At 48.5% G+C, this 144,179-nt stretch overlaps 1 long non-coding RNA gene across 1 annotated transcript; it reads right to left on the bottom strand.

Annotated features, from left to right (window-relative positions):
- Positions 1-44,949: 44,949 nt before the first annotated feature.
- Positions 44,950-125,386, bottom strand: LOC147684336 (uncharacterized). The gene is made up of 4 exons (XR_015300735.1): positions 125,276-125,386; positions 80,730-80,780; positions 52,008-52,352; positions 44,950-45,375 (listed from the first exon to the last, which is right to left on the bottom strand). It is a non-coding gene; the product is annotated as an uncharacterized LOC147684336 (long non-coding RNA).
- Between the last annotated feature and the right edge of the window lie 18,793 nt (positions 125,387-144,179).

Below are 144,179 nucleotides of genomic sequence, written 5' to 3'. Positions count from 1 at the left end.
CCTGTTAGTAGCCCCACCTACAGCTGAGAACTTCAGAGCACTTGTGGTCTCAGCAGAAGGCACATGGACTACTCAGACGTACATGCAACAGTTACAACTGTTCTCATAACACCTGCACGCTCATGATGTGGTTAGAAAGGTTTCGGCTACGATTCTCAGAAAAGGGCCATCTTCAGGCTCTTTCTAAACTTCTAGTGTTTCTACTCAAACAAAAGGTTACAGTTGGAGGATTGTCATCCTTTGTACTGGGGGAATTTCTAAACTTTTTCCTCAAAATTAACAATGTGCTCTTTACCTAGACTAGAAGCGAGTTTCACAGCTTCACCCTGCCTTGCTTGAGGGAAAGGTTTCCCGCATTAAAAAAAAGACATTTGGGGAAAATGTTGTCATATCTACGCTTTAAACATATTTTTTGCTGACTTCATCCCTCCAAAAGACTTTTATTCGATTTTTTCCTACACAACTTTTTCAAAGCTTGTGACGTTAAATTTTATGACAATTGCAAGATTTAGAAGACACTCCACAAAGGTCTGAAAGCTGCTCCTTGCCGCGCAGTCTCTCTCACTGAGTCTGAGTGACACTCCTTGCAGTCTCCCTCAGTGAGTCTGAGTGCCACTCCTTGCCCCGCAGTCTCTCTCACTGAGTCTGAGTGCCACTTCTTGCTTCAGTCTCCCTCACTGAGTCTGAGCACCACTCCTTGCCCCGCAGTCTCTCTCACTGAGTCTGAGTGCCACTTCTTGCTTCAGTCTCTCTCACTGAGTCTGAGCACCACTCCTTGTCGCGCAGTCTCTCTCACTGAGTCTGAGTGCCACTTCTTGCTTCAGTCTCTCTCACTGAGTCTGAGCACCACTCCTTGTCGCGCAGTCTCTCTCACAGAGTCTGAGTGCCACTCCTTGCCCCGCAGTCTCTCTCACTGAGTCTGAGTGCCACTTCTTGCTTCAGTCTCCCTCACTGAGTCTGAGCACCACTCCTTGCCCCGCAGTCTCTCTCACTGAGTCTGAGTGCCACTTCTTGCTTCAGTCTCCCTCACTGAGTCTGAGCACCACTCCTTGTCGCGCAGTCTCTCTCACTGAGTCTGAGTGACACTACTTGCAGTCTCCCTCAGTGAGTCTGAGTGTCACTCCTTGCCCCGCAGTCTCTCTCACTGAGTCTGAGCACCACTCCTTGTCGCGCAGTCTCTCTCACTGAGTCTGAGTGCCACTCCTTGCCCCGCAGTCTCTCTCACTGAGTCTGAGTGCCACTTCTTGCTTCAGTCTCTCTCACTGAGTCTGAGCACCACTCCTTGTCGCGCAGTCTCTCTCACTGAGTCTGAGTGCCACTTCTTGCTTCAGTCTCCCTCACTGAGTCTGAGCACCACTCCTTGTCGCGCAGTCTCTCTCACTGAGTCTGAGTGACACTACTTGCAGTCTCCCTCAGTGAGTCTGAGTGTCACTCCTTGCCCCGCAGTCTCTCTCACTGAGTCTGAGTGCCACATTTTGTAGCACAGTCGCACTCGCTTGGCTTGAATGATACACCTTGGTGCACTGTCTCCCTCACTGAGTGCCACTCCTTGCTTCAGTCTCTCTCACTGAGTCTGAGTGCCTCTCCTTGCAGTCTCTCTCACTGAGTCTGAGTGCCACATTTTGTTGCACAGTCGCACTCGTTTGCTGTGAATGATACCCCTTGGTGCACTGTCTCCCTCACTGAGTGCCACTCCTTGCTTTAGTCTCTCTCACTGAGTCTGAGTGTCACTCCTTGCCCCGCAGTCTCTCTCACTGAGTCTGAGTGCCAATCCTTGCTTTAGTCTCTCTCACTGAGTCTGAGTGTCACTCCTTGCCCCGCAGTCTCTCTCACTGAGTCTGAGTGCCACTCCTTGCTTCAGTCTCTCTCACTGAGTCTGAGTGTCACTCCTTGCCCCGCAGTCTCTCTCACTGAGTCTGAGTGCCACTCCTTACTTCAGTCTCTCTCACTGAGTCTGAGTGCCACTCCTTGCTTCAGTCTCTCTCAGTGAGTCTGAGTGCCACTCCTTGCTTCAGTCTCTCTCAGTGAGTCTGAGTGCCACTCCTTGCTTCAGTCTCTCTCAGTGAGTCTGAGTGCCACTTCTTGCTTCAGTCTCTCTCACTGAGTCTGAGCGCCACTCCTTACTTCAGTCTCTCTCAGTGAGTCTGAGTGCCACTCCTTGCTTCAGTCTCTCTCAGTGAGTCTGAGTGCCACTCCTTGCTTCAGTCTCTCTCAGTGAGTCTGAGTGCCACTCCTTGCTTCAGTCTCTCTCAGTGAGTCTGAGTGCCACTCCTTGCTTCAGTCTCTCTCACTGAGTCTGAGTGCCACTTCTTGCTTCAGTCTCTCTCACTGAGTCTGAGCACCACTCTTTACTTCAGTCTCTCTCACTGAGTCTGAGCGCCACTCCTTGCTTTAGTCTCTCTCACTGAGTCTGAGCGCCACTCCTTGCTTCAGTCTCTTTCACTGAGTCTGAGCGCCACTCCTTGCTTTAGTCTCTCTCACTGAGTCTGAGTGCCACTCCTTACTTCAGTCTCTCTCACTGAGTCTGAGCGCCACTCCTTGCTTCAGTCTCTCTCACTGAGTCTGAGCGCCACTCCTTGCTTTAGTCTCTCTCACTGAGTCTGAGTGCCACTCCTTGCTTCAGTCTCTCTCACTGAGTCTGAGTGTCACTCCTTGTGCCGCAGTCTCTCTCAGTGAGTCTGAGTGCCACATTTTGTAGCACAGTCGCACTCGCTCGCTGTGAATGATACACCTTGGTGCACTGCCCCCTGGCGAGCTTGAGTGCACACCTTTGAGCACAGTCTCACTTCCTGGGTCTCAGTGGGTCCACTGTGTTTCGACATTCCTATAAGAGGGGGTCAGGTGTGTTGCTGCAGCTGTTTGCTCGGCTGTCACGTGCTTTGTCGAGATGTTGTGCTGGTGCAGGAGGATTGTCGTGGGTTTGTATGATGATCTAGTACCCTGCGTGTGTTGTATTTGTTTTGTGTAGTTTGACTTGAGAGGATGTGTTGGCGTTTGTGTTTGTGTACTGGTTGTTTTTTAGGCTGTGTTGATGTGTTGTGACCCAGGGGCCCATAGATAGAGGTGCAAGGGACAGGAGCAGGGCACGAGGGCACCCCTGCAGCGGGGGCACCCTGTCCTAGAACCCAGGACTGCTGCACATGTGCAACCTGTCGGTGCAGTGTGTGATCACACAATGCAAGGAGAACCTTCGGTTTCACACAGAGAACTCACCAGAGCACAAGCATGCATCCCACACACCACACAAACACCTCGATTATACCACATACACATCTCATCAATACACCTTGTCAATACCAGATAAACATATCATCAATATCACATAAACGCCTCTCAACACCCATAAATGCCTCATCAATACCACATAAACATATCATCCATACCACATACACATCTCATCCATACCACATAAATCTAATCAATACCACATAAACGCCTAACCACTACCACATAAACACCTTGTCAATAACACATAAACATCTCATCAATGCCACATAAACGCTTCTCAATACCACATACATGCCTCATCAATACCACATACATGCCTGATCAATACCACATAAACATATAATCAATACCACACACACATCATCAATACCACAGAAAATCTCATCAATACCACATAAACGCCTCATCAATACCACATAAACGCCTCGTCAATACCACATACAAACCTCAATATAACATAAATGCCTCATAGATAAAAACCTCAATACCACAAAAACACCACATCAGTGCCACATAAAACCCTTACCAGTTCCAAGTAAATTTCGCTAATGCCGCATAAATCTCACAAGCTCTGTGTACAGACCTCACCAGGTCTCACTGAAGATGTGTCCAGGAGTTAGTAATTCCAGCCAGTAGGGGCCCCAGAGAAAGAAACCCACGTTTGATTGGCTTCTAACTGGCCAGTTAGTGATGGTTCTCTTAGTGGGCCCACCCCTTCGAACAAACAAACCAGGACCCAATGGAATGTCTCTCTTTCTTTAGCAGACCCAGAGGGTAGACAAACCAGAACCAATGGAATCGCCTCTCTCTCTCTTTATTAGATCCAGAGTGTAGACAAAAAAGGACCAAATCGAATGGTCTCTCTTTCTTTAGCAGATCCAGAGTGTAGACAACCCAGAACCAATGGAATGTCTGTCTTTCTTTATTAGATCCAGAGTGTAAACAAACCAGGATCCAATGGAATCGTCTCCCTTTCTGTAGCAGTCCAGAGTGTAAACAAACCAGGACCCAATTGAATTGACTCTCTTTCTTTATTAGATCCAGGGTGTACACAAAAAAGGACCCAATGGAATGTCTCTCTTTCTTTTGCAGATCCAGAGTGTAAACAAACCAGAACCCAATGGAATGGTCTTTCTTTCTTTAGCAGATCCAGAGTGTAAACAAACCAGGACCCAATGGAATCGTCTCTCTTTCTGTAGCAGATCCAGAGTGTAAACAAACCAGGACCCAATTTAATTGACTCTCTTTCTTTATTAGATCCAGGGTGTACACAAAAAAGGACTCAATGGAATGTCTCTCTTTCTTTAGCAGATCCAGAGTGTAGACAAACCAGAACCAATGGAATGTCTGTCTTTCTTTATTAGATCCAGAGTGTAAACAAACCAGGATCCAATGGAATCGTCTCTCTTTCTATAGCAGATGCAGAGTGTAAATAAACCAGGACCCAATTGAACTGACTATCTTTCTTTATTAGATCCAGGGTGTACACAAAAAAGGACCCAATTGAATGTCTCTCTTTCTTTTGCAGATCCAGAGTGTAAACAAACCAGGACCCAATGGAATGGTCTCTCTTTCTTTAGCAGATCCAGAGTGTAAACAAACCAGGACCCAATGGAATCGTCTCTTTTTCTGTAGCAGATCCAGAGTGTAAACAACCCAGGACCCAATTGAATTGGCTCTCTTTCTTTATTAGATCCAGGGTGTACAAAAAAAAGGACTCAATGGAATGTTTCTCTTTCTTTAGCAGATCCGCAGTGTAAATAAACCAGGACCTAATGGAATTGTCTCTCTTTCTTTAGCTGATCCAGAGTGTAAACAAACCAGGACCCAATGCAATGTCTCTCTTTCTTTAGCAGATCCAGAGTGTAAACAAACCAGGACACAATGGAATGGTCTCTCTTTATTTAGTTGATCCAGAGTGTAAACCAACCAGAACCCAATGGAATGGTCTCTCTTTCTTTAGCTGATCCAGAGTGTAAACAAACAAGGACCCAATGGAATGTCTCTCTTTCTTTAGCAGATCGAGAGTGTAAACAAACCAGGACCCAATGGAGTGGTCTCTCTTTCTTTAGCTGATCCAGAGTGTAAACGAACCAGGACCCAATGGAGTGGTCTCTCTTTCTTTAGTTGATCAGAGTGTAAACAAACCAAGACCAAATGGAATGTCTCTCTTTCTTTAGCTAATCCAGAGTGTAAACAAACCAGGGCCCAATGGAGTGGTCTCTCTTTCTTTAGCTGATCCAGAGTGTAAACAAACCAAGACCCAATGGAATGGTCTCTCTTTCTTTAGCGGAACCAGAGGGTAAACAAACCAGGACCCAATGGAATCCTCTCTCTTTTTTTAGCAGATCCAGAGTGTAAACAAACCAGGACCCAATGGAATCTCTTTCTTTAGCAGATCCAGAGTGTAAACAAAAAAGGACCCAATGGAATGTCTCTCTTTTTTTGCAGATCCAGAGTGTAAACCAACCAGGACCCAACGGAATGGTCTCTCTTTTTTTAGCAAATCCAGAGTGTAAACAAAGCAGGACCCAATGGAATCGTCTCTTTTTCTGTAGCAGATCCAGAGTGTAAACAAACCAGGACCCAATTGAATTGACTCTCTTTCTTTATTAGATCCAGGGTGTACAAAAAAAAGGACTCAATGGAATGTTTCTCTTTCTTTAGCAGATCCGCAGTGTAAATAAACCAGGACCTAATGGAATTGTCTCTCTTTCTTTAGCTGATCCAGAGTGTAAACAAACCAGGACGCAATGGAATGGTCTCTCTTTCTTTAGTTGATCCAGAGTGTAAACCAACCAGGACCCAATGGAATGGTCTCTCTTTCTTTAGCTGATCCAGAGTGTAAACAAACAAGGAGCCAATGGAATATCTCTCTTTCTTTAGCTGATCCAGAGTGTAAACGAACCAGGACCCAATGGAGTGGTCTCTCTTTCTTTAGTTGATCCAGAGTGTAAACAAACCAGGACCCAATGCAATGTCTCTCTTTCTCTAGCAGATCCAGAGTGTAAACAAACCAGGACGCAATGGAATGGTCTCTCTTTCTTTAGTTGATCCAGAGTGTAAACCAACCAGGACCCAATGGAATGGTCTCTCTTTCTTTAGCTGATCCAGAGTGTAAACAAACAAGGAGCCAATGGAATATCTCTCTTTCTTTAGCTGATCCAGAGTGTAAACGAACCGGGACCCAATGGAGTGGTCTCTCTTTCTTTAGTTGATCCAGAGTGTAAACAAACCAAGACCAAATGGAATGTCTCTCTTTCTTTAGCTGATCCAGAGTGTAAACAAACCAGGGCCCAATGGAGTGGTCTCTCTTTCTTTAGCTGATCCAGAGTGTAAACAAACCAAGACCCAATGGAATGGTCTCTCTTCCTTTAGCGGAACCAGAGGGTAAACAAACCAGGACCCAATGGAATCCTCTCTCTTTTTTTAGCAGATCCAGAGTTTAAACAAACCAGGACCCAATGGAATCTCTTTCTTTAGCAGATCCAGAGTGTAAACAAACCAGGACCCGATGGAGTGGTCTCTCTTTCTTTAGCTGATCCAGAGTGTAAACAAACCAAGACCCAATGGAATGGTCTCTCTTTCTTTAGCTGATCCAGAGTGTAAACAAACCAAGACCCAATGGAATGGTCTCTCTATCTTTAGCTGATCCAGAGTTTAAACAAACCAGGACCCAATGGAATCTCTTTCTTTAGCAGATCCAGAGGGTAAACAAACACCCCATTCCTAGTTCTTTGCCCTCAGGGCAGCGCTGTCTGCCATTCAAAATTACTGCTTTTGAACACTGCCTAAAAATACTTGGGGGATTGATCACTTTCCCCCAAAGTATTCCAGGACTGGAGTTAGAAAAGTAAATCAAACAGGACGGTTCCATTCAATCAGCCGTTCACTCCCACTAAACCTTGCAAAGAGCGACAGACAGCCCCACTCCCGCCCATCTAAACATGTCTTCTATGTCCCCTGTCCCCTGAGAAGCCCTCGGCGCAGTAGAGAGGTCAGTCTCTGTCCCAGGAGGAGGCCTCTGTGCCTCACAGGTGAAATCTATGTGCAGTGCACAGCCCCCCCCCTCCGCCCTTCTGTGCGCAGTACTCAGTGCAGTGAGGGTCCTACCTCTGTAAAGCTGTGAGTGCAGTGAATGTCCTACCTTTGTAAAGCTGTGAGTGCAGTGAGGGTCCTACCTCTGTAAAGCTGTGAGTGCAGTGAATGTCCTACCTTTGTAAAGCTGTGAGTGCAGTGAGGGTCCTACCTCTGTAAAGCTGTGAGTGCAGTGAGGGTCCTACCTCTGTGAAGCTGTGAGTGCAGTAGTGGGTCCTACCTCTGTAAATGTGTGAGTGCAGTGAGGGTCCTACCTCTGTAAAGCTGTGAGTGCAGTGAAGGTTCTACCTCTGTGAAGCTGTGAGTGCAGTGAGGGTCCGACCTCTGTAAAGCTGTGAGTGCAGTGAGGGTCCTACCTCTGTAAAGCTGTGAGTGCAGTGAGGGTCCTACCTCTGTAAAGCTGTGAGTGCAGGGAGGGCCCTACCTGTGTAAAGCTGTGAGTGCAGGGAGGTCCTACCTCTGTAAAGCTGTGAGTGCAGTGAGGGTCCTACTTGTGTAAAGCTGTGAGTGCAGTGAGGGTCCTACCTCTGTAAAGCTGGGAGTGCAGGGAGGTCCTACCTCTGTAAAGCTGTGAGTGCAGGGAGGGTCCGACCTCTGTAAAGCTGTGAGTGCAGTGAATGTCCTACCTCTGTAAAGCTGTGAGTGCAGGGAGGGTCCTACCTCTGTAAATCTGTGAGTGCATTGAGGGTCCTACCTCTGTAAAGCTGTGAGTGCAGGGAGGGTCCTACCTCTGTAAAGCTGTGAGTGCAGTGAGTGTCCTACCTCTGTAAAGCTGTGAGTGCAGGGAGGGTCAGGGAGGGTCCTACCCCTGTAAAGCTGTGAGTACAGGGAGGGTCCTACCTCTGTAACGCTGTGAGTGCAGGGAGGGTCCGACCTCTGTGAAGCTGTGAGTGCAGTGAGGGCCCTACCTCTGGAAAGCTGTGAGTGCAGGGAGAGTCGTACCTCTGTAAAGCTGTGAGTGCAGTGAGGGTCCTACCTCTGTAAAGCTGTGAGTTCAGTGAGGGTTCTACCACTGTGAAGCTGTGAGTGCAGTGAGGGTCCTACCTCTGTAAAGCTGTGAGTGCATTGCGGGTCCTACCTCTGTAAAGCTGTGAGTGCAGTGAGGGCCCTACCTCTGTAAAGCTGTGAGTGCAGGGAGGGTCCTACCTCTGTAAAGCTGTGAGTGCAGGGAGGGTCCTACCTCTGTAAAGCTGTGAGTGCAAGGAGGTCCTACCTCTGTAAAGCTGTGAGTGCAGTGAGGGTCCTACCTCTGTAAAGCTGTGAGTGCAAGGAGGTCCTACCTCTGTAAAGCTGTGAGTGCATTGAGGGTCCTACCTCTGTAAAGCTGTGAGTGCAGTGAGGGTCCTACCTCTGTAAAGCTGGGAGAGTGCAGTGAGGGTCCTACCTCTGTAAGGCTGTGAGTGCAGGGAGGGTCCTACCTCTGTAAAGCTGTGAGTGCAGGGAGGGTCCTACCTCTGTAAAGCTGTGAGTGCAGGGAGGTCCTTCCTCTGTAAGGCTGTGAGTGCAGTGAGGGTCCTACCTCTGTAAAGCTGTGAGTGCAGGGAGGGTCCTACCTCTGTAAAGCTGTGAGTGCAGGGAGGGTCCTACCTCTGTGAAGCTGTGAGTGCAGTGAGGGTCCTACCTCTGTAAAGCTGTGAGTGCATTGCGGGTCCTACCTCTGTAAAGCTGTGAGTGCAGTGAGGGCCCTACCTCTGTAAAGCTGTGAGTGCAGGGAGGGTCCTACCTCTGTAAAGCTGTGAGTGCAGGGAGGGTCCTACCTCTGTAAAGCTGTGAGTGCAAGGAGGTCCTACCTCTGTAAAGCTGTGAGTGCAGTGAGGGCCCTACCTCTGTAAAGCTGGGAGAGTGCAGTGAGGGTCCTACCTCTGTAAGGCTGTGAGTGCAGGGAGGGTCCTACCTCTGTAAAGCTGTGAGTGCAGGGAGGGTCCTACCTCTGTAAAGCTGTGAGTGCAGGGAGGTCCTTCCTCTGTAAGGCTGGGAGAGTGCAGTGAGGGTCCTACCTCTGTAAGGCTGTGAGTGCAGTGAGGGTCCTACCTCTGTAAAGCTGTAAGTGCAGTGAGGGTCCTACCTCTGTAAAGCTGTGAGTGCAGGGAGGGTCGTACCTCTGTAAAGCTGAGAGTGCAGCTAGGGTCCTACCTCTGTAACGCTGTGAGTGCAGTGACGGTCCTACCTCTGTAAAGCTGTGAGTGCAGGGAGGGTCTTACGTCTGTAAAGCTGTGAGTGCAGGGAGGGTCCTACCTCTGTAAAGCTGTGAGTGCATTGAGGGTCGTACCTCTGTAAAGCTGTGAGTGCAGGGAGGGTCCTACATCTGTAAAGCTGTGAGTGCAGTGAGGATCCTACCTCTGTGAAGCTGTGAGTTCAGTGAGGGTCCTACCTCTGTAAAGCTGTGAGTACAGGGAGGGTCCTACCTCTGTAAAGCTGTGAGTGCAGTGAGGGTCCTACCTCTGTGAAGCTGTGAGTTCAGTGAGGGTCCTACCTCTGTAAAGCTGTGAGTACAGGGAGGGTCCTACCTCTGTAAAGCTGTGAGTTTAGTGAGGGTCCTACCTCCGTGAAGCTGTGAGTTCAGTGAGGGTCCTACCTCTGTAAAGCTGTGAGTACAGGGAGGGTCCTACCTCTGTAAAGCTGTGAGTGCAGGGAGGGTCCGACCTCTGTAAAGCTGCGAGTGCAGTGAATGTCCTACCTCTGTAAAGCTGTGAGTGCAGTGAGGGTCCTACCTCTGTAAAGCTGTGAGTGCAGTGAGGGTCCTACCTCTGTAAAGCTGTGAGTGCAGTGAGGGTCCTACCTCTGTAAGGCTGTGAGTGCAGTGAGGGTCCTACCTCTGTAAAGCTGTGAGTGCAGTGAGGGTCCTACCTCTGTAAAGCTGTGAGTGCAGTGAATGTCCTACCTCTGTAAAGCTGTGAGTGCAGGGAGGGTCCTACCTCTGTAAAGCTGTGAGTGCAGGGAGGGTCGTACCTCTGTAAATCTGTGAGTGCATTGAGGGTCCTACCTCTTTAAAGCTGTGAGTGCAGTGAGGGTCCTACCTCTGTAAAGCTGTGAGTGCAGGGAGGGTCAGGGAGGGTCCTACCTTTGAAAAGCTGTGAGTGCAGGGAGGGTCCTACCTCTGTAAAGCTGTGAGTGCAGGGAGGCTGGGGAGGGTCCTACCTCTGTAAAGCTGTGAGTACAGGGAGGGTCCTACCTCTGTAAAGCTGTGAGTGCAGTGAGGGTCCTGCCTCTGTGAAGCTGTGAGTTCAGTAAGGGTCCTACCTCTGTAAAGCTGTGAGGGTCCTACCTCTGTAAAGCTGTGAGTGCAGTGAGGGTCCTCCCTCTGTGAAGCTGTGAGTTCAGTAAGGGTCCTACCTCTGTAAAGCTGTGAGGGTCCTACCTCCTTAAAGCTGTGAGTGCAGGGAGGTTCCTACCTCTGTAAAGCTGTGAGTGCAGGGAGGGTCCGACCTCTGTAAAGCTGTGAGCGCAGGGAGGGTCCTTCCTCTGTAAAGCTGGGAGAGTGCAGTGAGGGTCCTACCTCTGTAAGGCTGTGAGTGCAGTGAGGGTCCTACCTCTGTAAAGCTGTGAGTGCAGGGAGGGCCCTACCTCTGTAAAGCTGTGAGTGCAGGGAGGGTCCGACCTCTGTAAAGCTGTGAGCGCAGGGAGGGTCCTTCCTCTGTAAAGCTGGGAGAGTGCAGTGAGGGTCCTACCTCTGTAAGGCTGTGAGTGCAGTGAGGGTCCTACCTCTGTAAAGCTGTGAGTGCAGTGAGGGTCCTACCTCTGTAAAGCTGTGAGTGCAGGGAGGGTCCTACCTCTGTAAAGCTGAGAGTGCAGGGAGGCTGGGGAGGGTCCTACCTCTGTAAAGCTGTGAGTACAGGGAGGGTCCTACCTCTGTAAAGCTGTGAGTGCAGTGAGGGTCCTCCCTCTGTGAAGCTGTGAGTTCAGTAAGGGTCCTACCTCTGTAAAGCTGTGAGGGTCCTACCTCTGTAAAGCTGTGAGTGCAGGGAGGGTCCTACCTCTGTAAAGCTGTGAGTGCAGGGAGGCTGGGGAGGGTCCTACCTCTGTAAAGCTGTGAGTACAGGGAGGGTCCTACCTCTGTAAAGCTGTGAGTGCAGGGAGGGTCCTACCTCTGTAAAGCTGTGAGTGCAGGGAGGCTGGGGAGGGTCCTACCTCTGTAAAGCTGTGAGTACAGGGAGGGTCCTACCTCTGTAAAGCTGTGTGTGCAGGGAGGGTCCTACCTCTGTAAAGCTGTGAGTGCAGGGAGGCTGGGGAGGGTCCTACCTCTGTAAAGCTGTGAGTGCAGGGAGGGTCCTACCTCTGTAAAGCTGTGAGTGCAGGGAGGCTGGGGAGGGTCCTACCTCTGTAAAGCTGTGAGTACAGGGAGGGTCCTACCTCTGTAAAGCTGTGAGTGCAGTGAGGGTCCTACCTCCTTAAAGCTGTGAGTGCAGGGAGGTTCCTACCCCTGTTAAGCTGTGAGTACAGGGATGGTCCTACCTCTGTAAATCTGTGAGTGCATTGAGGGTCCTACCTCTGTAAAGCTGTGAGTGCAGGGAGGGTCCTACCTCTGTAAGGCTGTGAGTGCAGTGAGGGTCCTACCTCTGTAAAGCTGTGAGTGCAGTGAGGGTCCTACCTCTGTAAAGCTGTGAGTGCAGTGAGGGTCCTACCTCTGTAAAGCTGTGAGTGCAGTGAGGGTCCTACCTCTGTAAAGCTGTGAGTGCAGGGAGGGTCCTACCTCTGTAAAGCAGTGAGTGCAGTGAGGGTCCGACCTCTGTAAAGCTGGGAGAGTGCAGTGAGGGTCCTACCTCTGTAAAGCTGTGAGTGCAGTGAGGGTCCTACCTCTGTAAAGCTGTGAGTGCAGTGAGGGTCCTCCCTCTATAAAGGTGTGAGTGCAGTGAGGGTCCTACCTCTGTACAGCTGTGAGTGCAGTGAGGGCCCTACCTCTGTAAAGCAGTGAGTGCAGTGAGGGCCCTACCTCTGTAAAGCTGGGAGAGTGCAGTGAGGGTCCTACCTCTGTAAGGCTGTGAGTGCAGTGAGGGTCCTACCTCTGTAAAGCTGTGAGTGCAGTGAGGGTCCTACCTCTGTAAAGCTGTGAGTGCAGTGAGGGTCCTACCTCTGTAAAGCTGTGAGTGCAGGGAGGGTCCTACCTCTGTAAAGCAGTGAGTGCAGTGAGGGTCCGACCTCTGTAAAGCTGCGAGTGCAGTAAATGTCCTACCTCTGTAAAGCTGTGAGTGCAGTGAGGGTCCTACCTCTGTAAAGCTGTGAAAGTAGTGAGGGTCCCGCCTCTGTAAAGCTGTGAGTGCAGGGAGGGTCGTACCTCTGTAAATCTGTGAGTGCATTGAGGGTCCTACCTCTGTAAAGCTGTGAGTGCAGTGAGGGTCCTACCTCTGTAAAGCTGTGAGTGCAGAGAGGGTCCTACCTCTGTAAAGCTGAGAGTGCAGGGAGGCTGGGGAGGGTCCTACCTCTGTAAAGCTGTGAGTACAGGGAGGGTCCTACCTCTGTAAAGCTGTGAGTGCAGGGAGGGTCCTACCTCTGTAAAGCTGTGAGTGCAGGGAGGGTCAGGGAGGGTCCTACCTCTGTAAAGCTGTGAGTGCAGGGAGGGTCCTACCTCTGTGAAGCTGTGAGTGCAGGGAGGGTCCTACCTCTGTAAAGCTGTGAGTACAGGGAGGGTCCTACCTCTGTAAAGCTGTGAGTGCAGGGAGGTTCCTACCTCTGTAAAGCTGTGAGTGCAGTGAGGGTCCTACCTCTGTGAAGCTGTGAGTACAGGGAGGTCCTACCTCTGTAAAGCTGTGAGTACAGGGAGGGTCCTACCTCTGGAAAGCTGTGAGTGCAGTGAGGGTCCTACCTCTGTGAAGCTGTGAGTGCAGTGAGGGTCCTTCCTCTGTAAAGCTGTGAGTACAGGGAGGGTCCTACCTCTGTAAAGCTGTGAGTGCAGTGAGGGTCCTACCTCTGTGAAGCTGTGAGTGCAGTGAGGGTCCTACCTCTGTGAAGCTGTGAGTGCAGTGAGGGGCCTACCTCTGTGAAGCTGTGAGTGCAGTGAGGGTCCTACCTCTGTGAAGCTGTGAGTGCAGTGAGAGTCCTACCTCTGGAAAGCTGTGAGTGCAGTGAGGGTCCTACCTCTGTGAAGCTGTGAGTACAGGGAGGGTCCTACCTCTGTAAAGCTGTGAGTGCAGGGAGGGCCTACCTCTGTAAAGCTGCGAGTGCAGGGAGGGTCCTACCTCTGTAAAGCTGTGAGTGCGATGAGGGTCCCGCCTCTGTAAAGCTGTGAGTGCAGTGAGGGTTCTACCTCTGTAAAGCTGTGAGTGCAGTGAGGGTCCTACCTCTGTGAAGCTGTGAGTGCACGGAGGGTCCTACCTCTGTAAAGCTGTGAGTGCAGTGAGGGTCCCGCCTCTGTAAAGCTGTGAGTGCAGTGAGGGTCCTACCTCTGTAAAGCTGTGAGTGCAGTGAGGGTCCTACCTCTGTAAAGCTGTGAGTGCAGTGAGGGTCCTACCTCTGTAAAGGTGTGAGTGAAGCGAGGGTCCTACCTCTGTAAAGCTGCGAGTGCAGGGAGGTCCTACCTCTGTAAAGCTGTGAGTGCAGTGAGGGTCCTACCTCTGTGAAGCTGTGAGTGCAGTGAGGGTCCTACCTCTGTAAAGCTGTGAGTGCAGGGAGGTCCTACCTCTGTAAAGCTGTGAGTGCAGTGAGGGTCCTACCTCTGTGAAGCTGTGAGTGCAGTGAGGGTCCTACCTCTGTAAAGCTGTGAGTGCAGTGAGGGTCCTACCTCTGTGAAGCTGTGAGTGCAGTGAGGGTCCTACCTCTGTAAAGCTGTGAGTGCAGTGAGGGTCCTACCTCTGTAAAGCTGTGAGTGCAGGGAGGGTCCGACCTCTGTAAAGCTGTGAGTGCAGGGAGGGTCCTACCTCTGTAAAGCTGTGCGTCCAGTACGGCCTTTCCTCTGTCCCCCTCTCCCGGGATGCGGTCTGGGCAGTGGTAGGTCTGTCCCCGCTGGATCTCCCTCGTCCTCTTCTGCCAGAGATCACACGCTGAGACCGCTTCTGAAGCGAGGTGGCCGAGGGGTGGGGGAGGAGGGGGGGGGGATGAGGGTGTTCCCCGCCCCTCGCTGTCTGTCTCTCTCTCTGTCTATATATAAAGAGCCCTCCCTCTGCAGCCTCTGCGCTCACTGCCCCCACCCCGTGCACTGTCTCGTTCTGCCTCTCTCCCCACCCCCTCGTTCGGGGATCATTATTCTAAGTTCTTATCACTAGTGTCAGCCTTCCCTCCTTCCTGAACCTTTCCCCTCTTCCCTTCCCATTCTCCCTCCTCCCCCTTCATTTCGTTTCATCCCTTCTCAAATTCATTTCAACTCGTCCTCATCTCATTTAGCGACATTTCCTTTCTCTAATACCTTTATTTACTCACGTGCACTATTTCCTTGCATCGTTTTCCTCTGTTTTCTCTCAGCCTTGATATAAATTCCATTATCTCGTGCCTTTTTTCACTTTCTCTTCTCAAGTGCTTTGGTTTCCTTTGTGTTATCCGTGTTTTGACTTACTTTCTTTTCTCCCATGCCTTGATTTATGTAATATTATTCCTTATCATATCTATCTTTCTTTATTTTCTCCCTAGCCCCAGCTTTCTTTATTCTCTCCATAGCTTGATTTAATTTCTTTTCTCCCAGGTAATGTCTTCCATTCTTCCTTTCTCATAGTTGTGTTTTTTCTGTTCTTTCCTGGCATGCTTTGATAGAATGATCTTTTCCCATGTAGTACTTCCCTCCTCTCCCAGGCCTTCAATTCCTTCATTTGCTCCATGTTTCGATTTCTTTTCTTTCACACTTTCTTCTTTTATCTTCCTCCATCTAGCTCCTCATTTTCTTGGTCCCATGACTTGAATTTGTTTTTTTCTCCCATGCCTTGATTACTTTTATCTTTCCTCCTAAGATTTGTCATCCTTTCTCTATTTTCTCTTATTTATTATGTTCTTTTCTTTATTTTCTCCCACGCCTGTCTTTTTTACTTGTCTTCCACGTCTTGATACATTTTCTCTGATGTATTTTCTTCCATTCTTCTCTCCCATGTTGTTTTATCTTATCTTTTCTCCCATGCATTAATTTATTTGTGCTTTTTCTTCACCTTGTTTTCTTTTTTCACATGCCTTATATAACTTCCTATCTCCTGTGCCATTATTTTTTTTCTTTTATTCCATGTGTTACTTTTCCTCCCAAGCCTCCATTTCCTTTATTGTCTCCATTTTTGTATTTTTTTCCCCACACTCTTTCTTCTTTTGTCTTCCTCCATGTGTTGACTTCCTTTATTTTCTCCCTTGTGTCCCCTTCTTTTCCCCATACCATGCCTTGATGTTTTCTTTTCTACCATACCTTGATTTTTTCCTTTTCGCTCATGCCTTGTATATCTTCATTTTCTCCCATTTCTTGTCTTCTTTCCTTTATTTTATCCAGTCCCTTGTCTTTTCTTTCCCATCCTTGCCTTGATTTCATTTCTCCTATGCATGTGATTCCTTTCTTGTCTCCCATGCTTATTCGTTCTTTCTTTTCTCCCATACTTTGATTTGTTTCTCCTTCTTTGCCTCATTTTCCTCTTTTTCTCCCATGTGTTAATATCATTTCTTTTCACACCCCTTTATTTCATTTCCTTCCTCTGCTGCATTGACTTTACTGACATGCCTCACTTTCCTTTTTTGTCTTCTAGCTTGATTTTCCTTGTGTCTTCATTGATGTTTCTTCTTTTGTCTTCTTCCATACACTAATTTCCTTTTTCTCTCATGCCTAGGTTGTGTTTTTCTCCCAAGCCTTGATTTTCTGTTTCTCCAATGCCTTTATTCCTGTAATTTCTTCCATGTCCTGATTTCTTTTTTACATCCATGCGATAATTTACTTTCTTCTCCCTTGCCTTGTGTTGTGGTAAATGAGGATATAAAGTAGATGATAGCCAGGTAATTGATCCAAGTATGATGTTTATTAGTTGGTCTCAGTAAGATAAGTATTAGGTCCGACCAGGAGCTTGATGGATGTTGCTCAGCCCTCACTCACCAACTGACATTCTCCACACACACCAGGCACACACACATTCTATTCACTCTGACATCACGCACACCAACATTCCCCGCAGACATATCACTCATTCCGGCTGAGCAACCTAAAAGGAGATAAATCTAGTTACAACACCTTGGTCTCTTCCTCCATAAATGTTTTGCACTTCTTTTTCCCATGCCTTAATTGTTTTCCTTTGTCCCAATCCTTTCGTTATTCACTTATTTCCATTGACTCGCTTCGTTTCTTTTCTCTTAAACATTAATTTCATATATGTTTACCTTCCAGGTTAATTTATTTCCCATACCTTGGTTTCTTTTCCCCCAGCATTATTTGATTTCCTCTCTTTTCTCCCCTGCCCGCATTTTATTTATTTTTTTCTTTCCTGCCCTTACTTCTATTTTTACCCATGCTCTTTAACCTTTCCCCATATCCGGATTTATTTTATTTTCTCCCATGCCCACCTTCCATTTTTCTTTCCTCTCTTTCTTGTATTACATGCAGTACCAACCGTTTCCCATGACTTTCGTCCCGTTCTTTCCTCCGCGCCCTGTTTCTTCTCTCCCATCCCTTGGTTCCTGTTTTTTTCTTTACACCTTTCCTTCCTTTTATTGGGTCCATGCTTTTCCTTCCCTACATTCTCTTGTATTTTTTTCCTGCTTGGTTTGATTTCTTCTCTTCCTCTGTGCTGTGCCTCCTTGTCTCCCCCTTACCCTGCCCTTGCCTCTGGTCCTTTCCTTTCTTCCCTTCCCTCTCCCTTTATTAGGTTTCGCCTAGCGGAAGCTGCGCTCTGCGCAGCTTTTCCGCGCAGGCGAAATCCTGTTGAGAACCGTAGTGTGGCTTTTGTTCGGCCCTCGTCCTTGATTGGCTGGCTCCGTAAACGGAGCCTTGCCATTGGACGAGGGGCCTGTCCGTCAATGCCGGACCAGACACGGGGGCGTTCCCGACATTCTTTGGCTTTTGCCGACGTCACGCGACGCCGGGAACGCCCCCGTGTCTGGTCCGGCATTGCCGGCACTTCTACGTCTCTCCTGCCCCGTGTCGCATCTGTCCCCGGAGAAAAGCCGCCACCGAGACTATCATCGGGCTCGGGGCCCGCAACGTTTGTTTCCCCCCTTGGTTTTGGGGTTGCCAGCCTGCCTGCAAGTGCCAAGGTATTGTTGATATCCCCCGCGGTGCGAGCCGCCCCTTCCCGCTGACTCGCACCGCTCTGTGTCTCTCTGCCTGCCTGCAGCTCCGCGCTGCGAGAGCGCTCCAGCCCCTCCCGCTGGAATCCTTTAGCGGTCGGGTCCAGCAGGCTGCAAACGAAGCCCCCGCCCGCGTGACTGAGGCGGCGCTGGGTCCTTGGGCCTTCCCTCCCCCTGGATAGCCCTGAGGTCGGTGGTTCCCCCCCGAGTGGGTCCTGTAGACCAGGGGGGCCATCCGCTCTACAAGACCCGACCGGGCCGATCGCGTCTCACGCGGGAAGCGTGAGACTTGTTTTATGTCTGACGGGCTTGTTCACGATCGTCAAATACAAAATCTGCGTCTACAGGTTTATGCTCAGTTATTGAATGAACCCTCCCAGTTGACTCTATAATCTCAGTCTGGGTCATATTACCATTTAAAAATGGCGATAGTTTTTTTAGTTTACCATCCCATGTCAATGTGGCGTCTGCGCTCGTTTGTGGCCATGTTGAAACAGGGTTATTTTCGTTACTATTTAGGAGAAGAGAAAGATTGTGGAGAAAATCGGAAGCCGTTTTCAATGTCTACGTGGCGCATGCGCACTCAAGAGACGTCGGAATGGGGAGGATACAATTTTTATTTATGTGGGTCCCAAGATGGCGGCAGAGGCAATGCTGCGCCCTCGTCGGGACACGAGGTGGACGAAAGACGTCAGGGCCCGCTGCAGCAGCTCGAGGCACCCCAGCGCCAGGTCGACATAGGCTTGACAACACTATCAGCAAAGGAGGCACCGCAAGAGGCGTCGCAGCAGCAGCGTGGACTAGAAGCACGTCCATGCCAAGTGCAGCATACACGAGGTGGACGAAAGACGTCAGGGCCCGCTGCAGCAGCTCGAGGCACCCCAGCGCCAGGTCGACATAGGCTTGACAACACTATCAGCAAAGGAGGCACCGCAAGAGGCGTCGCAGCAGCAGCGTGGACTAGAAGCACGTCAATGCCAAGTGCAGCATGAGCCCTGTGTGACGTTAACCCCGCAGCGAGAGACAGAATCACGTCACAGCGAACAACCACGGCCTAACCTTGACTCCGAGACACGTCACAATGATCAACGACAGCCACAGCCCGAGTCTGACACACGTCACAGTGAACCTCAAAGGCTACCACAGCGCGAGTCAGAGACGCGTCACAATGAGCAGCACTTGACACAGGTACGCGAACAGGAGGTACGTCCATTGATACATCTGTCCCTCTCTCCTCCCACCCAGCCATCCCTAGCTCCATCCACCCACTCATCTGTGTCTGTCCCTCTGTCCACCCTTCTCTCATCCACCCCTTCAATCTAAACTCTTTCCATTTGTCCCTTGTCCGTCGATCCATCCTTCTCTCCATCCACCTACCCCCCTCACCTCTTATCATCCTCTCCGTCCATGCTTCCCTCCATCCACCTACCCTTTTACCTCTTATCCTCCTCTACATCCATGCTTCCCTGCATCCACCTACCCCTCTACATCTCATCCTCCTCTCTGTTCATTCTGAGGTACTACTTATCTATGTTGGAATATAATGTGAATTACATGTGCCCCGTAGTGCTTTACAGGCCACTGCAGTGGGTTCTTGTGCTTCTAAGCGCCGAATTATAAGTGACCACAAGTGTGCCAGGCTGCTGTGCCGTGGAGCGCGCCTTTTAGTGTTTGAGCATGCGCAGCGGCAGGGTGTCTGCAGGTGCAGCGAAGGGCACCCGAAGCTATGTACGCGGCAGAGATTCACTGCACGACGTTAGGTAGAGAACGCACATTTGTGGCGTGTTTGTGTAACTGTGAGTGCTGGTGTGCACAGGGGTATTTGTGTCTTTGTGTGTTTGCCGGCGTGTATGTGCCTGAGTATTGGCTGTGTCCACATGTTGGTTTTTAGTGTGTGAGTTCGCGTGTTCCGGTCTCTGTGTGCCATGCCCCTGAGTTTACGTGTATTTTTAAGTCGGTGTATGCACCTGTTTGCGTGACTGTGTGCAGAGGGGTATCTGTATCAGTCGGAGAGTGTGTGACTCTGTATTCAACTGAGTGCGAGTGAGGGCTTTTTGTGTGTGGGATTGGGTATTGCGGTGTCTGTATGCCACTTACCTTATTTTCGGTGCATTTTATGTCGGTGTGTTTGTGTGTGACAGCGTGAGTCTGTGTATTCTTCGAGGGCGAGTCGGTGTGGTTCGTCCGGGTGTCCCGTGCGCGTGTATATGTTTGGGGCAGCGTCTGTTTGTGAGTGTGTCTGGATTGCTCTTTGTGTGCAGGTGTCGGTGCACCTGTCCTGTGTGCACTTCTGTCTGCATGCCTCTTTGTATATGTGGTGTATGTTTCGTTTCAAATGTGATGCCCTTGACCGTCCAACTAGCTACAGCAACAATGTGACGCCACAGTGTGACAGCTCCCTGCTTGTAGTGATGTTGTAGTACAATAACCCAGACACACGCCTTTAAACTGCAGCACAACCCTCTTTAATTACCATCTGCTCTAGCAATCTTTCCTTTTGCAACAGGAAGTACACAACTTAATGTAAGCCCGAAACTGCTGTCATTCTTTCCTAAATCTGCTGTAATTTTTTTTCTGAGTAACATGCAATGCTGCTTTCATGGAAGAAACGCTGTTCGCTTCGGAGCGAACAGATCTGGGTGCAGCGTTTGTTTAATATTACCCCAGTCACTCAGCCATGATAGTAAGGACTGCATATTCGTCCTAATTGTAGACTTTGTTGTGCCCATGGAAGGCATGCGTATTTATTCTGGGATTTAACATTGCATTGTAAAGTTTCTTATTTGATCAGTTCTGGTGTATATTCTGGGTTAAAACTTTGGCTGGGTCATTTTGGTGTGCTCAAAATTTGATTGCTTCCCAGGAGTGATTCTCGGATTTTAGATTTGGTGCGTGGATGCTTAGAGTGGGTAGAACAAGGTGTGTGGCTGGTCTCGGTGAGGGCTGCTACGCCTACGTCTTAGGTGTGGAGAGTTGGTGTGCGAATGCGCAGCGTGGAGGCCCACTCTGCAGGGGAGCTCAGGGTGACTGGTTTTACAGGGATGAACTGGGGCAGGGGTGAGACCCTCCAGGTCTTTGTTTGAGATGCTCATTCTATTTCTCTTTCATCCAGTCCAGTCTTGTTCTTTGCATTCTCGGGCTTATAATGAGAAAATCAGTTACAAGACCCAGAATACAAATAAAATAACTTAGTTAAAATGAACCACTTACACGAGGCAGAAGGGACCTTGAGCGATCTGGTTTTGCAGATTGCTGCTCTGTTTGGTGCAAGGTAGGTAAGGGGAGCAGAATCTTGGCAGTTCGACAGGAGTGTCAGGGAGGACACTGGAAGGAGGAAGGTCTTTGGATGACTCGGCAGAAAACTTTAGCATGACCATGTGAAACCATTCCATAGGAATGTCATTCATTTAATTGAGTTTTGTGCAAAGTGCACTTGTTACACAGTGCATCAGTGTATATCGAACCATCCTTTGTAATGGTTTCTACAAGGCATGACACGCTTGTTAATTCTGCTGTGGTCTCCTCTCAGGCTGCCTCTATCCTGTGCCCACCAGGGGCACTGGACTCGGGCTATGTTTTAAGACCAGGCTAATTTTTTATGTTTTAAGACAAGGTTAATATCCCCGCCATGGTCTTTTATTTACTCTGTTCCCCAAAGAAGACTCCTCCAAGGAAGACAGCCAAAAATTCTGCCTGTTGTTTGAGCCTTCCTGTGCACAGCTGTGCAAAGCATCTTTAGGAAAGAGGTGATCCGTGGTCCTGATGGGGCTCAATTTTTGAGGTTGACGGAAGGCACCTGGGGGCTGAGTAGGAGCCAGCATGAAATATTATTTACAGCGCTTAATGTTGCACTTTTTGCCACCAATAGGCGCTGTACATAACAGGTGTTACTATCACCCGTTTGCATGATGGTTGGGGTATCGACCTCGGAAGGATGAAACGGGGAGTTCGCCTTTCCTTGATTCTAACTGCTACAGGTTAATCAGAGAGCGAGTAAAGAGATCACATATTGTACACAAGATACACACCTGAAGTAAAGAGGTTTAACGCAGCCCGTTTGTAGTATGGGAAAATCAACTGGAAACCAAAGTAGAGAGATAAAACTTTGACGGGAGTTTTAGAAACACGTTTCTGAAGCAGACGGTTCTGTGTATGTATGCAGGAGAGAGATGCGTTAATGTAATTTAGCACATTGAACCCGCACAGACATTATGGTAATGCAGGTGTTTTTTGGCAGACATTGGTGTAGGGCCACGCTGTAACAAAGGCTGGGTGGAGGGTTCCAAATGCCAACCTTCCTTGGGGGGGATGTTTTGTGTGCCTTAGGTCACCCCTTGGTGATCCGGGTTCAGAGAGTGCGGCCTGGCTTTGTGCGTGCTGGCCGGGGTGTCGCGTAAATGGCGGCAGGTGCTGGTGGGCTGCCATGGTTGGCTGACCTCCTGAGTCACTGCCAGCCCATTGGCCACACGGAGAGCCATTTATTTCCTCACAAGTGACAGATGTGCTTGGTGCACGCCAGGCCTGCTAGTTGTGACACGCCCCCCGCAGGGGGCAGGGGGCATGGAGGGGCGAATGCCTCTCTTTGTTGAGGTCTTGAAACCGTCCCTCTGCGTGAAAGAGATCGCCACGCTGTGCCCCTGTGCCACCCTCCAAAGTAACCTGGATGGCATGTGCCATTTATGGAGCATGACAGGGGACCACCATGGCAAAGGACGCAGCTGCCATCAGCAAGTGGTCTTTAAAAACGCATTACATATTTTTTCTGGAATTTAATTAAATAGTGGCAGGATTAGCAAACTGTTTCGATGAGTGAGTCGTTAAAGCTTTGGCCCATATTTACTAAGGTACAAACAGGTCTCCTACATACAAGGTCCCTACAAAAATACAGTAAATGCTAAACCAGCTTCGGCTTAAGTGCACTTTGTAAAACGACTACTATACCCAAGCTCTGTCACACAGTGTGACCTTTAGCACACAACCTTCTTTTTGAACCCAAAGCTACTCTTTTTGTTTCTGAAGGAGGGATTTAATTAAGCTATTTGTATTCCAATAAAACACATTTTAATACATTTATAGTACAGATCCAGTAAAAAAAGGTAGCATTCTTCATATATTTGATTAGGCAGGAACACACCCAAAAAGTTCACACTAGTAGTTTAAACTCACTATTTCTAATCATGCATCTTTACTGCTGTTCATCTGTAAAGCTGTAATCATACATATTTTTTGTATTTTGCTGCTTTCACGCCGAGACTATATTATACATAGGGGCCCATACGTGCTCTTGAATATACATTGCGCCACCTGGCAGCTCTGCGACACGAGCTCAGAGGATACTGCCACTACAGTAGCTCGGAGTGTAGTCTGTAAACAGAAAGGTGGGAATAAAGCAAGTGTCAATTGCAGAATAATTGGTACCACTTGGTACCACTGCACCAGCCACACTACTTCCCTACTGACCGTTCTCCACTTCAGCCCCGTCTAAATTACAATTCCTGCTTGTGACCCTTTTGCCTGCTTGTGCTTGTTTTCCTGACCCTGTTGCCTGCTTGTGCCTCCGTGTGCCCCTGTTGCCTGCTTGTGCCTCCGTGTGCCCCTGTCGCCTGTTTGTGCCTCAGTTTTCGTGCCCCTGTTGCCTGCTTGTGCGCCCCTGTTGCCTGCTTGTGCCTCCGTGTGCCCCTGTTGCCTGCTTGTGCCTCCGTGTGCCCCTGTCGCCTGCTTGTGCCTCAGTTTTCGTGCCCCTGTTGCCTGCTTGTGCGCCCCTGTTGCCTGCTTGTGCCTCCGTGTGCCCCTGTTGCCTGCTTGTGCCTCCGTGTGCCCTTGTTGCCTGCTTGTGCCCCTGTTGCCTGCTTGTGCCCCTGTTGCCTGCTTGTGCCTCCGTGTGCCCCTGTTGCCTGCTTGTGCCTCAGTGTGCCCCTGTTGCCTGCTTGTGCGTCCGTGTGCCCCTGTTGCCTGCTTGTGCCTCAGTGTGCCCCTGTTGCCTGCTTGTGCCATGTGGGTGTGTGTGGAGGGCTCTGTGTGGCTGTGTGTGTGGGGAGCTTTGTGTGGCTGTGTGTGTGGGGAGCTTTGTGTGGCTGTGTGTGTGGGGAGCTTTGTGTGGCTGTGTGTGTGGGGAGCTTTGTGCGGCTGTGTGTGTGGGGAGCTTTGTGCGGCTGTGTGTGTGGGGAGCTTTGTGTGGCTGTGTGTGTGGGGGGGGGCTCTGTGTGTCATTTGCGAGAGATAAAGCTAGTGGCATTGTAAATGACAATGCCATTTATTTATGTTAAAAAATACATAAATAAAAATAATGTCAAGAGCAATGCCAATAGCTCTAACTTTAACAAAGGCGAAACCATTGCATTGTAAATGCTTGTTTATGCATATTTATACACTGCGGACATTCTGTTGGAGTGGTTTACAATGAAAACTATTTAGGGAATATTAGCAAGGGCTGGCGATATAATTATCGCCGCTTTAGTGACCGTTTTCGGGCAAAAAGCGGCGATAATTATATTGCAATTTCATCAAGGACACGCTAGTGCGTTTCTTTGATGTAGAGCCCGTTTTTTCACAGACTCGCATCACTAATGAAATGCAAAGAAGGCGTGGCTGTGAAAACAACAAATGAAAATATCGCGAGGGCAGCTTCGCGATGTTAACAAGGAGGCGCAACGATAACAAAAAATCACGCTACCTCGGCCTTAACGCTGGAATTTAACGTCTGTTCAATTCCAGACTAAGGCATACTTTTGATGGGAGATGGATTATGCTGATACGACCACAGGGTCGTATCAGCAATGTCGCTGTTTTCCATGGAACATAGCTGGAAAAACCTGCGGTGTTCCCCGGTAAACACCGCTATCACTGGAAAAATATCGCCATAGCGCTATGCATTGTAAATATAGCGTTATCTTTCTATCGCTATTTGGGGCCAGCGATAATTATCGCCAGCCCTTGCTAATATGCCCCATGGAAGTTACAGACCCCCGTAGGAGCTCACGGAGGCTTTGCTGGTGCTGCCCTGTACCCTGCCTCTGTGAGCCCCCCCCCATCCCCTCCCCCCCACACCCCCGCGGGGCTGGCAGGCCGGGGTCCTATGCCCCCTCCATCTTCGGACAGCTCCAGCTGGGAGACCTCACCAATCCAGCCAGGCCCGACCCCCCTCCCTGACGGCGTCAGCGGCTCTGCCCCGCCCCCAGTGAGATGTCACCAGAGGCCACCCACGCAGCCCACGTGGATCACGGGTCATTCATATGTGGGGGCAGCGGGGCTCCCAGCATATATGAACGTGGAATCAAAAACAAGTGTCCTGCGGGAGAGGCCGATACTTTGCACCCCATGTTCAGCCGGGAGAGGCTGAACATGGGGTGCAAAGTATCGAAGCCCCCCAATGTCCGTGAGTGGGGTGCTGCTGCTCTGGGTATTATATGGAAGGGTCGTCTCCGGGCCGAGTGCGCCAGGTATGATTGTGCAAAACGAGGCGCTTGTTCCAACGCACGGGGCGCTGTTGTGACAACAGGTGGAGGCGCCGCCAGGAAACACCGTGTTCTGTTTCCGACACTGATTGCCGTGTGAGGCGATAACACACACCTCACACGGCGAGCAGCCAAACATGACAACTCGTTCCAACGCTGCTGTTTCCAACCCCCCCTCGGACAGTTTCAGCAGAGAGGCCACGGCCGTCCCGAGCCAGCCCCTCCCGGGTGGCATTGACCGAGAGGCCTTGTTAGCCCGTTTGATCCGCCCCCTCCCCTTCGAACAGCATCAGCAGAGAGGCCACAGCACTGCTGACCCAGCCCCCCCCCCCCCCTGCCTCCCCCAGACGGCTTCAGCAGAGAGGCCTCGCAGCCAAGCCTTCTCCTGCACCCCCACCCCTTCGAACAGCATCAGGAGAGAGGCCACAACACGCCTGACCCCCCACCACCACCCCTCAAGACAGCATCAGCAAAGAGGCCACAACAATCCTGACCCACCCATCCCCTCCCCCCAGGCAGCTTCAGCAGAGAGGCCACAACACTCCTGACCCCCCACCACCACCCCTCAAGACAGCATCAGCAGAGAGGCCACAGCACTGCTGACCCAGCCCCCCCCCCCTGCCTCCCCCAGACGGCTTCAGCAGAGAGGCCTCGCAGCCCAGCCTTCTCCTGCACCCCCACCCCTTCGAACTACAGCATCAGGAGAGAGGCCACAACACTCCTGACCCCCACCACCACCCCTCAAGACAGCCTCACCAAAGAGGCCACAACACTCCTGACCCATCCATCCCCTCCACCCAGGCAGCTTCAGCAGAGAGGCCACAACACTCCTGACCCCCCACCACCACCCCTCAAGACAGCATCAGCAGAGAGGCCACAGCACTGCTGACCCAGCCCCCCCCCCCTGCCTCCCCCAGACGGCTTCAGCAGAGAGGCCTCGCAGCCCAGCCTTCTCCTGCACCCCCACCCCTTCGAACTACAGCATCAGGAGAGAGGCCACAACACTCCTGACCCCCACCACCACCCCTCAAGACAGCCTCACCAAAGAGGCCACAACACTCCTGACCCATCCATCCCCTCCACCCAGGCAGCTTCAGCAGAGAGGCCACAACACTCCTGACCCCCACCACCACCCCTCAAGACAGCCTCACCAAAGAGGCCACAACACTCCTGACCCATCCATCCCCTCCACCCAGGCAGCTTCAGCAGAGAGGCCACAACACTCCTGACCCCCCACCACCACCCCTCAAGACAGCATCACCAAAGAGGCCACAACACTCCTGACCCATCCATCCCCTCCACCCAGGCAGCTTCAGCAGAGAGGCCACAACACTCCTGACCCCCCACCACCAGCCCTCAAGACAGCATCAGCAAAGAGGCCACAACAATCCTGACCCATCCACCCCTCCCCCCAGGCAGCTTCAGCAGAGAGGCCACAACACTCCTGACCCCCCACCACCACCCCTCAAGACAGCATCAGCAAAGAGGCCACAACACTCCTGACCCATCCATCCCCTCCCCCCAGGCAGCTTCAGCAGAGAGGCCACAACACTCCTGACCCCCCACCACCACCCCTCAAGACAGCATCACCAAAGAGGCCACAACAATCCTGACCCATCCATCCCCTCCCCCCAGGCAGCTTCAGCAGAGAGGCCACAACACTCCTGACCCCCCACCACCACCCCTCAAGACAGCATCACCAAAGAGGCCACAACACTCCTGACCCCCACCACCACCCCTCAAGACAGCATCTCCAAAGAGGCCACAACACTCCTGACCCATCCATCCCCTCCCCCCAGGCAGCTTCAGCAGAGAGGCCACAACACTCCTGACCCCCCACCACCACCCCTCAAGACAGCATCACCAAAGAGGCCACAACAATCCTGACCCATCCATCCCCTCCACCCAGGCAGCTTCAGCAGAGAGTCCACAACACTCCTGACCCCCCACCACCACCCCTCAAGACAGCATCACCAAAGAGGCCACAGCCTCAGCAGAGAGGCCACGCACCCGACCTGGTGCTATTTGTGGGCCCAGCTCTGATGCTGTCATCCCTTCTTTCCTGTGCTCAGCATGACCCTGTGACCCCTGCTGACAACACGACAACGCCCCCCCCAACACACTGCATCAGCAGAGAGCCTTGGCAGCAGAGGCCCTGCCTAGTAAACAACCAGGTTTAAGGGTTTTCCTGAACTGCCTGAGGCCAGGTGAGTTCCACAGGGCCCCTGGTAGGGGGTGGCCCCCGTGCCCGGTCCAAAGATGCTCTACGACCGAACCGGGAGGGTTTACCTCTTCCTGAACCAGGAAGCCGGCTGCAGTCCATCCTTGCCACTCCACGCCACGCCACTCCACTCCACTCCACTCCAATCACTCTATGCTACACCACTCTACTCCACTCCAAGACTCTCTATGCCACTCTGTCACTCTATGCCACTCCAAGACTCTCTATGCCACTCTATTCCACTCTACGCCACTCCAAGACTCTCTATGCCACTCTATGCCACTCTGTCACTCTATGCCACTCTATGCCACTCTGTCACTCTATGCCACTCCAATACTCTCTATGCCACTCTATGCCACTCTGTCACTCTATGGCACTCTATGCCACTCTGTCACTCTATGCCACTCCAAGACTCTCTATGCCACTCTGTCACTCTATGCCACTCTATGCCACTCTGTCACTCTATGCCACTCCAAGACTCTCTATGCCACTCTGTCACTCTATGCCACTCTATGCCACTCCAAGACTCTCTATGCCACTCTATGCCACTCTATGCCACTCTTTCACTCTATGCCACTCTATGCCACTCTGTCACTCTATGCCACTCCAAGAGTCTCTATGCCACTCTGTCACTCTATGCCACTCTATGCCACTCCACTCCACTCCACGCCACTCCACTTCACTTCACTTCCCTCCACACCACTCACTCTATGCTACGCCACTCCATACCCCTCCACTCTATGCCCCTCTATATAACTCCAATTCACTTCACTCCACACCACTTATACTCTGCTACACCACTCCATACCACTCCACTCTATGCCACTCCATAACACTCCACTTCACCACACTCCACTCCACTTCACTCCACACCACTCACTCTATGCTACACCACTCCATACCACTCCACTTTATGCCCCTATATCGCACTCCACTTCACTTCACTCCACACCACTTATACTCTGCTACACCACTCCATACCACTCCACTTTATAGCACTCCAATTCACTCCAGACCACTCACTCTATGCTACACCACTCCACTCTATGCCACTCTATAGCACTCCAATTCACTCCACTTCACTTTCCTCTATGCTGCACCACTCTACATCACTGCACCCTTGCCATTCCATTCCATGACACTCCACTTCACTTCTTTTCACTTCACTTCACACCACTCACTCTATGCTGCATTAATCTACGCCACTCCACGACTCTCTATGCCACTCCATAACACTCCCCTATACTCCACTTTACAACACTCCACCCTACTGTCCTTTACCCCATGGTGAACAGCAGCTACGCTGGTGTACAACATGGCTAAAACATATTGGCAAAGGCAATAGCTCTTGCATAGCTGAGACCTATTGTCTTTGCCAGTGCTTGTTTCTACAGGTAGCCAATGTAGCTTTTTTAAAGCACAGGATATGAATGCCCTTCATTAGAGATCTAATGCTAACTGCGCTGCTGCATCTTGCATACACCGATTCGGTAAAAGGTAACATCTGGATTCCCTACATACCAACCCCTCATATTTACCGAATCTTAATTACCGAATCGGTAAAATTCGGTAATTTTCGGTAATTAAGATTCGGTAAATGTTACTTACCTACATCTGGCCCCAAGTCACTTCACTTCACTTCCCTCTATGCTACACCACTCTAAATCACTCAACTTCTTTTCACTTCACTTCACACCACTCACTCTATGCTACACCACTCTACGCCACTCCAAGACGCTCTATGCCACTCTATGCTACTCTATGCCACCCTATGACACTCCACTTCACTTCACTTCACTCCACACCACTTACAGTATGCTACACCACTCCATACCACTCCACTCTATGCCACTCTACAGCACTCCAAGTCACTTCACTTCACTTCCCTCTATGCTACACCACTCTAAATCACTCAACTTCTTTTCACTTCACTTCACACCACTCACTCTATGCTACACCACTCTACGCCACTCCAAGACTCTCTATGCCAGTCCATAACACTCTACATCCTGCACTCTATGCTACTCCATGCCACCCTATGACACTCCACTTCACTTCACTTAACACCACACCTCTCTATTCCACTCCATAACACTCCACTTCACTCCACACCACTCACTCTATGCTACACCACTCCATACCACTCCACTCTATGCCACTCCACTTCACTCCTCTCCACTCCACTCCATGTCACTCCACTTCACTCCTCTCCACTCCACTCCATGTCACTCCACTTCACTCCTCTCCACTCCACTCCATGTCACTCCACTTCACTTCACTCCTCTCCACTCCACTCCACTCCACTCCATGCCACTCCACCCTATGCCCTCTATCGCACTCCAATTCACTTCACTCCACACCACTTACAGTATGCTACACCACTCCATACCACTCCACTCTATGCCACTCTATAGCACTCCTCTTCACTTCACTCACCTCTATGTTGCACCACTCTACAACACTACACCCATGCCATTCCATTCCATGACACTCCACTTCACTTCTTTTCACTTCACCTCACTTCACACCACTCACTCTATGCTGCATTACTCTACGCCACTCCACGACTCTCTATGCCACTCCATTGCACTCCCCTATACTCCACTTTATAACACTCCACCCTACTCTCCTTTACCCCATGGTGAACAGCAGCTACGCTGGTGTACAACATGGCTAAAACATATTGGCAAAGGCAATAGCTCTAGCATAGCTGAGACCTATTGTCTTTGCCAGTGCTTGGGTTTTCCTGAACTGCCTGAGGCCAGGTGAGTTCCACAGGGCCCCTGGTAGGGGGTGGCCCCCGTGCCCGGTCCAAAGATGCTCTACGACCGAACCGGGAGGGTTTACCTCTTCCTGAACCAGGAAGCCGGCTGCAGTCCATCCTTGCCACTCCACGCCACGCCACTCCACTCCACTCCACTCCAATCACTCTATGCTACACCACTCTACTCCACTCCAAGACTCTCTATGCCACTCTGTCACTCTATGCCACTCCAAGACTCTCTATGCCACTCTATTCCACTCTACGCCACTCCAAGACTCTCTATGCCACTCTATGCCACTCTGTCACTCTATGCCACTCTATGCCACTCTATGCCACTCTGTCACTCTATGCCACTCCAATACTCTCTATGCCACTCTATGCCACTCTGTCACTCTATGGCACTCTATGCCACTCTGTCACTCTATGCCACTCCAAGACTCTCTATGCCACTCTGTCACTCTATGCCACTCTATGCCACTCTGTCACTCTATGCCACTCCAAGACTCTCTATGCCACTCTGTCACTCTATGCCACTCTATGCCACTCCAAGACTCTCTATGCCACTCTATGCCACTCTATGCCACTCTTTCACTCTATGCCACTCTATGCCACTCTGTCACTCTATGCCACTCCAAGAGTCTCTATGCCACTCTGTCACTCTATGCCACTCTATGCCACTCCACTCCACTCCACGCCACTCCACTTCACTTCACTTCCCTCCACACCACTCACTCTATGCTACGCCACTCCATACCCCTCCACTCTATGCCCCTCTATATAACTCCAATTCACTTCACTCCACACCACTTATACTCTGCTACACCACTCCATACCACTCCACTCTATGCCACTCCATAACACTCCACTTCACCACACTCCACTCCACTTCACTCCACACCACTCACTCTATGCTACACCACTCCATACCACTCCACTTTATGCCCCTATATCGCACTCCACTTCACTTCACTCCACACCACTTATACTCTGCTACACCACTCCATACCACTCCACTTTATAGCACTCCAATTCACTCCAGACCACTCACTCTATGCTACACCACTCCACTCTATGCCACTCTATAGCACTCCAATTCACTCCACTTCACTTTCCTCTATGCTGCACCACTCTACATCACTGCACCCTTGCCATTCCATTCCATGACACTCCACTTCACTTCTTTTCACTTCACTTCACACCACTCACTCTATGCTGCATTAATCTACGCCACTCCACGACTCTCTATGCCACTCCATAACACTCCCCTATACTCCACTTTACAACACTCCACCCTACTGTCCTTTACCCCATGGTGAACAGCAGCTACGCTGGTGTACAACATGGCTAAAACATATTGGCAAAGGCAATAGCTCTTGCATAGCTGAGACCTATTGTCTTTGCCAGTGCTTGTTTCTACAGGTAGCCAATGTAGCTTTTTTAAAGCACAGGATATGAATGCCCTTCATTAGAGATCTAATGCTAACTGCGCTGCTGCATCTTGCATACACCGATTCGGTAAAAGGTAACATCTGGATTCCCTACATACCAACCCCTCATATTTACCGAATCTTAATTACCGAATCGGTAAAATTCGGTAATTTTCGGTAATTAAGATTCGGTAAATGTTACTTACCTACATCTGGCCCCAAGTCACTTCACTTCACTTCCCTCTATGCTACACCACTCTAAATCACTCAACTTCTTTTCACTTCACTTCACACCACTCACTCTATGCTACACCACTCTACGCCACTCCAAGACGCTCTATGCCACTCTATGCTACTCTATGCCACCCTATGACACTCCACTTCACTTCACTTCACTCCACACCACTTACAGTATGCTACACCACTCCATACCACTCCACTCTATGCCACTCTACAGCACTCCAAGTCACTTCACTTCACTTCCCTCTATGCTACACCACTCTAAATCACTCAACTTCTTTTCACTTCACTTCACACCACTCACTCTATGCTACACCACTCTACGCCACTCCAAGACTCTCTATGCCAGTCCATAACACTCTACATCCTGCACTCTATGCTACTCCATGCCACCCTATGACACTCCACTTCACTTCACTTAACACCACACCTCTCTATTCCACTCCATAACACTCCACTTCACTCCACACCACTCACTCTATGCTACACCACTCCATACCACTCCACTCTATGCCACTCCACTTCACTCCTCTCCACTCCACTCCATGTCACTCCACTTCACTCCTCTCCACTCCACTCCATGTCACTCCACTTCACTCCTCTCCACTCCACTCCATGTCACTCCACTTCACTTCACTCCTCTCCACTCCACTCCACTCCACTCCATGCCACTCCACCCTATGCCCTCTATCGCACTCCAATTCACTTCACTCCACACCACTTACAGTATGCTACACCACTCCATACCACTCCACTCTATGCCACTCTATAGCACTCCTCTTCACTTCACTCACCTCTATGTTGCACCACTCTACAACACTACACCCATGCCATTCCATTCCATGACACTCCACTTCACTTCTTTTCACTTCACCTCACTTCACACCACTCACTCTATGCTGCATTACTCTACGCCACTCCACGACTCTCTATGCCACTCCATTGCACTCCCCTATACTCCACTTTATAACACTCCACCCTACTCTCCTTTACCCCATGGTGAACAGCAGCTACGCTGGTGTACAACATGGCTAAAACATATTGGCAAAGGCAATAGCTCTAGCATAGCTGAGACCTATTGTCTTTGCCAGTGCTTGTTTCTAAAGGTAGCCAATGGAGCTTTTTTAAAGCACAGGATATGAATGCCCTTCATTAGAGATCTAATGCATCTTGCATACACCCCAGCCTTTTAATCAGTTTGTCAGGGTGCCCAATAATAGCGCATTAGCATAGTCGAATCGTTTAACCTCTTGCGTGCTCGTGACGAGCTCAGCTCTTCATGAGGCACAGTGGCGCTGTGCTCATGACGAGCTGAGCTTGTCATGACCATTGCGGAACGCCCACGCGGGGATAATTCCCCTGCTCTGCTGCGCGTTCCATTGAAATGGGTGTGGTCAAGACGAGCTCAGCTCGTCATGAGCACAGCGCCACCGTGCTGTGTGACGAGCCGAGCTCGTCACGGGCGGCGCGCGGCACCCCTCCCCCCAGCACTGCGGGAGAATTAGCCCAGCGACGAAGGGGCTAAGGATGGTAGTCTGAACAATCCGAACCCTATGGTCCACTGGTAGAAGATGTAATAGCTTCGTCAGTGTTTTAAGGAGAGCTTTTTTACATGTAAGATTAGAGACAAACACACAAGGAGGAAGGACGCCTATTGCAGGTACCAATAAGAAGCAAGGAAATGAGTGTGACAATGAAGCCAACCAATGGCAAGCGAGGGGAGACCTCTGAGCCCATTGTGAGAAAACAAAAGGCTGCGATGAGATGGCACATGTGATGTTTATTCAAGACAGAGGTTGAGTCCAGTTGTTAGGACTTTGCAGTCTGACCGGAAGCTCTTGGGTGGCCTGGTCTGCCCGCGCAGACAGCCCCTGCTACTAGTGTCCTTCGGATGCAAGACTTCAACAGATCCACAGCCCCTCATGCCATGCAAAACTCCCAGATAGTACCCCTTCAGCTAGTTTCCTTTCGGTCCACCCCAGAAATATGACCCTATCTCTGGAGCCTTCGAGACACCCATAGGTTCTAGCTAAATCTTACATTTTGACTTCAATAATGTCAATTCCCTCCCCCCCAGTTAATGTGACGGGTATCCCCAGAGTCTTAAGCGCCTTGAGACCCTCACGGGCGAGTAGCCCAGTTTACAAACCCTGATTGATTGATTGATTGATTGGAGATTTCCAATGGAAAGATCTCACTGAGCAAGGGTTTCAAGACGTGCAACCCCCAAAGTCGGACAGCTGCTCTGTGTCTCAGAGGACGCAGTTTGATACATCACACTCCTCCACCTGTCTGTGCAAGGACTTCAACCCTTGCTTCCAGGTGGCATAATTGGTGCATGGCCCACACCCCCTCCCGCTGTGCCCAAACCACAACCATTCCCTCCAGTTGGCACAATTGGTGCATATCGAATACGAACTCCATGCCTGTCCAATCCACAAACGTTCGTTCAAGTTGATATCATTAGTGGAAGCCCCACTCACTGCCTGTGCATCCAAACCATAACCTTGCTTTCAGGGGCACCGTCGGTGCATACCCCAGAGTCACTGCCTGTGTGCCCAAACCATAACCTTCCTTCCTTCCTTCTAGCTGGCACTGTTGGTGCAAACCTCACACTCACTCCCTGTGTCACAGCCTTCAGTTCAGTGACATTGCCAGTGGATATCCCATGCCACAGATACTCTTTGTCCTGCCCTGGGGGCCAAATTCAGCCCTCCAAGCCCTTTCTTGAGGCCCTGCTTGTGTCCACCCCACTGCCATTTGAAGCTGAGCCAGTGAAAACAGCCGCTATCATGTCATAGGCGCTTCCTGTTTCATGGTGGAAATGTAAACAAACCAGCAGTGCCTGTGAGGAGCAGAGGAGGAAATGCACACATGTATAAGGCCCTTTAGTATATCACATCAGCGTTTTAAAATGTAAATCATGGGACTCTTGTACTTATTTCCGGATTCTAATTCCCAGATGAACTTTTCCTAAGTTATTTTCTCTGGTTGATTTGTGAATGCACGAACAAACCAAAGTTGAAGAAGCGAGATAAAAAAAAAAATAGAAATGTATGCTTTAAGAAGATTTCTGAAAGATACTTAGGTTTTTTATGTTTTAAGTCTTACTTTGCATCTATGATTCCCACTAAACACACATCAGTGCGGGCCCCATAACATATGCAAAAACATATCTTTTGGCCCCTTAATAAATATAGGCCGGGGCCTGAAATGTCGCTCCGCTTGCGGAGTTTGCAGAGTTGATCCCATCCGCGCTCCACGTCGTGCATGGAGTTCTGGAAAACTCCATAGAGCAAGGAAAATCTCACTGCAGACCCCACCCCAGCGGGATTGCTCAACGCGGGCAGTCGTGGATGGTCGCGACCGCTCGCGCTGAGAAACTTTCCGTTCGCGTTGAGGAAGCTGCCGCTCAAGAAGAACATCTACTCGAGCAGCAGAAAGAAGCAGCGCCCTCTTGCGCTGCATTTGGTTACGTTCATGCTGATTTTACAGCGCAGAACTAACACCCAGCTCTGCAAATTAGCGAGAAGGGTGCGTCATATTGGACGCCACTGCTTGCCGAACTCTGCACAGCGTGGCAGATGTTTTTTGTCACTTATGAGAGTTTCGAGTGGCGGAACACAACAAACTCTGCCCAGTCCTCAGTAAATATTAGTAAGTACCCCTGACCCCCACACTCACTCTGTCTGTCTAGGAAGCACTATTGTAACTTTTATCTGACAGGCCTTGCACACCCTCCCAGTATGTCCGCAAATCACTGTGGTACTCTCCAGTGAATCCCCTGGTGCAGCCCCTTCCATGTGCCCATGAACAGCTATCCTTACACCTCATGATCCCTGCACCTAATGGGTTTGTTCTTTTTGCAGTTTTATAGGGTGCAAACTCGAGCTGAAGGCATTGGAGTGCTTTACATGAGCACCTGTTGAATTACACACGGATACATTGATTTTTTGTAGGCACAGGGAGATTAAGTGAATTGCTCAGAATCACAGGATGCTGAGTGGACGCTGAGATTCAATCCTGGGGGCATATTTACAAACCCCCCTGCTGCACTTTTATGCCACTCGAGCATCACTTTTTTGATGCTATGAAGGCGCAGTGTGCCAGCCCATATTTACAAGGCCACGCGAGGCCACCCTGCGTGGCTTTTCATGGCTTTGTAAATATGGAGTATGGCGATGCCTTACTCTGCGTGGAAGGGGAGTTCCATGGGTGTTCCTGTTCGTGTTCCCGTGCAACACCCATGGTTTTTGACACTGCACCAAATTTACAACATGGCGTAAATCTTGGGCAGTGCCAACATTGACGTAGGGCAGCACAGCTAGAAGGCTTGTGGCATTGCCCAATACCAAAATATTGTAAATATGCCTTCTGGTTACCAAGCTCCAAAGGCGGCATCTCTGGCTGTTATGCCACATCCTCTCTCCAGAGCATTATTCCTCAGTAGTATTCTTGCACAGACCTCTGGGTAGCCCTCCTATGGCCAGATGTACAAAGCTTATTCCAGCTCGCAAATGGTCCGATTCGCAGAATCGGACTGTTTGCGACCTGTTTTTAAAAAAAAATCTACAAAGCCCTATTTGGAATTAATTAAGCTATTACAGAATAGCAAATAGGGTTAGCGAGTCGCTATTAGGAAGGGGCATGCCAAGGGTGTCCTGTGCTAATATCGAGTCACACTGGTATGTAGGAATGTTTTGCGACCGGGAATGCGGTCGTAAAACATTCGCAGTTACCACCAAATTCCCATTTGTAAATGGGAACGGGTCCCCAAGGTACCCCTCCCACTCGGTGTACATGGGCGCCAACATTTTTGCATAGCAGGCAGTGGACCCACTGACCATGGGACCACTGCCACTCTTAAAAAATGAAAAGGAAACTTTTAATTTCCTGTTTTTAAATACATCCCGTTTTCCTTTAAGGGAAATGGGCTGCGTTTCAAAATAAAACCTGCTTTATTTAAAAAGCACTCACAGACACAGTGGTCTGCTGACCCCAGCAGGCCACCATCCCTGTGAGTGTCAGCCATTCCCAATGGGTTGCAAATTGCAACCTGTCTCATGAATATTAATGAGGCAGGTCCCTTGTGACCAATGGGAATCACAAACAGTGTAAAACTCACTGTTTTACATAGCTGTTTGTGATTTCCTAATAGTGAGTCGCAAACATTTGCTATTAGGAAATCGCACACGGACGTCTATGTGCACCTGGCCCTCAGTTCTTTGTTCCTTGGTTTTTACACAAACATTCACGTGCTCCTCGTCTCCCTCCACAAATACCCCAGCCCTCACCACCTCCCGGGGGTCCGCCTCAGGTTTCATCCGTCCCCAGTCCACAGGCTCTGATACAACTCCTGTGTTTGAGACGTCCCTCTTGCGGTACAAGAAAGGATCATTGTCCAGAGCCCCGCGGACCCCTGGAGCTCGGATCAGACTGAACAAAACAGCTGAGACAAAAGACTTCTTTTTGTTGGCCAATAACCAAACATCTGTATTTGATCAGCCACATTCCTGGGCCACGATATCCTTCCTACAAATATTTCTACACTATGCAGAAATAATAGAATAGCGTGCTACTCGCCGAAAAAGCGCTTCGATGCCTTGTTTGGGGTTGTAAGCGCCATATAAATACATCTACAATTACAATACCTCTTAATTACAGATTTCATAAATTATCTATTTCAACCAATGGGAAATCTAGAAGTCCCTTTGAAAGGTTTCCCCTGCAGTTCTCCTGTGAACCAGGAGGTGGCAGCAGCTTCCTGTAGTAAACCCCGGAAGTTCCAGTTCTCACACAAAGCCCCTGCGTGAGATCCGGACTTCCAAGGGGTCCGGTCTGTGTCTCTTCCACCTTCCATTTCCAGTGCACGAGCCAAGCTTTTGTGCAGCCTGGCTAGAGGAAGTGTGTGACACACTGGAAACCCTCTCACCACAGGCGGTTGCCCAGGCCGAGACACACAGGTCTTATGTTCTGTTCAACATCTGAGTCCAGCTTCAAATTTAAGACAATGGCAACATCTGTTACTATTTATAGAACTTGGACAGTTTTGCCCTTTCATTGGCAATTCGAGGAGAGATATCTACCACGAAAAATTAGACCAAACTGCAGGTCATACAGAACTAAGGGGCAGATCTACAAGCCGCTGGAGTCATTTTTGCCCCACCGTTGCATCACTTCTTGTGACGCAGCGGCGGTGTAAAAGTGCGGCCCATTTACAACGTGGCTCATCTGGGGAGATGTGTGAAGTTTAAAGACCTTGGTCGCATTATACCTGCGTCAGGTATAATATATGTAGGGTGGGCGTTCCCACGCAGAAAAGCCTCATACAAGTGATGCAGTGAATTCTACAAGATTTCACTGCGCCACTTCTAGGACGCCACTGCGTCAAAACCTTACGCCTGCAGGCGTAAGGAGTGACACCGCACAGTAGGTATTGGCCTCTCAGAGCATTGCTGGGGTTGCGTCGTGCTTGAAACACGACTCCAGCAATACGTGACTTTGCGCTAACAGATGCATTCGAATTTCTGAGGCATCTGTCAATCCTTGCGCCATATTGTAAATACGGCGCATCCATGGTGGCACACGTTTTCTCAGGGTGGCGCAGGGAAAGTGACTCATCTCTACAGATGCACCACTTTCCTGTAAAACATCCACAAAGTATTTATAAAGGGTAAATAATGAAATGTTTGGGAGTTTGATACAGAACCCCGAAGTGCTATTTCTCTACAGCAGCCAATCACGCGTACACCCACGATAAAAGGGCACGCCTGACAAGACCAAGAGTGAGGCAGCAATCTGTGACACACGAGAAGCTGACAAGACAAGAGCAGAGCCATCAGGTGACATGTAAGCACTTTATGAAACTCCTTAAAGAAATAAATAGATTAATGGTGCTATTTCATCTGTGACACTCTCGTCTCTTCTCGATCCTTCAACCTGGAAGTGGTGAAGTGCCCAGGTGCACGGAAAGAACCCGCTGGGTCCCAAAAGCCACCATTTTCCTTAAGTGTTACTAACAGTGGATTCTGCTTCCGGTACATGCTTGTGTATCAAGACACCCGCGCTATGAACACAAATTCTTTGAGTGACAAATAAATATACATCCACCTATATTGGATTTTAAAATTATTCATTTCGTGCATGGAAGGTCTCTGGTTTTGCCGTTTTACCATTTAAAAAGACTACTTGGTTGCACACAATTTAAAAGCTAAACATATGTCTTGTCCTTGCAAAAATGCCCATAAACACAGTTTTTAAATTCTGTGAACAGACTCCAAAGTATCTCATATAAACCGCGTGTCACAATTATGAATCCCAGTATAAGACCTGTGGTTCACGTTCTTGTGGCAGGGATTGGCGTATAATCTGCTGGTTATAAATTCCAATCAAGATTATACAGCGTAGTGGGTTATGCACAGGGCCACTGGAATTATGGCATTGTGCAGCGATTTTTGCATAACTGTAGATTTGACACATTTGCCGCATACGACATCATCTCCCGGATAATCCACAGATTTTTACAAAAACTTGATTTCTATCTCAACCGGTCCAAAAGTTACTAAAAACGCAGCGACCTGTGTTGCCGTGCAGTGGAAAACCCTTTGCAAAGGTTGATTGTTCACCTTTTTGCAGCTTATTGCTATATTTGGGTGTTAAACTGGTACTAATGATGTGCAAGTAATGCCCTGACAGTGTCAGCAAGTTTAAATAACAAAAGAATTAAGAATTACTGTCACAAAATGTGACGCATAATGCTTCATAATTTGGCTTTCTGGTCACATACCGTAGTCAACCCTGCTGCATAATGTGTCCCTGCTTTGCCACATAACTCTAGGGGCCCTGGTTATTCTCAAGCACCTGTGCATCCGAACAGAGCTAAGTAATATCCATATTTTTCTAAAGGTGATATCATAAGCGCCATTCATTTAAGTAGTACTTTGTGCTGCGTGCTATGTGCATCATTATTCATGTTCTAGTTCATCTAGACCTGTAACATATTACATGTAGTGCATGTCAACACTCCCTCATGCCCAAACCCAGCATCCTTTCCTTTAATCACTCCCTGGTTCTGTCACTGGCCATTTACACTGCTCTGGTACCTTTTGGGCAGGTTCGAGCTAGGCATGAACCCATAGAAACATCCATACATTCATACATGTAAACATACTGGGCCCGATTCACAGAACTAATTTAAGACAAAATCCTAAACTTACTACTTTTGGTATTCACAGAAGTTAGGATTTTGTCTTAAGTTTGTCTTAAGACAGACTTAGGACAAAATCCTAACTTAAGTCTGTCTTAAGTCTGTCTTAAAACAAATTTAAGACAAAATCCTAACTTCTGTGAATACCAAAAGTAGTAAGTTTAGGATTTTGTCTTAAATTAGTTCTGTGAATCGGGGTCACTGTGCCTTCCGGAGACATGCTAATCCTCTTGCTCCCCTTGAAGACAGGGCCCAGCACACCTCTCAGGGAGGGCCTCTGTCTCCTGCTCTGTGCACACGGTGTGCACTTAGGTGGCATTGGCCTGCCTCTTCAGGGAGTTGGGGGACCTGCACTGGTGTGTGTCCCTGTTGGTCTTTTCGAGAGGAATCTGGCTGGGGTCAGCTCTGCTGCTCCACCTCAGACCACAGACACCTCTCCCCAACCCACAGATGAACCCACCCCAGCACTTGTTGATCTGTTGGCCACGGACCCCCAGGGGTCCTTGAAGCCTCCTCAGGGGGTTCGCAACTGCTTAGAAAATTCAGCAATATTCGCAGATTCATAAAGTATATATAAACAAAAAAGCAAAGCTTAGAAATGCTAAAATGTTCTGTAAACGTTAAGAAATTGGAAACAAGAAATTCAATTGGTGCCCTTCACTGTATTCATTGGTGCAGCAAACGGACTGTAGTATGGAGGAACGGTGGCCTCATTTGGGGTGGGTCCCCTGCCGAGCCCCCCCTGGAGTGCTGGGGTCGAGGAGCGTTGAAACGCAGCGTGGCCTATCGGGGAAGGGTGTTGATGTTGTGTGCGAGTGGCCAGAGTGGTGATTTTGTCCTGTAGCGCCTCGGTGTGTAGTGCTGAGAAGCGTAGTGAGAGGTAAGACACAAGTGTCTGTTACAGACACACAGGGCCCAATTCACAAAGGTAAAGTTCGACCAAAAGCCTGACGTTACTACTTTTCGGTATTCACAAAGGTAAGTTACTACTAGTAAAGTAAGACTTTTGGTCTAAGTTTACCTTTGTGAATAGAGAGAAGTAGCAAACTTACACAACAGTGTAAGTTTACCTTTTTGAATCGGGCCCCCAGTCTCCCTGTGCCTGCTCCACATCCCTCCTCTGCGTGTGAAGAGTGGGCTCGGTTCAGCAGGGAGCCCTTGGGTGAGGCGGTCTCACTTTGCCTCCCTCTGGGTGTATCCAGGGTCCAACTGGCACAGAAAATAGGGCCGAGCCCCATATTATAAGTAGGGGTGGGCGGAATTTGGCAAGTCGCGCTACGCAAAAGCCAACGAAATGGTTACAAATCTCCGCGAGCACACAAAAGTTCCATGAATACGTAGAATTACTTGTTCTGCCCGTTTGCAATGCTTTTATCCTGTTCGCGAACGCTGTTTGCATGCTCTGGGAGAAATATCTTGCGAACACGCATTTTGAAAGCACGAAAAATTCAGCGAAGCCGCGGAATTTTTGCCAATTCCGCTTTCTCCGCACGCTGAACACGAAATTACCTAAATTCCACGAATTCCGCAAGCGAACGGAATTTACAGCCCAGGCCAGGCCTGGCCTAATTATAAGTTGCCTCCATTAGTGAATCATATCGCTAAAAAGTTGCCGCCATTCACCAAAAAAAGACAGTTTTGAACTTGTAAACACAGGTGACATAGATGTTTTGCCAGGAATGGGAGACTGCATGCATTTGTGCTGGCTTCATGCAATAATTACAGTGAAATCTAGAAAATAACGATAAAAACCAACCCACCAGACCCTACAGCAGGCTCACAAACAACCCAAAAATGGCCCACACACTTAACTGTGAGACCACCACTTCTGGCAATGCCAGGAAGCCCTCTAGGCCAGTCTGACCATGGGTGCTCTGCGGTCTAGACAGAGACAGACCCTGGCGCGGCGCTGCTCCTGCGCTCTGTACTGCGCTCTGTACTGCGCTCTGTACTGCGCTCTGTACTGCGCCCTGTACTGCGCTCTGTACTGCGCTCTGTACTGCCAACAGATAACAAAAGCAACGCTGACATTCTTCTGCGAATCTGATGTGTGTCTGATGCCCATTTTATGGGCATCAGACACACTTCATGGCACATTATGATTCTAAAGGGCAGAGCGAACAGGGAGGGGGTGGGTGAATACTTTCCTGCTTTGGGCCTTGGCCCAACCTTACTTGCATGCTCAGAGCGCCCGAAACAAATGCGTTTTTCTGCTTCTTTGGCCTGGATGTGGCAAAGATGTGCGTCTAACAGCCACACACACCAAGTGGCTTCTCACGTAAACAGTTTTGTTTATGTGGCATTTTAAAGTGTGATGGTGGCACCTTTATCACACCTACAGAGCTGAGTCTGCGGTTCTTGAGGTTGTGCTGGTGACGTGACCTTGTGGTAAAATCGATTACCTATACTTAATTTGCTATCAATAATCAATAAGAATAACTCAGAAAAATAAGAGGCAAAATCCGGGATATTGAGGTTAACTCAAAAGGGTTTTATTCCTGTAAAAGGAATTGGGTTATTGGCTCGAGCCAAGGTGGCATAACCATTCCATCACCACACAGGTTCAGGAAGGGGCAGACAGACAACATATTGTTTACAGAAGTACATATATATAGTCAATGCATTACAATGTATGAGCATGTAGTAGGCGTAACAGTAGGCGTAACAGCTGGAAAAGAAGAGATAAAACATGGAAACGTCATACAATAGGCGTTATAATAGGCGTGCATGAAGGCGTGTACTGGAAACGTCATTAATCATGAGGTCACAAAGTGGGTGGATACATAAGAGAATCTTGCAATGTCAGCAGAAATTTATGGCAGAGATGCGCGCGCAGCAGATTGACGTGAATCTGACGTGTAACTGGAGGGTGAAGGGGACTTGACACTTAGCACTACAAGTGTAGACATAAGTCTGAGATGTCAGATCAACCTGATCCCAATATCGTATCTAATATCGTATGTTTTAAGAACTGTAGTGTCTGGAAGGAAGGTCTCTCGGGCAGAGACTACTCTATACTGTCTGCGTGTATATGTGACTACGTGTCGGCATGCGGGGTGAGGGAGCATGGGCCTACCATGGCAACGGAGTCTATGAATTACTTGCACGGAGACAGAAGAACCGGGCCCTCTGCTCCTGCAGCTGGAAGGATGTTTACTTGAGCTACGAGACAGGAATGTATTTTCGAGGAGTGGAGCAGATAATTCGAAGGTTGAATACAGTCTTGGCAGGCAGAGGTTAGGCTATGCGCCGGAGCCGCGCAAGGAGTAAGGTGGGGGCCACTGGTACAGAGGTAGCCTGGGCTGAGGCCCTCGGAGTCAGAAAAGCAGGAGAGAACTCGAAAAAGCTCGATGGCATGATCTGGGCCTACTTCGCCAGAGCTGAAAAACGTGTAAAGTGTACCACAAAAAGACGGTGGCACGGCATATATAGGAACTGAATATTCAATCCGTTCATGGCGGATCTGAAAGAGGACATGTTAAAGATGGACGCAAATGTATTTGCGTCTTCGTAGCAGACACAGGAGGGAAATTACATGCACTGCAAGCTAGCACATGGAGACGGTGGGGTACTCGCTGGGGAACACCACTCGATCAAAAATTATATTTCCTCATTCCCTCCTTGTTCCCCACGGACCCTTCATGATACATCGATTCTCATTAATTGATCGATTTGTTCACTTAACATCAATTGCTCTTCTTGCTTTTCGCGTTTTGAATGGGAACTTGGACGTGGAACACATGAAGTGGCACACAGGCCGCAAATCGCCGGTCCACATTGGAGACACAGGCAACAACTGAATACTACGAGAAAACCAATACCTAGGAGGGATAGGATCTTCCACCCCCAGGCTGACAACGTTGTCCAGAACCAACCGGACCAAGTCCAGGTGCCTGGAGTCTGATGAATTAAACTCGCAATCTTATGGAGACGTGTAATAGCTTTGTACACGGTTGGCGCGTTATTAGGGATGAAAACACAGCAGCTTGACCCGATGACCTTACAAGCTCCACCCCTATCTGCCAAGATGACGTCAATAACAAGACGATTTTGAAGAACAACAACCCGCATAGCGGACTGCTCCTCCGTTAAGTTACCTAGGGCTGAAGTGGTCTCAAGCACCACTGCTTCGAGGGTTCTGGTTAATCTACGAATTAGCTTACTATTGGAAACAGTGCCTAGGTAGGGGAAGAAACCTTTATTGAAATCTGTATATTGTTCCCATGTGGTTTCAGTATAATCGACAAGTGGGAGATCTCGTTGATATCGATGCTTAATCAGGTTAGTGTTTCTGTGATAGTCAGGAGGGGCTAGGAAAACAGGTGGCAGAAGGAATGCAATGTAACAGGTACCATCCCAATCTAGAGGCAAACGGACATATGCAGTATGACCGCAAACAAAATAGGAATGACGTAAAGCCCTAAACGTGGATCTACCATGATCACTGAAATCGACCACAGTAGTACATTTACTATGTCCTAAGTGTATGGAACCATTCTTGCGAACACATAGTTCACCCTTAACTGGCAGAACTGCCATAGCGGGTAGAACAGGAGCAGCTTCGGATTCGACAGATAAGATCATGAATGTAACTGTGTAATTATCTAATCCATATACTTCATTTTCTAGATCAGTTCCAGTACCAACGGGGAGTCCCTCCTTGTCAGGGTAACATACTTTGAGCAAGGCTGAGTTCAGGTTTCCCCAAACCCAGTTGCCCTCGTAAATAGCAGCATCAGAAACTAGGGCATTGAGCATTTTAAACCATGCACCACACGTGCCATTGTGAGTGAACGGGTACGGAAAAAGGGGAAGAACTCCCTTGTTTTCTTGGTAGGGAGGGAGTCGACCACATATCCAACAGTTTGTAGCATTGGTAACCTGATGGGAGTGATGTAACATACTAATGAAAGTGTTGTTGCGCAGCGCAAGCCTATAGGATAACTCGTGTGGGGGTAATTCACTAAAAGAATGTTCAGCAGTAGCATTATAAGCAGATTGAGCATGCTTGAATATAGGGTAGTATATGTGTAACAAAATACTAGCAGTAATAACCAGCAAACATAGAAAAAACATAACAAGTAGTGTCACTATACAGCGACTACGCAGTGATTTGCAATATGCATTCTTTTTATGTTGTCTTTGTCTATCTCTCTCTCTATCTCGATCTAGGGGATACATGTCAGAAACTAATTTAACCGATTCACCTAGGGGAGGACTTAAACAATTAAACTGTCTGACTTGCTAGATCGTAACTTTTGTCTGTAATTTTCTGAAGCAGTTTTCTCAACCAAAGGGAGTTTTGAGTCTGAGTCAGTTTGTGTAGGAGGGCAGGGCTTAGAAACCAAGTCCGAAGGAAGTCCGTGAAATTTTTTGATGTGGCTGGAATGCAGCCATCCCTTCCTGCCCTCTAGTTTAACCGCTGTTCTCGTCGTAAGCAGGACCAACTTCGGGGATTGCCAGCGGGGCTCCAATGGACTTCTCCGATCAAAATTCCTGACGTACACGTAATCACCAGGAACCACCTCATGGGGCTTCGTCTCTGTGTTGTCGGGAAAGGCTGCAGCTACCTGTGAACGACAAGATTGTAGTGCAGACATCAAGGAGGCAAGGTAATCTGTCAGCATAAGACAATCAACATCAGTTATTTTACGTGGAATAGGCGTCCCCCACATATTCGGTGGCCTACCAAAGACCACTTCATACGGGGATAGCCCAGAACGGGAATGGACCACCATCCTCATATAGAAGAGGGCGACCGGCAAGGCAACTATCCAGTCCACACCCTTCTCTCTACAGATCTTGGAAAGTCGGATCTTTAATGTCTGATTATGACGCTCCACGAGACCTGCTGCCTCGGGATGCCGAACACAATGGAACTTCCACTGATAACCTAACAGAAGTGTAATATGTTTCACAAGTTCGGATGAGAATGGCTGACCATTATCTGAGTACACGATACGGGGCAAACCATACCGCGGGAAGTATTCACGAACCAGCTGCTTGGCAGTGGTCGGAGCAGTGTAATCGGGGACTGGGTATGCTTCTATCCATCGGGAAAGAGCACACACGACTACGAGGACATACTTGAATCCTCGACAGCGTTCCATCTGGATATAATCCATCTGGAGTATTTCAAAAGGGTGGTCGGGAGGCTGGAATCCACCTTGTTCTACGGGGATGCTTTTACCTGGATTGAACTGACCACAAATCATGCAAGTACGCACTTTCTGTTTGGCTGCTGCCCGTAAGTTTTTATTGGACCATATGTGTTGAATACTGTCTAGCATTGCCTTCTCTCCGAGGTGTGCGGGACTATGTATTGTGTTAATGATGACTTGTACCATAGAATCGGGGAGAAACCATGTAGATTTTCCCTTCGTCATCCATCCCTGGTCTGTTTGGACCCCTCCTAGTTTAGTCCATTCCTTAATTTCATCTGGTGTTGCATGTGATTGTATGTCAATTACATCATGTGCGGGATCCCTAACTGACATGCAGTGTGGTGGTACCACTATTTGTGTCTGGTCAGTTACATGAGTTCGATTCTGAGCAGTTTGCTTTGCTGTTCGGTCTGCCAGGTCGTTACCCTGGGAAATGACATCAGTAACCTTTGTATGTGCCTTACATTTCATGATAGAGATTGCAGTAGGTAGATGTATTGCATCTAACAGAGCTTGAATGAGGGGACCGTGCTGGATGTTGGCCCCATGAGAAGTTAAGTAACCTCTCTCTCGCCAGAGGACTCCAAAGTCGTGAACGACTCCGAATGCATAACGTGAATCAGTATATATGTTGACTTTCTTATTTCGGGCTTGAATACATGCTTGTGTCAGAGCAATAAGCTCTGCGGCTTGGGCTGACAGAGTGTCAATACAATTGGTTTCAATAACTTCAGTGTCTGTCGTGACAGCATAGGCTGCCACTAATTCACCTGTCTTTGTTCTCATACATGAACCATCCACATAAAGTGTCAGGTCTGGATCTGGTAACGGAACATCTGTCAAGTCTTGTCTGGGTTTTGTTGTGATAGTAATAACTTCAATACAATCATGTGCCAATGGATCTACTCCATTTATTGGCAATAGCGTGGCAGGATTTAATGTGCTGCAGCGTCTGATTTCGATGTGTGGCTGAAACAATGTCAATTCGTAACCTGTCAATCTTGCTATGGTCAGGTGTTGGGTCTGAGTTCGATTTAAAAGGACTTCTACAGAATGTGGAACCTGTACTGTCAATGGATGTCCTAACACAATAGCATCACTCTGTCTGATTGCTAAAGCTGTTGCTGCAACTGATTTCAAACATGCCGGAAGGGCCTGTGCTACTGGGTCTAATGTACTAGAGAAATAAGCACAAGGCTTGTGTGAACCTGCTTGTTCCTGAGTGAGGACTGACAAGGCAGTACCCTCACGTTCTGTGACAAAAAGTGTAAAAGGCTTACTGTAACATGGTGTTGCTAAGACAGGTGCTTGACATAAGGCTTTCTTTAAGTCCTCAAAAGCTTGTGTATGTTCCTGAGTCCAAGGGAGGACAGTCGAAGTCGCTGCCTCCTGTGTCGTTAACTGAATGAGTGGTTTAGCTAGAAATGCATATTGGGGAATCCATTGTCTACAGTATGAGGTGAGGCCTATAAAGGCCCGTACCTCCTTTTGTGTTCTGGGTGGTGACATGTTTGCAATTAACTGAATGCGATCAGGTGTGAGCTGTCTCCCCACTTTGGACAGCAAGTGACCCAGGTACACAACTTGCTGAACACAGAATTGTAGCTTCGAAGGGGACACCTTGTGTCCCTTGTCAGCCAGAAAGTTCAAAACAGTCAGTGAAGCATTTTCACATTCGGGTTCGCTTCGAGCGGTGATCAGCAGATCATCGACATATTGAAGCAGGGCAGTGTGAACTGGCATGTGGATACAATCAAGTTGCTTTTTCAATGCTTGACTATAGATGCTGGGGCTTTCTGTGAATCCTTGAGGTGCACGGGCAAATTTGAAAGATCGTCCATTTAAACTGAATCCGAACAAATATTGGCTCTCTGGATCAATAGGGACACTGAAGAAGGCGTTCTTGAGGTCGATTACAGTAAAGAACGTCGCTTCTGAATCAATAGCAGTCAGCAATGAAGAGATATCTGGGACCACAGGGTACTGCGGTACGATACATTTATTCAATTCGCGCAGATCAATAATTAATCGATAAACAGGTGGAGCATTTGGGTCAGTACGTTTAAGAACAGGAATGATAGGAGAATTACACACATTGGAGTCGGTTTCCACAACCACTCCTTGTGCAATGAGCTCGTCAATTATTCTCAGTAAAGCCACTACAGCATCTGGGGGTAACTTGTATTGTCGGATTCGTGGTAATACCACTCCTGCCTTGAGTGTAACTCGATATGGGGTAATGTGCATGCAACCTACATCAGTGGGGCCTTGTGCCCACAAGTGTGCAGGGACGTTCTGTAGCCGGGGATCCATATCTCTCAATACATAATGGCCTTTGAAATCTCGCAAAAATAACCGTACTCCCTCGGGAGAACAGCAAATAATGGCTCCTAGAGCCTTCAGTGTTTTTATGCCTAATAGATTTTCGGGACATGACTTTGTGAGTAATAAGTCTGTAGTCCGTGTCAGAGGACCTACTGCAAGAGGGAGGGGTTGTGAAACTTCATTAATAATGGGTTTTCCTGAAAATCCGAGGGACACGTTCTGTGAGCCTGAGAGGGGTGCCCCTGGTACTTCATTGTGACTTATCGTGGTTCTGCTTGCCCCTGTGTCAATGAGAAACTTTCTGTCTTTCCCTAAAACTTGACTATGTACGTAAGGACCATTCTGATCTACAGGAACTTCAATAAGGGGCAAGCGGAATTCACTCTCTAGGCTGTTTCATGTGTATCGCTGGTAATCAGGGTAATCGTTCTGTGCATACTGATACATTTGCTGTGTCGTGGTTTGTGTTGCGGTAATGGGCTGTTGCTGAGGTATCGCTACTGTCTGTGAAGGAGCTGGCATGGGTGCGCTCTGCTGTATATTCTGCGGTACTTGTTGTGAGGTCTGATCTTGTCTAGGAGGACGTGGTCTCTCTTTAGTCTTGCCCGTGGCAATATTATGTTTCAGTACGGCACAATCGTTTATATAATGACCTGGCTGTTTGCAATAATTACATACACCCTTTACAGGAACTGACGTATTACTGGATTGGTTCGCACCCTTTTTCTGACCGTCGGCAGGAACCGACTGGGCAACTAACATTTTCATTTTCGTATCTTTCATACGCCTCTGTTCATGTTCTTGTTCTTCTCTAAGTCTATTCTGGTGATACTGTAACATTTGTAACATTTGTGAAGGAGTATTAGCTTGCCAAGTACTTTCTACTTTCAGTACTCTGTTCTTGACCTGGGGTAAGGAATTCTCGACTAATTTCGTAACAAAAAGGTGTGGATATGACTCGCTACTTGCTTTCAGACCGCTATTAATACCAAAACATTTCTCAAATCGTGTATAGAAATCACTAGTGTCTTCATCAGGTTTCTGTTTGCATGCTGAAATTGCACCCCAATCTTCCTTTTTCGTACTCAATAAACGTGGCAACACTTGTACCAATAAACCCGGTAACGCTTTAACTTTGTCTCCAAGCCCTAGGCCTGGCACTCGGGTATTCTCTTCATCTAGTAATGCAGCCCAATCAATCTTTGCGTCTCCCACCTCCCACTCTTTTTCCTTGAGTTTCTCGTATATGCCTGGAGGTAGTAGTACTTTCAGTATTTTCATAAGGTCGGGATAAGTGTAATCGCCCATTAATAACATATCTTTTATTTCGCGGTGAAAACCTGCAGGGTCTTTATCGTGACTGGGTACTAATTTCTTCATTTCCAACAATTCAATTTTAGTTACAGGTGTATACACGAATACGCGTCTAAGCGTGTGGTCTGCATTCTGTACGGGGTGCACTTCTCGCAACGGATTCTGTCTATCCATATAATACATGGTTTTTCGCTCCATAACGGGTGCTGAATTGATCTGCGGACAAAGGAATGTACTATACTTGTGGCGGTGTTCTAGAATTACTTTAATTAGATCAGTACTTAGACCTTTCCATCTGTTCGTGACCAGTTCTATTAGTATGTCAGGCAGAGGGCCTGGATCAGACCGTTGGCTTTTATACAATAAGAGCAGATGTTGTATCATGTACATACCAGCTAAGCGCTGTTCACTTGGTGTCAAGTTCAAGAACGTATGTGCTAACGCATCATCACCATATTTCTCAGAGCTGTCAGCCCATTGCACGGCTGACCTGGCTAATTCTTGTTCATCCATAGAATCGAGTACATGGTACCCCATGCGCTCTTGGAGTACTCGGTCGGTGGCTTGGAATAAGTGTTCAGGAGTTCTAGGATTACACATGGCTTCCTGATATATCCTTTTACTTTCTGGGCGCACTGGGCGCATCGAATTATTGAATGGTCTTCCCTTACCTACGTAAGCTATCATTTCCCTGACCGGCAACTGTAAATGTTCTGGTGTCTCGGCTTCCTCCTCTGGCTCCTCCTCTGTGGATTCATGTTTGTCGGAATCAACTTCCGGCACGGGCTGTCTTTTCTCATGCATCTTATTAATTGCTGTTCTGATTCTTCGGTACATATTATCTATACAGGCCTCTTTGTCATGCTGTCCATCTGTTATATTCTGACCCCATCTATGGAGTGCTTTTACATCCTCCGGGTTCATACCCGGCCTATCTACTTCTCTAATGAAGCAGTTTATAAGAAACCGCAATATCTTGGCTTTAGTATCCACTTTCTGGTAGGCCATGGCCTCCTTAATACTGTCAGGCCCTACTCCTGTCTGAACAAACTTATATATTCTATCTAGGTGCTCCGTCATTCCAGGTAATGTAATTAGGAAGTTCGTGACTCGCCGTAAACGTATTGACGCGAGTAACATTCTCTCGTCATTCTTTCTACCGGGTACAGGATCATATCTACAGTCTGCAAGGCGATCTCCAAGAATTGCAAGATCTGTTCTAGGTGTACGCTGTTGTGCTATTTCTCTAAAACTCAAGCGATGAAGTTGTGGCGGAGTCTGGAAACCTATCCCTCCGGACGCGCCTCCGGAGGCGCCGGCTCCAAAAGGGTTATTCGGGTTCGTGTCAAGGGAAGCAGGGGGTGGAGGAAGATCAGGAGGAATCGGGGGAGGAGTAGCTTGTCGGGGAGGAAGAGCATAAGGATTCTGACCATTTGGCGCAGGCACTGGCACTGGCAATGCGGTATTAACATATGCGGGAGCTACATCGTCTAAATAAGAAGAAAGGAAAACGTCCTTTGCTGTCTTCTGGTGTATCTTAGTCGGGAGCAATGGGGGTGGTAGGTCCTTCGGTACTTCTGGAGAGGCCTTTGGCAGGCCTTTTGACAGGATGGGGAACATGCCATTCATAAGTGTGTTTCGCTGTCTGTCTACTTGTTCTAATGTTACTCTGATACCTTCCTCAACTAATGCGTTCTCTTGGGCCTTGTCAGACTCCTCCTTACTCTTTTCTTCTAGTCTGTGTGCTTTTTCGGTACGCCTATGCGATTCTTTGCGCCATAACTCGATGGCATCTTTCTGTGACTGTCTGGCTTTCTTTTTCCATAATGCTTCTTCTACTCTCATGATGCAATCAGCATCCCATGTCCCAGCAGCGGGCCATCTCTGATTCTCTGACAGTTCTTTAGTATAATCCACCCATAAATCGAGAAACAAAACGGCATCTAGGCCGTGCTTATGGTACATAAAGTACCCTGGAGTGTCCCTAGGTGGAACGGGAACAGCTTCCTCTAGAACCCCTTTACGGGTTTTTATTTGTCTTAGTTTGGAAAACAACGGCATTCTGAAATCTGGCTATTTGGTTCTTACTCGGATATACACACTACACAAAAACACGTATAAGCACAATAATGAAGATCGGACATTCACTCATACCACGACATTTGAATGACACATTAAAACATTGCAAGAACGAACCACATTAATTGAGTACAATGACATGTAACAGGATGTACCGCTAAACGGCACAGATACACCTTGTGCGGGTGCAAACTGGATATACTGCTAAACAGTATAGATACACTGCTAAACAGTGCAGACCAGGCTCGTGCACCCGAACCTGTCTTGACCGGCACAAACTAATGCGCACGTCAGGATGCGTCCCTAGCAACGGTACTCACCAGGAAGCACGGAAACAGAAGGCCTCGGAAACCCTGGACTGGACTGGATTCGGACTGGATTCGGACTCGACTCGCGACGTAGGTACTTCGGAACTTCGGAATCTGGTGGGCCTCTGTATACCTCGGATCTTGCTCTCTCAGCTAGGCTCAGGTCGGGATCCTCCGCACTCCTCACCGCCTCGTCTGGGTGTCGATCGCAGCCTCAGTCACCTCCGTTGGCCTGAGGGAGATACAGGAAATCCTGCGGGTACGCGTAGTTGTCCGTCCGGCTGTGGCAGGGGGCTAGGCCTGCAACGCACCTCCGGCGCGTGGGGTGGGGGAGGAGTCCCTATTCGGGCGCCAGAACTGTGGTAAAATCGATTACCTATACTTAATTTGCTATCAATAATCAATAAGAATAACTCAGAAAAATAAGAGGCAAAATCCGGGATATTGAGGTTAACTCAAAAGGGTTTTATTCCTGTAAAAGGAATTGGGTTATTGGCTCGAGCCAAGGTGGCATAACCATTCCATCACCACACAGGTTCAGGAAGGGGCAGACAGACAACATATTGTTTACAGAAGTACATATATATAGTCAATGCATTACAATGTATGAGCATGTAGTAGGCGTAACAGTAGGCGTAACAGCTGGAAAAGAAGAGATAAAACATGGAAACGTCATACAATAGGCGTTATAATAGGCGTGCATGAAGGCGTGTACTGGAAACGTCATTAATCATGAGGTCACAAAGTGGGTGGATACATAAGAGAATCTTGCAATGTCAGCAGAAATTTATGGCAGAGATGCGCGCGCAGCAGATTGACGTGAATCTGACGTGTAACTGGAGGGTGAAGGGGACTTGACACTTAGCACTACAAGTGTAGACATAAGTCTGAGATGTCAGATCAACCTGATCCCAATATCGTATCTAATATCGTATGTTTTAAGAACTGTAGTGTCTGGAAGGAAGGTCTCTCGGGCAGAGACTACTCTATACTGTCTGCGTGTATATGTGACTACGTGTCGGCATGCGGGGTGAGGGAGCATGGGCCTACCATGGCAACGGAGTCTATGAATTACTTGCACGGAGACAGAAGAACCGGGCCCTCTGCTCCTGCAGCTGGAAGGATGTTTACTTGAGCTACGAGACAGGAATGTATTTTCGAGGAGTGGAGCAGATAATTCGAAGGTTGAATACAGTCTTGGCAGGCAGAGGTTAGGCTATGCGCCGGAGCCGCGCAAGGAGTAAGGTGGGGGCCACTGGTACAGAGGTAGCCTGGGCTGAGGCCCTCGGAGTCAGAAAAGCAGGAGAGAACTCGAAAAAGCTCGATGGCATGATCTGGGCCTACTTCGCCAGAGCTGAAAAACGTGTAAAGTGTACCACAAAAAGACGGTGGCACGGCATATATAGGAACTGAATATTCAATCCGTTCATGGCGGATCTGAAAGAGGACATGTTAAAGATGGACGCAAATGTATTTGCGTCTTCGTAGCAGACACAGGAGGGAAATTACATGCACTGCAAGCTAGCACATGGAGACGGTGGGGTACTCGCTGGGGAACACCACTCGATCAAAAATTATATTTCCTCAACCTGTGTCACACATACAGAGCTGTGTCTACAGTACTTGAACGGGTGGCGGTGTCACACATACAGAGCTGTGTCTACAGTACTTGAACGGGTGGCGGTGTGACCTGTGTCACACATACAGAGCTGTGTCTACAGTACTTGAACGGGTGGCGGTGCCACACATACAGAGCTGTGTCTACAGTACTTGAACGGGTGGCGGTGTGAGCTGTGTCACACATACAGAGCTGTGTCTACAGTACTTGAACGGGTGGCGGTGTGACCTGTGTCACACATACAGAGCTGTGTCTACAGTACTTGAACGGGTGGCGGTGTGACCTGTGTCACACATACAGAGCTGTGTCTACAGTACTTGAACGGGTGGCGGTGCCACACATACAGAGCTGTGTCTACAGTACTTGAACGGGTGGCGGTGTGAGCTGTGTCACACATACAGAGCTGTGTCTACAGTACTTGAACGGGTGGCGGTGTCATACATACAGAGCTGTGTCTACAGTACTTGAACGGGTGGCGGTGTGACCTGTGTCACACATACAGAGCTGTGTCTACAGTACTTGAACGGGTGGCCGTGTGACCTGTGTCAAACATACAGAGCTGTGTCTACAGTACTTGAACGGGTGGCGGTGTGACCTGTGTCACACATACAGAGCTGTGTCTACAGTACTTGAACGGGTGGCGGTGCCACACATACAGAGCTGTGTCTACAGTACTTGAACGGGTGGCGGTGTGACCTGTGTCACACATACAGAGCTGTGTCTACAGTACTTGAACGGGTGGCGGTGTGACCTGTGTCACACATACAGAGCTGTGTCTACAGTACTTGAACGGGTGGCGGTGTGAGCTGTGTCACACATACAGAGCTGTGTCTACAGTACTTGAACGGGTGGCGGTGTGACCTGTGTCACACATACAGAGCTGTGTCTACAGTACTTGAACGGGTGGCGGTGCCACACATACAGAGCTGTGTCTACAGTACTTGAACGGGTGGCGGTGTGACCTGTGTCACACATACAGAGCTGTGTCTACAGTACTTCAACGGGTGGCGGTGTGACCTGTGTCACACATACAGAGCTGTGTCTACAGTACTTGAACGGGTGGCGGTGTGAGCTGTGTCACACATACAGAGCTGTGTCTACAGTGCTTGAACGGGTGGCGGTGCCACACATACAGAGCTGTGTCTACAGTACTTGAACGGGTGGCGGTGTGACCTGTGTCACACATACAGAGCTGTGTCTACAGTACTTGAACGGGTGGCGGTGTGAGCTGTGTCACACATACAGAGCTGTGTCTACAGTACTTGAACGGGTGGCGGTGCCACACATACAGAGCTGTGTCTACAGTACTTGAACGGGTGGCGGTGCCACACATACAGAGCTGTGTCTACAGTACTTGAACGGGTGGCGGTGTGAGCTGTGTCACACATACAGAGCTGTGTCTACAGTACTTGAACGGGTGGCGGTGTGAGCTGTGTCACACATACAGAGTTGTGTCTACAGTACTTGAACGGGTGGCGGTGTGACCTGTGTCACACATACAGAGCTGTGTCTACAGTACTTGAACGGGTGGCGGTGTGAGCTGTGTCACACATACAGAGCTGTGTCTACAGTACTTGAACGGGTGGCGGTGCCACACATACAGAGCTGTGTCTACAGTACTTGAACGGGTGGCGGTGTGAGCTGTGTCACACATACAGAGCTGTGTCTACAGTACTTGAACGGGTGGCGGTGTCACACATACAGAGCTGTGTCTACAGTACTTGAACGGGTGGCGGTGTGACCTGTGTCACACATACAGAGCTGTGTCTACAGTACTTGAACGGGTGGCGGTGTGACCTGTGTCACACATACAGAGCTGTGTCTACAGTACTTGAACGGGTGGCGGTGCCACACATACAGAGCTGTGTCTACAGTACTTGAACGGGTGGCGGTGTGAGCTGTGTCACACCTACAGAGCTGTGTCTACAGTACTTGAACGGGTGGCGGTGTGAGCTGTGTCACACATACAGAGTTGTGTCTACAGTACTTGAACGGGTGGCGGTGTGACCTGTGTCACACATACAGAGCTGTGTCTACAGTACTTGAACGGGTGGCGGTGCCACACATACAGAGCTGTGTCTACAGTACTTGAACGGGTGGCGGTGTGAGCTGTATCACACATACAGAGCTGTGTCTACAGTACTTGAACGGGTGGCGGTGTGACCTGTGTCACACATACAGAGCTGTGTCTACAGTACTTGAACGGGTGGCGGTGTGACCTGTGTCACACATACAGAGCTGTGTCTGCGGTTCTTGAGGTTGTGCTGGTGACGTGACCTGTATCACACCTACAGAGCTGTGTCTACAGTACTTGAACGGGTGGTGGTGTGAACTGTGTCACACCTACAGAGCTGTGTCTGCGGTTCTTGAGGTTGTGCTGGTGACGTGACCTGTATCACACCTACAGAGCTGTGTCTACAGTACTTGAACGGGTGGCGGTGTGAGCTGGGTCACACATACACAGATGTGTCTGCGGTCCTTGAACCTGTGGCGGTGTGAGCTGTGTCACACATACAGATATGTTTGTGCGGTACTTGAACTTTCCTGTCTCTTTCCTCTGTTCATTTATCTCTTCTGTCTCCTTTCCTGTCTCTTTCCTCTGTTCCATTACCTTTCCAGGCTCCTTTCACTATTACTTTACCTCTACCGTCTCCATTCCAGGCTACTTCCTCTGTTCGTTTACCTCTCATGTCTCCTTTCCTGTCTCTCTTTCCTCTGTTCCTTTACTTCTTCTGTCTCCTTTCCTGTCTCTTTCCTCTGTTCCTTGACCTCTCCTGTCTCCTTTCCTGTCTCTTTCCTCTGTTTCTTTACCTCTTTTGTCTCCTTTCCTGTCTCTTTCCTCTGTTCCTTGACCTGTCCTGTCTCCTTTCCTGTCTCTTTCCTCTGTTCCTTTATGTCTGCCATTTCCTTTCCTGGCTCTTTCCTCTGTTCCTTTACCTCTCCCGCCTCATTTCCTGTCTCTTTCCTCTGTTCCTTTACCTCTCCTGACTCCTTTCCTTTCTCTTTCCTCTGTTCCTTTACCTCTCCCGTCTCCTTTCCTGTCTCTTTCCTCTGTTCCTTGACCTCTCCTGTCTCCTTTCCTGTCTCTTTCCTCTGTTCCTTTACCTCTCCCGTCTCCTTTCCTGTCTCTTTCCTCTGTTCCTTTACCTCTTCCGCCTCATTTCCTGTCTCTTTCCTCTGTTCCTTGACCTCTCCTGTCTCCTTTCCTGTCTCTTTCCTCTGTTCCTTTACCTCTCCCGTCTCCTTTCCTGTCTCTTTCCTCTGTTCCTTTACCTCTCCCCGCTTCATTTCCTGTCTCTTTCCTCTCTTCTTTTCTGTCTTCCATTTCATTTCCTGTCTCTTTCCTCTCTTCTTTTCTGTCTTCCATTTCATTTCCTGTCTCTTTCCTCTGTTCCTTTACCTCTTCCGCCTCATTTCCTGTCTCTTTTCTCTGTACCTTGACCTCTTCCATTTCTTTTCGTGTTAGTCCCGGCTCTAGGAGTCTGGATGGTGGTGGGTCTTGAAGAAGCATGGGTGGGCCGAGGGGGGCTGGAAAGGTCATGGGTCAGTGTGCTGGCTCTGACATCACTGCCCACTATGGCACATTCACATTCGCTTGAGTCAGTGATGGCCAATCAGAGGCCAGAGGTGTGTAGAGCCTGCGATCAGAGTGCAGTGACATCACCACTAAAAGCTTCCGGAGGTCAGACGGCCCCCTGGTGACCTCTTGCACCCTTAGGGGCTGACAGCTGGGGTGACGCTTTTAAATGTCTTTCAACTCATTAAGTCAGAAATAAATACACACGTGACCTCTCCCTTCCCCACCTGCTGCAAACATAGATAGATTACTGTGCACGTTGGAGTAACAGAACCAGCCATGCATGTTTACACCAAGACAGGCACGGAGGGACCACTGCAGTAACAGAACCAGCCATGCATGTTTACAGCACATCAGGTACGGAGGGACCACTGCAGTAACAGAACCAGCCATGCATGTTTACAGCACGACAGGCACGGAGGGACCACTGCAGTAACAGAACCAGCCATGCATGTTTACAGCACGACAGGCACAGAGGGACCACTACGGTAACAGAACCAGCCATGCATGTTTACAGCACGACAGGCAGAGAGGGACCACTGCAGTAACAGAACCAGCCATGCATGTTTACAGCACGACAGGCACAGAGGGACCACTACGGTAACAGAACCAGCCATGCATGTTTACAGCACGACAGGCACGGAGGGACCACTGTAGTAACAGAACCAGCCATGCATGTTTACACCAAGACAGGCACGGAGGGACCAGTGCAGTAACAGAACCAGCCATGCATGTGTACAACAAGACAGGCACGGAGGGACCACTGCAGTAAAAGAACCAGCCATGCATGTGTACAACAAGACAGGCACGGAGGGACCACTGCAGTAACAGAACCAGCCAAGCATGTTTACACCAAGACAGGCACGGGGGGACCACTGCAGTAACAGAACCAGCCATGCATGTTTACACCAAGACAGGCACGGAGGGACCACTGCAGTAACAGAACCAGCTATGCATGTGTACAACAAGACAGGCACGGAGGGACCACTGCAGTAACAGAACTAGCCATGCATGTTTACACCAAGACAGGCACGGAGGGACCACTGCAGTAACAGAACCAGCCATGCATGTTTACACCAAGACAGGCACGGAGGGACCACTGCAGTAACAGAACCAGCCATGCATGTTTACACCAAGACAGGCACGGAGGGACCACTGCAGTAACAGAACCAGCCATGCATGTTTACACCAAGACAGGCACGGAGGGACCACTGCAGTAACAGAACCAGCCATGCATGTGTACAACAAGACAAGCACGGAGGGACCACTGCAGTAACAGAACCAGCCATGCATGTTTACACCAAGACAGGCACGGAGGGACCACTGCAGTAACAGAACCAGCCATGCATGTTTACACCAAGACAGGCACGGAGGGACCACTGCAGTAACAGAACGAGGAAAGCATGTGTACACCAAGACAGGCACGGAGGGACCACTGGGGTAACAGAACTAGCCATGCATGTTTACACCAACACAGGCACGGAGGAACCACTGGGGTAACAGAACCAGCCTTGCATGTGTACACCAAGACAGGCAAGGAGGGACCACTGCAGTAACAGAACCAGCCATGCATGTTTACACCAAGGCAGGCACGGAGGGACCACTGCAGTAACAGAACCAGCCAGGCATGTGTACAACATGACAGGCACGGAGGGACCACTGCAGTAACAGAACCAGCCATGCATGTTTACACCAAGACAGGCACGGATGGACCACTGGGGTAACAGAACCAGCCATGCATGTTTACACCAAGACAGGCACAGAGGAACCACTGGGGTAACAGAACAAGCCATGCATGTGTATAACAAGACAGGCACGGATGGACCACTGGGGTAACAGAACCAGCCATGCATGTTTACACCAAGACAGGCACGGAGGAACCACTGGGGTAACAGAACCAGCCATGCATGTGTACACCAAGACAGGCACAGAGGGACCACTGCAGTAACAGAACCAGCCATGCATGTTTACACCAAGACATGCACGGAGGGACCACTGCAGTAACAGAACCAGCCATGCATGTGTACAACAAGACAGGCACGGAGGGACCACTGCAGTAACAGAACCAGCCATGCATGTGTACAACAAGACAGGCTCGGAGGGACCACTGGGGTAACAGAACCAGCCATGCATGTTTACACCAAGACAGGCACGGAGGGACCACTGCAGTAACAGAACCAGCCATGCATGTTTACACCAAGACAGGCACGGAGGGACCACTGCAGTAACAGAACCAGGCATGCATGTTTACACCAAGACAGGCACGGAGGGACCACTACAGTAACAGAACCAGCCATGCATGTTTACACCAAGACAGGCACAGAGGGACCACTGCAGTAACAGAACCAGGCATGCATGTTTACACCAAGACAGGCACAGAGGGACCACTGCAGTAACAGAACGAGGCATGCATGTTTACACCAAGACAGGCACAGAGGGACCAGTGCAGTAACAGAACCAGGCATGCATGTTTACAGCATGACAGGCACAGAGGGACCACTGCAGCAAAAGAACGAGGCATGCATGTTTACAACACAACACAGACTTAGGGACCACTGCAGTAACAGAACCAGGCATGCATGTTTACACCAAGACAGGCAAGTAGGGACCACTGAGGTAACAGAACCAGGCATGCATTTTTACACCAAGACAGGCACGGAGGAACCACTGCAGTAACAGAACCAGCCATGCATGTTTACACCACGAAAGGCACGGAGGGACCACTGCAGTAACAGAACCAGCCATGCATGTTTACACCAAGACAGGCACGTAGGAACCACTGGGGTAACAGAACCAGCCACGCATGTTTACATCAAGACAGGCACGGAGGGACCACTGCAGTAACAGAACCAGCCATGCATGTTTACACCAAGACAGGCACGTAGGAACCACTGGGGTAACAGAACCAGCCACGCATGTTTACATCAAGACAGGCACGGAGGGACCACTACAGTAACAGAACCAACCATGCATGTTTACACCAAGACGGGCACGGAGGGACCACTACAGTAACAGAACCAGGCATGCATGTTTACACCAAGACAGGCACGGAGGGACCACTGCAGTAACAGAACCAACCATGCATGTTTACACCAAGACGGGCACGGAGGGACCACTACAGTAACAGAACCAGGCATGCATGTTTACACCAAGACAGGCACGGAGGGACCACAGGGGTAACAGAACCAGCCATGCATGTTTACACCAAGACAGGCACGGAGGGACCACTACAGTAACAGAACCAGGCATGCATGTTTACACCAAGACAGGCACAGAGGGACCACTGCAGTAACATAATGCAGGTATACGTGTTTCACTGTCAGTGATTAAAGACAACAGGAGGCCTGGTGCTAATGTTAGTGAAAGAACATACAGGAGTGCCTGGTGCCACCCTCACTGATAGATCACGCACCTCAAAGTGATAAGGGGGCAGGACCAGTGAGTGCCCTATAACCAAAAGAGAGCCTGCTCCTGTAACCAGGAGGCGGGGCCTGGGAGGGCCTTGATGAGGAGTATTCCTCAGTGTGAAAGGCCGGTGTCGTCACTAGCAACAACGTGGAGTGATGCGCAACAACAAGGCATCACTTTGACAATAGTGTGCGAAGTCCCTGGAACATAGAAAGCGCCCACAGTAAGATAGCGCTTCGGGCCATGCAAAAGATAAAGGGCCATATGTATCAAAAAGTCATTTTGCGATTCTCAATAGCGATTTTTGGCGAATCGCTATTTGAGAAGCGCAAAATGCTATGTATGTAGGATTTGCAATACATTTTGCGAATCCTAAGTATTCCTTAATTGCGAATCGCAAATTGCGATTCGCAATGGAGGAATACCTCCCCATTCATTCCTATGGGCCTGGAGGCCCGTAGGAATGACTGGGAAGACATTCTCAAGTTGCGATTAGCAATTAGCAAATCGCAAATTGAGAATGCAATTTCAAGGGTGCAGGGCTGTAAAAAGGACACCCTGTTGCACCCCTGAAGTAAGCATGGGTGCACATGTTGTGCACATACATACCGTAAGGGCATGTATGTGCTTCACAATACACTTTGAAAAATGCAAAAAAGTGCATTTTTCAAAGAAATTGCAAATTACCACCAACTTGAAGTTGGTGGTAATTTGCGATTCCTTAAGGCCAAATTGCACTTTTTTGGTGCTTCTTACATTGCATTTAAGGAATCGCAAAATTTGCGATTCCTTAAATGCAATCGCAAAATAAGGAATTGCAAATTTTGCGATTCCTTATTGTGCCTTAATACATACCATTTGGCAAAATTGCATTCGCAAACGCCGACATTCTGCGAATTTCGGCGTTTGCGAATGCAATTTTCCTTGATACATACGGCCCTAAAAATTAGCTAGACTAATAGTAGCAAGTGGATGCCTGTTATCTGTATTAAATGACAGATACTGATTGAAAACTGAGGAAGAAAATGATGTCATTTCTAGGTTTAACCTACCAGGGAGGTCAGTGTTCACTGCCGGCCCCGCCCATGTGCCCTTTAACCCTCCTAGTTCGGAACGAATCTGCGGTTTTCGAGCCAGTTTATCACGCTTCTTACACCCGGAAAGTTTTCAAAAAAACATATTTTTTGTTTTCAGAATGTTTTGCTTCCAGGAATTGGAGTCCGCGCGGCTCTCGGGTCTGAATCCCCGATTTTAGCGTCATCGCCCCAGACACACAACTGACCCTCACACAGACCGGCAGGCGGAGGAAATATGTGGATTTAAGGTCTGGAGCTCGGTGCTCGCCATCTTAAGGGAGGGCTCGTGCCCCCCCCCCCCCCCAACCCCCCCCAAGCGGTCTCATTTTAGAGTAGCACCCCCCTCCATCCCCCCCACCCCTCCCGGCTCGTGAGATGTTTGTTCATTTGTTCACTTCACTGTGATTTATGGAGCCCACGGACCCTGCACGGACGCGGCGTCCACTCGACCGCACAACAAACAAACATAATTCGATTCACTTGTCAAAAACAACCAGGGGGAGGGGTGAGGGGGGCAAGGAGTCAAGCTGGGTTACCAGGCACACACAACCTGCTGGACACACCAGCCATTCTGATGCACACACACCGGTTGACACACAAACACACTGCTGGGCACACAAACACAGTACTCGACACATACAGGCACAACCATGCACGCATAGATACACACACTGCTGGACACACAAACGCAAAGACCTGCACACACATGTAGACACACAAACACACTGCTCGACACACAGGCACAGACACGTACACACGGGTAGACACACAAACACACTTCTCAACACACAGGCACAGGCACGTACACACGGGTAGACACACAAACACACTGCTCAACACACAGGCACAGGCACGTACACACAGGTAGACACACAAACACACTGCTCAACACACAGGCACAACCGCGTATGCATAGTTACACACACAACAAACACACTGCTCGAAGCACACATGATCATCAAAGATTGTGCAGCACCAGGTCCCACCACAAACAACATCACCCTCTGGCAAGAATTATTTAACAACCTATCAGATTTATTCAGCAACAAAATCAAAACCATATACAACACTTTCGACCCACAACCAGACCCCACCAACCTTGACAATCAACCTACCAAATTAAGGCCATGACAACCCCCTGATCTCTTGGAAAACAGTCACCGTGGCGAGACAGCCAACATCATGGGAACCATCCACTCCAGGGTCCCAACAGACCCCTACCCCCACTACTTCTTCAACATGGGGTCCTCCCCAATGAGCAAAGTACTCATCTGCACTCTGAACTCCTCTCTCATCATTGCAATGTCCCCGGAGACCTGCAAACATGCAGCGGTAAACTTACTACTAACGAAACCATCAACAGACCCCGCCCAGCTAGCAAACCACAGCCCGATCTCTGTTGTACTCTATCCAACCACGCCTTGCTTAATTTGAGCCAGTGGTTTCTGGTGCTCAGCATAAGCACTTGATTGTCAGCACAGGCTCTAGTGACAGTCCACCACATGGTGGCGCTGTCTGTTTAATTTTGAGATGAGCTCAATACCAGTGTTAAATAAGTCAATGCACACTAAAAAGAAGAACAATACCTGCCTCCAGGCCATTCTTATAGGTTTGAGTGACCAAGCATACTCTGAATTGTCCCACTTGTAGGTGTGCGATGGTTAGTCTTTGTGTTGGTAGCTTCATTGCATGCACTAACTAGGGCAGTGGGTGGTGCAGGCAGCAGTGCCCTCTCAAGAAGGGCCGTGGCACTTACTTTTTTTAAAATTAAGCACTGCAGACAACGTAATGAACAAAATCATCAACAAGCAACTTGCCCACCATCCAACACGCATCAACTTTCACTTATCAGCCAATCAGGCTTCACACCCAAGCACAGCCCTGAAACTGCCCTTAGCACAGCAACCGAAGTCACCAGGATGTTCCGCGACTGAGGAGAAACAGCAGGCCTCATCCTGCTCGACCTCTCCACAGCATTCGACTCGATCTCCCACTCCACCCTCATCAAAAGACTACTTTAACACCTTAGGTGCTGCGCACGTTCGGCGGCCGACGGCAACACTACCTCGGGAGTGCTGCCGTCGGCCGTTGAATGTTCGAATTGCACCTGCACAATGGAACGTCCAACACTGGAGCTGGACGTTCCAGAGCTGCTAAGGTGTTAAATGGGCATTCAAGAACCTGCTCTTAACTGGGCCGGCTTCTTTCATTGAGAAAGAACACGAAGCGTCAGTGTGCCACCATACATGTTCGAAGCCAAGAATCTTATCTGTGGAGTCCCCCAGGGACCATCTCTCAGACCAACCTTGTTTAACATCTACACGACCCCACTGGCAGACCTCGTTGGATGGCACAGCATCGGCATTCTTTCCTACACTGATGACACTCACCTGTTATTCTCCTTGACAGACAATACCCCCACTACAGAAAAAACAACTTCTCCACCTGCATGACCGCAGTAGCCACCTGGATGAGTTCCAACTGGATGAAGCTCAACGCAGACACAACTGCAGCGGAGATCTTCAAAACAAAGACCTCTGCATGGGACTCCAGCTGGCGGCCAGCAGACCTCAGCCCCACACCAGTCCCCACGACCCATGCCAGAAACCTAGGAATTATTCTCGATGGCAAGCTCGACATGTCAGCCCAGGAAATGCAGTGACCACCAGCTGCTTCCACATACTAAAGATGCTACAAAGAATCTTCAAATGGCTACCAGAGAACAACAGAAAAACAGTCACGCAGGTCCCGATAACCAGCAGACTCGACTACGGCAACACACTCTATGCTGGAATCTCCAAACAGCTCCAGAACAGGCTCCAAACCTCCAAAACACGGCAGCAAGACTCATCGTCAGCCTACCTCGCCCCACCCACACCTCTCTACACCTCAAGGCACTTTACTTGCTCTTCACACACATATTATTTTATACAACAGCGGTCCTAAGAGAGAATGAGCCGCAGACAACGAACACAGACCCAATCAGGGCTGTATTAGGTGAACTTATCCAGCCGGACAGAGGTCCAATGTTTAATTAGTTAACATTCTTACGGTAATGTGCGAGCACAAGTCCTCAAAGTGGGACACAAACCTACGTCCTACTAGAGAAACAAAAAGACATACAATTGGGGAAACATACAGGGAAGGTTCAGGCAGTGCTCACGGTTTGTTTCCAAGAACAATCATCAAAATCGATAAACAAATTGCAAGTAACAACTCTACACAGGAGACTATAGCATCACAGTGCATGTATGAAGAGTTTTGAGGTGTCGACGGCGTTTCGATCCTAGAGAAAAATGCAAGGATCATGTTCAGGACATCAAATAAGCATGCCTGCTAATAAGTGCCTACGGTTGGTGTTTTCCATTACCAGTCAAAGGTAAGGTTACAATGGGGGGAAAAATAAGGGAAAAACATGAAAAAGGGGAGAATTAGAAGGATGCATGTTAAAACAAACGTAGCCTCATATTGCGTGCTGCGCTAATGACAATTCTGCCTTAATGAAGCTGGTGCAATGTTACAAATAATGCACTTGATCAATAACTTTATGTGGCTGGAAACATGTTGACCTTTTTATGCACAACTTTATGAGCTGGAACGGACCATTAGTTCCGCCTTCAGCCACCCGCTGCTTTTAACTTGGACACGAGAACCCACATTTTTAAATGTCCAGGGTACCTCTTAGATAATGTTAACTCACCCACACAATCTACACTCTGAGCACCTACACTCACACTTCACATACGGCAAAAGAATCAACAGATCTCCGGCAAAGAGCCCCTCGAGGGGCCTGTTGCGCATTGCAGCACCGGCCCAACGTGGAGCCGCCCTGTGACGAAGCATGACGCCCTTGCACCTGACCAATAGGATCCCCCGATCTGTTTCTTCAGTTCACTACCGACATTCTTGCTAAAGGAACTGCGCCCTCTTTTCGTAGACATATGCTTGTTTGGAGCCCGTATGTTGGACCTACATGCGCGCCTAGGGGCCATATTATCAAGAAAGGGCGATACATTATCACCGCTTTTATCGGCTGAAACTGCTGCTAAAGCAGCGATAATGGGCTTGATAATATGTCCTTGAGAATTCCCATAGACGCCCAGGTTAACACCAGAACCTGGGCGTCTATGGGAAATCACAGGGCGTATTATCAAGGCCACTATCGTCGCTTTAGCGGCAGTTTCCTGCTGATAAAAGCGGTGATAATGTATCGCCCTTTCTTGATAATATAGCCCCTAGTCCTTCTTCTTGTATGTGTGTGGTATGATGCAGTCTGAGTGTGTGTGGGTGTCTGTGTTTACGTGTGTACTTGCATGCATCCTAGCCTGTGTGTGCGTTTGTATGTGCACACGTGTGTGTGTGACTGGCAGGTCTCTGTGCTGCTTCACCACTGTCTGCGCTGTAACGTGCCTCTGGGGCCAGTGCCCCCCCCCCCCCCCCTCCCCGCCCCCAGGTCTCGCTGCCACTCGCTTTACAGTTCAATGTTTTACCCCCCCCCCCCCCCCCCCCCACCTTCAGCCCGCGAGGCAGCCTGTGAGTGTTCTTTCATGCACCTGTGATAGGATCATTTTTACCTGAATAAAACCTCAATTATGCATTTTAGCTGAATCTCTGGCATTTCACGTATCAATCATAAAGCAAAGCGCTCGGAAATTAAACATGAATACATTAGCATAAATTAAATTTCACCTGGGGCCTTTTTTTAGCACATCCCACACAAATGTCAGATTCGTGCCTGAGACCTGCTTTTTAATTTTTTTAATTAAACGCATACCCGCCCCTCCACAGGGTTCTTTCACGTAATTCTCCTTTGGACTTTCCTAAACGTACCTGTCATTGGCTAGGTAGGTTTAAAGGTCGCTGACTCTATTTCACTTGGTAACTTTCTTCCCAGAGGAGCCTCGAGTCTTTGAGGCAGGGTCCGCTCTGACACAGCCAGGGCCAGGACTGGACAAGGAGGGGACAGCGCCCCCCTGGGGTCAACACTCCTTGACCTCTGGCATCAACTGAACAAGCAGATTTGTCTCTCAAAGTGATGGGCGGGGAAGTGAGAACAATGCCTCGAGCCAGACAGGGAATAAAGTAAACACTCTACAGCCAATGAAATGGCATCCGATAGAGCTATTCAACTAAGATAAAAGACAGGGCTGAACACAAGCAGCAGGAATTCAACAGAAAATGGGAAAGGAGAACATCTTAGCAAGCTTTGGCAAAGCCAAAAGTCTGGCCTTGGAAAGCGTGTAGTTGTTTCTTTTGCAAACATCTTCAATACGCAAAAAAAAGTACAAATATGAGAATAAACGAGTTGGTCAGCAGCACAGGCAAACCAGCTCTCCTCTCTCTGAAGTAGGTAGACAGAAAATCCCTTTATGTTTGCATTTATGTATATTTATTTATCAGAACATTTTAACAGAACATAAGGATGGCTTACGGCCAGACCTAAAAAGTAGTAATGTCTTTTATACGTAAATATGTATGAATCGCATGTACATGTCTGCCGCAGACATCCTCCCATAATGCATTGCTATAGGATGTGAAAAAGTGAAACAGGCCTTCTCCTTGCCTTTGCTCCTCCCCAAGGTTACATGCCCTCTCTTTCTTTTGCCACCAGGGGACGCTGCAGTTCAGCCTCCTTTGAAGTTCTATTCATCGCTTGGAGGCTTGATTGACAACCCCTCGTTTGATAAGGTCTCTGAAAAGCACTTGGATCTTGTGGTTCATCAGACCAGGGGTATGAAAGGGGCGTCACAATGAGGGTCTCACGACTCACGGGGACACAGGAGTCCGCCCGCGGCCCCTCAGGCCAGGCTGGGAGCACACAGTCCGGCGGGAAGCTCTGGTCACCGACCCACATGCCGACACACTTGAACTGATGACAGACCAGGTTCATGTATGACGCCCCTCTCAGGGTTGTATGTTGGAACCATGCATGCATTTTCCACGCATGCCTTTAAAATGCGGTCCGAACCACAAATGCGTCTTTACAATTCATTTTGTTACCGCGCAAGTTGTTACAATGGTTTGCCTGAGGGAAAGCGCTGTACTTCGAATAGTATAATTTACTCTTCCAACTCCAGTCTGTGCAACAGTGGGGGAAGTGTGGGAAGTAAAATCCAACGTCAGTCCAACAACGCTTTCCCTGAGGCTATCGAGATGGGTCTTCGTCCAGTGTGTTCCGGTTCCAGATCCACGCGCTCCGTTAAGTTCTCACAGCAATCCCAAATCTAGGGGCATTACCAAAGGCAGCTCTTGATAACCCACAAAGCTGCGCTTGGGACAAAGAGTGTTCGTGACTCGGTGTAAGGTTCTCTCACTGCAGCCGCCCGCTTAATCACAAGGCTATGTCCCTAAAGGTAAAGTGTCTGCATCAATATTCATGAACTTAAATCGCAAGCCATGCCATGGAGAGACACCTGCAACCTACTGCAAACATGTCAAGACTCTAATCAATCAGCAGAGAAATGCCCTCCAGACTGTAAGACCCGAGCAAATCAGTGGGACCTGGGACCACCGAGGGGGGCTCCAGTCACAACAGAGCAAACACCTGAGCGGTGAACGTCATCCATCGCAGGCGGGAGATCGCTAGACAGCTCCTGTCTCCAGTCCTTGGGCCACCTCACTGGCTGCCCATGACAGACAGATCGCCTTCACAGCCCTCTGTACTGCACCCCAATCTGCACAGGCTGAAGGTCCCGCCCTTCTGGAATGTAATGTCTTGACACATCTGTGAGAAGGAACCTCCGACTAACAACTGCATCCCTCCTAACATCCCCGGGCCCAGACAGTCTCACAGAAGCAGTGTCACAAGCTCTGGCATCACCTCTCTGGTGTCACCTCTGCATCACCTCTCTGGTGTCACCTTTGCATCACAACATCTGGCATCACATCTGGCATCATCTCTGCATCACAACATCTGGCATCACCTCTGCATCACAACATCTGGCATCACCTCTGGCATCATCTCTGCATCACAACATATGGCATCACCTCTGCATCACAACATCTGGCATCACCTCTGCATCAGAGCATCTGGGATCACCTCTGCATCACAACGTCTGGCATCACCTCTGCATCACATCTGGCATCATCTCTGCATCACAACATCTGGCATCACCTCTGCATCACCTCTGGCATCAGGGGCCGTACCAGGAGCCTTGGAAGCCGCAGCCATCTCAGAGAAGGTGGAGGGGGGCACGAGGCACATTGTCAGTGCCTGCCCCCGCCGCATACCAGCTCTGCGCCATCTGCCCCCGGAGAGAGGAAACCGGAGGGCCAACCAAGGAGTCCGGTGAGTGGGGCAGAACTGGTGCATTTTCAGTGCCCACAATGCACAGTGGGGGCAGTGCCTGTGTCCTTCAGCGGCTCCAGGAGAGCGGGTCGCTATAACTTGGGGGCACATTTTGTATAAAGCCCCGTGCGGCTTCTATGCTGTTGGCTATTATTTGTTTGGAAGTCCCTGCGAGGGGCTTGGGACACACTTCCTTTAGAGCCCGTGTTGGCTCCACCGGGTACACATTTATTTAAGAGCGCAAGTACGCTCCTCAGTGTCTCGGGCCCGCTCTGACTCTCTTTGGGGTGCCTAATCATTTCAGGAGCCAGTATGCTCGCTGACACGTTTATTTCCAGAGCCTAGATGTACCACGTGTGGCACATTTTGTTTTAGGGGCTACTGAGCGCCCCTGCTGCATTTGCTGCCTTTCACAGCTGCCCATCAAGTAGTGGGCAGCCGCACCGTTTAGGTTCCTCATTTCAAGGAGGCCATGATCTTTGGGATTACACAGCTGCCCATCAAGTAGTGGGCAGCTGCCACGTTTAGGCCCCCCTGTTGCGCACTCTTCTTTTGCCGCCTGCGCAGTCAGCCCAGACATTCTGGACATTTGGTATTTGAGCCCCACGGAAGGCCAGTTGGCCTGAGGTCAGTACCTCTGAGATTCCTGCGCAAGGTGATTGCCTACTGTGTTGGTGATGATAATGCCTAATGTGATTTACGCATAATGTGCAATGCCTTTATGCCTGTGATACCTCTAACTGTGTTTTTATGATTAGGAGGTTCTTTTGCCTAGTATAGTTTATGCTAGTGAGTTTATGTTTTCCTGCGTGATCTATGCCTAAGGTGATAGTATTGCGTAGGGTGTATCTACCTTTTACCAGTGCTTCCTGGTTGTGTCCTACAATTGTTATTTTGTGCTACAATTATTCCATGTTCTGGAAGTGCTATTTCTACTACGTGCTATTTCTACTAAGTGCTGATTCTGACAGTGGCCCACGTGGCCCTGTCATGTGTAAATAATCCCCTGTAAATACTGCCCAGTGCCAGTTGGCACAGTGTATCTGTGTGATTCTGATCTAATGTGTTTATGGTAATACAAAGGCTATTTTTATGTATAACCTTGTGTGGAGTTTCTTTTTGTGGTGTGCCTAGTGTGTTGCTGCTCTGCCTGGGTGTTGCGCAAACGCTTTACACGTTGCCTCCGGGATAAGCCATACTGCTCGTGTCACGTTACCAAGGGGGTGAGCAGGGGTTATCTTGGTGTGTAGCTCCCTTGCCCTGACTAGAGTGGTGGTGGTTTCTGCCTGGCTTTGGCGCAAGCCTTAGCCAACCAGAAATCCCATTTTAACACCCCTGCACCACAAACTCTTGGGTCACCCCTGCACTACAAACTCTAGAGTCACCCCTGCACCACAAACTCTGGGGTCACTCCTGCATCACAAACTCTGGGGTCACTCCTGCATCACAAACTCTGGGGTCACCCCTGCACTACAAACTCTAGAGTCACCCCTGCACCACAAACTCTGGGGTCACCCCTGCATCACAAACTCTGGGGTCACTCCTGCATCACAAACTCTGGGGTCACCCCTGCACCACAAACTCTGGGGTCACCTCTGCACCACAAACTCTGGGGTCACCCCTGCACCACAAACTCTGGGGTCACCAAAGTGTCACAAACTCTGGGGTCACCAATGCATCACAAATTCTGGGGTCACCCCTGCATCACAAACTCTGGGGTTACCAAAGTGTCACAAACTCTGGGGTCAGCCCTGCATCAAAAACTCTGGGGTCATTCCTGCGTCACAAACTCTGGCGTCACCCCTGCGTCACAAACTCTGGGGTCACTCCTGCATCACAAACTCTGGGGTCACCCCTGCGTCACAAACTCTGGGGTCACCCCTGTGTCACAAACTCTGGGGTCACCCCCACACCACAAACTCAGGCTCTTCCTTCCACCTCCTTGTAAGAAGGGGGACCCGAGGGTGTTCCCTGCTCCTGCCCCAACCCCCCACCCCCGATGGCGGAGGAGAACCCCGCCCCAGAGCAGCTCCCCCGAGATGACGTCACGGCTAGTTCACCCTCAATCCCGGATCTGCTGGGAGCAGGGAGGGTTCACCAAGCGCCGCCATATCAACCAAACCCGCCTGTGCGTCACAGACACAGTGCTTTAAATGGGCCGGTACTCACCGGTACTGAGTACCGGCACTTCTCAGATTTATCACTCTGAGTACCGGCACTTTTTCTTCTGCTGAGGAGAGTACCGGTACTCACGAAAAGAAATGCTCATTGCCTGTGCTGGTGAGCCGGAGTGGAAGGTGTGTCTGGCAGCCGAGGCGCCGCTTCTGCAGCCCCGATCTGAGCCCCAGCTGAGCTATTCAGCCGGACCCATTAGAATGATTGCCGGGTGCTCAACATCACGCTGTGTTTGACAGAGCAGGGTCCGTTCAGGCCCTCTGCTGTGAGTCACAGCCACTCTATCCTGCGCATTTGTGCCAACAAGTGTCAGATGACGGAGATTGCCGAGCGAGTGGTCAAAAAGAGACTGATACCAGTCACAACTTTCATGGAGATCCTGATGAGGCAATAAACGTTGTATCAATAGTGTAAATGTTAAACAAGAGCCAGAGGTGCTTCACAGAGAAACGGTTCTTATGCAGAACAATTTTGATTGCATTAAATATTGAGACAATTCCTGAACGTTTGCGAAGATTCTAAATATGACACAGACATTCGTGTAAGCTGCAAAAAGGCTTTACACACACATAGAAATAATGAGACATTAGCGCAATGTTATGAATGACTCATAAGTGAAAGTCACTGATCAATGCACGGGTTATGTAGCTGAAAGGTTTTCAATTCTTAACACCTTCACTTCTGCAGCAAGCACTTTCGAAAACTTTCAAGAATGGCAGACAGCAGAACGGAAATGAAATGTTAAAAAATACAACAGGATTGGTATTTCTGACTCTGAGTGGAGAAGCTGTGCCTGTAGAAGCCAGTTTACTGCACTCCTGTACGGCGTCACTTGCAAGCATTGACATGGGCTGTGATCTGGAGGCCCTGGACGGGGTGCCAACACACCGCATTGCAGACCCCACTTCCTCCGTCACTCACAGGGGTCCATCTCTTGCATGATGGATGGATGAGTGAAAGCAAGGATTGCTGGGTGAAAGAGGGTGGATGATTGGATAAAAGGGCGGATGATGGGTGGATAAGTAAAATATTGGATGGATGAATGAAAGGAAGGGAGGATGATTGAAAGGGAGGGAGGATGGATGAGTGAAAGGAGGGATTGAGGGAAAGGGTGGATGAAATGAAAGGGCAGATGCAATAAAGGAGTGAAAGGGTTGATGGACGATAAGTGAAAGGATTGATGAATGAGCGAAAGGGTGATAAAGAGATGGATGAGTGAAAGGATGAATGGATAGGTTTTGAGTTGGATGGATGGATAGGTTTGGATATGAAGGGTGGACAGACGGAATGGTGAAAAACTGAATGATGGATGAAAGACAGAATAGACGACAGAATGTAAAGGGTAAATGGTTGACATCAGCAGGTACATGGAGGGATGAAAGGATGAATGGATAGATCTATGGAAGAGACAAGAGATATCTTCTGAGGAGGGTCATGATGACTTGCTTCATTTGCTTGGAGCCATAAGTGCTTTGGTGCGACGTGGGGGTATTTTCAGTTTTTTCCTACTCATGTGCTGAAAAATATATGGTTTTGTGCCAAATAACAGCAATTAACAGTCTGGCATTAAGAAGGTGCATCTATTGCAAAAAAAGGAAATGTTAACATATTATCGCATTTCTCTTTCATTTTGTGTAATGAGTTAACCTGCTTTGTTTATATAAACACATTTTTCATGTGTTGTGGTGTGTGCTGCAACTAATATGGAAGTCATGAAGTATCATCGTGTTTTGCCTTTAGCCCCGCCCCTAGCCCCGCACTACACCTCTAGCTCATTTCAATGAGTACCTGCACTTATTTTTTCGCATTTAAAGCACTGCACAGACATGACTGTGAGCAGCGACCAGACTAGAGCACCCCTCGAGCCCTCATGCATGACACCCGTCACTTCACGCATGACACCCGTCACTTCACGCATGACACCCGTCACTTCACGCATGACACCCGTCACTTCACACAGGACGCAGGTTCTAGGGAGCACACTACATGCCGGCTCTGTCCTACCGACAAGGAGGTCACAGCGCCTCTTGGCGGCACCAAGACACCGATGCGCTATGTATGCACTCCATAAAATATGGGCCCATGCTGGTCACCAAGTCTAGTCACGTGAGCATTAGGCCTCTGTTTCCGACGTCAGGTATCTTTAAAAAGAAAGATGAAATAGTTGCTGTGAAGCCAGGACCCCTTACTGGCCCCTGAAGCTACTGTGATGTTTTGAAAAGCAGATGACATGGCTGTAGTGAATCCAGAATCCCTTAGTGGCCCCTCCAAGCTGATGTAATGTTGTCAAAAGCAGATGGAAGGGTTGTACTGAGGCCAGAATCTCTCACTGGCCTCCTGAAGCTACCGTGATGTTGTGGTACCAGAAACTATCTAACAAACATATTGTTTCGTAAATCTCATCTATAAAAACATAGCCCCATTGGGGTCAATAATAGAAACTCTACACCCAGAGAGGATATTGTGTGAACATTATCCAGGACACGCAGTGAAGGTGGCACAATATTCCCATGGACCGCATCCGGACACGCACTGGGCGTTTATAAGGCCTCGATTTTGTGGACGTGTTTCATTGATGCTGTGGCTGGATGGACTCTTGTCCTGGACACTCTACGTCCAAACATAACGTGTATTTGTAAAGCACACGTTCACCCCAATGAGGTCTCTTGGCGCTGAATAACAGATGTTTGTTACCCAACTCAATGATGCTCATTTTATCGACCTCAGATGGTTGAAAGGCTGAGTGGACCCGCCGGGATTTGAACCTGTGACCATGAAGTCAAACACAGGCCCCTGCAGTAGACGCCTTAGTCCACTGAGCCACCAGACCCAGACCCAAACAAATTCGGCACAATAAACTGGAAGAAGTGCAGGTGTTAGTTCACACCAGAACCGGTTGTGTAAAACCTTCACAAGTGAGTGCCTCAGAGGCAGCGAAGCCCGCAGCACCTGTCAGAGGCAGAGCCTCACCGGGTCCCAAGAGAGACAATAAGAAGCGAATTTATGGCACAAAGAACACATTGGTTTCCTGCTAAATTGAAATAGCAAGCAATTTTTTAAAATTAATTTCCCAAGTAAATGATAATCTCGAAATGCCTACTCCTGCCCCCCCCCCCCCCCCCCCCTTCTGCTGTGTGGAAACAACGTGCTTTCCTTTTATCAAAACAACCTGCTAAGAATAAAAACCACGGGCCCGATTCACAGAACTAACTTAAGACAAAATCCTAAACTTACTACTTTTGGTATTCACAGAAGTTAAGATTTTATCTTAAGTTTGTCTTAAGACAGACTTAAGTCAGACTTAAGTTAGGATTTTGTCTTAAGTATGTCTTAAGTCTGTCTTAAGACAAAATCCTAACTTCTGTGAATACCAAAAGTAGTAAGTTTAGGATTTTGTCTTAAGTTAGTTCTGTGAATCGGGCCCCACATCTTGAAAGAACATCTGTGCGTAGCAGCATCTGGGGTCACGGGTTTGACGCTATCACTGTGAACAGTAACGGGGACCCCCCACCCCCCAAACCCCACCCTACAATGAGGGCCTTTCCTTGCTGTACATCCTAGGGGTGCACTAAAGTGGGGGGCCTATGTCCAGAAACATGTGTGACCTAAAGGTGAATAATAACAAGCATTTGCAATGCAATAGGTCTCGCATTTGCGAGCGTTTAAGTTATTGGCATTGACAGGGGGACGATTCACAAAAGTAATCGGAGACAAAATCTTAACTTTAAAAGTTTCTGTATTCACAGAAGGCATTTAGGAGTACTAATGTTAGGATTTTGTCTCAGTTCACCTTAAGTTTTGGCCAAAATTTAAGATTAACAGACAAAGTCCTAACTTTAATACTCTTAAATGGGCGTCCTAAACTTAGCATTTTTCCTCAGATTACTTTTGTTAATCGGGCCTAATGCCTTTTATTTATGCGTTTTAAAAAGCAACGCATATATAAAAGACATTGTTATTTCTAATGCCAATAGCTCTATCCCTCGCAAATGCGAGACCACGTTAATGGCGGCCACGCCCCTTTCTTTAGGCGCTGCTCGTCATATTAAGGTTACTGACAGGGGCGCGGCCAACATTAAAGTGAACGCGCGTATGGGGCCCTTCACCCAAAGTGAAACTTTTTTTTTATTAAGAAAGCTTTTGTAGCACGGCCGCTAAAGTGAAAGCGGCCCGCGCTGTTAATGAAATAATTAAATAATCATGGCCGATAAAGTGAAAGCGGACTCCACCGTAAATTAAATAATTAAATAAGCGCGGCCGCTATATTTAAAGTGGACCACACTGTTATTTAAATAAATACATTACTAATAATATAAAAGCGAGCGCCGTGCTGCGATGTCGTGGGTGGAATAGGGAAAGATCACTAAAGAAAATAGTGCTCACCAACTACATAACTCAGACCGTGTAACAACACAAGTTAAAAGTCCAGTCCTCATGGGAGGTTACAAATGCAGACAAGGCAGTACCAAGGAGGGACTACTAAGCCTATTCACAAATGAAAAGCAACGATTTTGAAAGGACAGTAACAGGAGCCAATTGAAAAGACAGGTGGGAAATGGGCGGAGCTTCTATGACATGCCTCAATACAGCATGCCTCGCAGAGCAGCTCATGCTCTGCCCAGGCTCGACCTAAAAAAAGTTACCACTACAGGGTTACGGTACGAGCCGCTGTTAAAAACCCCTCCCTGGACCACAGGGTCGGGTACACTGGAGTCCAGTTCCAAATGTATCTTCTTTGGAGACGTACATTGTATTCAGGTCCAGCTGGTCAGTGGAGAAAAGACTCGTCTCTAGTGCTTTGAAGCCAGCTTTTATCTGAGTAAGTACAGTAATGGGCCTGCTTGAAACTGTCTTAAGACTTGAAACAGCGACTGAGACAGAGAGAGAGAGTCTGGGAAGAGTAGAGAGAAAGAGATTGTCCTACGTGTAAAGGGACAGAGACAGTCCTGCTTGAAGCAGGCCCCAGACAGGGTAAAAGGACAGGGCAGTCCTGCCTGAAGCATGCCCCAGACAGGGTAAAGGGACAGAGACATTCCTCCTTGAAGCAGGCCTCAGACAGAGTAAAGGGACAGAGACATTCCTCCTTGAAGCAGGCCCCAGACAGAGTAAAGGGACAGAGACATTCCTCCTTGAAGCAGGCCCCAGACAGGGTAAAGGGACAGAGACATTCATTCCTCCATGAGACAGGCCTCAGACAGGGTAAAGGGACAGAGGCATTCCTCCATGAAGCAGGCCCCAGACAGGGTAAAGGGACAGAGACATTCCTCCTTGAAGCAGGCCTCAGACAGGGTAAAGGGACAGAGACATTCCTCCTTGAAGCAGGCCTCAGTCAGGGTAAAGGGACAGAGACATTCCTCCTTGAAGCAGGCCTCAGTCAGGGTAAAGGGACAGAGACATTCCTCCTTGAAGCAGGCCTCAGACAGGGTAAAGGGACAGAGACATTCCTCCTTGAAGCAGGCCCCATACAAGGTAAAGGGACAGAGACATTCCTCCTTGAAGCAGGCCTCAGACAGAGTAAAGGGACAGAGACATTCCTCCTTGAAGCAGGCCTCGGACAGGGTAAAGGGACAGAGACATTCCTCCATGAGACAGTCCCCAGACAGGGTAAAGGGACAGAGACATTCCTCCTTGAAGCAGGCCGCAGACAGAGTAAAGGGACAGAGACATTCCTCCTTGAAGCAGGCCCCAGACAGGGTAAAGGGACGGAGACATTCCTCCTTGAAGCAGGCCTCAGTCAGGGTAAAGGGACAGAGACATTCCTCCTTGAAGCAGGCCTCAGACAGGGTAAAGGGACAGAGACATTTCTCCATGAGACAGGCCCCAGACAGGGTAAAGGGACAGAGACATTCCTCCTTGAAGCAGGCCTCAGACAGAGTAAATGGACAGAGACATTCCTCCTTGAAGCAGGCCTCAGACAGGGTAAAGGGACAGAGACATTTCTCCATGAGACAGGCCCCAGACAGGGTAAAGGGACAGAGACATTCCTCCTTGAAGCAGGCCTCAGACAGAGTAAAGGGACAGAGACATTCCTCCTTGAAGCAGGCCCCAGACAGGGTAAAGGGACAGAGACATTCCTCCTTGAAGCAGGCCTCAGACAGAGTAAAGGGACAGAGACATTCCTCCTTGAAGCAGGCCTCAGTCAGGGTAAAGGGACAGAGACATTCCTCCTTGAAGCAGGCCTCAGACAGGGTAAAGGGACAGAGACATTCCTCCTTGAAGCAGGCCCCATACAAGGTAAAGGGACAGAGACATTCCTCCACGAGGCAGGCCTCAGACAGAGTAAAGGGACAGAGACATTCCTCCTTGAAGCAGGCCTCAGACAGGGTAAAGGGACAGAGACATTCCTCCTTGAAGCAGGCCCCAGACAGGGTAAAGGGACAGCGACATTCCTCCTTGAAGCAGGCCTCAGACAGAGTAAAGGGACAGAGACAGTCCTGTTTGAAGCAGGCCCCAGACAGGGTAAAGGGACAGAGACATTCCTCCTTGAAGCAGGCCTCAGATGGGGTAAAGGGACAGAGAAACTCCTGCCTGAACCGGCCTAAGAAGACAGGTTAAAGGGACAAAGGCAATCTTCCTTGAAGCAGGCCTAAGACGGGGCAAAGTCGTAGAGGCAGTCCTTCTTGAAGCAATCCTCAGACAGGGCAAAGGGACAGAGACAGTACAGCTGGAAGGAGGCCTCAGGGAAGATAAAGGGACAGGGGCGGTCCAGCTGGAAGGAGGCCTCAGGGAAGTTAAAGGGACAGGGGCGGTCCAGCTGGAAGGAGGCCTCAGGGAAGTTAAAGGGACAGGGGCGGTCCAGCTGGAAGGAGGCCTCAGGGAAGTTAAAGGGACAGGGGCGGTCCAGCTGGAAGGAGGCCTCAGGGAAGTTAAAGGGACAGGGGCGGTCCAGCTGGAAGGAGGCCTCAGGGAAGTTAAAGGGACAGGGGCGGTTCAGCTGGAAGGAGGCCTCAGGGAAGGTAAAGGGACAGGGGCGGTCCAGCTGGAAGGAGGCCTCAGGGAAGTTAAAGGGACAGGGGCGGTCCAGCTGGAAGGAGGCCTCAGGGAAGTTATATGGACAGGGGCAGTCCAGCTGGAAGGAGGCCTCAGGGAAGTTAAAGGGACAGGGGCGGTCCAGCTGGAAGGAGGCCTCAGGGAAGTTAAAGGGACAGGGGCGGTCCAGCTGGAAGGAGGTCTCAGGGACGTTAAAGGGACAGGGGCGGTCCAGCTGGAAGGAGGCCTCAGGGAAGTTAAAGGGACAGGGGCGGTCCAGCTGGAAGGAGGCTTCAGGGAAGTTAAAGGGACAGGGGCGGTCCAGCTGGAAGGAGGCCTCAGGGAAGTTAAAGGGACAGGGGCGGTCCAGCTGGAAGGAGGCCTCAGGGAAGTTAAAGGGACAGGGGCGGTCCTCATTGAAGGAGGCCTCAGGGAAGTTAAAGGGACTGGGGCGGTCCAGCTGGAAGGAGGCTTCAGGGAAGTTAAAGGGACAGGGGCGGTCCAGCTGGAAGGAGGCCTCAGGGAAGTTAAAGGGACAGGGGCGGTCCAGCTGAAAGGAGGCTTCAGGGAAGTTAAAGGGACAGGGGCGGTCCAGCTGGAAGGAGGCCTCAGGGAAGTTAAAGGGACAGGGGTGGTCCAGCTGGAAGGAGGCTTCAGGGAAGTTAAAGGGACAGGGGCGGTCCAGCTGGAAGGAGGCCTCAGGGAAGTTAAAGGGACAGGGGCGGTCCAGCTGGAAGGAGGCCTCAGGGAAGTTAAAGGGACAGGGGCGGTCCTCATTGAAGCAGGACTCAGGGAAGTTAAAGGGACAGGGGCGGTCCTCATTAAAGCAGGACTCAGGGAAGTTAAAGGGACAGGGGCGGTCCAGCTGGAAGGAGGCCTCAGGGAAGTTAAAGGGACAGGGGCGGTCCAGCTGGAAGGAGGTCTCAGGGAAGTTAAAGGGACAGGGGCGGTCCAGCTGGAAGGAGGCCTCAGGGAGGTTAAAGGGACAGGGGCGGTCCAGCTGGAAGGAGGCTTCAGGGAAGTTAAAGGCACAGGGGCGGTCCAGCTGGAAGGAGGCCTCAGGGAAGTTAAAGGGACAGGGGCGGTCCAGCTGGAAGGAGGTCTCAGGGAAGTTAAAGGGACAGAATCGAAGGTGTGAGTACGGTCAAGCAGGAAGTCAGGCAGACCAATGACAGACAGGAACAATACTGAGAATGCGCGAGACGGAAAGTCAAAATTAGGAAGTCCGGGACGCCGAAGGGGGATATCGAGTGGAGAGTGATGTTTTGAAATGCACATCATCTGCGAGTCTCGAGGAAGAAATCCCCACGAGAAGCCAAGAGAATACCTCGACATTCCTCTACCGACTGAGGAGACAGAACAGGACGAAGAAACACCTCAAAGAACCCTGGAGAAAATCACTGACCGGGGAGACGGAGAAATGAGGCTGCCCGCGGCACACGCAGCGAGCCCGCTCAAAACAGCGGCAACCTTAGTGCCACATTAGGCACATGCCCCGTCTAGCTGTGGGGACCCTGGGGAGTCCCTGAAGTCTGGTGCAGACTCCGCGTCACTCCCGGCATGCGGAGGGGAGGTACTTATACCTGTCCCCGCCCATCTGGCTGTCCTTTTGGTTTCTCCTGGTCACGCCGTCTCCCTTCTTACCGCATACCCGGCGTGCTGGCTGGAGTGCGCAGTCAAGGCCCGAACATGTTATCTTGTTATTTTGTGTTGCAGGTGGAGTTACAGGGTGATCCAGAGGCTGAATGGAACATGGGGATACCCTCTTCAGGAGCACAACAGGGGTGCAGAAGCCAAACAACCCGAGGAGTCTTTACGGCAGGACCCTGGAGAAAAGCGAAAGCACCCAGCTAGTCCTTCGGGCGGTTGTAAGCCTGAGCAACCGGGGGCTTGCCTGGAACGCTCCGCCCCTAAAAAAGGCGTGAGTAAAGGGATGGACTGGTGGTCTATGGTATGTAAGGGGGATAATCCCCACAAAATGGGTGCACTGATTGGGTTGCCCATGGTGCAGTGTGGCTCATCAGGCGGGCAGGGCAGCTTAGGTCAGTCACCGCTGCCGGCCCTTGGATCGCCCCTCAGTTAACCCACCACGTTGGCCGACTCCTTGTATGAAATAAACCTGCAGCAAACTGTTTCCCAAAAAACATGTATTGTGTATTTATTGTATTGCTGTGCATGCTATGTTCTTCTTGAGGAGGGGGGGGGCACCTCGACAACCTCTATTAACCCGCCACACTCCAGAAACATGGCTTTACCAGGTGTGTGGTCGTTTACTAAACTGAGGGAAGAATGGGTTTATGCGAAAGAAAGATTAATCGGAAGGGGTGACAAAGTGCGAATGGTCACTCTCATGAGGGGAAACTTGTCTTTCTTTCCTTTTGTTTTTTTTCCCTGCTCCCTTTATATGGTTATACGTTCACAGGAAGCACATAAGGCACAAGCGCTGGAGTAGAGAGAATGAATACCTCCGCTCAATCGTTGTGGTGAAAAGGTTCCCTTATTCCGGCGTATTTTTGTTTTCTATCACTCAATAACATCACTTTAGAATCAAGTGAAATTAGGCATCACAATAAACTAACCCCACAAAAGAGAAAATTATTCAAAAATCAGAATATTCACTGACCTGCAGTGTTCTTTCTGTCGAAGGTGGTGGCGGATGGGAGCTTCGAGGAATCTAAAATCAAAGAAGCCAAAAAAAGTCTATTTAATTGAATCAGAAGTGTTGTTCATTTGAGACAAGATAAATAAAATACATATCCTTGAACTAATGATTCTTGGAATAACTTCCCGCATTGAATGACATCCATTCAGCAGGCGCCGGCATGTGTCGGGAGGTCATGCCTACTGACTGGCATTGGTGCCATTTCTTGCTGTTTTTTACTGATTCAAGATGGCGGGCACCACTTGGCTCATCAAGTAAAAAAAAAAGTTAATATGACCAGGGTTTATGTTTATGTTTATGTTTACGGATTTATAGAGCGCATGGCTGCCCGTGAGCGTCCCAGTGCTGGTGATAGAACAGATGGGATCGAGGGGGGCAATTAATTATGGGAACAGCCAAGTCTTCAAGAGTTTACGAAACAATAGAAGATTAGGCTGAGCCCGAATGTCGATTGGCAGTGCATTCCACAGTTTGGAGGCATTATATGAAAAAAGACGGCCTCCAGACCGGGCCCTCTTGATCCTGGGTGAAATCACTTTTTTAAAAGCAAAGCCGCCCGCAGCAAATGGTAGCTGCCGGGTCCTCTTTTCCAAAGCAGAGACAAGACAGCCCAACCTGAAGCTGTCTTTAGACAGACAGAGGATCAGAGTGAGTGACGGAGACTGTCGTGCTGCTTAAAGTCGCCTCATGCCAGTTGCAGCGACCATCCTTCCTGAAGCAAGCTTTGCGCAGGATACAGGAGTAACGTAAGGGGTTAACCCGGCATTCCCCAGAACCTGGGTAGATTATATGGCATGAAAAACAATGTTTACATGGGAGGGGCCACACAAGTCCTGCCAGGGGATGAAAAGCCACAAACATCAATCTCACAGTCCAACATACCAGGTCATCAAATCCGCTACAGCTGTCCGCATCAGCTGTGACATATGCCACCAATGAGTAATCAATCAGATTGATTATAGCGCATGAGTATTCACCCGTAAGGTTTTCAAGGCGCTGCAGTGGGAGGAGGGGGGATAACTGCGCGTCCGTTGAAGGGGCTCATATACTGTTGAAAAGCCACATCTTGAGCTCCTTCCTGGATTGAGACAGCGATGGTGAGTGCCTGAGGTGGAGGGGCGGGGTGTTCCAGGTCTTCGCAGCGAGGTAGGAGAAGGATCTTCCTCCAGCCGGGGTCTTGTGAATACGTGGGATGGTAGCCAGGTCCAGTTGGGCGGAGTGGAGGTCTCGGGTTTGTGTGTGGAATGCGAGGCAGTGATTAAAGTACGCAGCTCCTGTGTCATGTGGGGTTCGGTAGGTGTGTTTAAGGAGTTTGAAGGTGACTCTTTTGCTGACTTAGAGCAAGTGGAGATCTCTCAGGTAGCCGGTGATGTGGCTGCAGTGGGGAATGTTGAGGATAAGTCTGGCGGAGGCGTTCTAAATGTTCTGCAGTTTCTTGAGGAGTTTCTGGGTGATGACGGCATAGGGTGAGTTGCCGTAGTCGATTCTGCTGCTGAAGAGTGCGTGGGTGACCAGCTTTCTGGACTCGTGGGGATCCACTTGAAGATCTTTCAGAGCAGGCGTAGTGTGTGGGAACAGGATGATGAGACGGCACTGATTTGGTGGCTCATGGTAAGCGAGGAGTCCAGGATGCTGCTGAGGTTTCGTGGGTGTGGGGGGGGTCCAAGTGCTGCGGTCCGCCAGGAGTCATCCCAGGTAGAGAGGGTGCAGCTTATGATGTGGACTTTGGTCTTCTCTGAGTTGAGCTTGAGGCAGCTGTTCTTCATCCAGGTGATGACAGTCTTCATCCCATCGTGGAAGTTGTTCTTGGCGAGTGTTGGTTCGTTTACGAGGGAGAGGATCAGCTGGGTGCTGTCAGTCCAGGAGACGATGTTGAGTCCGTTATTCCTGACGATGGCTGCAAGTGAGGTCATGTAGATGTTGAAGAGAGTATGACTCATGCAGGAGCCCTGAGGCCCTCCGCAGCTGACCTCTGTGAGTTCAGAGTGGAACCCAAGAAAAACCTCCCATCCGCCAACCTCGCCGAAACCGCACGCATACGCAGAGCCAGAACAGGGAGAAGAGCTTTCTCCTACATTTCTCCTAAGACCTGGCATGAGCTCCCGATCGACATCAGACGCGCCTCCTCCCTGAACACCTTCAGAAAGGCTCTCAAGACCTGGCTCTTCGACTGAACGGAACTGCCGATCACCCTCCCTCCCCCAGCGCCGTGAGACTCTCACGGGTGAGTAGCGCACTTACTACTCCCTGATTGATTGAACTCTGGTAGTCTAGCTCTCGGAGATTGTCCAGCAGTGCTTAATTTGTGCCGGTGGTTTCCAGTGCTCTGCACTGGCACTTATTTCACAGGGCCGGATTATACATTTCTTCACCTGCTTGTCCATTCCGGTGAGCCATGCCCGAAGCCAGCTTCAAGTCCCCAGTGAGCCGCGAGAACCAGATTCAACTATCGGAAACAGACGTGTCTTGGGAAATCGGGTGCTTGTCTTTAGTATGATGAATGTCCCCTCAACGTAGTGAAAACCGGCGCAGCATAAGAACATTTTTCTTTAAATCCTTTCCTTTATCTTTTTTTTTCATACACACCGTTTTAACGGATTATTCAAAATAAATGTTACAGGCAGAGTCACACTGTAAATAAAATGACTTCACTGTATATTAAAATTAGAAACATTGCAATACGATATTTTAAGAACGTTCATGCACTTATAGAGCAGTTATTTAAGATTCATGATTTCTGACCAAACGTTTTGAAAGCTATTTTAGGATTCACCATCTGTAAGTAGAACTGTGTGTGTGCGTGCACGCGCTTACGAGTCAATCTGCGCCTGTGCGCACGCGCTTGCGGGTCACTCTGCGCCTGTAGGCGCGCGCGGGTCACTCTGCGCCTGTACGCGCGCGCGGGTCACTCTGCACCTGTGCGCGTGCACTTGCGGGTCACTCTGCGCCTATGCGCGTGCGCTTGCGGGTCACTCTGCGCCTGTGCACGCCCGCTTGCGGGTCACTCTGCGCCTGTGCGCGCGCTTGCGGGTCAATCTACGCCTGTGTGTGCGGTGAGTATCACTTTGAAGCATCTGACTGCATCTCTGTGCTTGTGCTTAAGTGACAGTAGCAGGCTGGTCTCTATGAAGGATGAGTTCCTTCTGAATTTGAAGACTCTTTCAAAGTTGAAAACATTCACACAAGAACCTTTCCACACTGCCTCCTCCATCCGCAAACTACCCCAAACTTTTCTTGGTCTCCAATGAAAGAGTTTTGTGTCACCGTTCGCAGCGCTGGCCGTCCACCCTCCCTAACACCACCTGCTTGGGAGATGCTAAGAGCACACTTTTTTGGATCAGAGGATTTTGACTTGTAAGTGGAATATCTAATCACTAGTGTTGATAAGAGGATTTTCGCCACAGGCAAACGCTCTACACAGCAGACCTGGATCAGTCTTGGGCTCATGGTTGTCGCTCTGGACTGCCCTTGGCTCTCTCGTAGCATAGTGCTGTTTCACCCGGGGCTTACTTTGAGCCGGTGGTTGCAGGTGGGGCCACCAGCACTTATTTTTCCTCATCACACTTTGACCCAGAACAAAAGAGAAAAAAACACGAAAGGTGGAAATGAAGACAAAGAGAAAGATGGAACAGTGACAAAGGGGGGAAGCAGACATGACAAAGAATGTGCAGCAGTGAAATAGAGGGGCAGTGAGTGTCTGGTGGTGTGTTGAAGATGCAGGAAAGGCGCTCAGACCTACCCAGCCTTGGTATTTGGCACCATAACCTTTTGTGGCGCTGGCGGCAGCTTCTGAGCAAAATTTTGAGCTCCGGCACTTAATATTTTACAAATTAAGCCTTTTGGCCAGTGAGGAAGGAGGGGATCCATTCTAGGGCTTTGCCGCAGATGCCAGCCTCGTGGATAGGGTGCAGGGAGAGATGGTTTTGAATGCTGCCGAGAGGTCCGGGAGGATGAGGGCTGCGGTTTTGCCTTGGTTGAGGAGAGTGCGGACATCTTCTGTGTTGGCGAGGAGGGCGGTGTCGGTGCTGTGGTTGCTTCGGAGTTTGGATTGGGAGAGGTCCAGTGTGTGATTCACTTCGATGAACTCGGAAAGTTGGGCGCTGATGGCCTTCTCGATGACCTTGGGTGTGAAGAGGAGGAGAGAGATGGGTCTGAAGTTCTTGAGGTACGTTGGGTTGGCAGAGGGTTTCTTCAGCCAGGGGTTGATCTCTGCGTGTTTTTAGTCTTCTGGGAACGTGGCAGAGTTGATGGAGCAGTTGATGGTGCAACAGAGGTTGGGGGCGATGGTGGTGCCTTTCTGTTGAAGATGTGGTGTAGGCAGGGGTTCAAGGGTCCTCCGGAATGGATGCTCTTCATGATCTTGAGGGTGTTATCAGTGGTGAGGGGAGTCCAGCTGAGTAGGGTCTGTTGGGGTCCGGTGTCACTGGGCGTGATGGTTTCGGTGGGGCGGGTGGGTCTTGGCTGTTGAGGCTGTCAAAGCTGTTGTATATCTCCTTATCTTGCAGTGGAAGAAGGTGACAAGGTTGTTGCAGAGGTCTTGGCAGGGTGGGATGACTGGTGTCTCTGTGCTCAGTCTTATGATCTATTTTACCTCGGCAAAAAGTTCTTTATCATTGAGTGCGTTGGTGTTGATCGTTTCTTGTAGGGCTGCTTTCTTTCTTGTTCTAATGAGGTGTTGGTGTGTGGTGATAGCAGTCTTGAAGGCTGAGTGCTCTTCCGGGATCTTGCTGCTCCTTCTTCTCTCCTTGATCCATTTACAGATGTGCCTGGTTGTATGTAGGGCGGGAGAGCACTAGCTGGCTTTCTTGAGTGTTGTTTGCCTGGGGCTTTCTTCAGGGGAGCCAGAGCGTCAGTGGATGTGAGTGGAGTAGTTTTGCTGAGGGAGGTGGTGAGCTGTTCTTCTGTGACCTTGTTCCAGCTTCTGCAAGGGTAGCGGTGGGTGTGGTGGTGTACGGTGGGTTTGGTAAAGGAGATGTGGATGCAGCGGTAGTTGGTCCACAGGAGCTCATTGGTGTGGCTGAACGTGATATTGTCACTGGCGGAGAAGATGGGATCTCGCGTGTGTCCTGCTGAGTGACTTGGGGAGATGACCAGGCGTTTGAGTCCGAAGGTGGCGAGGTTCTCCAGCAGAGACAAAGTGTTTTTGTCATTGGAGTTGTCCAGGTGAAAGTTGAGGTCATTGAGGAGGATGTAGTCCATGGAGGCGAGAGCATGGGGTGCGATGAAGTCGATGATGGAATCGATAAAGGGTGTGCAAGGTCTGGGGGTTCTGTAGATGAGGGTGCCACGGAGGGTGGTGCTCGGGTTGGTCTGGACCTGGAAGTGGAGATCCTCTATGGTGGTCGAGTGGTTATCCACATGGGTGGTGAGGCAGAGGGTGCTTTTGTGTTCAATGGCAATACCTTCCCCTAGTTGTTGCTGCAGTCCTTGCAAACGATCTTGTAGCCGTCCTGGATGGCAGTGGCGATGTCTGGGGTGGAGGTGGAATACATCAACATTTTCGCGAGGAAGGCGATGTTGGGGTCGACTGAGTCAAACAGATCTCCACTGCGTGTTTGTGGAGTGAGTGTGTGTTCAGCAGGATGTAGTTGAGGTGGTTGGGTCTGGTATTTGTCGGTCGTGGAGTGGGTGGGGGTGGTGTGAAGGTGAAGGTGTAGCTGCAGTTCCGGCAGCAAAAAGGCCCCTGGGTGTCATTCGGCGGTGCCTGGCGGCAGGAGGTATGATGTCTGGTGTTGAGTTGCAGCGGTGGATGGTCTGAGAACAAGAGTCCAAGGCGCTGGGCATGGTCCGGGCGCGGACGGGCAGAGACGGGCATGCCTTTGACGTGCCAGTGGCACACCTGCCGCCATAAGTAGTGCGAAGGGGCGGGCTGGGCAGCTGCGAGGTAGGAAAGAGGGAAGAGGGAAGTGGCGCACAAAGGGGGAGGGGCTCTGTTGGACGAGCAGTGTCCAGGACAATGAGGAAAAAAGGTGCAAAAAGAGGAAAGAGAAAAAAAGTGAAAACTGTGAAAGAAGTGAAAAAGCAAAGAAAAAAGAAAGCAAGGAAAACGAAAGGCAGATGGTAGCGATTCAGAGGGAAGAACAGCAGCAGAGCAGAGAAACTCCCCACTGGACCACCAGGGATGAGGCACAGGCAGGTGTCTGTGGGTGGAGGAGGGCCTCAAACTCAGACCATCAAGGGTCAGGGGCAGCAGCCAGCAGGTGGAGCTGTGGGGAAGGGAAGCAGTTCACTGACGAGGACATGAAAGAATGAACAAGGCCTGAACAGTCTTGGCATCAACTGGCAAATTAATTTTGTGGGAGCAATGGTAAAAATCCTGCAACTTGTCATCATTAAATATTGATTGAAGTTCAAGATCACAAGTAAGGTCGAGGTTTCGACCCATACAGAATCACTTTCGGCATTGTCTTCTTCAGGGCAAATTAGAATGAAGCCTCCATTCAAGTGGGGGAGTATACTGCTAACACAGAGGGATGCTGGGGGCAGTAAGTCTTCACTCCCAACCTCAAAGAATCCTGGGGTCAACAGATCCTGAAATGCTCCAGGGCTCTTCGCTAGTGGATGTGGTCTGGGAGGAAGAGGAAGTGACATCCTAAGGCCTCCAACATTTCTCAGTGTTAGATGCATGTATTTCTGCTGACAAAGGAAATACTATGCTGACAGAGGAAAAGGTACGGTGAGAGTAGAAAGTAAAGCTGACAAAGGGAAAGGCAATGTTGAGAGATAACACTGCCAAAGGGAAAGGCAATGCTGAGATGTAACACTGACAAAGAGAAAGGCAATGCTGAGAGGTAATGCTGACAAAGGGAAAGGCAATGCTGAGAGGTAATACTGACAAAGGGAAAGGCAATGCTGAGAGGCAATGCTGACAAAAGGAAAGGCAATGCTGAGAGGTATTGCTGACAAAGGGAAAGGCAATGCTGAGAGGTAATACTGACAAAGGGAAAGGCGATGCTGAGAGGTAACACTGACAAAGGGAAAGGCAATGCTGAGAGGTAACACTGACAAAGGGTAAGGCATTGCTGAGAGGTAACACTGACAAAGGGAAAGGCATTGCTGAGAGGTAATGCTGACAAAGGGAAAGGCATTGCTGAGAGGTAACACTGAAAAAGGGAAAGGCAATGCTGAGAGGTAATGCTGACAAAGGGAAAGGCAATGCTGAGAGGCAATGCTGACAAAGGGAAAGGCAATGCTGAGAGGTAACGCTGACAAAGGGAAAGGCAATACTGAGAGGCAATGCTGACAAAGGGAAAGGCAATGCTGACAGGCAATGCTGACAAAGGGAAAGGCATTGCTGAGAGGTAACACTGACAAAGGGAAAGGCAATGCTGAGAGGCAATGGTGACAGAGAGAACAGCGATACTGAGAAAAGGAAAGGCAATGCTGAAAGAGAGAAAGGTGATGTTGACTGAGGGATATGGATCGAGGGAAAGTGATACTGACAGAAGGAAGTGTAATACTGACAGAGGGAAAAGTGAAGCTGACAGGGAAAGGTGATTCTAATAAAGGGAAATGTGATGTTGGCGGATGGAAATGTGATGCTGACAGAGTGAAAGGTGACACTAACAGAAGGAAATGTGTTGCTGGTTTAGGAAATTGACTTTGTGATGTTGATTGAAGGAAAGGTGAAGCTCGCAGAGAGAAAAGTAATAGGGTGAAATGTGATGTTGACAGACTGAAAGGTAACACTGATAGGGTGAAAGGTGATGCTGACGGAGGGAAAGGTAACACTGGTAGGGTGAAATGTGATGCTGACGGAGGGAAAGGTAACACTGGTAGGGTGAAATGTGATGCTGACGGAGGGAAAGGTAACACTGGTAGGGTGAAATGTGATGCTGACGGAGGGAAAGGTGATGCAGGTGGAGGGAAAGGAGATGCTGGCAGGCTGACTCTGCAGGGCCAGCTGCAGACCTGGGCCCTTATTTATGAGGCCTTGCGTCAGTTTTGCGCCGCCGGTGCGTCACTTTTCATAAATGAGGCCCCTAGTACCAACTCACACGGTGCCACCGCGGGTCACGTGATATCGGCTCCTGTCACACGGTCACCCGGTGAGGAGGTGCCGATATCACACGGTGGCAGGGAAGACGAGGGTGAAACCTATCGCTAGCTCCAGTGGGTCCGGGTAGCCCCCTCACAGCCCGGCCTCGGCATTCAGGGGGCGCTGTTACGTGAGAGTGTGCTGTGGCCCCTATCTCGGCATCAGAGACGGCCTGTACCCGGCCCTTGAGCCGCTCTCGTGCCAGAAATCCCTTATCGGAGCTCTTGGGCTCGGTGCCCCAGGCCTCTCGGCTTTAACGGGAGGCTGCAGCCCGCTATCTGATCTGTGCTGCTGGGGGCAGGGGGGGGGGGGGGGGGGGGGAGCAGGGTTTGGCAAGAGTCGACTTTGTGGGTTTCTGAGAGATCGGATCGCGTTTATTTGATGGAGATCTGGGTTCACATAAGGGTGGCGTCTAATCTGACGGTCTCTCATCCAGGCCAATCAGTTTTGCAACAATGTTCTTCCTGTCGCGTGCACTGGTGCCGTTCACTGAGGTGGAGTTAGGGAGCTCTGAAGTGCACTGGGAGAGCTGTGTGCATAGCGAGAGAGAACTGAGCTCTACTGTGAGAGCTGTGTGCATAGCGAGAGACAGAACTGAGCTCTAATGTGAGAGCTGTGTGCATAGTGAGGGACAGATCTGAGCTCTACTGTGAGAGCTGTGTGCATAGCGAGAGAGAACTGAGCTCTACTGGGAGAGCTGTGTGCATAGTGAGGGACAGATCTGAGCTCTACTGTGAGAGCTGTGTGCATAGTGAGGGACAGATCTGAGCTCTACTGTGAGAGCTGTGTGCATAGCGAGAGACAGAACTGAGCTCTACTGTGAGAGGTGTGTGTAATGTGAGGGCCAGATCTGAGCTCTACTGTGAGAGCTGTGTGCATAGCGAGAGACAGAACTGAGCTCTACTGTGAGAGCTGTGTGCATAGTGAGGGACAGAACTGAGCTCTACTGTGAGAGCGGTGTGCATAGTGAGGGACAGATCTGAGCTCTACTGTGAGAGCTGTGTGCATAGCGAGAGACAGAACTGAGCTCTACTGTGAGAGCGGTGTGTAATGTGAGGGCCAGATCTGAGCTCTACTGTGAGAGCTGTGTGCATAGCGAGAGAGAACTGAGCTCTACTGTGAGAGCTGTGTGCATAGTGAGGGACAGATCTGAGCTCTACTGTGAGAGCTGTGTGCATAGTGAGGGACAGATCTGAGCTCTACTGTGAGAGCTGTGTGCATAGCGAGAGACAGAACTGAGCTCTACTGTGAGAGCGGTGTGTAATGTGAGGGCCAGATCTGAGCTCTACTGTGAGAGCTGTGTGCATAGCGAGAGACAGAACTGAGCTCTACTGTGAGAGCTGTGTGCATAGTGAGGGACAGAACTGAGCTCTACTGTGAGAGCTGTGTGCATAGTGAGGGACAGATCTGAGCTCTACTGTGAGAGCTGTGTGCATAGCGAGAGACAGAACTGAGCTCTACTGTGAGAGCGGTGTGTAATGTGAGGGCCAGATCTGAGCTCTACTGTGAGAGCTGTGTGCATAGCGAGAGACAGAACTGAGCTCTACTGTGAGAGCTGTGTGCATAGTGAGGGACAGAACTGAGCTCTACTGTGAGAGCTGTGTGCATAGCGAGAGACAGAACTGAGCTCTACTGTGAGAGCGGTGTGCATAGCGAGAGAGAACTGAGCTCTACTGTGAGAGCTGTGTGCATAGTGAGGGACAGAGCTGAGCTCTACTGTGAGAGCTGTGTGCATAGCGAGAGATAACTGAGCTCTACTGTGAGAGCTGTGTGCATAGTGAGGGCCAGATCTGAGGTGCATTGGGAGAGCTGTGTGCATAGTGAGAGACCAAGAGGTTGTCAGGTGCGCCTATTCACTGACAAGACATCTGCCATGCGCTGTGAGCAACCGTCCATCGTTTAGTAACACACCCTACACCCCTTCCTGAGGTGAGTATAATGGGATGCAGCCGCACCCGTCCATCTTTTGTCCCTCAAGAAGAGTGTCTGTCAGTCTGAGCAAGAGTCAGCCTGACAGACACTCTTCATTTTCAGGTCAGGCAGCCTGGAGCTAGCAGGGTGGACTGGGAACCAAAACCGGCCCTGGCAAAGCGCTCGGCCGCTCCCCCATCCCCCACACACAGGGGGGGGGGGGGGATTGGAGGTGCCGCCGAGCGTTTTGCTAGGGCCGGTTTTCAGCCGATTTTGTTGCAGGGCCGATTTTGCAGCTAAGCTGCCATAACGGCCCTGTAACGAAATCGGCCCCCAGGGGCTCAAAACCGGCCCCCACCCTTGCGGCGCACCGGGGATTGCCCGGTGCCTGCTATGGCCAGTCCGGGCCTGGGAGCTAGACATGCCAGCCTGAAGAGGCTGCGGCTCCTGTGGGCGTGACCTCCTCAGCCTGGCAAAGGGTTCTCGAGGCCCTCCCCCTTGTGAAGAGGGGAAGAGTCACTTATTGCCTTGGACCTGCAGTTTTAAGCCCTGAAGTGCCCAGGGCCGAGTGTCAATCAGCGACTCCTCTTCACAGAGCGGGGTGGGGTTCGCAGTCTCACTGGCTACATCTCACTCTGTGAGGAAGTTGGGACTGCTGCCTTCTCAGGGAAGGCAGCAGTCCCAACCCTCCTGGGACTGAAGGCTCGGGACTGCTGCCTTCCCTCATTGGCTGACCTTAGGTCAACCAATGAGGGAAGGCAGCACTCCCAACCCTTCTGTGACCTCTGAGGCAGAGCTGCAGGCAAGTGTGATTTTTTTAAAAAGAATGTTTGGTGCATGCAGGTAGTTTTGAATATTTGGTAATGAGTATTGTGAATGGATGTGCTTGCACGTGTGTGAGTGCATGGGTGTGAATGAGTGTGTATGTGTGCCTGTCATGTGTGCCTCATTTCCACTACCCTCCCTCCTAAAATTACCGGTCCCTACTGAAGGCTGGCAACCGTGGTGCCAAGCCCACAACTGTAGTGTGAGCTCAAATGCCTCTCGGTGGGTCACCCCTACATTCTACATTATTCAACAATCTGCAAGGCCTCCGATCTCCAGCGAAGATCTGGGAATAAACATCCCCACCCTATCAATGTGCTTGTTATTCTGAATTTGTCTGTACCCCTGTATTACAGCTATTTATCACGGGCATGTTCCAGACATCCAGGTGTAAATAATCGATTGCCCACAGAAGCACTGGCTTTTCTCACAGGTTTTTGCAATAGACGTTGGCTTTAAGCCACAACTTGCTTTGAAACATGCCTCTGCAACCCATATCCGGTGTGCTCAGCCATTACCTTGTTTCACGTGGGGTCCCGCGTGCACCTCAAACTTTACTGGTTTGTAAATGGAGCACCATGTTGTTTTCAACATACACAACCACACTTGCCTCCAGGGCTTACACTTTTTCCATTCTATGCACCCACACGTGTAAACACAGTAACTCTATGCCGTATATGACTATATGCCATTTAATAAAACATTTTTTTTTTTTAATGCTATAATATATGAGGTCTTAAGCAGTGCATGATGGGGCAGAAGTTAAACTGAGTTCACTAATCTATAACTGGTGAGCTTAATAGTTTTTTAGTTTTTAAATGTTAGTTACATAGGCTAAGATCTTATTTCTATATCTAAGTTTAAAACATGGAATTCTGTTATCCGTGTATAAACACAAGTATGTAACTCCTTTATAATTGGCGACTTGTGACTCACCTAGCCACCAATTATAAAGAAAAGAAGTCAGAACCCACCTATAATATGTCATTACAGTCCAGTTCTGACATCACACAGCCTGCTGTCAGAGCCAGCAGCTGGGGTGAAAGGCTGGTCAGGTCATGGAGGTTAATAGCAGCTGTTTAAAGCAACTAAATGGAACCTTGCTTTTCTTTCTTCTGCTCTGTGTTTTCCTTTACAATGACCTGCAGAGAGGCCATGTTTATTTTTTTGCACTCCTTAGATTGAGAAAAACTAGAATCTTTCCGCCTGTTTCCACACATTCTGGGCGAGTCCAGCTTTTTTTTCAACCGTGTTCTATTGAACAGTTTCTAATATCTGTATTCAACAAATAACTAATATGTTTTTGATGTGTTTAATTTTGCACTTGAGGTTTTATTTTTATTTTTCATGTTTGCAAACATGCTCGCTCTTTCATATGAAAGAGCTACGCACTAAGGTTTTGAGTGGTTTGGGAAAAAAAACACACAAAAACAACAATGCTAAACAGTAAACATTGGTACACATATAAGGTATCATATTATGCAAATGATATGATCCGTGACATTCCATTAATGGTATCAAAAGCACTGGAATCGCCAACCTGGTAGTCTTCGTTTATTTTATTTGTACAAAAGTTTTTGTTTCAATGAAGCAAGTGTTAAGTCCTCCAGAAACATTTTCTAATGTAATTACTACTAGTCTAGAACATGCTCTAAACGTAAATCCCCCTCCTCCAACTTATTGTAAAGCGCTCAGATATCCTTCGGGATCTTGTTCGCGCTATATAAAACTTTATAAATAAATAAATAAATAAATGTATTATACGGGATTAAGTACCTCCTGACGTACATGGTAATGACATTGCAATTCACCTCGGTGTTCCATAACCTTCTAAAGAAACTCGGCCATGGGTCTTATACCTCTATATTTTTATTAACCCTGGGCAAAGCACTACGCTACGCTCGTGTAGTTTGCGAAGTTTGCGCTACTTCACACTACGCGAAATGCACGTAGCACAGTGCAAACATGTGTAGCATAGTGCAGCGGTAATTTTTTGCTTGCTCGCGGTCCTCAACGTCAAGTTGGCGACCGCGAAAAAGCAAAATGACATCCCGGCGAGACTTTCTCCTCGTTCGTGATCAGCAACATCAAGTGGCCGATCGCGAGCGTGGAAAATAAACCTCCCGGCGAGATTCTCAACGCAGGGAGGACAGGTTTCTCATTGCGAGTGGTTGCATATGCTCGCAACCGCTCACGATGAGAAACTACCAGTCTGTGTTGAGAAAGCTGCAGCTCAAGTAAAAATCTACTTGAGCAGCAGAAAAATACAGCTCGCACTGTGCAAGATGCCGTTTTCAATGATTGCACAGTGCCGGATGCTTGTCCGCACTGTGCAATCATTGAAAACGGCATCTTACACAGTGCGAACAGGGCACTACGTAGTTCGCAAAATGCTACACATAGCTCGCGTAGTGCGAAGTGCACTTTGCGTAGCTACGCATAGCGCTACTTCGCGAATTACGCCCAAGGTTAATTTTTATGGATCTCCTTCGTGACTTGCAATATCTTTTAAATGTACGGCAGGGGTACTTTTCCCTTATATAGTGTCACTATATCCTTCCATTTTTTTCAGTGAATTTCCGTGTTTTTTCATCATGTTCAAAGTTGGGCATACATCCAACCCCTTTGGGCAATCTGTGGCCAACCGCTCCCCTGGGCTTGGCCTTCAGCTGTGCATAGCATGGGGTTCGATGCTGGGCCCTGCACACAAACCTCAGTGTCCAACCACCTGTTGCACACTGCCTTTTGGGTGTGCACAGAGGGGAGTTGGCTGCATAACTTGGTTTCCAGCCAGACCCTTCCTTAGACTCCTATGGGTGCCCAACCCCCTCTGTGCTTGTCTTTATGCCATGTGCAGCGTTGGTTTGGCTCCATCCCACTGCAGCCCACAACACACGGCCTATTGCCTGCACCGCGACAGTAGGCCTCATGGCCTGGTCTATGACCAGACCCATCTCATGTTTGTTTTCATAAGATTTTTTATACTGCAGTACCAGTACCGGTATTGTGGTACCCCACTGGGGGCCTTGTTGAGTAGTACTGTACTGGTTGCTTCTACCGTAGCTCCGGGGATGGCCACCGAGTCTGGCCTCTGCCAGGCTCTGCACCCAATGCCACATAGGTGCCCAAACCCCGATGGATCCCCAAACCCAGCCAAGGCCTGAACCGATTCCCCAGTAGACGTCCAACCCCCCACATGCCTGCCTAACCACTTGCAAGTGTCCAATCTATTGCAGGCACTCACCCACTGATGGGCAGCCAGCCTGCCCTGAGCACCCGAGTCTGCACTGTGCCACCCAAGCCCTCTGCCCAACTCCACTCTTGCATTTAACAGCCGCTGTGCACAGCCGTAGCATGTGCACAGTGGGCATTGGTCACAGTGCATGGTCTCTGGCAAGGCTCTGCGTCCAACTACCCATGAGCATCTGGCTCTCAGCAGGTGGCAAACCTCCAATCCACACAGCCTCCGACCTGCTCCATAACAGCTGGCCGCAAGGTCTGGTTTCAAACCACCATGGATAGCCAACACCCTTCCCCGCATGAGCAATGATTCCCCTTCCCCCCGATACCCAACACCCTCCTGCACAAGGCCTTTGGCGGTGTGCAGTGGCCGCAAGGTCTGCACCCAACTCCCTGAGGACGCCCAACACCCCTACTGCACACAGCCTCTGGTCAGACCCTGCACCAAATTTCCATCAGGTGGCCAACAGCCCACTAACCATGTACTTTGGCTCATCACAGTGGTGGTTGGGCATGGGGCCTACGCCCAGCCCCCATTGCATATCAACTTTGGTCGTATAAAGTGGGGGTTTGAGTGCAGCACCTCCAGCCAGGACCTACACCCAACCCCCAGCGGTTGGCCAACCGTGTGATGCACACAGACTTTGGGTGTGCGCGCGGGGGTGATTGACTGACTATGCCCAATGAACCACAGGTGCCCAATGCCCATGGGTGCCCTGTTTTAAACCCACTGTAGGTGGCTATTACCCACTACACACAGCCTGCCAAATGGTGGTTGTCCTCAAGGTCTGGTCGATTGAATTGTGGTGCATGCAACCCAAAATATTTATTTTTACATTTTAACTTAAGTGGGAAAGGCTCTTTTGGACTTCCTGTACATTGGCACTGGGGGTAAAGGTATGCCCACCCTACCACCTTATGTGGCCATTGATGTTTTAAAGACTCAGGGACCGAGTCCTCGTGGCCTGGGGATTGGCTGCCGTAATCTCTGTATTATGGCCAGCCAATCAACATCTGCCCATCCACTTAAAGCAGGCCAATCAGAGCATATCTGGACACCACTAGTACAGAGTGTCTACATTTTTACAATTTTTAACCCCTTCAAGTTCACCCCAAATAGCTTTTTAAACACAAATTTCTTGAAAACAGCTGAACGGATTTCCACAAAACCTCAAACACAGGCTTACTGAGTAAAGTTCCAACTCCGAATAGGACAAAAGTTGTAAAATCTTTTCTCAGACAGCCACAACTCTGTTGGGCTGTGGGAGATATTCCGTTGTTGGAGTCAACGGGAGCTCCATTGATACAATATTTAAAGGTCCGCCCGACACTAAATGAGGCGGGCAGATGGTCAGCTTGGGGGACAAGGTTCTCCCATGCATTTGTGATGAAGAGCCCTGTCTGCCAAACTCCTAATGAGGAACTTAATAGGCAATCAAAGTTACAGTGAAGAAACATTTTTTTCTCTTGAAAAACATTCACTTATACAAATATGAATGATTGATCTCTTCTGGTAAAAAAGGAGCAATAAAAAAAGGAATCTCTGATTACACAGGAGCAAATGAGGGCTTCTTCTGTACGTAATCCGAGTGGAATATTTGTGTGGAGAAGCAGTAGTACACAGGGTGGAAGCCTTTATAATGCGGCAATTACCACGCAATGCCTTTTCCACGCAGCATTTACCACGCAATGCCTTTTCCACACAGCATTTACCACGCAATGCCTTTTCCACACAGCATTTACCACGCAATGCCTTTTCCACACAGCATTTACCACGCAATGCCTTTTCCACGCAGCATTTACCACGCAATGCCTTTTCCACGCAGCATTTACCACGCAATACCTTTTCCACGTATCCTTTACCACGCGTCCTTTACCACGTAATGCCTTTTCCACGCATCCTTTACCACGCAATGCCTTTTCCACGCAGCATTTACCACGCAATGCCTTTTCCACGCAGCATTTACCACGCAATGCCTTTTCCACGCAGCATTTATCACGCAATGCCTTTTCCACGCAGCATTTACCACGCAATGCCTTTTCCACGCAGCATTTACCACGCAATGCCTTTTCCACGCAGCATTTACCACGCAATGCCTTTTCCATGTATCCTTTACCACGCAATGCCTTTTCCACGCAGCATTTACCACGCAATGCCTTTTCCATGTATCATTTACCACGCAATACCTTTTCCACGTATCCTTTACCACGCGTCCTTTACCACGTAATGCCTTTTCCATATATCCTTTACCACGCAATGCCTTTTCCACGCAGCATTTACCGCGCAATGCCTTTTCCACGCAGCATTTACCACGCAATGCCTTTTCCACGCAGCATTTATCACGCAATGCCTTTTCCACGCAGCATTTACCACGCAATGCCTTTTCCACGCAGCATTTACCACGCAATGCCTTTTCCACGCAGCATTTACCACGCAATGCCTTTTCCATGTATCCTTTACCACGCAATGCCTTTTCCACGCAGCATTTACCACGCAATGCCTTTTCCATGTATCCTTTACCACGCAATGCCTTTTCCATGCAGCATTTACCACGCAATGCCTTTTCCACACAGCATTTACCACGCAATGCCTTTTCCACACAGCATTTACCACGCAATGCCTTTTCCACGCAGCATTTACCAGGCAATGCCTTTTCCACGCAGCATTTACCACGCAATGCCTTTTCCACACAGCATTTACCATGCAATGCCTTTTCCACGCAGCATTTACCACGCAATGCCTTTTCCATGCAGCATTTACCACGCAATGCCTTTTCCACACAGCATTTACCACGCAATGCCTTTTCCACGCAGCATTTACCACGCAATGCCTTTTCCACGCAGCATTTACCACGCAATGCCTTTTCCACACAGCATTTACCATGCAATGCCTTTTGCACGCAGCATTTACCACGCAATGCCTTTTCCATGTATCCTTTACCACGCAATGCCTTTTCCACGCAGCATTTAACACGCAATGCCTTTTCCATGTATCCTTTACCACGCAATGCCTTTTCCATGCAGCATTTACCACGCAATGCCTTTTCCACGCAGCATTTACCACGCAATGCCTTTTCCACGCAGCATTTATCACGTAATGCCTTTTCCACGTAGAATTTACCACGCGAAAGCCTTTACCATGTATCCTTTACCACGCAATGCCTTTTTCCCCGCGTCCTTTACCATGTGATGCCTTTACCACGCATTCTTTACCACGCATCCTTTACCATGCAATGCCTTTTCCCCGCATCCTTTACACGCAAAGCCTGGTAAAGGCATTTGTTGTAATGTCGTACAACCGTACACGGGATTCCATCCTTCACGGCGTGACTCCGTGCTCCCTCTTGGTTCGGGTGAAGGCTCCCTACATAGTCCCAGCACCTTCCGATCATTAATGTCTCTGTCTTTACTTTCAGAGGAGTGATTAGCCATGGGAAGTGAGATCCAGGCTCTGAAGGACCAGTGTGTGCTCACGCGCACGTGACCTCATAGCACGAATGGTGCATTCTATTTACACACACCAGCCACAGAGACACATTAAGGTGTAAACAATATACTCTGTCAGACAATTAATAACACTACTAATCTCAGAGCTTCTCCCACTGAAGTGTGCACACAGAACAAATACGACCTTTGGGAAGAGCTTAGCAGCAGGAATGAGGACTGAGTAGGGTTAAGACTGCCTACTACCTCCCTCCCTCACCTGCATTTTCAACAGGACTGCCTGCTGTCCCTCTGCCTGCTACGTTAGCATGACTGCCTACCAACCCCACTGCCTGGACTTCCGACATGACTGCCTCAAACCCCACCACCTGGATTGCCAACGTGACGACCTCCCAACCCCAGTGCCTTGACGGTCAACACAAATTAATACAGGGCAGACCCTACATTGCTGAGTTGGATTTCTTCCCGAACACCACAGACGTCTCTGGTTAATTGGTGAGTAGGGTCTTTGGGCACACGGAAAAGAAAACCACGCAGAAGACCCATTAAAAAAGTACCCAAGCCAGACCCTTGGTGGCGCCATGCAAGCACATGACAGCAGGGCCTCTCAAACGACTGCCTGACACCCCAGGTCTGCTCTATCGACATGAGTGTCTAGCATCCCCAGCCTGCTCTACTGACTTGAATACCCACCAACCTCCTGCCTGGACTTTCGACATGACTGCCTACCTCATCTGACATGATGGCCTACAATCCCCTGCCTGCTCTGCTGAAATACTGCCTACCACCCCATGAACTGTCAACATGACTGCCCACCATGTCTGACATGATGGCGTACCATCTCACGCCTACTCTGTAGGCATGACGACCTACCACTGCCCTGTGCACCCACAAATGCTTTGATAAAGCAACTCTACATGCTAAAAAGCAAAAAACCAATTCACAAAAGTGAACTTTGAAAATGAAAAATATCAGGCAATGAGAGAGGTGATGACTTTGGGGTCCCCCCAACCTAGGGGGAGGACCAAGCAGATGAACACGAAGAGCACATCATTCTCAACGATTCATTGGTGGTCCCATCCTCTTAGGACCACCCCAAGCACAGTTATGGGCAAAAATACAATCCCAACCAAAGGCCCAGCAAAGCATTATGGGACGAGATTAGCAGTGAAGTTGAGTGGAGGCTTTTAGGAATGTTGAAGGAAAAGGCTCGACCCCTGCACCGTGGGATTTGAGTAAGTAGGGGCCCGGGGAGCAGATGTGTCTGGAAGGTTTGTGAAAGCAGATGCGATTGTTGAGGTGTGCTGGCCAGGGTTGTGTAGCGCCTTGAAACCGTGGGTGAGGAGCTTGAATTGTGCTCGTTTCTGAGTAGGGAGCCAGCGGAGCTCTCTCAGGTGTGGTGAGATGTGAGTGCGACGAGGGAGGTTGAGGGGCCCCTTCGCTGTGTCTGCCTCAGGGCCCCTTCCACTCTTGTTCCATCCCTCCCTCGCCACTCTGCATCCGGAACCAGCGCCTGGCTCACTCGCTCACCCGGTGCCACTGAACCTATCAAGGAAAGTGTTTTTTTTGTGGCCCACCCTTACCCCTTGCCCCAGCAGGCGTCTCAGGGGGTGCTTAAATTGAGCAGGAGGGGCTCTTGGGAGCGAGTTCAAGGGGCCGGGTCCACGAGGGTGTGTGCCTCCAGGGGTGGGGTGTTGTGTTTTATCCAGGCACTAGTGCGCCATGCTGGGCACGTGCTGCGCCCCCGGCGGTGGCCCAGGGCGCGTGCTGGGTGTAGTCTCGTCGCCATCATTAGACAGGGGCCGTCATCACAACTCGAGAGCGGTGTCTGTTGTGGCGCCGTCCTTCCTAGCCCACACGAGCTAATGAGAAGTACAAACTCAACCTTTGACCCCAGAGCAGCGACGCACAGGCGTGGGGCTGCTCCCGTCCCCAGAGGAAGTGTGCAGCCATCTTAGAAATGGATGCAGCATCGCCCTGAGGCCGGGGCCAGGCCTGCTCGGTGACACGGAAGGGACCGGCCCTGTGTGCCCAGCGCCCCTGGGGGCTCCGTGCTTCCTGCCCCCCGAGTCTGGGGCCCCTGCAGGGTAGGGGGCAGTGGGGAAGGAAGGCCTCACAGCTCACACTGTTCTTTCCATAGAGTCGTCCCCAGGGCCTGTGTGCTCGGAGCAAGGCACAGAGCAGGCTTCCTTCAGCCTCAGCTCTGGGGCAGAGCTCAAGTCACACCCCTGTCTCATTCCAATACACCACAATATGATAAAGACACAACTTCACTAGGATAACTCTTTCTTTCCCCTCTCTCTCTCTCTATCCCCCTCTCTCTCTCTCCCTCTCTCTTTCTCTCTCTCACACATTGTCTCCCCCCTCTTTCTCTCCTACTCTCTCTCCTTCAATCACTCTCTCTCCCTCTCACTCTCTGTTCCTCTCTCTCACACACACTCTCTCTCCCCCTCTCAATCTCTCTCTCTCTCCCTCTCTCTCTCTGTTCCTCTCTCTCACACACACTCTCTCTCCCCCTCTCAATCTCTCTCTCTCCCCCCTCTCTCTCTCATCCCCTTCTCTCTCACGCTCTCCCCCTCTCACTTTCTCTCTCCCGCTCCCTCACACACACACCCACTCTCACCATCACTCGCCCCCTCTCTTTCTCTCCCCCTCTCTTTCTCTCTCTCCTCTCTCTCTTTCTCTCTCCCTCCCTCACTCCCCCCCTTTTGCTTACTGGTGAGGGATGCCTGCTGGCCCGTTCTGCACCGGAAGACAGAACGCTTGTCTGTGCCAAGGCTTACCTCTTGAAAACGTGAGGCAATGTGCTAAATTTACAGAAATCTGCAGGGAAATGTGTGAAAAACCAGGACCGTCCGACCCCTCTATGTTTTATTCACTTGGTGTCATTTCAGTAAATTCGGTGTTTTCAAGGTCTGCACTTTTGAAAACGGACTTAAAGTGTAAAATGCGTCAACGGGAAAAGTGTGAACATGATCGAAATCTCCACCCTGGTTCTGAAAACAAGTTACACACTTTGTTGCAGCTCCACTGACCATCACTGCGGCCGGTGGGTCCTGACTTGCACTAGTTGATAGGTACCCACTGCCGTGAGAACCAGTGGCGGCTGGTGACATTTGAAAGTGGTGAGGCAGAAAAGTTGTGGATGAGTTTTAAGTAGCGAGCGAGCAAAGTGAGGGACCCCGACTGACAAAATAGAAAGTTAAGGGAGTCTCCTCTGGAGAATCTTTTGAGGGGAATAGGGAGGGTCATATGACTTATTTTAAAGCTAAATGCAATAAAGAATTTTGAGAAACTCAAGATTTATAAAACAAATCTTCATGTGTGGTCTTGAGATACGTCAAAGAATTAAAGAATGCCCCCCCCCCCTATCTTACCACACCCTGACTCAAGCGTCTTAACAGCTGAGAAGCAAGTGTGTATGTTTGCAACCCCGAAGTGGGAGTGGCAGTCACAAAGAAAAAGGGCCTTCATTAGTGGGATATTCCACAGATATAAGGTTCCAAATGCGCCAGCCGAGCAGGAGGGGTCAAGCTCATGATGACCTTTGTGAATGAGCAACAGCAGTGAAGCCAGCTCTAGTCGGGGGTCAAGTTAGGTCTAGAGCCAGTGTGAAGGACAGCTCTGCTGGACATGCAGAGGTCACAGGGGTCACACCGGCTGGAATGGAGATAATGTCACGCATGATGAGATAGGCAGATGATAGCTGCTCATATGTCAGTGGCTTACTGGACATGTGTCATCATTAAAAATACAAGGAATCCTGATTGCACCCTGAAAACAAGGACTTTTAAACACAAGCCCAGGGCAGGAGCCCGGTGACCTGACCACATGAATGATGTCTGCAGCCAACACATGTCGGTCGACTTTAAAGAAATATAAATTTCAAAACTACCCCGGATGTAACTAAACCCAGGCTCATCTCATGTACAAAAGGAGGAGGCAGTATTGGTATCAGGGGGGGTGGGGGGGGCGGCTTTCTTTTATTTATGTTTTGAGTTTTAAAACTTAAATAAAAGGCATTGCCATTTACAATACTAATAGCTTAAACTCTCGCAAATGTGAGACCTATTGCATCGCAATAAAGGGCCTTCTCGACCGCTTGTTAGATTGTAAATATCAGAGGAAGAGACCGGCCTGAGACATCTTCAACGTAGTGATAAATAGTGCAGTGACGAAGATGTGTAAGTGTTGTAAAATACACAGACACAAAGTGTGAAGTGAGAGTTACATATGATAAGAGCTATAAACACTAACAAAGCGCTCCAACACCTTTCACTCTGTGATTACACTATTGCAGCTCAGGAGGAAGAGCCGGAAGGGGGGCTAGTTCCTGCCCTATCCGTGATTTGAGTGTGCAGTGTGGCATTGCGTAATGTCATTGCTATCTTTGGCCTAATAAAAAAAGACTCCAGCTATAGCAGGGTCCTGGCTTCACCCCCTTGTGGAGGGAGCAGTGTGCTTTATGGCAGGCAGCTCCTGCCTCGTACAGTGCTCCTGCTATTACTAGTGAGCGAGAGGCACTGAGATGGTGGTATTGGTATTGGTGGTATTGATGGTATTGGTATCATTTGTGGTGGTGCGGGTATTGGTGGTTGTAGTAGTATTGGTGGTGGTATTGGTGATGGCCGTATTGGTATTGGTGGTGGTGGTAGTTTTGGGATTGGTGGTGGTGGTATTGGTGATATTGATGAAGGGATTGGTGGTGGTGGTGGGATTGGGATGGCCTTGGTGATGGTGGGGGTATTGGTGATGGTTGTTTTGGTGGTCATGGTGGTATTTGTGGTTGTATTGGTGGTGGTAATAGTATTGGTGGTGGTATTGGTACTGGTGGTGGTGGTGGTATTGGTGGCATTGGTGGTGAAGGTATTGGTGGTACTAGTATTGGTGGTGGTGGTGTTTAGATTGGTATTGGTGGTGGTGGTACTGGTATTGGTGGTGGTGTTATTGGCGATGGTGATGGCATTGGTGATGGTGGTATTGGTGGTAGTGGTGGTATTCGTGGTTATATTGGTGGTGGTATTGGTGGAGTTATTGGCGATGGTGGTGGTATTGGTGATGGTGGTATTGGTGGTAGTGGTGGTATTCATGTTTATATTCTTGATTATATTGGTGGTGGTATTGGTGGTGGAATTGGTACTGGTGGTGGTGGTATTGATGGTGGTATTAGTGGTGTTGGTATTGGTTGGGATTGGTGGCATTGGTAGTATTGGTGGTGTTATTGGTGGTGGTGGTGGCATTGGTGATGGTATTGGTGGTGTTGTGGTATTGTTGGTGGTAGTATTGGTGGTTGTATTGGTATTGGTATGGGTATTGATGGTGGTGGTATTAGTGGTGGCGGTATTGGTGGTGGTATTGGTTGTGGGGATGGTGTTGGTGGTATTGGTGGTGGTATTGGTGGAGGTGGTATAGGTGGTGTGGTATTGGTGTTGGTGGTAGTATTGGTGGTGGTATTGGTGGTGGTAGTGGTGGTGGTGGTATTGGGGGTGTGTGTGGATGTGTTGGTGGTATTGATGGTGGTGGTGGTATTGATGGTGGTTGTGGTATTGGAGGTGGTGGCATTGGTGGTATTGATATTGGTGGTGGTGGTAGTGGTATTGGTGGTGTTGGTATTGGTTGGGATTGGTGGCATTGGTAGTGTTGGTGGTGTTATTGGTGGTGGTGGTGGCATTGGTGATGGTATTGCTGGTGTTGTGGTATTGTTGGTGGTAGTATTGGTGGTTGTATTGGTATTGGTATGGGTATTGATGGTGGTGGTATTAGTGGTGGCAGTATTGGTGGTGGTATTGGTTGTGGGGATGGTGTTGGTGGTATTGGTGGTGGTATTGGTGGTGTGGTATTGGTGTTGGTGGTAGTATTGGTGGTGGTAGTGGTGGTGGTATTGGGGGGGGTGTGGATGTGTTGGTGGTATTGATGGTGGTGGTGGTATTGATGGTGGTTGTGGTATTGGAGGTGGTGGCATTGGTGGTATTGATATTGGTGGTGGTGGTAGTGGTATTGGTGGTGGTATTGGTGGTCATATTGGTGGTGGTGGTATTGATGGTGGTATTGGTGGTATTGGTGGGGGTGGTATCAGTATTGGTGGTGGTATTGGTGGCGGTAGTGGTATTGGTGGTGGTGTTATTAGTAGCGGTGGTGGTATTGGTGGTAGTAGTATTGGTGATGTTGAGCATTTGTGGTGGTATTGGTGGTTGTAGTGGTGGTGGTATTGGTGGTTGTAGTGGTGGTGGTATTGGTGTTGGTGGTATTGATGGTGGTGATATTGGTGGTGGTGGTATTCACGGTGGTATTAGTGTTGGTATCGATGGTGGTGGTGGTATTGGTCGTATTGATGGTGGTGGTGGTATTGGTGGTGGTAGTGGTGTTGGTGGTGGTATTGGTGGTAGTGGTATTGGTATTAGTGGTGGTGGTATTGGTAATGGTATTGGTGGTGGTGGCATTGGTGTTGGTGGTATTGGTGGTGGTTTTGGTATTGGTGGTGGTATTGGTGGAATTGGTGGTGATGGTATTGGTGGTGGTTGTAGTGGTGGTATTGGTGCTGGTATTGGCAGTATTAGTGGAGGTGGTGGCATGGGTGGAGGTGATGTATTGATGTGGTGGTACTGCTGGTGGTGATGGTATTGAATGTGGTTGTGTTGGGGGTATTGATGGTGGTATTGGTGGCGAATGTGATGGTATTGGTGGTGGTGGTATTGGTTGTGGTATTGTTGTTAATAAAACAGGCTTTTGAAAACAAACCCTCAGGCGACATATAACATAGATGTGCTGTTGTCAGCTTTAGCAAATTAGTACAGGATTATGTGTGAATTCACATGACTTAATACACTAATTATTTCTAAATCCAATTTACTTGGGGGCTTGAAACAGACATAAGATAATGCTGGGTTAGAGTGATTGAAAGCAGGAGCCCATGGCCTGCAGTAAGAGAAACTCAATAAAGTAAATAGTGCTTAAAGACTAAACAACAGGTCCCGTGTAACAACTGAAGTAAAATGGCCAGTCGCTCTGGGAGGTTGCAAATGAACACAAACACTAGTAAACCCGTTCTCTAAGGCAAATTATATTTAGAATAGAGTATATTGGTCGCTTTTGGTTTCCTACTCTGCGAAGTGTATACATCACATCACATTACTTTTTAGGTCTCGCACCTGGCAACACAGCGCGAAAGCGCTGTCGCGTGCGAGACCTATAGTTGTCGAGTTTGCTTCAAGGGCCCTAAAAGGGAGACAGGAGATGGGCACGCGCAGGCAGCATGCTGGGATCGGGTCGCGCGCGTGAACACGCACTAGCATCCACTGTGAACGAGATCATGCAGTGTTACTTTCGCTTTCGCTTTCCCTCCTCCTTCCTCCCCCCTCCCCTCCACGGCCAGTCAACGCGGTGGACATGCGCGTGAACACTCACTGTTCGCAGCCTAGACAGCAATAACACTCAAGAGTCCCCTTATATGTAACAGGCCGCCCCTAGAGGAAGGCCGCGGAGCCAGACAGTGCCCAGGTTGGTTGTTTACTGTGCAGTGGCTGTCCCGGGAGTCGGCAACTGCTCTTCAGCAGTCCTAACCCGCGTCCCCAGAGCAGGGGGGCACGGGGCCTCTCTACATACCTGGCATAGTGCTAGGTGCAATGCCAAGGCCACCGAGCACAGGACCAACGGATGATCACTCGGTCCGGGCGGGCTGTATGTGCCTCGCGCATCTACCTGTCCATCCTCGTGCGCATTTCCTGGCCGCATTGGTACCGCAGGAGCCTTCCTCAGACGGCGCGCGACAGCCGCCCCAACGCACGCGGCGACGGGAGGAGGAGGCAAACCAGGGACAGGGCCCGCCTTCCCATGCACTGCGCGCGCAGCATATGCCTTTCCCTGGACAGTCACCATTAAACAAAATGGGGTAACCCAAAAGGTACTGGAGCTGGGTATTACATCGATATTAAACAACAATGGTCCGAGACCTCTATATTTACAAGCAAATTGAATTGATCAATCAAGATTCACAAATTAGGAGCATGTACCTATTGATCAGCTACACTCAATTAATGAAAAGCACATGAATAAGGCAACAGCATCCATTTCCAAAAACAGGTACAATATTTTAATCTATTGTATCAATTTCAACCAAGAATATAAAATTCAAAGCTTCAATTTGCAAATCAATACAAAAATATATACATTGCCCCGTATAGAACGTGCAGCATAGCAAAGGGTGTCAAGAAATGTGAAAGTGATTAAAGAAGAAACAAAAGAAGAAATCAAAAAAAGTGAAATACAATTCCAATAATTTAAAATTTTGACGAACAGTATCAGGCCTGTAAATGCCGGACCTGCACAACCTAGCCACTTAAATAATTAATCCACACTCTCTCTATTATTGACTTCAGACAGAACTATATGTCATTAATATCTGCACATAATCGTGGGGAGAGAGAATAATAGCGGTCCAGGTTTCAATATAATGTCGACGTTTCGACTCGTCTTGCGGCCTTGCGGTTAATTATGCCTGGGCCATGCGAGTCTTCTTCAGGACATATTGTAACGGGGCAAAACAGGGATCTTTATGATGACCCTGTAAAGAAGATAGATGACCGTAAATTGGAGCCATTGCCGAGCATATAAATCAAAGATATATGCCCAAGAATTAACTTGCTTACCCTTCTCAGGAACAAAGTGGTTATAATTCCCACACCAATTGGATCGATCAATTCAATCCTAAAAGATTCCTGGTTTACGTACAAATTGAAGCTTTGAATTTTATATTCTTGGTTGAAATTGATACAATAGAATAAAATATTGTACCTGTTTTTGGAAATGGATGCTGTTGCCTTATTCATGTGCTTTTCATTAATTGAGTGCAGCTGATCAATAGGTACATGCTCCTAATTTGTGAATCTTGATTGATCAATTCAATTTGTTTGTAAATATAGAGGTCTCGGACCATTGTTGTTTAATTTCCCAGGACAGTAGCAGCACCTCGAGCCTAGAGACCCGCCCTCTAGTCTTTAGCCCAGTTGTGCATGTCCTGCACTGGGCCCCAACTGCCACGTCCTGGAAGTGGGGAGCGCCAACCGAGCCACAGAGTCACCCAGAGTCTTGCCTCCGGTCTCCTCAGGCTCAAGGCATCCATGGCGAGACGGGTGCCGAGGGCGTCATCGTGTGATTGGGTATGCTGCCCCGTCGAGCCCGATGAGGAAAGCAAACACATTATTTCAGGCTGGGCCTCAGTTGTCTACAAATGACAACGTAAATAGTAAATCTTCAATGCAATCACTGATGCACGAGCATAAAAAGAACGCACTGAAACAGCGAGGAACTTGAACGAAATTAGGAAGTAAACAGCGAATTCTAAGGTAACCTTTTTCTTTCCCGAGTTTTATATAGCGCGAACTCGACTCTGAAAGTTCCTCCGCGCTCACGGGCTTTTATAATGGTAAGTAAATGCATGGAAAGTTTGCCACACAAACGTGCTGCTCTAAATCTGAGTAACTAGCCCCGTGGGAATTCTGAAGGTGTAAACCTGCTATGGGCCCCTATAGCACAGTGCTCTTCTGGCAGTGACAGCACACGTCCCTCTGACTGAAGTGGGTCTGCTGAGGTATCTGATAAGCCCAAACCGGAAGTGTTGCCAATGCTAACCCCACCAGCCATGGCCCGCCACGAAATGTCTGGTTTTGTAATAGTTTATTCTGTCTCTTGCAGCAGACATAAACCAATTATTTACGTGACCACGAATGGTTGGTTCTGAATTATTCCCTTTAAATGCCCTACAGTGTTTCCACCTCAGACGGCACAAATTTGTTAAATGAGATTAGACATACTAATGTCACGTGTGGCAGCGGAGGTACTGGTGCTGTCTATGCTTAGAGCATATTAACAATGCTTCTTCTCACAGGAAGTTTGCAAGCTTGTGACCCTCACAAGGTCATTGGTCATGGGAGTTCTGTCTGCCGTGGCATGCACGGTACAGTCTGACACCTTTGGTAGTAGTGACTTTTTGCCATTTCTCTCTGTATTTATCCATATTTCTCCTTTTTTCAACTTGTTGGTATGTGTTGGATGTGTTTATGTCACTGTAAATTCGTTCATTTCCACCTCATTTAACTAGTGGATGCACACCCACACTTTGACGTAAGTAGGGTTTTAATGTTATAAGTAGCCACAGCCGAGTAAACATATGTACAGCTATTAGACTGGTAGTTATGGCAGACTGAGTTGAGAGGCAATCAATGAAAGCTCCTATTACTGTTTTTTTATTTTTGAAAATAAATACAGACTTGGAAAAGGTTGATTTCCTTCTGTAACACATGTAAAGGTTGAACATTCCTTGCCATAGTCCTTACTTTGTCAGCTGCATTTGCTATATGGCCTTGTGGCAACCCAGGAGGTGACTACCACTGCCGGCCTGTCACCATCAGAGGCACCCTAAGCTGACGGCCTCTTCCTGCTTTGCACCCTGAGCTGACGACCTCTTCCTGCTTTGCACCCTGAGCTGACAACCTCTTCTTGCTTTGCACCCTGAGCTGACGGCCTTCTCCTGCTTTGCACCCTGAGCTGACGGCCTTGTCCTACTTTGCACTATGAGCTGGTGGCCTCTTCCTGCTTTGCACCCTGAGCTGATGGCTTCTTCCTGCTTAGCACCCTGAGCTGATGGCCTCTTCCTGCTTTACACCCTGAGCTGATGGCCTCTTCCTGCTTTGCACCCTGAGCTGACGGCCTCCTCCTGCTTTGCACCCTGAGCTGACGGCCTCCTCCTGCTTTGCACCCTGAGCTGATGGCCTTGTCCGGCTTTGCACCCTGAGCTGGCAGCCTCTTCCTGCTTTGCACCCTGAGCTGACGGCCTCGTCCTGCTTTGCACCCTGAGCTGACGGCCTCGTCCTGCTTTGCACCCTGAGCTGGTGGCCTCTTCCTGGTTTGCACTCTGAGCTGACGGCCTCGTCCTGCATTGCACCCTGAGCTGATGACCTTGTCCGGCTTTGCACCCTGAGCTGGTGGCCTCTTCCTGCTTTGCACTCTGAGCTGACGGCCTCCTCCTGCTTTGCACTCTGAGCTGACGGCCTCCTCCTGCTTTGCACTCTGAGCTGACGGCCTCCTCCTGCTTTGCACCCTGAGCTGGTGGCCTCGTCCTGCTTTGCCCTCGACCTTAATATAGAACTGTGGGTCGTCAGCGTACATGTGACATTGGATGTTTGAGGAGTTCAGAAGCTCAGTGAGTGGTTCCTTAAACAAATTGAAGAGTGTAGCGGAGAGGGAAGATCCCTGGGGAACTCCAAAAGAGACTGGGGTGTGGTTAGAAAAGGATTGGTTGATCTTGAATCTCTGCGTCCTGTCTTGGAGGAAGGAAGCGAACCAGTTTAACACTGTTCCAGATAAGCCCATTCTGTTTTAAGAGTTCTAGTAGGTTGCTGTGTTTGACTGTATCGAAGGCTGAGGATAAGTCAAGTAGGATTAACAAACAGGCTTTATTTTGGTCCAGTATTTGTAGGGCGCCATCTATCATGTGGGTCATGGCTGATTCGGTACTATGCCCAGATCGAAAGCCTGATTGGAATTGATCTGGCAGATTGAAGTGGTTGATATGGTTACTGAGCTGTATGTGGATGCAGTTTTCGAGCAATTTTGCCAGGGTCGAAATGTTGGAAATGGGGCAATAGTTGTTCAGGTTTGACGGATCAGCTGTAACTTTCTTTAGAATGGGGGTTACCTGGCCAGTTTTGAGGATGTCGGGATGGTTCCTTGCACAAGAGGGGTGTTTATAACCCTGGTCCATAGGGGCACTAGCTGTGGCATGAAGGTCTTAAAGTGGGTAGCTGGGAGAGGGTCTGTGAAATGTTTAGAGGGATTCAAAGCCATGAGCGTATTCAAGATAGCTTCTTTGCTGTAGAGTTTGAAAGTGGCCCAGGAAGCATTGTTCTTGAGGTCGAGCTTTGAAGAGCAGTTAGGCGGGGTCACAGGTGTGGTCAGCGTGATAGTAGAGTGCGTGTTGATGTGGGACAGTGGGTCGTTATGTAGGTCTATCTTTAAATTCCCAGTCTTTATGGTGAAAAAGGGGTAAGCTCCTCGCAATTGGGGAGTGTTTCCGGACTGGCTTGGGGAGAGTGGGATACCCCCTTTGATTGAGTCTTGATTATGTCAAAAAGTTTTTGGGGGCGATTCTTAGCTTGGTCTAATTGTTTACATATGTAGTCAACTTTTGAGCGTCTAATCTTTCTGTAATATGATTTTCTGGTGCTCCTTAGTAATTTGAGGTGGGCAGCTGATGGAGTGGATCTCCATTGTCCTTCAATTACTCTCAGCCATCTTCGGTCTTCATTTAGCCTACCATCGAACCAAGGGTTTGAATCTTTTGTGGTGACACATGCTGGCCAGGTACATTGTCCGAACAGCTGCGGACAAGGTGTTCGCATAGATAGTGATCGGCCAGCGTTATGGTATTATTGAAAAAATGTGCCCACATAGGTGTTTTTATAATATTCTATTGATATGATCGGCTGGAACATAGACAGTTGTGTCATCGTTTGCAACCTGTTCATTCATTGGTATTTTCATGCAATCTTTTTTTTATATAGCTCTGACGGAATGTATTTTCCATTACCCTCACCAATCGATTTGTTCCAGGTTGTCGAGGACGTTAGTGGCAGAGCAAAGATGCCTTGGGCTCCGGTGCGAAAAATTAAAATGGCCCCTTGACATCAAGCTCGGTTGTTAAAAACATAAGCTAAGGATGGGTTACACCTGCGGGCCCCTCACGCCCCTATCCCTGAACGTGCACTGCAGCATGTTTCACTTCACGCTGCATTTAGCCGCGACGAAGCGCTGTAAACAACAAGTGGTAATATGACCCATTGTGGTTGATGACACACTGGCGACGCCGCTAAAGGTGGCTGTCCTGTAACATTCAAACGTTACCTCATACATTCTGTTTGTGTGAGGAGATTCACGTGGATGCTCAAGATCTGCATAGTGTCCCCGATCCAACAAACCGCAAGGTGAAGGACAGCGTGCTTGAAATAATCTCAGCCCCTGGCGAGTGGTGATCACTCCGACTAGTACTTACTTCTTCCGTAGCAGTAGCCCGGGCTCCCCACCCAATCCAAGCACTGTGGTTATTCTGCATATAATACTAATCAGCATAAGAGCGGGGCTGGAAATGGCGGGGGCATGCACGCGCAATGCTCCATTGAAGACCGATAGAGCCGTGTCTTTGCTGACGCAGCTCCACTGTACACTTCAATGTGGAAGCCTGAACTGCGCATGTGAGGCTGGCCGGAGGGAAAACCAGCAAATCTGACATGTGCAGCTCAGTTTCAGCCTCAGCTGCTCGTTCCACCCGCTAAGAGCTTCGGAGCCCCGCCCATAAGGAAATAAAAAAATGGAGGTTCATACCGGGCTCAGGTACTTACGGACTAATTTAAATTGACAAAATGAGCCTCGGAGGTAGTGGCTTGCAGCAGCAGGGGGCCAATGCCCCTGTGTCCATATGAACGAACTGTCGCTAGCCACGATCCAGCCTACACAAGAGACGCCACGATATAGCCTGCTCAAGAGAAGCCATAATACAACTTGTGCAAGAGAAGCCACAATACAACCTGCTCGGGAGAAGCCACAATACAACCTGCTCGAGAGAAGCCACAATACAACCTGCTCGAGTGAAGTCACGATAGAACCTGCTCGAGAGAAGCCACGATACAACCTGCTCGAGAGAAGCCACAATACAACCTGCTCGAGTGAAGTCACGATACAACCTGCTCGAGAGAAGCCACGATACAACCTGCTCGAGAGAAGTCACAATACAACCTGCTCGAGAGAAGCCACAATACAACCTGCTCGAGAGAAGCCACAATACAACCTGCTCGAGAGAAGCCACACTACTACCTGCTCGAGAGAAGCCACAATACAACCTGCTCGAGAGAAGCCACAATACTACCTGCTCGAGAGAAGCCACAATACAAGCTGCTCGAGAGAAGCCACAATACAACGTGCTCAGGAGAAGCCATGATACAACGTGCTCAGGAGAAGCCACGATACAACGTGCTCGAGAGAAGCCACAATACAACCAGCTCGAGAGAAGCCACAATACAACCTGCTCGAGAGAAGCCACGATACAACCTGCTCGAGAGAAGCCACAATACAACGTGCTCAGGAGAAGCCACAATGCAACCAGCTCGAGAGAAGCCACAATACAACCTGCTCAAGAGAAGCCACGATACAACCTGCTCGAGAGAAGCCACAATACAACGTGCTCAGGAGAAGCCACAATACAACCTGCTCGAGAGAAGCCACAATACAACCTGCTCGAGAGAAGCCACAATACAACCTGCTCGAGAGAAGCCACAATACAACCTGCTCGAGAGAAGCCACGATACAACCTGCTCGAGAGAAGCCACAATACAACCTGCTCGAGAGAAGCCACAATACACCCTGCTTGAGAGAAGCCACGATACAACCTGCTCGAGAGAAGCCACAATACAAGGTGCTCAGGAGAAGCCACAATACAACCAGCTCGAGAGAAGCCACATTACAACCTGCTCGAGAGAAGCCACGATACAACCTGCTCGAGAGAAGCCACAATACAACCTGCTTGAGAGAAGCCACGATACAACCTGCTCGAGAGAAGCCACAATGCAACCTGCTCGAGAGAAGCCACGATACAACCTGATCAGGAGAAGCCACAATACAACCTGCTCAGGAAAAGCCACGATGCAACCCATTAGAGAGAAGCCACGATACAACCTGCTCGAGAGAAGTCACGATACAACCTGCTCGAGAGAAGCCACGATACAATCTGCTCGAGAGAAGCCACGATACAACCTGATCAGGAGAAGCCACAATACAACCTGCTCGAGAGAAGCCACGATACACCCTGCTCGAGAGAAGCCACAATACAACCTGCTCGAGAGAAGCCACGATACAACCTGATCAAGAGAAGCCACGATAAACCCTGCTCGAGAGAAGCCACAATACATGCTGATCGAGAGAAGCCTCAATACAACCTGCTCAGGAAAAGCCATGATACAACCCATTTGAGAGAAGCCACGATGCAACCCATTCGAGAGAAGCCACAATACAACCTGCTCGAGAGAAGCCACGATACAACCTGATCGAGAGAAGCCACAATACAACCTGCTCAAGAGAAGCCACGATACAACCTGCTCGAGAGAAGCCACAATACAACCTGATCGAGAGAAGCCACAATACAACCTGCTCAGGAAAAGCCATGATACAACCCATTTGAGAGAAGCCACGATGCAACCCATTCGAGAGAAGCCACGATACAACCTGCTCAAGAGAAGCCACGATACAACCTGCTCGAGAGAAGCCACGATACAACCTGATCAGGAGAAGCCACAATACAACCTGCTCGAGAGAAGCCACGATACACCCTGCTCGAGAGAAGCCACAATACAACCTGCTCGAGAGAGAAGCCACGATACAACCTGGTCAAGAGAAGCCACGATACAACCTGCTCGAGAGAAGCCACGATACATCCTGATCGAGAGAAGCCACAATACAACCTGCTCAGGAAAAGCCATGATACAACCCATTTGAGAGAAGCCACGATGCAACCCATTCGAGAGAAGCCACGATACAACCTGCTCGAGAGAAGCCACAATACAACCTGATCGAGAGAAGCCACAATACAACCTGCTCAAGAGAAGCCACGATACAACCTGCTCGAGAGAAGCCACAATACAACCTGATCGAGAGAAGCCACAATACAACCTGCTCAGAAAAAGCCATGATACAACCCATTTGAGAGAAGCCACGATGCAACCCATTCGAGAGAAGCCACGATACAACCTGCTCGAGAGAAGCCACGATACAACCTGCTTGAGAGAAGCCACGATACAACCTGATCAGGAGAAGCCACAATACAACCTGCTCGAGAGAAGCCACGATACACCCTGCTCGAGAGAAGCCACAATACAACCTGCTCGAGAGAAGCCACGATACAACCTGCTCGAGAGAAGACACAATACAACGTGCTCAGGAGAAGCCACAATACAACCAGCTCGAGAGAAGCCACAATACAACCTGCTCGAGAGAAGCCACAATACAACCTGCTCGAGAGAAGCCACAATACAACCTGCTCGAGAGAAGCCACAATACCACCTGCTCGAGAGAAGCCACGATACAACCTGCTCGAGAGAAGCCACAATACAACCTGCTCGAGAGAAGCCACAATACAACCTGCTTGAGAGAAGCCACGATACAACCTGCTCGAGAGAAGCCACAATACAACTTGCTCAGGAGAAGCCACAATACAACCAGCTCGAGAGAAGCCACATTACAACCTGCTCGAGAGAAGCCACGATACAACCTGCTCGTGAGAAGCCACAATACAACCTGCTTGAGAGAAGCCACGATACTACCTGCTCGAGAGAAGCCACAATGCAACCTGCTCGAGAGAAGCCACGATACAACCTGATCAGGAGAAGCCACAATACAACCTGCTCAGGAAAAGCCACGATGCAACCCATTCGAGAGAAGCCACGATACAACCTGCTCGAGAGAAGTCACAATACAACCTGCTCGAGAGAAGCCATGATACAACCTGCTCGAGAGAAGCCACGATGTAACCTGATCAGGAGAAGCCACAATACAACCTGCTCGAGAGAAGCCACGATATAACCTGATCAGGAGAAGCCACGATACAACCTGCTCGAGAGAAGCCACGATACAACCTGATCAGGAGAAGCCACAATACAACCTGCTCAGGAAAAGCCACGATGCAACCCATTCGAGAGAAGCCACGATACAACCTGCTCGAGAGAAGTCACAATACAACCTGCTCGAGAGAAGCCACGATACAACCTGCTCGAGAGAAGCCACGATATAACCTGATCAGGAGAAGCCACGATACACCCTCCTCGAGAGAAGCCACGATGCAACCTGCTCAGGAAAAGCCATGATAAAACCCATTTGAGAGAAGCCACGATGCAACCTGATCGAGAGAAGCCACAATACAGCCTACACAGGCTTCAAGTGAAACCGCAAAAATAGAGAGTCTGCAGTGCAGTATGTTCCAGATTCAAGGCAAGCCGCAGAACAACGTATTTCAGCTTCAAAAGAAGCTGCAACGCAAGGAAATACAGATTTAAGAAGCTGCAAAACAATGAAAGGATCTCCAGATTCAAGATATACTGCAATATAAGGAAGTAAAGAATCAAGAGAAGCTGTAAAGGAAGGAACTGCAAGTTCAAGAGACGCTACAGTGCAATGAACACGCAGATTCAAGAGAAGCTGCAATACAAGGAACTCCCGTTTCAAGAGAAGCGTCAATAAAAGGATTTCCAGATTCAAGAGAAACCGCAATACAAGAAACTCCAGATTCAAGAGAAGCTACAGTACAAGGAACTCCAGATTCAAGAGAAGCTACAGTACAAGGAACTCCAGATTCAAGAGAAGCTACAGTACAAGGAACTCCAGATTCAAGAGAAGCTACAGTACAAGGAACTCCAGATTCAAGAGAAGCTGCAATACATGGAACTCCAGATTCAAGAGAAGCTGCAATACACGGTACTCCAGATTCAAGAGAAGCTGCAATACAAGGTACTCCAGATTTAAGAGAAGCAGCAATAAAAGAAACTCCAGATTCAAGAGAAGCTGCAATACAAGGAACTCCAGATTCAAAAGAAGCTGTAGTACAGGGAACTCCAGATTCAAGAGAAGCTGCAGTACAAGGAACTCCAGATTCAAGAGAAGCTGCAATACACGGAACTCCAGATTCAAGTGAAACTGCAATACAAGAAACTCTAGATTCAAGAGAAGCTGCCATACACGGAACTCCAGATTCAAATGAAGCTGCAATACAAGAAACTCCAGATTCAAGAGAAGCTGCAATACAAGAAACTCCAGATTCAAGAGAAACTGCAATACAAGAAACTCCAGATTCAAGAGAAACTGCAATACAAGAAACTCCAGATTCAAGAGAAGCTGCCATAAACGGAACTCCAGATTCAAGTGAAGCTGCAATACAAGAAACTCCAGATTCAAGAGAAGCTACAGTACAAGGAACTCCAGATTCAAGAGAAGCTACAGTACAAGAAACTCCAGATTCAAGAGAAGCTGCAACACAAGAAACTCCAGATTCAATAGAAGTTACAGTACAAGGAACTCCAGATTCAAGAGAAGCTACAGTACAAGGAACTCCAGATTCAAGAGAAGATACAGTACAAGGAACTTCAGATTCAAGAGAAGCTGCAATACATGGAACTCCAGATTCAAGAGAAGCTGCAATACACGGTACTCCAGATTCAAGAGAAGCTGCAATACAAGGTACACCAGATTTAAGAAAAGCAGCAATAAAAGAAACTCCAGATTCAAGAGAAGCTGCAATACAAGGAACTCCAGATTCAAAAGAAGCTGCAGTACAGGGAACTCCAGATTCAAGAGAAGCTGCAGTACAAGGAACTCCAGATTCAAGAGTAGCTGCCATACACGGAACTCCAGATTCAAGTGAAACTGCCATACAAGAAACTCTAGATTCAAGAGAAGCTGCCATACACAGAACTCCAGATTCAAATGAAGCTGCAATACAAGAAACTCCAGATTCAAGAGAAGCTGCAATACAAGAAACTCCAGATTCAAGAGAAACTGCAATACAAGAAACTCCAGATTCAAGAGAAACTGCAATACAAGAAACTCTAGATTCAAGATAAGCTGCCATACACGGAACTCCAGGTTCAAGTGAAGCTGCAATACAAGAAACTCCAGATTCAAGAGAAGCTACAGTACAAGGAACTCCAGATTCAAGAGAAGCTACAGTACAAGGAACTCCAGATTCAAGAGAAGCTGCAATACATGGAACTCCAGATTCAAGAGAAGCTGCAATACACGGTACTCCAGATTCAAGAGAAGCTGCAATACAAGATACTCCAGATTTAAGAGACGCTGCAATACAAGGTACTCCAGATTTAGGAGAAGCAGCAGTACAAGGAACTCCAGATTCAAGTGAAGCTGCAATACAAGAAACTCCAGATTCAAGAGAAGCTGCAATACACAGAACTCACTCCAGATTCAAGAGAAGCTGCCATACACGGAACTCCAGATTCAAGTGAAACTGCAATACAAGAAACTCTAGATTCAAGAGAAGCTGCCATACACGGAACTCCAGATTCAAATGAAGCTGCAATACAAGAAACTCCAGATTCAAGAGAAGCTGCAATACAAGAAACTCCAGATTCAAGAGAAACTGCAATACAAGAAACTCCAGATTCAAGAGAAACTGCAATACAAGAAACTCTAGATTCAAGATAAGCTGCCATACACGGAACTCCAGATTCAAGTGAAGCTGCAATACAAGAAACTCCAGATTCAAGAGAAGCTGCCATACACTAAACTCACTCCAGATTCAAGAGAAGCTGCAATACAAGGAACTCCAGATTCAAAAGAAGCTGTAGTACAGGGAAATCCAGATTCAAGAGAAGCTGCAGTACAAGGAACTCCAGATTCAAGAGAAGCTGCAATACACAGAACTCACTCCAGATTCAAGAGAAGCTGCCATACACGGAACTCCAGATTCAAGTGAATCTGCAATACAAGAAACTCTAGATTCAAGAGAAGCTGCCATACACGGAACTCCAAATTCAAATGAAGCTGCAATACAAGAAACTCCAGATTCAAGAGCAGCTGCAATAAAAGAAACTCCAGATTCAAGAAAAACTGCAATACAAGAAACTCCAGATTCAAGAGAAACTGCAATACAAGAAACTCCAGATTCAAGATAAGCTGCCATACACGGACCTCCAGATTCAAGTGAAGCTGCAATACAAGAAACTCCAGATTCAAGAGAAGCTGCAGTACAAGGAACTCCAGATTCAAGAGAAGCTACAGTACAAGGAACTCCAGATTCAAGAGAAGCTGCAATACATGGAACTCCAGATTCAAGAGAAGCTGCAATACACGGTACTCCAGATTCAAGAGAAGCTGCAATACAAGGTACTCCAGATTTAAGAGAAGCAGCAGTACAAGGAACTCCAGATTCAAGTGAAGCTGCAATACAAGCAACTCCAGATTCAAGAGAAGCTGCCATACACGGAACTCACTCCAGATTCAAGAGAAGCTGCAATACAAGGAACTCCAGATTCAAAAGAAGCTGCAGTACAGGGAACTCCAGATTCAAGAGAAGCTGCAGTACAAGGAACTCCAGATTCAAGAGAAGCTGCAATACACAGAACTCACTCCAGATTCAAGAGAAGCTGCCATACACTGAACTCCAGATTCAAGTGAAACTGCAATACAAGAAACTCTAGATTCAAGAGAAGCTGCCATACACGGAACTCCAGATTCAAAAGAAGCTGCAATACAAGAAACTCTAGATTCAAGAGAAGCTGCCATACACGGAACTCCAGATTTAAATGAAGCTGCAATACAAGAAACTCCAGATTCAAGAGAAGCTTCAATACATGGAACTTCAGATTCAAGAGAAGCTGAAATACACGGTACTCCAGATTCAAGAGAAGCTGCAATACAAGGTACTCCAGATTTAAGAGAAGCAGCAGTACAAGGAACTCCAGATTCAAGTGAAGCTGCAATACAAGAAACTCCAGATTTAAGAGAAGCTGCCATACACGGAACTCACTCCAGATTCAAGAGAAGCTGCAATACAAGGAACTCAAGATTCAAAGGAAGCTGCAGTACAGGGAACTCCAGATTCAAGAGAAGCTGCAGTACAAGGAACTCCAGATTCAAGAGAAGCTGCAATACACGGAACTCACTCCAGATTCAAGAGAAGCTGCAATACAAGGAACTTTAGATTCAAGAGAAGATTCAGTACAAGGAACTCCTGATTCAAGAGAAGTTGCAATACAAGTAACTACAGATTCAAGAGAAGAGTTAATAAAATGGTATCCAGATTCAAGAGAAACTGCAATACATCAAACATCAGAAACAAGAAAAGCTGCAATGTAAGGAACTCCAAATTCAAGAGAAGCTCCAATACAAGGAACTCCAGATTTAAGAGAAGCTGCAATACATGGAACTCCAGATTCAAGAGAAGCTACAGTACAAGGAACTCCAGATAGTGAAGCTGCAATACGGGGAACTCCAAATTCAATAGAAGCTGCAATACAAGGAACTCCGCATTCAAGAGAAGTTGCAGTACAGGGAGCACCAGATTCCAGTGACGCTGCAATACAGGGAACTCCATATTCAAGAGAAGCAGCATTACACGGAACTCACTCCAGATTCAAGAGAAGCTGCAATACAGGGAACTTTAGATTCAAGAGAAGATGTAATACAAGGAACTCCAGATTCAAGAGAAGCTGCAGTACAAGGTACTCCTGATTCAAGAGAAGCTGCAATACAAGGAACTTCAGATTCAAGTGAAGCTGCAATACACGAAATTCCAGATTCAACAGAAGCATCAATAAAAGGATTTACAGATTTAAGAGAAACTGCAATACATCAAAATCAGAAACAAGAAAAGTGGCAATGTAAGGAACTCCAGATTCAAGAGAAGCTGCAATACACAGTACTCCAGATTCAAGAGAAGCTGCAGTACAAGTAACTCCAGATTCAATAGAATATGCAATACAAGGATCACCCGATTCAATAGAAGCTGCAGTACAAGGATCTCCAGGTTCAAGAGAATCTGCAGTACAAGGAACTCCAGATTCAAGAGAAGCTGCAATGCAAGAAACTGCAGATTCAAGAGAAGCTGCAATACAAGGAACTGCAGATTCAAGAGAAGCTGCAACACAAGGAACTGCAGATTCAAGGAAGGTGCAATACAAGGAAGTCCAGAATCAAGAGAAGCTGCAACACAAGGAACTGCAGATTCGAGAAAGGTGCAATACAAGGAACTCCAGATTCAAGAGAAGCTGCACTGCAAGAAACTCCAGATTCAAGAGAAGCTGCAGTACAAGGAACTCCAGATTCAAGAGATGCTGTAATACAAGGAACTTCAGATTCAAGAAAATCTGCAGTACAGGGAACTCCAAATTCAAGAGCAGCTGCAATACAAAGAACTTCAGATTTAAGGTAATCTGCGGTGCAAGGAACTCCAGATTCAAGAGAAGCTGCAATACAAGGAACTTCAGATTCAAGAAAATCTGCAGTACGGGGAACTCCAAATTCAAGAGCAGCTGCAATACAAAGAACTTCAGATTCAAGATAATCGGCGGTACAAGGAACTCCAGATTCAAGATAATCTGCAGTACAAGGAACTCCAGATTCAAGAGAAGCTGCAATACAAGGAACTCAAGATTCAAGATAATCTGCAGTACAAGGAACTCCAGATTCAAGAGAAGCAGCAATACAAGGAACTCCAAATTCAAGAGAAGCGGCAGTACAAGGAACTACAGATTCAAGAGAAGCCACATTGCAAGGAACTCCAGATTCAAGAGAATCTGCAGTACAAGGAACTCCAGATTCAAGAGAAGCTGCAATACAAGGAACTGCAGATTCAAGATAATCTTCAGTACAAGGAACTTTAGATTCAAGAGAAGCTGCAATACAAGGAACTTCAGATTCAAGAAAGGTGCAGTACAAGAAACTCCAGATTCAAGAGGAGCAGCAATACAAGGAACTCCATTTTTGAGATAATCTGCAATACAAGGAACTCTACATTCCAAAAAGGTGCAGTACAAGAAACTCCAGATTCAAGAGGAGCAGCAATACAAGGAACTCCAGAGTCAAAATAAACTGCTATATAGAGAACTCCACATTCAAGAGAAGCTGCAATACAAGGAACTCGCGATTAAAAAAAAGCAGCAGTACAAGGAACTCCGGATTAAAAAAGGTGCAACACAAGGAACTACAGATTCGAGTGAAGCTGCAATACAAAGAACTCCATAGTCAAGATAATCTGCAATACAGGGAACTCCAGACTCAAGAGGAGCTGAAATACAAGGAACTCTAGATTCAAGAAAAGTGCAGTACAAGAAACTCCAGATTCAAGAGAAGCTGCAATACATGGAACTCCTGATTCAAGAGAAGTTGCAATACAAGGAACTCCAGACTCCAGAAAGGTTCAATACAAGGAACTCCAGATTCAAGATAATCTGCAATACAAGGAATTCCAGATTCAAGAGAATCTGAAGTACAAGAAACTCCATATTCAAGAGAATCTGCAGTACAAGAAACTCCAGATTCAAGAGAAGTGCAGTACAAGGAACTCCGGATTCAAAAAGGTACAACACAAAGAACTACAGATTCAAGTGAAGCTGCAATACAAGGAACTCCATATTCAAGATAATCTGCAATACAAGGAACTCCATATTAAAGAGGAGCTGTAATATAAGGAATTATAGGTTCAAGAAAGTTGCAATACAAGGAACTCTAGATTAAAAAAGGTGCAGTACAAGAAACTACTGATTCAAAAGGAGCAGCAATACAAGGAACTCTAGATTCAAAAAAGGTGCAGTACAAGGAACTCCAGATTCAAAAAGGTGCAATACAAGGAACTACAGATTCAAGTGAAGCTGCAACACAAGGAACTCCATATTCAAGATAATCTGCAATACAAGGAACTCCATACTTAAGAGGAGCTGCAATACAAGGAACTCTAGATTCAAGAAAGGTGCAATACAAGGAACTCTACATTCAAGAAAGGTGCAGTACTAGAAACATTAACAAACAGAGGGGGGAGAGAGAAAAAAATAAATCAGAATGGATTCATTCTCCCTGGGCATAGATACATAAACAATTAGAATCCACTCCTTGAGATTAAGGGTGTCTTCTCCACAGTGGGGAACACCTTTATTGTTTTAGGTCCCCTCACACACCAACAGGCCCCTTGGTGTCATGCTTCATCATCGGGGTCATCGTACCCCTCTACGGGGTACGGCGTGCTGCGACCTACGGATATGTGGCAGCACTTGTTAGACTATGTGTGGTGTTGGTGAGGGTTTTTTTTTAATGTGAGTGTATTGTGGGGTTTGGGAAATAGTGATAGTTAAAAAGAATCTGGCTCAAGGAGTGGATTCTAATTGTTTCTTTAGCAGTACAAGAAACTCCAGATTCAAGAGGAGCAGCAATACAAGGAACTACAGAGTCAAAATAAACTGCTATATAGAGAACTCCACATTCAAGAGATGCTGCAGTAGAAGGAACTCTAGATTCAAAAAAGCATCAGTACAAGGAACTCCGGATTCAAAAGAAGCTGCAGTAGAAGGAACTCCAGATTCAAGAGAAGCTGCAATACACGGAACTCACTCCAGATTCAAGTGAAGCTGCAATACAAGGAACTTCAGATTCAAGAGAAGCTGCAATGCAAGAAACTGCAGATTCAAGAGAAGCTGCCATAGAACGCACTCAAGCTTCCAGTGAAGCCGCAACATCTTGAAGCTGCATTGCAACATACTCCGGAGTCAAGACAAGCAGTTTGAGAACCGAGAGAAAGTAAAATACAAGGGGCTCCCCATTCAAGAGAAGCTGCAATACAAGGAACTTCAGATTCAAGATAATATGCAGTACAAGGAGCTCCAGATTCAAGAGAAGCCACAATACAAGGAACTTCAGATTCAAGATAATATGCAGTACAAGGAGCTCCAGATTCAAGAGAAGCCACAATACAAGGAACTCCAGATTCAAGAGAAGTGCAGTACAAGGAACTGCAGATTCAAGAGGAGCAGCAATCCAAAGAACTTAAGATTCAAGAGAAGCTGCAATACAAGGAACTACAGATTCAAGAAAAGTGCAGTACAAGGAACTCCAGATTCAAAAAGGTGCAACACAAGGAACTACAGATTAAATAAGGTGCAACACAAGGAACTACAGATTCAAGTTAAACTGCAGTACAAGGAACTCCAGATTCAAGAAAGGTGCAGTGCGAGGAACTACAGATTCAAAAAGTTGCAACACAAGGAACTACAGATTGAAGTGAAGCTGCAATACAAGGAACTCCATATTCAAGAGGAGCAGCAATACAAGAAACTCCAGATTCAAGAGAAGCTGCAATACAAGGAACTCCAGATCCCAGAAAGGTGCAATACAAGGAGCTCCAGATTCAAGATAATCTGCAATACAAGGAACTCCATATTAAAGAGGAGCTGTACTTGTATCTCTCTTGTGCCTGCACTTTCACCATTACCTGTATCTCTCCTTGTGTCTGCCCTTTCACCGTTACCTGTAGCTCTTTTGTGTCTGCACTTTCACCATTACTTGTAGCTCTCTTGTGTCTGCACTTTCACCATTACTTGTCTGCACTTTCACCATTACTTGTAGCTGTCTTGTGTCTGCATTTTCACCATTACGTGTAGCTCTCTTGTGTCTGCATTTTCACCATAACTTGTAGCTCTCTTGTGTCTGCATTTTCACCATTACTTGTAGCTCTCTTGTGTCTGCATTTTCACCATTACTTGTAGCTCTATTGTGTCTGCACTTTCACCATTACTTGTAGCTCTCTTGTGTCTGCACTTTCACCATTACCTGTCTCTCTCTTGTACCTGCACTTTCACCATTAGCAAGCACAGCAGACTAACCATTATTGATGCTACGAGGAACAGTGTGCAGAGAAATTCACGAATCTTTATCAGTTAAACGAAGACTAGTTGCATGTGCGACATAACTTCCATTGGAGAGGCAGGTGCAGTGGCACCGGGGCCCACTGAACCTTGATCATTGCTGAAGGTCTTACCCCAACAGCAGGGAAAGGGGACACGGAGGTCAGGCCACCCCTGCTCTGCTGCTGTGCAAGAGGGGGCGGGGGGGGGGGGGGGGGGCATTCAGCCCAAAGCCAGTTAGTATTTGAAAAATTGGGCGCCTCGGGGGGCCCTCGTCGCATCTGCGGGTAGCTGGGTGGGGGCATTTTATGTTGCGTCACTGGGTATATTCCACGGGCGAAGATGTTTCACCATCCGATGCGTTTTTCTGCCCATTATTAAGGATATTCCTGGCAGTAGAGTCTCCCCCTCCCCCCCCCCCCCCCCCCACCTGTTAGTCTAGCTCGTTCTGTGAATGCACTTCCTGGTATGAGCATCTCTCCACCCCCCGCCCCCGCGCCCTCATACCTTGTTACTCGAGTTCTCGGCGCTACAGGTACATTGCTCGATATCCCCCCCCCCCCCCCATCGCTGCTGCTGTTCTTTCTCAGAGGGGAACCTCATGCACTCACTCGATACAACCCCCCCCCCCCCCCCCCGATTGTAGTTCCTTCTGTTGGCGCTTTGCCTGGTATGTGCACACAACACCCCCCCCCCCCCCCCCCCAATAAAAAAAAGACGACCCCCATCTCACTTTCTAAACTCCTGTGCACTGTCGGGGCAAAGGTTAGTGCGGGGACGAGAGGACTCGGACCTCGGTGAACCCCAAAAAGCTACCCTACCATGGCTACAGGGCGTGGATTACCTAATCCAGTCGCTGCAGTCACGAGTTTAAACAGGAAAATAAAAAACAGAAATCACAGCCCCCCCCCACGTGACTGCTGCACCCCTCTTTTCATGCTCAGTGCACGGCCCAGGACTGTCTGTGGCAAACCCTTGCCAACCTCACTGTCCTCATGAGCTGCCCACACACTGCCAATGACTGCCTGTGGCACCTCTTGTCAGCCTCACTGTCCTAAAGTACAGCCCATGCCAGCCCATGACTGTGGCATTCTTCGTGTCGCCCTCCCTGTCCTAAAGTGCTGTCCACACCCACCCCAGGACTGTCTTTAGCAGCTCTCGTCAGCCTCACTGTCCTGAAGTGCTGCCCACACCAGCCCAGGACTGCCTGTGCTGCTTCTCTTTCCAGCCTCACTGTCCTGAAGGGCTGTCCATAATGATTGTGGCAACTCTCGTACCAGTCCAACTGTCCAAAAACGCACCCCTCCCCACACCCAGGCTAGTATTCGCGGAACCTCTCGTGCCAGTTTGACTGCCCTCACCTGCCCCCACCTAGTCCGTGACTGCCCGCGATTATTTCACATCACTCTGAGGCCCCCTTCCCCTCCCCGCGATGCAGCGCCCAGACACCCTATATTTCGAAATGAAGTGCCTCGAGTCGAGTGCAGCCGGGTCCGCTTCATTTCTGTCCTAAATCACACATCTAAGAGCTGGGATGCGAGGGGGCGCATGCAAGGTGGGGGAGGGGAGGGGGGGGGGTCGCATGCCAGGCCCCGGGGGCCGCAGTGGGTTACCTCCTTGGTCTTGTCCGCTCGTGTCCACTCGTCCAGCGCTGGAAGCGGGCTTCGCGGCGCCTCTCCCGGGTCCGCACCGCACCGGGCTCTCCTTCAGTCACTCTTGATTCGCGGACACGAGACCCACCAGGACTCCGCTGACACTCCGGGTCAGACAGACAGACTGACCGGACAGATCCGCGGACAGCTCCGAACTGCAGCCTTTGGGGCAGGACGCACGGACGCGAGGGAAGGACAGACTGCTCCAGAGACGGCTCACGTGCGAGACCTCCTCTCAGGGAGAGACAGCCCCAGCGGCAGGTGGAGAGAAAGAGCATGCGTTCCAGAGAGACTGCCCTGCTGACAGGCGTCTGCGGAGGGACAGTCAAGCACAGAGACAACCCAGCAGTCACGCACAGAGACAACCCTACTAACAGGTGTCTGCAGGGAGATGGTAGCCCATGAGAGAGACAGACCAGCAGTCAAACAGAGAGACAGCCCTTCAGTCACACACAGAGACAGCCCTGCAGTCCCACACAGGTAAAGTCCTACTGACAGGTGTCTGCAGGGAGATCGTAGTTCATGTCGACAGATCGACAGCCGAGCAGTCGCAGACATACAGCCCAGCAGTCACAGATAGAGACAGCCCAGCATTCACACACAGAGACAGCCCAGCATTCACACACAGAGACAGCCCAGCATTCACACACAGACAGCCCTGCTGACTGTCTGCGGGGAGATCGTAGCTCATGAGAGAGACAGCCCAGCATTCACACACAGAGAGAGCCCAGAAGTCGCACACAGAGACAGCCCTACTGACAGGTGTCTGCGGGGAGGTGGTAGCTCATGAGAGAGACAACCCAGCAGTCACACACAGAGAGAGCCCAGAAGTCACACATAGAGACAGGCGAGCAGTCACACACAGAGACAGCCCAGAAGTCACACACAGAGACAGCCCTACTGACAGGTGTCTGCAGGGAGATGGTAGCTCACGAGAGAGACAGCCCGGTTCACAAGTGACTGCAGGAAAATCCTAGCTCACGAGAGCAAGAGAGACCTGCTCACAGTTCTCTGCAGCAGGAGCCTATCTCAGGAAGAGACCGCACAGAAGCCCGAGTGAGACACGCCGTACACAGACCTCTAGACGGGCCCAGTTGAGACCGCCCTTTAATCGCCTGAGACGCCGTCTGGCGAAGCGCAGAGCTCACCCCAGCCTTGGTCTGGGGAGCCAGCGCGCGGCCTCTCTCAGGGAGGGACTCTGAGTGCAGAGGGACACCCCCAGCGCTCTCTCTGCTCCTCCCCCCTCTCTCGGGTCTTACTTTCTCTTACCTTCTTTGATTTTTTTCATGAATGTCTTTTCATTCCTTTGGTTCACTCTTTATACTTTGTTTGTTGGTTTTTTTTCACAATGTTTATTTGTAATCTAGTATTTCCCCTTCTTCCTCTAGACCCGCCATGTTCCACGAGACGCTGATGAAGTTATTGTTAATCAGGGAGGTTGGCCGACCTTTCCGGCTTATTCCCATTTAAGGTGTTTGATAACCACGCCCAATCATGATCATTTTGAGTGTTACTCGTGTGATGATCATCATCTTGATTCCAGATCCGTCGACCTCCGTCCTCAATGCGTATCATTAGCTTATCCGGCAGTCCCAGGCAGCGATGTTCTTTTAACATTTTTGTGGTCTGGTAATTAACTTTAGACCTCCTTCGAGGCTCTGCCACGGGTTTGTTTCCTACCGTTATTACACCAAACCCTTTTTTAATGTCATTTTTTGCTTTCTTTCAAAACAATAGCTGGAATCACATTAGACCAGAATTCCACTCGGGCTGTATTGTTGTCCAGACTATCAGGGAAAGTCACCAACTTTATCTCTGGTGATGCAAGCGCTGGTAGAGAGGGTTGGCTTCTTAGTAACTTTAAAATCTTCTGTCGGTTTAGTGGATCATAGGATGTGGCAAAAAACATCAGTTATCTGAAGCAAATTAGAGGAAATTCGAAGGTCGGTTTGTGCTGTTGGCCCTGCACATGTGTCTATATAAATGATACACTGTTGCGGCTAGTGGTTACCATTAATGGAGCCAATGGTTTAAAATCCAGGTGCCAGGGGATTTAATTCCTGCGGAGGGTCGTGACTAGTAGGTGGGCCTATAATAACTTGCTCTGGGGTATGCACAAGGAAACATAATGTTCTTTTTTTATTCCTGTCAGACACTTTTTCCTTTTTTTGTCGCTAGCAGAGCTATCGAGTCCCTCAAATTTTATTTTCCGCTTCTTTTCTTTGCGAGTCTCGTTTGCCCCTTTTCTTTCTCTTCATGGTCGTTACTTTCTTTCTGGTGGGGGAGTTCTTGTTGAAGTTGACTTTCGCTCTGACTCCTCGTTTGGCTTTAGCTCTGTTGATGGATCTGTTATACTTAGTTCTTGATGAGTTGGCTTCTTTTTAACCCCTTTCGTGCTCGTGACAGAACCACTCCGTCATGAGCCACGGACGCGCTGTGCTGGTGACGGAGTGGTTCCGTCACGGCGCGGCCGCCCCACCTACACTGCGGCGATTCCGCGCCTGCGCAGCCGTTTTATTGAGCGGACGGGGCCGTGACGGAACCCCTCCATCACAAGCACAGCGCGCCCGTGGGTCGTGACGGAGTGGTGCCGTTAAGAGGGGTTAAAATTAAAGTTCGGGTAATTTGGGAGGGTTTACCCTCCCCCCGATGTCTTTTGATGATGTTGTTGGTTGTTCTTGATTTACTGTTACTTCATTATATAATTTCCGAAGGGAGTACACTATCTCTATCTTTCCCTTTTTCTTCTCTCTATTTTTCTTTCCCTGCTTTCCAGTTGGCTTATCTGCTTTAAGGTCAATATTTGTTGTTTTTCCATTTAGGGTTTCTATTTCCTCGGTGCCTTGAGTTATCTTTTGTGTCTCTGGCTCTTCCCTTGGCCTTGTTTTAGATTGCGATCTTCCACCACGGAGGCTAGTTTGATGGTCCGCTAGATATTACAACACCGTTGATTGCATTTCCAATAGATGGTCTATATTTATTGCAGATTTCTCTAACAATGGCAGGATTCATTCAAGTAACTTTTGAAAGGTGTAAAAGGCATCCAATAGGATTTCTTGTTTGCGGTAGGAATCATTATGGACGGTGTAGAGAAACGAGGAAACTGGAGAGTGGGATAGATTATCTTCTTCGTTTGTTGGAATACTTGGAGTACTGTTAAACAGTTCCAGCGTCTCTTTTGTACACTTAACCTCACTTTTATGTAAGTTTTGATTTATGCTTATATCTGGGAGTGTAAAGTCATGGATGTCATTTCCTTTTCGAGGATCCATTTGGGATTGTCCAATTGGATCTTTCGGGGTTGAGATGGCTAGTTGGTTCTTTTCTTCATTTGATTCCATCTGGTCCTTCTGTTGTTTTTCCTTTTTTTGTTTTTCTCCCCCCAGATCGCGGAATTTTTGGCAATTCCTCTTTCTCCGCAGAAATCGAAATTACCCAAATTCCGCTAGTAGAACGGAATTTACCTCCCAGACCTAGGGGCGGACGGAATTTGCGTAGTCATGCTATGCAAAGTTCCGCAAAAATCTCAGCGAGCATGCGGAATTCCGCGAGCTCGCGGACTGAGGTTTAATTTTTGTGACAGGACAGGAGAATATTTATCCAAGAAGATGCCACCGTTTTGTGCAATACCGCTACTCAACTGGAGTACTACTGGCTAATCAGTAAGTGCTACCTTATTAAGTAAATGCATAGTGCCTTTCTTTCCTACACTACAGCTGCGTAAAGGAGGGCCAGAGGAGAAGAGTTGTCTCCAGTGACCATGTGTGTCTGTAACTTTGCCACTATGCCAAAAGGCGCCGGGCTCTCTTGAGTGAGCAGTCTATCATAGTGGGTAAAGGGTGGGAAGACGTTGCATACTGCTAGTGTATATGGGGCGGGGCTTCTATGCGAGATCACAAAATGCCTCTTGTTTAAGGTCAGAGACCGATCAGGGCAGCAGATGAGGAGAAAGAACTTCCTGGTCACAGGAACTACACGGGGATTGCGCTCGAGAAAGTCATGGATGCGAAGACCTCCATCAAGTATCACGGATAATTTTTCCACGGTAGAGAAAGCACACCTGCCCAGCCTCGACCGAACTCACTCACGATTCTTTGGGGTTGATTAATGCGATACCAAATTTGAGCTTTAACTCAGGCACCTTCTGTAAGTGCTTCCTGTTGAGGTTTAATTTTTGTGACAGGAGCATCGTGCCAGAATGAATCCTGCCCAGCATATTTATCCATGAAGATGCCACTGTTTTGTGCAATGCCTCTACTCCAGTCTCACCATGCTCATGATGAATTCCGTTCTGCCTGCGGATCGTGAACGTTTGGTAATTCCACTTCCCTGTGGAACGCAGAATTGCCGAAATTTTGCAAATTCTGCAAGCAGAACGGAATTTACCGCCTACCCCATCTAATGTCCTCCCACGTCTAACACTAAAATCCAGTTTGAAGCAGTCACTGTACCGCCATATACCCGGTGACTGAAATGTGGTTGAACAAACCAAAATATTCCAGCAACCAGGCAGTGTGTGCACAAGAATTGTTCTGACATCCTGTTCTCAACCTTGAAGTGCACCCTAAGTGTTATATGTAAAACCTCAGCTTGTCTGTCATGCTGGATTAGATGCTCCAGCAGGATATGGCACATTGATATCAAAAAGAGGCCCACTTGTATTGAAGACTGACTGGCTAGGGGGACAAAGGTAGGACACTGCCCAGGTGTCAGCTAACATTTACCTGTGACAGGGAATTCTTATTTTAAGTGTGCCTTAAATGTTTTATGTAAAACCCCAGCAGGCCTGTCAAGCAGGATATGACATTCAATCAGGATTTTCCACTATAATGTCAAAAGGATGCTCACATCCCCACAATGAATACTGTGTCTGGTTCAGAGGAGTCTTTGCTGCGCAATCAGGTCAGCATACTCTTTGCTCCAGTGCAGCATTTCACACCCATTCACATTTATTCTAACAATTAGTGGGAGAGCAAATGCAAATAGACCTTCAGAGGCTTTAGGCAGGAAAAGGGTATCTTTCTAAAAATTCCCTTTCCTTAATATTTATCAAAAATCTGACTTCCCATTGAGATGGCTTTTTAATAACTATTAAAATAATTGTATAATTATTTTTCTAGTAATTTCATAACCGAAATTAGCATTATTAAATATAATAATGTAACCCAGTGTTTTCCTATGGCACAGCCAGCCTTGTAATAGTGAAAATAGCTATTGGGGCTCTTTCACTATAGAAATATATTAATATTAGTTGACATGTTCTACTTTTAAATACCATGCACCCTTCTTTATGGGCACTGAGGCCTACAAAGAGGTGACTTTTAAACATTTAAAATTAAAAATTTGACTTGTGAAAAAGGGATATATTGAGAGGATGAAGTTCAAAACTGCAACAGCAAGGCTACAAATTGTAGACCTTCAGTCATGTTTGCATTGGCACCTCACCTCAAAATTTGATCATCAAAAGGAAAAAAATGTAGGTGGCACATCCTTCTCTGTTCCAGCAGCCAAACTAGGGAACTCGTTACCCAGATACAGTAGACCCACAGATAATCATCTTATCTTCAGATGACTACTCAAGTTTTGGCTCTTTCCTATATAACCACCATACTCAACCACAAAAGTACAGCTTATCCCTGTGTGCATAAACATTTAATTTGATTATATGTAAGTAACTAGATATGTGTATTTCTTAATATACATATGTATAATATGTACTTATGTATGTATATGTTTATTACTTTACTCCCACTGTTAAAAAAACAACTTTGAGTTGCTCCAACGCACTACCCTATATTTCACCCTATACCTCTCTCAAAATATCCTCTTCCTCCACTCTCTGACTCACTCCAAACTTCATTCTACTATTGTGATCTGCAAAATAACCCTTTCTCAACTCTTCCCTCATTTATCCCTCCCTGGATCACCCAAACCTCATTTTAGTACTATGATCTCCTAAACAACCCTTCTAAATTCTTCCTTCACCTATGCCTCCCTTGACTCATTGCAAAAATCAATTTACTACTATCATCTCCCTAATTCATTCTAGACTCTTCCCTCCTCCATCTCTCCTTATACTCCCCCTAAACCTCATTTTATTACTATTATCTTCCAATAAACACTTTCTAGACTCTTCCGTCTTCTATCCCGCTATTGTCCTTTTTAATTCAACTAACAGACTCACATGTAGACAGTTCAAATTAACTCAAATGTCACTATACTAATCCACCACTAATCCTCTTTGGGTTCCGGAGTAGCGTGCTCTTCACCGAAAAGCATCTCAACGCCTCATCAGTTATATAAATACAATTACAATACAATACATTTTACTAGAAGTATATATATATATATATATATATATATATATATATATATATATATATATATATATATATATATATATATATATATATATATATATATATTACCTACTGGCGATAGCCAGTAGGTATATATAGTTAGGACCTAGCTACCATAGGAAATCTGTAACATTCTATTGGGAATAACTTTGGCGCCGGTTGAGGAATTTACGTGTAATTTTCCCAACTTTTGGCCAGCTCCGCTCCGCTCCTTCCCTGAAAGTTTTGGGGGGATTCGTGAAGTGGGGGCTGAGAAAAAAGGGGGGTCCCAAAACGTGTTTTCCCCATGCAATTTTCCATAGGACGTTCTGACAAGGCTACAGCCCGAACGGCTGAACGGAATTACACCAAACTTTGCAAAATTGTAGGGACTGGTACGCAGATGTGCCTTTGCTATATTTGGTGAAAATTGCTCCAGTGTTTTTTTTGAAAATTAACTTCAAAAACACATATATATCTATAGGCGCGCACCCGGCGCACCACGGGAGTGCGCAAGGGGAAAGCTGATTGGCTCTCGGATGTCTGTCAACATTCTAAACAGTCCGGAGAGTCCGCCATCTTGTGTCTTGGTAGAATCGAGACACAAGAGGTGAAAATAAAAAGGGGGAAATTATTAAAAGGGGGCAGGGTAGACACCCCCTGACCCCCTAGGTTTTCTGAGGGGAGCCTATAAGGACCCTGAAGGGCAAAAAAGTTATATATTTTTTTTAATTTCTGCGGGGTAAGCGCTGGGTGCGTTCCCATGTACGCTCACCGGTACGTGTACCCTGAGCGTACCACAGGGAAAACCAGAAAACATTTATTTTTGGGCCTGGGGGGTCCTTGTGGGACCCCCTGAGCAGGCCTAGGGGTCAGGGGGCTTCTACCCTGCCCCCTTTGCGTGTTTTGCACCTTTGTTTCACTGCTTTCTTGTGCCTTGGTTAACCTTTGAAATTCACTGAAAAAACCATAGGTTTCAGGCCTTATATAGTTAGGAATTAGCATTTAAAAAACCATTGAAATTGCTCCTATATAGTTAGTTGTACTAACTATATTTCGCGCAACAGCAATCCACTGCTGATGATGTCACATATTAGATCATTCATGACATGGTCAGTGACATCACTGATGACATCTCATATGACAGCACTGATGACATCACTGATGACATCATCCGCGTGACAATCACATACACCTTTTCATACACTAGTAAAATCTTTCATCACTCTTTGTAAAATACAGAGTATGATATTTGAATCCATTGTTACAGCAATACAAGTATCTAAAAACCCACTCAGTGATTCATAGATGTATACACACATCTAATCACTTACCTGTAGATTCACTCATACATGCTGTCAATGAACCATAGAACACTATCAAAAATACTTATACACCTATATCGACATTTCACACCAGCACACATCCTAATCACATATGAAGTCATCCTACTCACTTATGCAAACAATGGATCATACTTACATATTTACTTAGCTACACACTTATACAAACACCACTTCATCTATTCATTTAGATAGTAAGTCATACTTAGTGAATGATAAAATCATTATTACAAGTATACAGTTATCCATACAGTAACTCACACAATCATTGAGCCTTATGTATACTTACTTATATATAACAGTTGACACATACACTGCCTTTTATTTTTCTAGTTTGTTGGACATGTACCACTGAGAAATATATTTGCTCATCACCACACCCAAAAAGAGATTCACTCACCCAAACAACTGTTAGAACATGCAGTTTTAACTTCATATATCTACTGAATCAACTATTGACACATCTTTGGACAGTCACACCCCCCCCCCACCGAACCACACACACTTTCACTCTCCCATACGAATACTCAGTTAACTAATCAATAACAAATATAGACTTTCACATAGCTAGTAACCAACTGTAGAACCAGTTTACACAACAACTGACAAAGTGATACAGATATTCACACAGTTTAGTCACTATCCACTATATTTAGTGAAATATAATAAATTGGTCAAGAAAACAGTCAATTACACTGCTACTAAATCCTCCACCCAAATATTTATTTATATATATCCACTCATTCTTCAATGCAAATTGCTATATATATAATGCATATTTAAATACCGAAGCAAACCACATTCACTGGATGATGTCATCAGTAATGTCATCAGTGGTGTCTTTTGAGATGTCATCAGTGATACCACTGACCATGTCATGAATGATCTAATATGTGACATCATCAGCAGTGGATTGCGGGTGCGCGAAATATAGTTAGTACAAAGTACAACTAACTATATAGGAGCAATTTCAATGGTTTTTTAAATGCTAATTCCTAACTATATAAGGCCTGAAACTTATGTTTTTTTAGTGAATATATATATATATACATATCTGCGCAAACTCCTAACACAGCCACTACTGGTTCTAGTGCATTCAGAACCCTCCAGGCAAATAGGAGACGGACCACAGTCAGGATACACAGATGTTTTATTCCAAGGGTTGAAAACTGCGAGGGCAAGACGCGTTTCGGGCTTCCAAAGCCCTTGTATATATATATATATATATATATATACTATGCTTACTTATAGGGATTTTCAGCCAGCCTTCTCATCCATTGGTCTGTTGTTCTGTCATTCTTATTTTAAATCCACAAATTACAGCACACAGCGCAGGTCATCCCACATCAACCATTGCCTATCTTCACTACGAGTGACGTCAATCCACCCTTTAACGAGGAGCGCGTCCACACACAAAGCAGTTTCCTTGAGTGACAGGGGCTTCTATGGCAATGTCTGCCTTTTGAGGTGAAAACTAAATATTTTTGCTTTTAGCCAATGTTTTTATTTTTTGTAATGATGACAACCCAGCAGCTCCACCACCAAAAATATTTAGCAAAAACAGGAAAATACAAAACAAGCATTGACAACCAGAAGGGCTGTCAGCCAATGCCAGATGTATTGACTTTGCCAGTGCGTGTTCTCCAGGGCGGTGCATACAAACTCCTTTCCATGCTGCCAAAACCCAGGCCTTATCTTTGTGCACCAGTGAAAGGAGATGACACTCCCAAGGTACGGAGACTCTGTTTCCCCTCTGCCAGTCAGGTGCAAATGCAGAACCACAATTACTTGCAGCCCAATCTCCTGCTCATGATGGAAGGGACATGTAAATTGGCCAAGTGAGCATCCTATGCTTCAGTCACATCACCGGCCACCTGAGATACATTCACTGGGTACCTATCAACAAAAGAATCACCTTCAAGCTCCTCACACTTGCCTTCAAAGCCCTCCACAACTCCGGACCTGCATGCATCAACCACCGTCTCTCTTTCTACACTCCCACCAGACATCTCCGCTCCACCCAACTGGCCCTGGCACCGTCCCATGGATCTGCAAGACCACGGCTGGAGGAAGATCCTTCTCCTACCTCGCTGCGAAGACCTGGAACTCCCTGCCTCTGCACCTCAGGCAATCACCATCGCTGCCTCAACCAGGAAGGACCTCAGGCATGGCCCTTCAGCTGAACCGCCGATACACCCCCCGCCCACTCAGCGCCTTGAGACCCTTACGGGTGCGGAGTCATGCTTTATAAGAAACCTGATTGAATGATTTGAAACTACAATAGCAAAGTGAGGGAACTCCAACTTGTTTGCGAAGTGTGAATTTTTGTGACTTTTTGGGCACAATCAATCACTTTGCTCATTGGTAGTCCATAAGAACGCCTCCAGGGCTAAGATAGTGGCTGAAGAATCTATCCACTGCCTGTGAATGTGAAAGCGCTACAATGCAAGAGTAGGATGAAATTACCTTCACAGTGACTCTGCTACTCTTGACCTGTAATCCTTCTTTCATTAAGAGTGTCCTCCCTCCGGCCACTCAGCCATCAGGGAAATAAGATACGTGAATCCACTCTTCCTATGTCTTGCATTAGCCATCACCATTTGATTTTAATAACATTATTTGTATAATATACTTATAGGGTATTTCAGCTAACCCTCTTCATCCATTGGTCTCTTATTATGCCATTCTTCTGCCTACTACAGCGGTCAGCATGAGGCAATGAGTCTGCACAATTCTGCCATTGGCTGACCTCACTGTGAATTTCACAAGCAGCATATTCACAGAAAATAGTTCCTTTCAGTGAAAGGGACCACGAGCTCAATGCATACCTTTTGAGACCCAAAAAAATCATTTTTGCTTTTAGTCATTTTTTTTAGGTCTCGCCTACTAGACAATACAAGCTTTCTGATTGGAAAAGACCTATTGTGAGCTCATCAAGAACTTTCAGGGGACTCACAGCCCGCCCACTGCTCATCATTGGTCACCTTGACTGTCACTCTCATGTATGTGCTTCTCATTCAATGGCTCTCTTGTCTGTCTGGTTCCATCTTGTACTTGTCCTATCCACGGAGTGTAGACACTTTACTATTGTTTGGCTTGCTGATTTGTATCCTTCCACTGCTCACTTTTAGGGAATTACAATTACAACAACAGAATGGGAGGCAATAATCACAAACATGAAAGAGTTTTGAGGCTCAACAATTTCAATCCACAGCTTCCAGTGTAAGCAAGAAGATTCTTTATTAAAATTCTTCTTAACCTCATGCGCGCTAGCGGAATTCCGCTCCTGCGCTGAGATTTTTCAAATCGCACTTTGCGTGACGAGCTGGGCTCGTCATCAGCGTGAGAGCGGGCTACGCCATGACGAGCCCAGCTCGTCATCAGCCTCAAAGGGGTTAATTAGGCATACAGGAGCAGCCTGCGCATATCGCCCAACAACAAGGGCTTCTTCAGGGCACTCTAAGTAGTATTCCATAAGAGTTGTTCATAATAGAACACTCCATACTCCTGGCATAGATCCAATGGTCCTCTTATGCTTTCAATTCAGTTCATCCTTCAAGCACTGTCATGAAATAGTCAAATCCTGTTTCCGACGATTTGAAGATTTTGTGATGTTGTCTAAAGAAACTTGTTAATGAACACCTAAATTGTGTCACCTCCCTCATCTACGTGGTTCGGTGATTTCTGAACATCTGACAATACCAAACGGAAACAGAATTTGACTATTTGGTGAAATAAATGTGTGTGTCTTGTAAAGCGCACTGCTACCCGGAGGCGTCCTGGTGCTATAGACCGCTGGGGAACCTGTCCTGGCTTTCCCTGTGAGATATTCCCTCCTGGGTATCTCCAAGGTGAAACCAGGCATCCCCGGCGTTTGTGGGGGCCGATGACTGAATTGAAAGCAAAAGATGACCATTGGATCTATGCCTTGAGTATGGCTGTTGCTCTCCTTTGTTTGCAGTTTTTCACCTCCCCCCAAATATTCCATATTGCTTTCCCGACCCACCTGCTTTTCCATTCCCCCCACACCTATGGTCTTTAAAAAAATATATCTTTAATTTTTATTTCTTTTTTTGTCGAGAACCAGGCAGAAAATTGCTGCCACCCCTCCTTTTCCTTAAAAAAGTGTTTTTATTTCATTTTTGTTTATTTACCAGCCTATCTCATTTTGGACAATGGAAAAATGGTGCCCGTGCAGCATCACCAAAAGACTTTGCAAAGGCAATAGATTCCGAAGGCGAGACCTACTGGCTTTGCTAATGTTTGTTTTAAATTAACGAGGGCCCAGCAGCTTCCTCAGTAATAACATTTTGCAAAACCAAATAAATCACTCACAAAGCCAAAAGGCTGGAAGCAAACAGCACACCTATTGGTTTTGCTAATGCATGTTTAAAGAATGGCACTTCAGAAGACACGTGTGTGTGCGGACAAAGTGGTGCACCTGGTTTGATGCGCATATGATGTTGACACCTGGCCATGTTTCCAGCACAACAAGCTCAGAAATTAACATCTACAAGAGCAGTTTCCGGTCCCTGCACAAGGTCACATGGTACCCACCCTCATAGTGATAAAAGGAAGTCAGACTAAGAGTACCCATGGGGCACCTCTGTCCCGTGCTGCACAAGGAGCATCGGACTCTTGGAATGAACATAGTGTGTGCACCCCCACTCACATGTATGCAAACCATGAATGTATGCATGAACCCAAATATGTGCACCCATCCAGCACACACAACACGCTTGCACATACACACCTACCCACACATGCACATACATACGCTCACACATGCAACCACACTCACATGTATGCAAACATTGATTGTTTGCATAAACCCAAACACATGCACCCGTCCATGCAAACACAACACGAATGCACATACCCACACACAGACGCACACTCACATGTATCCAAACCCTGAATGTATGCATAAACCCAAACATGTGCACCCGTCCATGCAAACACAACACACATGCACAGAACCACTGTAGGAACTGGGGTCACCAGTTCCCCGGGGGTAGCCTGGCACGAGCAGGTAGGCACCCGAAAGCTTAGGTGTTAAGTGACTACACAGCACACACATCCACTAAGACGATAAATGCACGCAAAGACTGAGACCACACCAGTGAGTTTGATTAAAACACTAGCTTTTATCTAGAATAAAATGCAGGGTATTCAATTACTCAATACATTAACTCATCAAAGCATTGCATTAGGGGAGCAATTCAATAGTCACTGTAGCATATCACCATAAACTTTTCATGAAGCCAGCCCCTACAAGGAATTCATTAAAAAGACATTCAATTATAATTTCCTGGAACCACCACCTGCAAGGAATTCATGGGAGAGACTTTCAAGTAACATGTCATTTGGCAGGAATAACCTCTCCTCATGTAAAGCATTTAGTCAGCACTTCTTTAACCTTGCATTAGGCAAAAGCTAACATTCCATTAGGCCAAAGTACGCATTTCATCTGGTAAAGATAACATTTCCTCAGGGGGGAATCAAAAGGTCACCGAGCAAGGATAACCATTGCATTTAACTGGAAGTCAACATTTCATTAGGGTAAGCCCAAACGTTTCATCATGTAAATAACACTTCCTTAGAGAAGCAGTAGACCCGTTTGTGTAAATGACCAGGCAACATTTCATCCCCAAGCCAAGGTAGCTAATTCAACCCACCAGAACTCATTCATCAACTCATTTGGTACACGCAGATCATTGATATGGCAGGGGACTGTAGTAATGGAACTCAGTTCTGAGCTAAAGGAGGCCAGTGGCAAGCAGTCCCTGCCCTAGGGTCACTATTATGGCCTTTGGCCTGGTCCAGGAAGTTCTGGGGACACAATGGGGGCCGAACTTGGGGCCTCCTTCGGCCTTCCGCCCTCCTCCCCGGGAGTTACCTGGGTCTTCGGGCTTCCTTAGCCCCTTGCGGAGGTGTGCAGCCAGTGGGGGAGGGCTCTGGCCCTCTGGTAGGCCTCACGCAGCCTTCCGGTGGATTCTAGGCCCTCCGGGGGCCTGAGCCGGCAGGTGAGGGCTCTCGCTCTCTTTCTCGGAGTCCCGACGGGGTCAGCAGGCTGTTCCCAGGATGGCCCTCGATCAGGAGGCGGCGGAGGAGGGACCAGGTCACAGTGGCCAATTACAGAGCAGCTCCTGGGGGTGCTGTTGCTGCATCCGATAGGAGCGCGACGGGGGCGGAGTCTCTTCCGACGCCCCCGTCACGTGATGCTGGCAGGATGGCTTCGTCGGGCCTAGTGCGGGCCGTTTCGGATTCCGGCAGCCCTCTCCTGACACTGGGGGCCGCCGCATCGTGAGGGTCAGCAGGGGCAAGAGACTTTCGGCCGGCACGGCATACAGTGGCCTGGCGCGGCCTACTTGGAGGTTGCAATGGGGCGGCCCTCTTGTGATGCTGGGGGCCGCTGCGAGGGACAAACAGCGACCAGACACCCTGGAGGGGAAACGCAAAGGTCGCGAGGGTGATAGCAGAGCCCCAGTCCACTAGGATGCCCCGAGGATGACAGCGGCACTCCGTTGACGTGGCCCCGGGCCACGACGGTGAGTTCTTCTGCAGGGCCTCAGCGGGGGCTCTCAGGGACAGCAGCGCTTCAAGATCAACGCAGGGTCAGTCACAACAATAGCGCTTGGCGGGAATAGCGCTTCAGGGCAGCAATCTTCTCCAGAACCTCAGCGCTTCTAAAGGGGGCACAGGAGCAGAGCGCTGGGAAGGCAGGGAAGGCAGTGAAGGCAGTTTAGCCGCCCAGTCAGTTTCAGTCAAGGCAGGACAGTGCTGGGGGCCCAGGTTGAGGCAAGGGGCGCAGAAGTGACACAGCCCAGTACCTGGTTGATCCCCAGCAGTCCTTTGTAGCACAGGCAAGTAGTCTTCTCGGCGCCAGATGAGTCCTGCGCCCTTCTGAAGCAGATTATTGGTTTCTTGAGGAGGGGGGGTTTGAGTTGAAGGCTTTCCTCAGCAGGTCACTTCAGGTGGTCCCTGGGTTCCCCTCCCGCCGGGCCAGATCAGTGAGATAGTTCAGTGTTCCTCACACAGCTTGGTGGGCAGCGCCTCAACCCTGTCACCCCCAGTGGTATAGGTTCCTGACTAGGCCCTACCGCCTAAGACTCCTGCGTAGGGTCTCCCAGGTCAGTGATGCCCCAACTGACTAAAAACTTTCCCTTCTTTCTTTATATATGCCCAGGTCTGGTGACCACCCTCTAAGGCGGAAAAAACAGGCTCCGCCCCTATTCTAGAAGGTTCCAGGAGCTTTCCTACTCTACCTGTGGGCAGGCATGGCAGGCTGGAATGGCTACAATGTTTAGGGGTTCCAGCCAGCTCCTGGCAACAAGAGTGCAACTAACAAGACCACGCTGCAGTAGCAGGGGCCAGTGACAGCCGTGTTTGAAGTAGAGAGCACCTGCACCTTAGCATTGGTTAGCAATGGGAAGGTGCCCGGAGACCTGAGGCCAACAAAAAAAAAGTGGAAAAAATGAGGCTCGGGTGAAAAAAATAGGGAAAGACCACCCTAAAGCTGACAGGTCTAACAACCACCTAACCATACACATGCACACACACATGCCTCCACATGTATGCAAACCATGAATGTATGCAGAAACACACACATGCACCCATCCAAGCACACACAAAATGCATGCATATATCCATTTACCCACACACACGTGCTCCCACACTCACATCTATGCAAACCATGAATGTATGCATAAACCTAAATACGTGCACCCGTCCATGCACACACAACACACATGCATATATCCACCTACCCACACATACACACACCCACACACGCTCACACATGCAACCACACCCACACTCACATGTATGCAAACAATGAATGTTTGCATAAACCCAAACACATGCACCCATCCATGCAAACACAACACGAATGCACATACCCACACACAGACGCACACTCACATGTATGCAAATCATGAATGTATTCATAAACCCAAACATGTGCACCCGTCCATGCAAACACAACACACATGCACAGACCCACCTACCTACACACATGCCTCCACATGTATGCAAACCATGAATGTATGCAGAAACACACACACATGCACCCGTCCAAGCACACACAAAATGCCAGCACATATCCATTTACTCACACACACACATGTGCTCCCTCACATGTATGCAAACCATGAATGTATGCAGACAACACATTCACCTGCCCATGCACACACAGCACACATGCACATACCCACCTACCCCCACACACACATGCACACATGCACACACACTCACATGTATGCAAACCATGAATGTTTGTAGAAACACACACACACATGTACCTGCCCAAGCACACACAACACACATGCATATACTCACCTACCCACACACCCACACTCACATGTATGCAAACCATGAATTTATGCAGAAACCTGCACACACACATGCACCCGTCCATGCACACACGACCTGCATGCACATACCTACCCACATATGCACACATGTGCACACACACATGCACCTGTCCATGCACACACAACACACATGCACATATCAACCTACCAACACACACACACACCCACACTCACATGTATGCAAACCATGATTGTATGCAGACACCCACACACACTTGCAGCCATCCATGCACACATAACACACATTCACATATACACCAACCCCCCCACACACACACCAACACTCACATGTATGCAAACCAAGTATACATGCAGGAACATATGCACCTCCCCCTGCACACACAACATGCAGGCACATACCCACCTTTACCCACACAGAGATGTACACCCACACTCACATGTATGCAAACCATGACTGTATGAAGAAATCCACACACATACACCGGTCCATACACACACAACACGCATGCACATATCCACCTACTCACATATGCACATATGCAGGCAGACACTCACACTCACATGTAAGCAACTCATGAATGTATACATAAACCCAAACACACATGTACCCATTCATGCACATACAACACACATGCACATACTCACCTAGCTACAAATGCACATACACAGACACGCACCCACACTCACATGTATGCATACCATGAATGTATGCATAAACACACACACACATGCATCCGTCCATGCACACACAACATCAGTGCACATACCCACCTATCACTAAAGCTCGGTGTGACCGCGCAGTGTCACTCAGAGTGGCTTTGAAACCGCCCTATAATCTGCTCTGGCCTCAGTTACACAGATAAAGCGGCAGTGTGTGGAAACCAAGATTCAGCAAATTTGTATCCTTTGCGCGTCACTAACCGAAGGGATGTGAAGGGTTCTGATCCGATCAAAATCTTTGTTTCCTTCACACTTCTGATTTATAAAAAAAAATGCTTCGTTTGTGCTTCCCAAACTGCGGATTTATTTTGAAACATCCGTACAATTTCTAGGTATTGAAATGTTGTTGTGTCAGAAAAAACTGACATCCCACAGCCTGGAGGCAGAGGCTGGCAAATGACCTCTGCCCTTGAAGGCGCAGGAAATGTGACAAGATTAAAACGGCTTTTAAAGGAATCCGTAGCGCCCACTTCCCTTCAGACTCCAGCATTATTATTTCTGGGGGCGCTGCAGCCCCCGGCTCCCACCCAGGGAAGCAGGGACACTGTGCAGCTCTTGCAGTGTTCGCCATCGGCGCTTCGGGGCGCTGCAGTGCACGTCCTGGGACACCATTCACAGCAGTTCGAGGAGCTGCCGAGTCCTGAAATGTAAGAAACGGTGCGAGCTCCCCCCCCCCCGCCTTGGGAAGTCCCAGGACTTTATGCCCATGCTCTTTGTTTACATCACTTCCACCCACCCCTACATGCAGGGCTTTCAGTGCGCCGGGTCTCACCGGGTCTGAGCACCGGCAGTTATTTAAGGGGGGGCTCGAAACAGGTCTCTGTCGGGCTCTGTTTTGTGCCCTGACACAGGTAGTTGCAAACACTGTGATTCGCAAAAAAACAGCGTTTGCGAATACAAAATTGCTAAACGCGATCTATGAGACATTTTCGCATCGCATTACTAATTTAGCGATTCTTAATTTTGCATAAGCAAATCGCGATTCCTTAAATGCGTTGTAACAAGCACCTAAATTGTGCAATTTCTCCTTAAGAAATCGCAAATTACCACCAACTTCAAGTAGGTGCTAATTTGCGATTTCTTGGAAAAATGCACTTTTTGGCATTTTTCAAAGTGCCATGTGACGCACATGCTCATTTCAGGGGTGGATCAGGGTGTCCTTATGACACCCTTGAAATTATTCTCAATTTGCGATTCTCAAAATGTGAATCGCAAATTGAGAAGAACTTCACATTCATTCCTATGGGCCTCCTGGCCCATAAGAATGAATGGGAAGTCATTCCTTAATTGCGATTTTGCAATTTGCTAATCGCAATTAAGGAATACAGAGGAATCGCAAAATATTTGCGAGTTTTTAAATACATCCCGTTCTGCGATTCTCAAATAGAGATAATCAAAAAATCGCTATTTGAGAATCGCAATAACGTATTTTAGGACATATGACGTCTGAGGGGACGTGAAGTCCAATATTGAAATGCACACAGGTGCAAGCGAGGGGGGGGGGGGGGGGATTGCATCCTCTGAAGCGTGACAGAAGCAGGGATTCGAATAGGATTGTAACACAGCAAGACACACTTGCTCGATACATATGCGCATAAACCAACCCCCCATGCGTTGTTGGGGCAGCCTATAGGTCGAGCAGTAAAGCTGCACGCCTGATGCAAATGTAATGGGCATTCTAAGAGGACATTTAAATGTAAATGTGCCCTCTGCTAACAGCAGCCCCTGACCCTCAACCCCCACCCCCTCCATCCTTTGCTGTTATATTTGGGAAGGTGTGCTGTAAAGTGCACCTCTCGGGCGCACACTACACCCTGCCCTTCTGCTGCCTGCACGTGTGCACATCACACATTTACTGCCCTTCAAGCAGCGCCAGCTCTGATCTTTCACAAACCTCGTGACTTCAGTAACACAACCTTGATGGAAACACCCGCCCTCTGAACATTGTTCCACTCACCAGACCTGAATATTTCCCAAGGCCTCAAAAAATGTTTAAGATTTTCTAACTGTGGATGGAATTGTAAACACCCTACAATTGTGTTTCTCCAGCAGGAGGCAGGGAGGCCCACTCTTTGTTCACCAGGCTATTTAAAAATAAATAACCCCCTGTTATATTCTGATCATCTCT

Source organism: Lissotriton vulgaris, chromosome 10 (genome assembly GCF_964263255.1).
Source record: "Lissotriton vulgaris chromosome 10, aLisVul1.2, whole genome shotgun sequence".
Taxonomy (NCBI): Eukaryota; Metazoa; Chordata; class Amphibia; order Caudata; family Salamandridae; genus Lissotriton; species Lissotriton vulgaris.
The sequence above is the reverse complement of the archived record's forward strand: the minus strand, read 5'-3'. Positions and strand labels throughout refer to the sequence as shown.